This window comes from Pteronotus mesoamericanus, unplaced genomic scaffold (assembly GCF_021234165.1).
Source record: "Pteronotus mesoamericanus isolate MK-2021 breed Mesoamerican mustached bat unplaced genomic scaffold, CSHL_Meso_final contig_22, whole genome shotgun sequence".
Classification (NCBI taxonomy): domain Eukaryota; kingdom Metazoa; phylum Chordata; class Mammalia; order Chiroptera; family Mormoopidae; genus Pteronotus; species Pteronotus mesoamericanus.
The window spans coordinates 1305652-1427547 of NW_026555090.1; the positions used below are offsets into that span (position 1 = coordinate 1305652).

Below are 121896 nucleotides of genomic sequence, written 5' to 3' on the forward strand. Positions count from 1 at the left end.
GGGCACACGCACAGGAGAGTGACAAGGGGCTTCAGTGGCCGCTGGAGGGGACTCAGAATTGAAATCAAAAAGAGTTTCCCGCCCTGGCCAGGTCGCTCAGTTGGTTGGAGCTTCCTCCTGAATCACCCAAGGAACTCATAAATGAATGGAACAACAAATCAGTGTTTTTCTCTCTTTCTCTCCCTTCCTCTCTCTCTCTAAAAATCAATAAATAAAATAAGAATTTCCCAGCCCTAAGCATTTCATTTTTAATTAACTTATCATATTATTCATATGTTGATTTAAGGAAAACAAGTAAAAATTCCCTAATTCCACCCCTACCTAGGACATAACCATTGTTAACATTTTTTTTTTTTTGGTTAATAAAAAAATAAATGTGATAAATATAATAAATATGAAATATGGAGTCGTGCTATATATTTGGTTTTGTAAGGTACTTGGTGGTTTTAATGGCTCTTTTTCTCACTATAAATGAAGGACAGGTTTATTATAGACTTGGAAAATATGACAAGTTAAAAGTGAAACAGTTTTCATACTCCCAGCCTTCAAAGGTAGCCACGTTTGACTGTTCATGCGGGTTCTGGCTTGGTGATTTTTGTTTAAGTTTGCCATCACTTCTCTTGTTAATGCCATTTGATATCTTTCTTTTCTCACTCACTGTTGCATATACATCGTGCTCCTTTTGCCTGAGTCTCTGCGAGTCTTGAGAGAACTGGAACTGTATTCCTGGGGGAGTGTCAGAAACGAGCCAGACCGGACGGCCACTTTGACTTTGTTCCCCGTCTCCCCCTCTGCAGGCACAGGAGCCCTTCACTATTGCCACTGACTTTGATCAGCAGCCTGGGCCACGGGGGCCTGCTTGCTGGGGCCCAGGAGGCCACCCAGCAAGGGTGGGGACACTGAAGACTTATGGGCCCAGTTGATATTCAGACTCCAGTAGCAGGAGCTCTAATTGGCCCCAGATGGGCAAGGCTGCAGCAAGGCCTCAGACCTCAACCTCATCTGGGGCCTCCTTTGCCCAGCCCCATCCAGACTCAAAGACCCCTTGTTGGTCCTGTGACCTACCTTCTGCTCCCTCTCTCTGTCTTAGAAACCAGTTTCTGCAGCCCTGGACTCCTCGGCCTCCCCCCGGGGGCATGCGGGCCTGGCCCCAGGCATAGCTGCTGCTCAGCTGCCCCACAGGCCCAGCTAGAATCTGCCCTTACCCGCACACGTCACTGCTTTCAGACCTCCCCCATTCCTGAGCAGGTCAATTATAACACATTCAAGCCCTGCGTGAAACAGGCCTCGGAAAATCACAGTTGTCAGGGATGGATTGGCTTTTAAAAGGCATCCAAGGCTTGAGCAGGGAAAACCGAAGAGATAAGAGAATGCAGCGCCCTGTTCCTGAGCAGCAGCTGGACTTAGTGGGTGGAGAGTTGCAGAGGCCCCTGTCCCTGGGAGCGATGTCCTTGGCAGTAGTGTGACTGCTGGGACACCAGACACCGTGCCCCACTGGCCATCACCTGCTACCAGCACTGTGCTCTCTGAGATGAAAAGATGCGGAGGGAGGTTGTAAGCCCTCAGCCAACGGCCCTGTAAATTATATTCTCTGAACAGGTTTATTCATTTATAAAATATTTAAGACCCATTTCGCTTTACCTATACCAAGGAGACAGTCAGGTTGGGCTGAGATTGACGTTCCGAACATGATTTCTTTATCTGGATTTGTTCTCCTGGGCTGGGTGCTGCCTGCCCTGGGGAATGTAACCAAGTGGCAGGACGGGTGTGCGCCTGGGCCTCCGGCCCATGTGTGGGCAGTTGATCTGTCTGTTTTTGGAGGGTCCTGCACACAGAAGGGGTGGTGGTTCCTGTGGTTGCTGCACCCAGGCACGTGTGTGAGTCTGTGCTGGATTGCCGAGCGTGTGCCTATGTGTGTGATATGCGTATAGCGGGGGCGTCTGTGTTTGTGCCTGGGACCAGTGTGCGGTTGTATGTGTACATGTCTGAGTAGGGGATGAGCTGAGGGGGCGGGTCTGTCTAAGCACGTCTTGGGTGCGTGGAGGTATGCACAATGCTGGGCGGGCGGGGGTGTGCTTCTCTCTGTGTGTGGTGTGTGTATGAGTCTGCGTTTATGGACGGGGGGCCTGGGTGTGTGCCTGTGTGTCACCTGTATGTCCTGTCGTGTGAGGCCTGTTCCTGTGCACGTGTGGGGTATGGCGTAGGGCTCTTCCCACCCTCTCTTTGGCAGTGGAGGCAGTAGCCACTGGCTGGGTTGCATCTGTTGCCCTGGCGCTGGGCACCGAGGGGAACTGGGTGCCCGGTGCGCCTGAGTTCTGTGACTCTGGGCCTCAGCTCCAGGGAGGACGGGCTTTGGGGGCCGAAGGAACACTGACAATGCCTGACATTCTTCCAGCAGAACTGGGCCTTCCCTGCCCTGTGGCTTAAAGACCAGGGGACCTGGTGCGGGGGGTAGGGCGGTGGGCAGGACGGTTCGGGCCCACACTTCGCAGATGGGGAGCATGCCGCCTGTCAGCAGGCAAGCCAGAACCCTCGTGCAGAGCACAGGTCTCGCTCCGGTGCTCTGCCTGGGGCGGTCCCTGCCTGGGCCTTGGTGTCCTAGTCTGTTGCATGTGGGTGGGTTCCCAGGCCCCTGTGCTCTTCTAGTGCAGAGCAGCAGGGCCGGAATGGCCAGGGCCCAGAGGAGGCAGGGGCTGGCCAGGGCTCGCCGAGTCGGGTCCAGCCGGGAAGCAGGCGATGACGGGAAGGTTCTGCTCGGGCCCCGAGTCCCAGGAGTGAGTCCCAGCTCTGGGGCTGACTTTGCACTTGGGACGTTGTCTCTGTCCCTTCCCTAGCTGCAGCCCCTGCCCCAGATGGGGCCCAGTAGCCCGGAAAGTGGGAAAGTGGCCGGCATTTGGTTTTCCTCAGCCTTGTGACAGCCCTCAGTTCCCCCTCCCCCCACCTCAGCAGCTAATGCATCTGTCACTACTTCCCTAATGAGGCTGCTGAGGGCCCCTCTGGGACAGATACCTTTGCAGGCTGGCCAGCAACTGAGGGGGTGGGTCCGTCTCAGGGTCAGGTTGGGAAGAGGGGGGCCGAGCCCCTCTCCTGCCTACAGCCCCCAGCCAGCTCAGCTCTTGGGGGCATCGAGGCCCACCCAGGCCTCAGACCCCGCCGTGTGAGGGTACAGGGTGCCGGAGGGACCTGGGAGGCAGCAACGTCCACAGCAGCGCTCATTATTCTTTGGCACTGTGACTATTCGTAGTAATAATACTTCATCTGGTCGACAGATATGTTTGCAGCCTGCTGTGCCAGGACCGAAATCAGCTACGATCTGGGTGTTCATAATCCCTGCCCTTGGGGAGGTGTGGCCAAGGGGGAAAGACAGTAACCAAATAATCAAGTTATTTGTGTCATTACACATTCCTGCATGGGAATGCACGTTTATCACAGGCCAGGACAGGCCCGCGAGCACACGCAGAGCTGCTCTGGTGGAGGGAGGGAGTCCTGTGCCCGGCCGCGGGCACCCGGAAGGCTCAGCCGGGCCTTGCCCGAGTGAGGAGACCGGATCCGTGCTGCGACCCCAGACCACTGCCCAGCTGCTTTGAGCTCGTGGGCGGCTCCCAGTTCCCTTCCAGCTCCATCATCCCTCAGCGGAACTCAGGCAGCCTGTATCTCCTCTTCCAGGGCCCTCAAGACACCTGCTGGCAACAAGCTAGACTTTGGAATGCCCGAGGCGCTGCCCCAGGGGACGCCCCGAGCCACCGAGCACACAGCTCCTGCCTCGGGCTCCACCTGCCATTTCGTCTTAGCCCTTTTGCTCTCACAGAGCCGCCCGCTGGGCTGGGCGGAAGGAAGTCTGGAGGAGATGAAATCAGAAAAGCAGCCCCTGTCGCCACGCGGTTGCAGAGGGAGGCGTTTGCTCACGCACTCGTTTGCTCGCTCGCTGGGCAGGTTTGTTGAGCAGCTATTGATTGCCAGGCGCCCTGCTGTGTTAGACCAGGGTGGCAAACTGACTGTCCTCCTGCCACATCCTGCCCCCCACCGACCCATTCTGAAGGCCCACCCAGTGGTTGGGGAGAAAAAAATCAAATGAATTGGCAGGGAGCCGTCCTTGGGTGATTTTACCCCGGTTTCCCATTCACAGCTCATCTTCCCTCAAGGCTGTGACGGGTGGCGCAGATTGCAGTCGGTCCGGTCCGGGTGGCAGGGCTGCCGCAGAACCGCAGCCTCCCGCTCCCTGGCCATCCCCCCAGCTCTGTCATGTGGCCATGTGGTTAGGAGCCCGGCTTCGGGAGCCAGGCCGCCCAGGTCCAAATCCTCCCCTTGGCTTTCCACCAGCCGTGAGACGAGGCAGCCCAGTGTCCCTCTCCAGGCCTCAGTCTCTTCCTCTGTAGGTGGGGATCACAATAGTGAGTGCCCCTTAGCTCCTGCAGTTTGGGGAGAGCACTAAGTGAGAGAATTCCTAAGTGCTTGTAACAGCCTTAAGTGTTGGCTGCTACTCCTGTCGTGTTGAGTAAATGAACCACTTGCAGGCTGAGAGCTGGATTTTAACTCCCTTGTTGGGGGACCCATGGCCCTCCAGGGCTCAGTTTCCCCAGTGGTCTCTTCGGGATAGAGACTCCTGCCCCTCTCTGCTGGACTTCCTCCCTCACCCTCCACAGACCTATTCTTGGGACCTGGGCTGGGGGCTGCCATCCTAGGCCAGCCTGCCCTCCGGGTCAGGGGAGAGCTGGGAGCTGGGTCCTGCTCTTGCTCCCGGTTGGCTGCCCCTACCGCCCCTCCTGTGTTTGCCCGCCGCCCCTGGGGGGCACCACACTCCAAGGGTCTTTTTAATGCTTAGTGCTAGTGAATGGGTGGTTTAGCCTCTTGCGGACCTGGCTGTGGGGGCAACAGTGCCGGGCGGCCTGAGCCTCCCCCCGGCCTCTCGGCCCCTCTCGTCTTCTGAGTGCAGGGCTAGGTGGGGAACAGCTGGGGAGGCAGGGTCGTTTAATGAACCTGTCGCCCTCCCTCTGGCCTCTCGGCACAGGTGGTCTCTGGCTCAGCACTCAAGGCCCTTGGGGACTAGCCACTGCCCACTGACCCAGTGCCACCCTGCTCCGCGCCAGCAGCAGTCATGATGGCCACTCAGTGTGTGCCAGGCACCTTAGAGGACGTCCCTTGTGATCTCTGAGGGGTCCCCAGATGCCTTTCTCTCTGCCTTAGCTCCCGTCCCTTTCAGAAGCTGTCCCCACCACCTGGAACAAGGGCCCCTCTCCCTCTCCCACTCTTGAAAATCCATCCCTGCCCCTCCAAAGGGAGCCTCAGTCCTCCTGGGTCTCTCTGGTCCCCCCCCCTCGGTGCAGCAGCCCAGGGTGAGGGTGTGTCCTACCCCTGTCCCCACAGTTCCATGCGGCCAGCCTGGCCTGACTGCCCCCTCGCTGCATCCGCCGGGGGAAGGCCCGGGGGGAGCAGCGGTGGTGCCCCACCCTGCACACAGGCCAGGCCCGGGGGCTGTGGGGAGCTACGGTGCCTCCGGAAAGCCGGGACACGAGGGGCTCCCCGGACCTGCCTGTGCTCTGGCCTGCCCCCCAGCCCCCACCCCGTGAGCTGAGTGGGGCCTGCACCCACTCCTCTCTCCCTCAGTCCCTCCCCCCTCGCCCCTCTCCTCTCCTCAGAGGGAAGGAGAAAAGGGAAGAGGGAGCATTTGAGCCTGTTACGGGGTTTCTCCAAAATGGCCCCCCTTTCCCTTCCTTCTCCCTGCCCCCCACCCAACCCCTCCTTTCTGTCCCCTTCAGCCCCCTCCCCTCTGGTCTGCACCAACCGCATGGCCTCGGCCCAAGGGCTCCTGCACCCTCCCCCAGGGCCCCCTTTGAGCCGGAGCCCTAAGGCAAAACGCAGCGTCTGCCAGAAGACCCCTGTCTGGGGCGCAGGCGGAGTCAGACGGGGCTCCGCCCTCCAGGCGCTCCTGCCTGGGCGAGGTGGCCTTGGAAAGGAATGCTGGCATCTGACGCGGAACGGAGCGTGCGGAGGAGCAGGGGCCGCCCTGGAACCTGGGATGGGAAGGCGGGCAGGGCTTCCGCGGGCGACCCAGAAGGAGGGCAAACGGAGCTGATCGGTTCCCCGCTGATCCGCTGGGGACGCCCTTCAGGTGGGGGACAGCTGGGGCAAAGGCCTGGGGCGCCACGTAGCCTGAGGTGGCGAGGATGGAAGTAACAGCCCCGAGCCCTTGAGCACACTAGAGGATGGCGAGGCCTGAAGCTGGAGAGGCGGGCAGACGGCCCTTCGCCCCCAGCCGCCTTCGGTGGCCCCTGCAGCCAGGAGGGCTGCTCTCCGACCCTCTGGCGGCGAGCGGGCTTCTGCTGCCCACCACGCTCCGGACACGGCCCAGCCTCAGCCTCGCGCTGCCCGCGGGTGTTCGCTGGGGGCTGCCTGTGTGTCCGCAGCCGTGGGAGGGTCACAATGACCTGCAAGGCTTAGTGTCATTGGGGCCTGCTGGGCGGGCCCCTTCTGGTTTGCTGGGGTCCCAGCATGTCTGGCTTTCAGCCAGAACTTGGCAAGCTCCATCCCTGTCCCCAGATGTCCTTGCAGACAAGATGGAGGTGAACTGGCAGGCTGCCGGGGCGTCAGGTGGCCTCACAGCCGTGTGGACGGCCCCCCGTGGTGAACGAGGTGGCGGAAGCCAGGAGGGAGGTCTCCGCCAGCGTGCCTTGGGGCTTGGCCTTAGCCGGTCAAGGCCGGGAATGAGGCTCACACAGGCTGAGCAGCTGCTGTATGCCCGGCTCTGCATGAAGCCCTGGGACGTGGTAGCCTGTTACCACCCATGAGGTGAATTCGGTACGATCTCATTCTGCAGATGGAGACACTGAGGCTACACCCAAATTTGCTCAGCTGAGAGGGGGCAGAGTTGGTCCGGAAATGCAGGTTTGCACAAATTCAGCGCCTTGGCTGGCCCGGGCTGCAGCAGAAACGCCTGCTGTGTTTCTCTCAGGCCGTGGGCTCGCAGGGTGGTGTGGCCGTGCCCGTGTGAACTCTGTCTCTCACATGGTCATCGGCCCAGTGTTTTGCATGTAGCAGGTGCTTGATCATTGCTTTCGGACTGGATGATCGGAGTGGTGAGCTCTGTGAGCTCTGCGTGGCGTTCCTCCCTCTGCCTCTGTCTCCACCCCCAGGAGCTGTGGGGAAGGGCCTTGGAGAGTCCGCGCCTCTGGACAAAGAGTGGCCCCAGAGGAGGCCGGGCTGAGGGGCTGGCCACACTGAGTCAGGGGTGAGGCTTGGGACATGGATTCCGAGCGGGACTTTGGGTGCAGCGTGGGAGCTCTTTCGGACCAAGCCTGGGCGGGCAGCCTGTGGGAGGAACCGCGTGAGAGAAGTGCATTCCCTTGGCAGCCAGAACCAGAGTCCTGTCTGGTGTGGGCCCCCCCCACCCCCATCTAGAAAGATGTTCATCATAGCCTGGCACTCAGATTGATGGTGGGGTTGGTGAGCCCCCCCCCCAAAAAAAAAGTAACAAAGGCCACAGTGTTTGTTGAGCACCTACTATGTGTCAGGTACTGGGTATGCCAGTTGCACTCTTAATCACAACCCCATTTTACAGATGAGAAAACTGAGGCCCAGAGAAGTTAAGGTCACAGAGCAGAGCTGGGATATGACTCCAGGTGGGTCTGTTTTCACCTCCACTGGCCTCTCTCCTTTTGTGCCGTGCCGATATCCACAGTCCCCTCTGTCTGCTCTGAAGGCCCCAGGGCCTTGCTTTCAGACACCCTAGATGTGGAACCTTGGAGTGGGAATGTACCTCCCTCCGTCCCTCTGGGAGCACTGAGGTTCTAGGCTGCCCAGCCCAGCTCTTTGAGACCACAGGTTTGCTGGGCCAGGGATGGGGACACTTCTGTGCACCCGCCTGCCAGGGAGGCGGAGTGTGCCTGACCACCATCACTGCTGAGGGGCCCTGGCTGGGGCTAAGCATTCCCCGGGCCCCCTTGCAGCCCAGGCAGTTGGGGACAGTCAGGCCACAGTGGACAGACTTGTAGTCTCGTCTCAGTCCTGTACAGCCCCACCGTGGGACTTTGGCCAAATCACTGCTCCCTCTGAGCCTCGGTTTCTCTGAGCCACATTTGGGACTGGCCTCGTCCCCTCCAGGGTTCTGGTATTAGAGACGTCTGGGAACGTCCAGGGTGAGGAGGCTCTTTTCCGAGGGGCTGGGGGCAGTCCCCGTGGGGATTCGCGTCCACCCAGGCAGTCCTTGACCCGCGGCCAGCCTGGCGGAGGAAGTGAAGAGACCGCTGGGCGGCGGGGGGAGGAGGGCTGGCATCATACCGCTGGGAGCTCCGGTCCCGCTGCACTTACAGGTCGTATGACCCCGGCAAGTGCGTCACCGCTTGGGCTTCAGTTGTCTCATCAGGAAAGTGGGCACACTGATAACATTGGCCTCAGGAGAATGCCAGGAATGTGAAGGGGAACCCCACTTCAAGGCCGGAGCACAGGAAGTGCTCTGTACGTGGCCTCTGTTGTCTGTGTTGCTGTGGGTGTTATTGGTGGGATCGTTAAGACTGTGGGCTCAAATGTTCAGTTCCTCACGCTCCCAAGCCCATGGTAGGACCATGCTTCCTGGACAGCTTGTGGCAGGAGGAGCTATGTGATCGGTGCTGGCCAATGAGATTTGTCTCTCCCAGGCGGAGCGTGTCTCTGCTCAGAGAGGCCAGAGCTCTCTCCCCAGGCGGCCCAAGGTGTGACTGACTGTTCAGTGAGTGGGGCCTCCCTGCCAACTCGCTGGGTGTGTGGTGGGAACAGGAAACAAACCTTTGTTGCTTTAAGCCCTTGAGATTCGAGGGTTTTGTGACAGTGGCAAAGCCCATCCTGGCTGTCCGGCCCCCACCAGTGGTCCACACGTGAGAACAATGAGCTGCAGAGGAGACCTGGCAAAAAAGAAACTTTATTGCTGACCTACTTCTAGAACTGCTTCACTCAGACTCACGCTCCTTCATTCACCTTCTCACTAATTGGCTTGCATCATTCGTTCACGCAGCAAACGTCCCTTGAGAATCTGTTTCAGAGGCCGCGGGAGCCCACAGGCTGGCGGGGAGAGGACCACTGCTCTGAGAGTGGCGGGGCGGGGCCCAGACTGGGGGGCGGGGGGGGCACGGGAAGGGCAGGCAGGGTGGGCCTCAGGCTTGCACAGCCCGGCAGAGGGTGGAATGGCATTCGCGCAGTGGGCCCTTCTTGAGCAAAGGCCGAGACATGCCAGAGACCTGGGCAGCCGGGTCTGGCCGGCAGAGATGGGGCCAGGGAGCAGCCAGGCTGGAGGGAGACTTTGGCCTTTGGTTCGGTGCACTGGGCTGGACAATGTGGAGGGATCATGGGTGAAAGGAAAGACGAGGGGTCAGCGAGAGGGAGACCAGATGCGGGCCGGGCCCGGGCGCAGGCACAGAAGGAGTTCAGGCCCCGGAGGCCAGTGGCTGTGGGCAGCGGGCTGGGCAGGGGCGCCCGCACAGGGACCGGGGACGGTCTGGGAAATCAGTGCAGAGTCCGGGCCTGAGTGCAGCCCGGGGAAGATGCCCAGAAGGTGGGCTGGGTAGTGGACTGAACGTTGAAGGAAGACGAGAACCCCACTTCCTGCCTGAGAGCAAACCATGGGTACGGGGGTGGAGCCTAAGCTGGGAGAGGGTGGCCCGAGCTGCTTCCTTGTGCCTTCTCGTGAAAGAACTGAAACTTCTGCAGGGGCGACTTCTTCTTTAAAGATTCCACCATTCGAAGGCAGGCTTTCCTGTCTTGAATAACAGTGTGTTCTGCTCGTTCCACACATGTTTACTGAGCCCCTGCTGTGTGCCGGGCCCTGTTCTAAGTGCATACCAGCGAATAGAGCCTAGATCCCTGCCCTGGTGGAGCTTCTGTTCTGGTGGCCGGCGGTACTATCCAGGATGGTAGAAGGCGCTGAGTGCAATGAGGAAAAAACACAGCAGGGAAGAGGCTCAGGAGTCAGGGAGATATTTGCAGTTTTAAATTGAGGAGTCAGAACGTCCAAAGACCTGAGGGAGGGTGGCAAGCCTTGTGGATGTAGTGGATGTCTGGGGGAGGGGCACCGCAGGCAGAGGGAACGCGGGGCAAAGGCTCTGAGGCAGAACCGTGCTTCGCCTGTTGCAGAAATAGCGAAGGGGCCGGTGTGGCTGCAGCGGACTGAGAGAGAGGGCCCGGGAGAGGCCTCAGGCCGTGGCTGGGACTCAGCTTCTTCCAGAGCAAGGTGGAGGCCACTAGACGCCCGCTCTGAGCTGACTGAGGAGTTCGCAGGCTCAGAGGACTGCAGAGGGCCAGGCAGAGCACAGAGACTGGGAGAAGGTTCCGGGGTCCTCGGGCCCTGTAGCCCGACCCCGGCCTCTGCGGCTGTAGCCACGTGAGCCAAGCGGCCCCCCCCGAAGTGGAGGAGCAGGTCCCCTGACCTCTCAGGCCTGCCCCGCCATCCTTGTCCCCTCCCTCTTCCAGCTACTGCCCTTCCCTGTACCCTCCTCTCCGCTCCCTCTGCTGCCCACCTGCCCCCCTCTAATGACCCCTCAGCCCGTGGGTCCTCTCCAGGTGTGTGCTGCCCCTTGATGAACCCCGGGAAGCTTAGCAAGCCTCCTGTTTTGCTAACAACACAAGGGCCCCTCAGCCCTCCCTCCTCCCGTCAGCCTGGACTGAATGAACAGGAATGGGCTTTCACACCCTCCAGTCCAGTCTTCCCGCAGGGCTGCTCTCGAAAGGGAGGCCGGGGCACCAGATGCCATCCCCGCTGCTGACAAAAGGGTGAGACCTCCGTGTTCCTGGGCAGGGTCTGGGCTCGGTGGGCGAAGGCGCCCCTGCTCCTCCCACCCCCTTGCACGGCCTCTGTGGCTTCCCCAGACAGCTTACCGCCCATCACACTTGGACTCTGGAGCTGTCCGTGTCCCCCGCGCCTCCATCCCTCACTGGCGGCCGTCCCCACCCACACTCTCCTTCTGATAACCAAGGGACTCCAGACACGGTGAGGGGCCCAGAACAGTGGCCCAGAACCTAGAGACCAGGTCCCCCACTGGGCTGGTGCCCGTTCACTGACTGGAGCCTGTTCTCTCTCCACACGCAAAAGCTCAAGCCCACATGGAATCACCCAGAACATTCCAGCTTTATAGCTGCTGGGGTGTGGAGCTGACCCCTGTGCGGGGGACCCCCGCTGTCATCGCTCAGGTACCAAGGGAGCGCTTTACCTTCGAGTTCCCTGCCCGCCGTTGCTGCCGTCAGATGCAGACTGGGCCTGGGCATCCCACCCTCCGGGTGGGAAGCCAGAGGGGCTTCCCTCAGAAGGGGGGCCTGCAGCCTGGGGGTGTCCTGCACACTCCAGGAGAAACCTGGGGCCGTCGGGTCACAGCCGGAGCCGCTGCGGGCCCGGGCTGGCCCGGGAGAGGCGGGGTCCAGGTGCGCCCGGCGCGGGCGGAGCTCCGAGCGGGCCGCGGCTCCTTGAGCACCCTGTGCTGTCTGCCGGGGCACGGGGGGGGCAGCTCAGGGCAGGCATTCTCAGCCTCTCCCACACACTCAGAAGCCCCCTTCCCTGCCCCAGGGGCCCAGGGCCCTGACTTCCTTCCCATCACCCACCCCTGGAGGCCCTGCCCCCGCCTCCTGGCCTTCAGCTCTGGCCACCGCTGCTCCTGCTCTGTGGCGCCTGTAAGCCGACCCTCCCACAGCTGCCCCAGCACGCGGGCCACCGAGGGGCTGTTCCAGTCCCAGCCTGGAGCAGCTGCCGAGCACCCCCTGGCTGCCCCCCAAGGTCTCCTTCCTGCACAGCCCTGGGTCTGTTCCCCTCCCCCACCCCCATGCCCTTCCAGGCCCCTGGCCTCACTGTGGCCCCACCTGCCTCCTCCAGACCAGCTATGGCCTCCAGGTCTGATCTGTAACCTGTTGGGTCCTGCCTGGGCTCCATGAACTGCACCCTAAGAGTAGGTCCGAAGCGCTGTGTGTGAAGACACGCACACGGGCAGAGGGCCGGGAGCTCTGCCCCCATCTCAGGTGTCCCTGCCGAGGGCACGCACGTGGCACAGCCGCCAGGGTGGGGAACGCTGCTTGTCACAGAGCCAGAGAGAATGGCAGAGCCCGGGGCAGGCAGCTCCAGAGCTGGTGTTGCAGGAGGAAGTCCTTTTGTGCACACACTCACTCCTAGATGCCAGCCCGCTGCGGCGGTTCAGACACACACGCGGTTGGGCACAGACACGTGGGCAGCCCGCACACGCCTCGGGCCCGCGGCGTGCGTATGGACACGCACACCCCTGCGCACGCCCTCCACGCCAGCCAGCCCTTGGCCGCACAGTCACGTACACGCTTGCTTTGGGGCACTGAGGACACACGAGCACATCCGGACACACGTGCACAGGCACTGGGCTGTGGCATACACCCCACCGGTCAGCGGTGGGGGCACGGTGACGGCGACTTAGAAGCCAGCTCCCCACGGAAAAACAGCCACCGACTCCTGGGGAGCCGTCCTGTGAGCACGGGCACGCGTGTACACTCCCCCCACCCCCAGCCAGAGGATCCCCCCCCACTGCTGGAGTCCTCTACTTTTCAGCGGGTCCCCCTCCTTCCCCCCGCCCCACAGCAGGCCGAGGCCCTCCTCCCAGCCCCAGCCGGCAGAGGCCCCTGGCACCCCGCCCCCAGGACCGCGTGCGTAGGCTGGCCTCACTGCGGCCCGGTGGCCCTGGTCCGGGGCTGGCTGCCGGCCTGGGCCCCAGGGTTGGCATACGGTGTCTGCCTGCGTTTTGGCCCCCTGCCCGGCGGCACCTGGCAGATGTGCCCGCGGCCCCCGTGCCTGCCGAGAGCTTGCCTTCCCCTCATTTGCGCGGTGGGGCACCTGAGACAAGGAAGTGGGCAGAGGCTGCTTCAAGGACACCAGGGCGCACCTTCCTCTACCCCTATCCCTGCCTCACTGGATACTGAGAGTCCCCTCAGAGGCTCAGGCTTCCTATAGGTGGGCACCTTCAGGGTTATTTTATACAAAGGCCCAGAGAGGGCAAGGGCCTCGCCCAGGGTTACACAGCAGGTCCATGGCACAGACAGCAGACGCTTCCTCTCCTGGTGGGGGGGCCATGCAAGCCTGAGAGCAGGCGGCAGGGAGGAGGCAGGGCCAGGTTTGCACCCAGCCTCCCCTCGCCCTCTCCCTTCCCTCTGCTCCCTCCCCGGGGTTTGTTTGGAGAATGACTCACAGGAATGCAGCAAAATCCTGATGGATGGGAAGGCACAGCCCAAGAAGCACCAGAAAACCTCCCCAGGGTGGGGGGCAGGGCTGGGCTGTGCGGCCAGAGAGGCGGCCGAGTCGGGAGGCCTGGGCACAGGTGGGACTGAGGCCACAGGAGAACGCCGCCCGCTGGGGAGCCCCCCTCCGCCCGCGGGGACGCGCAGGCGCGCGCGGGCACACCTCGGCTGCAGCCGCACAGCAGGGCGCCCGCCCTCCTGCCTTCTTTCTGGCCCTGAGTCCCCACTGCAGGCCTTCCCCAGCTGCTCTTGTGCCCCGCGCACTGGTGCACTGTAGGGGACTGATGAGTGCGTGGGCACAGCACCTCAGTCGGACACTTCCCGGGGCCCGTGTTGTCCCTTCGTTCCTCCTGGCCCTCAGGGCGGGTGCCCTTCATTCAGCTCTTCAGCAAAGCTTCCCAAGGGCCCCTGTGGCCAGGGGAGCTGGGGAGGGGCGCACCCCTTTTCTCTCCTAGCTCACAAGGTATGTCTCGGGGCCTGGCCAGGCCCCGGGGGACAGGGGAGCCTCTTAGAAGACACAGGATGAAGTTGAGAGCAGGCACAGGGCAGAGGGGCTGCAGGGGGGACAGGGAGCTTGGCAAGCCTGGGAAGGAAAGGCGTGCAGGAGGTGGGCAGGGTCAGGCAGGGAGCATGGGGGGCGGGGGGGCGGTTCCTGGGGGGAAGCTGTCCCCTGGGGCCACAGCTGGGGCGGCTTGGAGCGGCAATGACGGTCCCTCCTAGGACCTCACAGCCTCCTGCCTGGGGAGGCCCGCCTGGCAGAGGCGGCCTGGACCCCAGCGCCAGGCGCCGGTGCTCCGGGCCCAGCCTCTGCGCCCTGCTGACGGTCGTCATGCGGCGTGCGGCCCTGGATGGCCAGAGCTGTGTTTTCAAAAGCAGGAATTTGGATTTTTGTGTGACCTCTCCTGGTTCAATGAACAAAAAGCGCAGTGTGGTTTAAACTGCACACGTCCACAGGCGGAGGGCCGCCAGCTCATAATGTCTGTTCTGTGAGCGCTTGGGTTTGCATCGCTCCTTGGATGTTGTTTATATTATTGGAAACAGCGCAAATATTCACTGAGGTGAAACTCTGCGCTAGGCACGAACAAGACACCAAATGACAGTGCCGCCACTTAGTGGGGAGAAGTCAGGGGACAGAATGGTCTGTCAGGTGACAGTGTTAGGGAGAAGGAAGCAGAAAGCGGGGCTGCGGAGCTAGAGGGGCAGCGAAAGCCGAGCAGACCTGCGGGAGATGCGCCCTCCAGGGAGAAGCAGCGCTGTGGAGTGGGCCCAACCGGCTGTTTGCGGAGTCCAGCTCGGCTGGTGGAGCCGAGGGAGTCGCGAGGAGAGCGGGGTGGAGGGGGCGGGGGGGCTCCCCACCGGGCGCAGGGGGTTGGAGGCCCGGGTATGAGTTTGGTCTTCACCTCTGTGTGAGGTAGGAGCCACGGAGTGTTCTGAGGGAGGGAGGGATGTGGCCCCCCTCGGGCTTTGGTGGGCGCCCCCTGGCTGCCACAAGGGCTGAAGGGGGCCGGGGTGGGCCCGGGGAGGCTGGGAAGCGGTGGCTGCACTTCCTGGGCCCCAGCAGTGGTTGGCAGGGCCTGCGGTGTGGGGGAGCGTGGGCTGGACTGCTCCCCGGGAGGGCTTCTCTTGTGGGGGATGCAAAGGCCCTGAAATGAGATGGTAGTGATAGTTGCCTAACAAGGTGGACACACCAAAACCGCCTCAAAAGGGTGAATTGTATCTCAATAAAAAAAACTTAGAGCACACCAGGATTTCTAACCAAAATTGATGCGCAGAGAGAAGATGAGAGGAAATAGCACCCGTCACCAGGGGAGGCGGGGCCTGGATTCCTTTTTTCCTTTGTACTTTTATATACATTCCAACTTTAAAAACTGAATGTAGGCATTCCTCGCTAACACAGGAATGCTTTGTGCCCAGGGAGGAGGGGGACAGGGAACTGATCCGGAGGGGCTGCGCGGTTACTCCCGCCCACCCCACACCCAGCTCTGGACCTCTGCTGCGGGGCTTCCACGGGGCAGGAGCGCCTGCCCTGGCCCGGGCGCCGACCTTCTGCAGTTCCAGCCCTGTCACAGGGCCTGGGCCAGGCTACAGACCCAGGTCCCCTCCGTCCTCCCAGTGGCGTCTGAGCTCGGCCTGACGCTTCTACGGAACACCGCCTGCCTCCTTCACTGTGCGCCCCTTCAGCCACCAGCCACTCGCAACCTCCCCAGGCAGCTCGCTCATTCCATTTCTGGGCAGCTGTGCCTGCTAGCACGCTCTTCCTTATATGGAGGTGAAGTCTGCCTTCCTCTGGCTTCTACCCCTCCTCAGCTCCTGCCCCGAGCCCCAGCTTCTGGGTCTGTGGCATGGGGGCCCCGGCCCCTCCTGCCCCGGCCCTCACTTCGCCCCTGGGAGGTTATAAACGGGCTCAGGGGCTGACGGCCGGAGCACGTGCTGGTCGTCGTTTGGCATTGGGGACGAAGTGTGGGGGTGGGCCTTTGCCCCCGCCACACAGCCAAGTAGGATTTCCAAATTAAACATTCAGACCGTCACCACCAAGTCGGAATTTGATACTTACCCCGGAGGCGGAAACTCAGCCTCTCCATGGGCCAGGCGGGAATAATAACCATCAGACTAACACTTATCGGGAGCTCACAATGTGACAAACCCCAGTGACTTTCACGTACCAATTTCCATCCATACTCCCCACCGCCCAGGCCCTGCATCTCCCGTGTGAAAAGTGGAAACACTGAGGCTCCAACACGCGATGGAGGCCGCTGTGCGTCACCGTCCTCGCGCAGCCGGGGACCAACCAGCAGCCTCCCCACAGGGTGGAGGGAGGCGAGACTGGAAGGGCACGGGTTCTGGGTGGTTGGACTTGGCTTTGGCCCTGGCACTCCATCAGGTGAAGGACCCTCATATCTGTTCTTATAGCTGCCTCTTCTGCTCTCAGACTGTGAGCTTTTGGCTGAGTTTAGGGAGGGAGATATCCCATGGCTCGGGAGTCTGCTTCCCCATCCGTAGCGCACCCCTCCACCGCCGCCTCCTGCGAGGTGAGTGGAGCAGAAGCATCAGCCCTCCTCACAGCTGTGGGAGCTGGGCCCAGAGGGGGTGCGGGGTTGCCCGGGGGCGCTCAGCCAGGGTGCTGCACAGTGGGGCTTGCGGGGCACTGGCGGGCGGCGCCTCTCCCGGTTTAGGGTGATGGGGAGGGCGGGGACCATGACCTCATCCCCCGACCCCCGATGGGCGGCTGAAGCCGGGAGCCTCCTTCCTTCCTCCGCACGCAGCCTGGCCAGGCCGCCCCGCGCCAGGCCCGGGCTGGTCAGAGAGCAAGCACAGCTCTGTGAGAAGTTCCCGAGGCAGGGCAAGGGCTCAGGCTCGGCCTGGAGCCACTCAGGCCGTGTGATTCTCTTCTGTTCTTTGGGCCTCAGTTTCCACATCTCTAAAATGGGCAAAGGACACCTGCCTCAAAGGACTGCTGGGAGGGGCCGTGGGGCGTGCTTGGCAGAGTTGGCACGCTGCCTGCCACCCCCACGAGCCTGGTACAGTCACCTGGGTTCCCCCAGGGAATTTGGGGATAAAGCCAAACCAGAAGAAAAAGTACATGCGTGAAAACCTCCCCCCCTCCCTTCTTCCCCCTCCTTCCCCCCTCCTGCCCTCTTGCCCCCCTCTCCCCGCCCCACACCCCGGGTGGTAAACACTCACACAGCACAGTGCGTGTCCCCCCCACCCCAACCCTCCTTCTGATCAGCGGTTTCCTTCTGTCCTTCACACGCGGCCCCTGCAGGCTCAGGCACCCCTGCCTGGAGAGAGCTTCCCGTCAGAAAGGTCCCTGAGGCTCAGGGACTCCTCTGGCCCAGAGAGACGGAGCCTCCCTCTCTCTGATCCCAGAGGCTGGGCTCCCTGAGCAGGGAGGGAGCTGGGCCACCCGGCCCAGGTGCAGGCCGCAGCTGAGCGGTCCGGGGGTTCCAGGGGTGCTTGCCTGTCTGGGGCCGAGGGCTGGGGGCCAGGAGAAGCACTAGACGAGCTGGCATCCACAGAGCCAGCAGGCCGAGGCAGGGCAGGTGCTGCGGGGCTCTGAGCTGAGCTGGGAAGGGGCCTTTGAGGAGTGGTTGAGCCAACGAGATGCCCAGGATCCGCAGGAGCTGAGGCCACCCTTGTCCCTGGGAGGCGGGGGTCAGGAACAAAAGGTACATGAAGGCAGGTGTGTGTGCCTTGGCGTGTGCACACTCTTACCCAGAGGAGCCCGTGCATGTCCTTGTGTGGGCACCTGTCACATTTACGTGTGTGCGTGTCCCTAACCCCTGTGTGCATGTTAGCACACATGTATGTCTCATCTTGCGGTGTGCGGACACGCAGGCGGTGCGCCATGCAGCCCCCCCGCCCCCCAGGGAGGGTGTGTTGGTGCCTGTCCTGGTAGCTCCTATCTGCTGTGTGACGAGGGCCTCTCTGCGAGGCTGGGGGCTCAGCAGCGGCCCTGAGTTTGGGGGAGGGAGCAATGCTAGCCTTCCCTCTTTCGTAGGGCTCCCTTCCAGGCAAGCGAGGAGGGGCCCGAGGGTTCCCCAGCCTCTCAGAAGGAGAGGAAGAGGAGGGGGTGTCGTCATTCTCAGGCACCCGGGGACCCACTGGGCCTGGGCCGGAGGGGCTGTGAGGCCCGGTGAGAAGGGGCAGGGCTGGGGACAGAGGGTGTGCTGGGTGCACATCTAGCTGGGTGTCTTGTTGGGGGGGGGCGTCTGTGTGCTGGCGCCCATGTGTCTCTGCGCGTGTGAGGGTCTCGGGCCGGGCCCATGGGTCTGGCGGTGGCGTAGGGGCAGGTCCGCCTGACTCGGGCTGTGTCTCTGTGCGTCCGGCCTGCTCAGACTGGCCCAGGCCGGGGAGAGTGCCAGCGGCCTCAGGCTCCCCTTGGTCCCTGTGTGGGCCTGAGGCCCCGGTGTGGACCGTGCACGGGGTCGGCACTGCTGCTCCCCTCAGGGGCGGCTGGCTCCGACTCTCCGCGTGGTCCCTGGTGGCCTGGTGGAGCGCGTCCACAGGACAGTCACACGACGTCCCTCGGCCAGCGTCGGGGTCCGGGCCCAGACTGGGCCTGGGGTCAGAGGTCCATCGATAGCCGGGGCTATAGACTGTCCGTAGGAGGTGGCTAGAGGCTCTGGCTGGGGCCAGGAGTCCATCATTCGTGGCAGAGGGCAGGGATCCGTCGGTGGCCAGGGTCAGGGGTCTGTCTGTGTTGGCACAGAGGACTGGATAGGCCTCAGCCACACCACTGTCCTCAGCCTCTTGGTGGCTTCCTGGCCGAGTGTGGATCTGAGCCCTGGGTTGCAGCTCAGGAGGCAGCGGCACAGGCTGCGCGGCCCCTGTGGGCGCCACGCAGGCACACGGCTGGGAGCTGCTTCTGTGGCCGTGACAGTGTCCCAGCCAGACCAGATACGCCAGGCATGGGTGGCCTTGGACATAGCCCAGAACAGAGGGGTGCCCTCTGGCCAGAGAACGCGGAGCAGGGGCAGCGCCACCCCAAACCTGGAGGCTGCGGCCGGGGGTCCTGTGTGCCTCTCCCCTGGGGCTCTCTCCCCGTCCTCACCCATTTCTTCCTCCTCATTTGCTCCTTTCCTCCTCAGTTCTCCTCTCTTCTCTCACCCTCCCCACTGCCCTCTCCCCACTTCTCTCTGCCTTCCTTTCTGGCGGCCCAACCCTCTACCCCCCCCCCCCCGTTCATCCCGGCCTCCCCACCCCCTGCCCTGCCCGCAGCCACCGCCCTCTGAATCCGGGGCCTTGCCTCCTCCACGCCCAAGGACACAAGTCCAGCATCTTCCAGGGCACTGGGATGCTGAGAAAGACAGGTGCATGCCAGTGGGGGCACGGCGGGGCCTGCGGGCTCCCCTGGCAGGGGTGGGGCTGCGGGGGGGGAGAGGGCGCCGGGAGGCTGAGGGTCCGCCTCTGGAGCCCAGCCTGGAGAAGAGGGTCCCTAGCCGGTGGGTCTGGCCTCCTGGAGTCTGAAGTCCGATGACCTCATCTGGTGGTCTCCCACAGTCTAGTAAAGGACAGACAGACAGACAGATGGCAGAAAAAGCCACAGACAGCAGAGATCAAAGGCCGTGCAGATCAAAGGCAGGCAGCGAAAGAAGCAGCCGTCTCAGTGCCAGGCACTGGTGGGCGGGTCCAGCCGGCCCCCCCGGGCCGAGGCCGGCTGGGCAGAGGCCGCAACGTGCCCCATACCCCACCCAGGGCCGGGAGGCGGGCGCCAAGCAGCTTCTCTCGCCTGAACTTGGGCCAGAAACTAAATAGGTAGATCCCAGATTTTCCCCTGACCTCTGCTGCCATCCCCTGGGATGGGGGCGCAGGGCACAAGACACGTCAGCTGTTGGAAAATGTTGTGAAAAGTTAAGGGAACTTGGGTATTCATGATCCTGACTCCCCACCACTACCCCCAGCTAAAACATCAAGTTCTCTGCTTTCAAAGGAAAACATTTTCTCAAGTGTTTAGCTCTCAGTCTCACGTGGTGGCCCAGCTCTCAGGAAGTGCTGGGCACTAGAGCATTCAGTGGTGCGGGGGGAGGCCGAGGAACAGGGCGCAATTGCTTAGCAACCATGCCAGCGGCGCATGAGGGCAGAGGACTGTGGGCTTTGCTCACTGCTGTCTCCCTGGTGTCCCAACAACGCCTGGCCCCGGAGATCCCCGGGGCGGACGCGCCCGGCTGCTCTGGGAGGACAGTGGGAGTCAGTCATGGGGGAGAGGAGGCACGTAGGGCCGCTGGCCTCTCATCTCGCCCAATTTTTTCATAAAAAAGGGAAACTGAGGCTTGGAGTGGGAAAGTGACTTGGCAGGTCACCCAGGGATGACCCAGGCGGGGCACTGCTCCTGACACGTCCAGGAAAATGAGGTCCGTCTGGGCTCCGCTAGCAGATCGGCCCCAAGGGCGTTAACCTGTCCGAGGGGCAGGGCCGTCCCTTCCTGAACACACGCCCTCCCACCAGCCCTGGGAGCCTGCCCCAGACCTGTCGCCAGCAAATGACCGAATGACCGGCTGGCGACGGCAGCTCCATCCTTCCAGTTGCTCGGGGCAGATGTGTCAGCTGAGCCTGTGGGCCCCGCCTCCGGAATCCGTCCAGAGCCTGATGCCCCCTCAGCTCTGCGTGGCCCCCCGTCCGGGCCGGGCCCTGTCACTGCCTGCTTGGACTTGTGCGGAGGTAACCTGAGTGGCCGCCCTGCCCCCGCCCTGGCCCTGCACTGGATCTCTTTACGGCAGCCAGGGGGACACCGTGAGGGCCTCAGGGAGGTCACGTCCCTCCCATGCTCAGAACGCTGCCAAGACGCCTCATCTCGCCCTCTACGAAGAAGCGGCCCCTGTCACCTCTCTGCCTCTACCTCTCCCCACTCACCCATGGCTCTCTGTGCCCCAGCCACAGCAGCCTCCGCCACTCCTTGACAATTTCCACCCTGTTCCTGCCGCGGAGCCTTTGCACTTGCTGTTCCCCCTGCTGCGCAGCTTTCCCCAGACAGCAGGGTGCCTCGCTACTTTAGTCCTTCCAGCCGGTTCTCAGATGATTTCAAGTGTGAGTTCTCTGAGCCCCCAATGTGGAGACGAAGCCCTCCCCCAGTTACTTCTAGCCCCCTTCCCTGGCTTTATTTTTTTCACAGTGCTGCCCCACCTCCATGTAACATACTACATAATTTACTCATTCACTGGTTTCTTGTCTGTATCACAGCTAGGAAGACTGGAAACTTTGTCTCATTCCTAGCTCTGAATCCTCAACACTTAGAACAGTGCCTGGAACACAGGTTGGTGCTCAGTAAATATTTGCCCATCGAATGGATGATTATTTCTGCTAGACCCAAGTTGTCTTGATCTTGGGCAAGTCAGCCCCTGGACCTCAGTGACCAGTCTCTGAAACAGGAAGGGCGACTGAGGGAAAGATAGAGGATAGAAGTCACTGGCTGCCTGCTCCCTGAACGTGTGCAGAGTGGACGGTCAGCCTGGCGGCCCTTGGACCCCGGGGCTTCGTATTTGCAGGCGAGGTGCCCAATGCCCTGTCTCCTCCTTGGATTGCCGCAGAGCCCCAAGGCAGGGGGTACTGGGGTTAGCAGACCAGGCCCGAGCGTGAACGCAGCTCCTGGATTTCAGTGGCACCCGCCTGGTCTGGTGGGTAGAGCCCAGGCCCCTCTTCTCTGCTGCTTGTGCCCACCTGGGGGGGCCCCTGGGCCCCGTCCCTGGCGGCCTGTCAGTGAGCCTGGCGTCCGGCAGCCCAGCTGGCCCTTCGCCTGCGCTCCCCAAGTCCATGCCTGGGGTCCCCTCCCTGCTCCTGTTTATTATTTAACCCTGGAGCATTTGGACACACATTTTGCATGAAAGCAGCTACTCAGATAGGGCAGAAAAGGGCAGCACGCCCAGGCCCAGGCCCTCCTGGGCACAGCTACCCCTTACCAGGGCAGATCGCGCCTGTGGGGCCTGCGAACCCCACTCGGTCTGGAATAGGGCTCCTGTGGCGGGCGGGGGATCGGACCCCTCCCAGCGCAGGGCCATGCCAGCCGGGCAGCAGCCCCGGCCGGCGGTCCCCTTGGCGTTCCTGGAACACCTGCCGCCGCCGCCGCCGCAGTTCCCAGAGTCCCGCTGTTGGAGTCTGAGAGAACAAGCGAGGGTTCAGGGGCCACGCGGACCTAAGTTTGAATCTGAACATTGTCACTTTATTCATTCGCTGCCAAATGCATACTGAGCACCTGCTCTGTGCCAGGCAGAGGCGAGAAACATCTCTCTGGAAGCTTAGGTAGGGATCAGGTGGTGTCACCGGGTGCTTGGAGGGCTCTCCTCATGACCCTCCGGGGTCACACTTACAGAAGGGCCCTGGTCAGGTAGGGCTTTCTGTCCCCCTTTGGCCCCTCCCCCAGACGGCCGCCGGGAACAGCCCAAACAGATCCCAAAAAGAGAGCAGGGCTCTGCTCTCCTTTGGGATAAGTCCCCCACCACCATCTCGTTCCTTCAGACCCCGAGGACACGTGCCCGGAGGCCAGCGTCTGCGGCGGGCACTCCCTGAGCGACCTCTGACACGTCGGGGACCTGTCCTCGCCCTGCAGTCCTCCAGCCCCGGCCACCCCAGTTATTCTCCGAGGAGGGCTGTTGGTCAAAGAAGAGAGCGCCCCAGGCTGGGTCCTGTTCCCAGAAGGAGCGCTGGGGTCAGCCTCCCTCCCCCCCTCCCTCATTCATTCTCTTACATATTCACTCAAAAATACTTGCTGAATGGGTGCCAGGCTCCGTGGCAGGTACAGAGGATATACCAGTGAGCAAACAGACAAAAACAAATACAAAATACACAAATAAGTCAATTAAGTGGTATGTTAGAAGCTGGGGAAGAGCATTCCAGGCAGAGGGACCAGCAAGGACAAAGGCCCTGAAATGAGAATGTGGCTGTAAATTCATGGGACCCTGATAAATGGGGGCGGGACTGAGGTCAGAGGGGTGGGCGGTAGGGGTTGATCTTGTGGGGCCTTGTCAACCACTGTAAGGACTTTTTTCTTCTGATCACTCTGAAACCAGGGAGGGGATGGGAGCCTGTCCCTGCCCTCCCAGGGGAAAGGTGCGAACACTGCCATCCTCACAGTCCCGCCACCAGCCTTGACCCCCGTGGGTGTCTGCGTGGAGGAGGCAGCCGAGTCGGGGCACGCGGGGGACCGTCTGAAGCTGGGCGTCGAGCACCACTGTGACAGGCGGTGGATCTGTTTACGGTGGGCTTTGTGGTTCCCAGCAGGGATTTGGGCTTTTTGTATCTAGCGGCGCACACAGTGGGCCTCTCCTGGCTCAGCCAGCACATGTAGGACTGGGGACCCCGGCGCCCGGGGCAGACCAAGCAGTCTGCCTCCTGAAGCCAGGGGGCCCGGGAGCGGCCGGGCTGAGCGTGCTCCCGCCAGCCCCTTTGTTGCTGCTGCTGCATCCTTCACAGGGGAGCCCGGTGCCCAGAGGGCTGTCTGGCGTCCATTTCTGGGAGAGGGGTCTGCTCTTTGTCCCCGGGCAGCCGCACTCCGGAGCCTGGATGCTCCAGGCCTGGCAGTAAGATGTCGATTCCGCAGAGGGAACAGCATGTGCAAGGAAACAGCAAGGCTCTGGGCACTCGGGTTGATTGGGTCTGAGCTACAGCTCAGGATTCTGTTTTTGGTTTCCCAGCGGACACTCTCTGGGACGGACCTGTCCGGCCACAGGAGCACTAGTGGCCTCTGTGCCACCGGCCCCGGCCCAGCCCTCAGCCAAGAGCCTGGAGGCACTCTGTCCTCTCATGAAGCCCTTTCGCACTTTGTCCACCCCCAGCCCAGAGGGTTCTGGGCCGAGGGAGACGCTCGCGCAGTGGGTGGAGATGTGCTGCCTATCACTGCCCCCTCCAAGGAGCCCCCTGGCCTCAGTGAGGCCACGGAAGGGAGGAAAGACGGCCCCCCCACGTTAGAGGGGGACAGGGGCAGGAAATGAGGAGGCGGTTTGGCCCTTCACGGAACGGCACAACCTGGGCTCCTTCCCTCTCAGCAGAACACACAGGGGTCTGACTGGGGAAGCGGAGGTGAGGGTTGAGGAGAGAGCGAGCCAGGTCTGACAAGTCTTGTGTGGTCCGTGGCTCAATAATCGATAATGATGATCGATAATAGAGTAGACCGACGACAGGTTGGACACGTGTCTGGGGAGAAGGGTGGGTGGATGAGTGAATGCATGGCCGCGCGGCCGGTGAGCGGCCCTCGCACGGTGCTGGCCAGCCCAGCGCCGTCACAGCCCCTTGGAGCTGCGCCCCACTGCACATCCAGCACCCCCGCTGCCGCGCCTGCCCGGGGCGCCCAACTCCCTGCCCGCGGGGCGCTGGAGCTGCGGCCGGCGGCAGCTCTGGAACCGGGGCGAGGAGGTGCCCGCGCCAGCCCTGAGCGCGCCGGCTGGGCCACCCCGCCGCCGCGGGGACACCTGGAGGAGCGGTCCACCTTGAAGTCCCCGGCCTGCTCTTCTTTGTCTCGGCCTTGTCCTCTGCTGACTCCCGACCGCCACCCGCCTCTTCAGGCCGCCCCCGCCGCTCCCTTCCGGGCGGCTCCTGGGTCTCCCGAGTGTCAGCTCCAGCGGCCCCCAGCCCTTAGGCGGCTTCCCCGGTCCAGCAGGGTTTTCCAAACCCAGGGCCTCTAGGACCGTGGGGCTCATAAGTGCCAGATCTCCAGGCTGCGTCTCCGGTGCGGAGAGAGGGGGCGCAGGATGAAGTCTCCCTCCTTCTCCGCTTTCGCCCTCCCGCCCCTCCTCTGCCACTACTCGGTGCTTTACGCCCTGACCCCAGCGCGGCCTGTTCGCGTCTTGAGCGGCTCCTCTGTGGGGGTGGGACCCTTGACGCCCTTCGGGCCCCCCTCCCCCCTCGCCTGCCAGGCCGCAGCCTCGCACGCAGAGCGCGGCCCCACGCAGGGTCGCCTGCAGACACGCACCGCAGCCTCTCGCCAACCCACAGCCCCGCACAGGCGCGCCGCCCTCTCCAAGCACAGCACGGCGGCCCCCGCAACCGCAGCCCCGGTCGCAAACAAGCCCCCGCGTACACACAACGCCCCTCCGACGCACTCGGGCCCACGCAGACACAATCCCACACACACACACACACACACCCCTCACACAGACACAGCCCCGCACAGGCGCAGTCCCACCCACGTAGTCCCACCCTCCCCCATAAACAATCGCATACAAACATGACCCACGCAGGCACCGCATCACTCGGTCCCTCCGAGACCCAGAGACACATTCACAGCTTGCAGCCATTCACAGCTCGCAGCCAGACCCCTACACCCCGTGACATTCACACGTAGGACAGACCAGAAATATACAGCCTCATTGATACACACGGACTTAAACGCGCAGCCAAGAGCTCACCCACCGGCTCGTAAGTCACTGGAAAAATATTAAAGCGTTCCCTCCCTCCCCTTTAATCTCTGACAAGCTCGCGTGCGCGCGCTCACAAACGGAGACACTCACCCCCACCCCCAGCCCCTAACCGAGCCTCCTAGCCCCGGACCCGGAGCCCCCACCCCCTGGGCCTTAGGAACGTCCCCCGGCGGCAAATGCCCCCCTCCTCGCTCCCCTGCCCCCTCCTCCTCCCCTCCCTCGCGTCTGGGGCTCGGGCTGCACGCAGCCAAGCCCCCTCGTCGCGCGCCCCTCCCCGCGCGAACGCGCGCGCCCCCCTCGCCTGCATCGCGCCTTCCGAGTGGATGCGGCCACAGGGCGGTCTCTAATTACCTCCTGTCCCCCGGCGACCCGTGAATAATGGCTACTCAGGGCGCTCGCAGGGGCTGCTGAGAAGGAAACGCGGGGCGAGAGAGGCGCGGCGCGCGCGGGAGCGCGAGAGAGAAAGGAGCGAGCCCGTGAGCGGCGACGGAGAGAAAGGAATCGGGAATCGTGCGAGCGCTCACATTTTTTTCTCCCAAGGATCTCATCTGGCCGCCGCGTTCTGGAAGAAGCGAGGGGGACAGCCGGCGCGCCGGGAGGAGAAAGACTGCCTGGGGACGGGGAGACGGCGGGACGCGCAGCGCCGGCGCTCGGGAGACCCGGGAGGAGCCCGCAGGTATTGTTGGCGGCAGAGCTTTGTGTCTTTGGGGAGCCGTTCTGGGGTTCGAGGGCTCCCGGATGCCCGGCCGCCGCGGCGCTCAGACCTGCTCCAAACCTGGGGCGGCCGGCGGGGGTCCCTGCCGGCACCCCTCCCGCGCGCGCCGCAATCTTGGCTGCAGTTGCAGATTCGCCTGTTTGGGGGTTTTCCATGCCAGTTGAGGGAATTGGTCTCAGGAGAAGGAATTTCTTTTCTTTTCTTTTCTTTTTTTTTTTTTTTTGGCCGCAGTTTGGTTGTGCTGGGGATGGGAATTCCCTCGTCCTGTTTCCTCCATGGCCTCGGCGACAGTGGTTCTGGCGGTACACAGGGAGACACTCGGGGGACGAGATGGAGGGGCTGGTGGCAGCGGATGGGGCGGTGAGGGACGCGGAAGGAAGGAGTTTCGCTCAAGTTCGCAATCTGCGCCCCGGAATAGGTCAGGCCGGCGAGGGCCGTCTGCGCGCCCTGTCCTGCTTTCGGCAACCGGTGGGAAACTTCCCGAGAGCGCAGCCTCCCGGGGAACTTGGCGCCCCTGTCGCCTCCGGGTGCTTCCTCCGGCCGCCGGCACAGCCCCTCCTCGCCGCCGCCCGCGCTAAGGTCGTGCTCTCCCACCCCCGCCTTCCTCCCACCCCCAGCGGCTTCCGGATCTGTGCGGAGCTGGAGCCGCAGCCGCGAACACTCCCCCTGGAGACCCCTCCCCACGCCTCCGCCAGCGCCTGCTGGATCTTGTGCGACTGGCCAGGCTGACAATGAAATCCTGCGTTTCTCCTGTCCGGGTGGGGGTGGTGGTAGCTTGATCTCTCCTGGGGCTGCTGACCCCGTGCTGGGGAGGCGAAGGGGGAGGGGCTTGTTTGGGTTAGAGACCTTGACGTGGACGGCGCCTGGAGGGGAGGGGCGGGGGCAAGGTGCGGTGCCGGGGAAGGCCAGAGGCCTGGGTTGTCTGCCTGGGTGGTGGATTCGAGCCCCCCTTGGGCTAGGTGATTGGCTGGTGACTTCAGGATCGTCGGAGGGCCCCCGCAACCTCAGCCTCCTCGCTCCACCGCGGCCTCCTCCCCTCACGTACAATGCGGGCTTCAGAGGTGATCCCGCGGGTGATGTGTGTGTGACGAAGTGTTTGTCTCTTGCGATCCACAGCAGATGCTGCTCTGGTGACCCGCTGATTCGGACACCTCGTCCCCTCCCTGAGGGCTTAGGGGAGGAGAGCGGTGGGAACTCCTGTTTCCACGGGGCCATGGGAAGGGAGTACTAGCCCAGGGAAATTTGGGGGATTCAACCCTGAGGGGGGCGCACCTCCGATGGGGGTTGTGAGGTCAGAGGCTTCCCGCACGCACAGCTCCCAGATCCTTCGGCTCCTGCGGGGGCATGTGGAAGGGGCGGTGGGCTAGTTGGAACAGGAGCCAGGGGAGAAGAAGAGTCTGCCTTAATTGGATTGCCAGGCCGGGGGGGGCAGGGGGCGGGACTGGCGAGGGACCCCCAGCTGGACACCCAGGCAGGTGAAGGAAATTCTCCCTCCTTAAAGAGACAGTTCCTGGGGGAGCACGGAGGCACCTTGCGGGGCGGTGGCAAAGAGTTTGCAGGCCTGTCTGTGACTTGGCCCAGGAAGAGAAAGAGTTGACCACCCCCAGATACCTGCTGGCCCCACACAGCAGGCGCCCGGAGTGGGACCCCTTGACCTGCTGCTAATAGTGAGGGGAACCAGCAAATTCCCTGGCCTGTGCCCGCCCCCTTGGCAGCAGCGGCAGCCGGACAGGACCTGGCGGGGTGGTGCCTGGTTCGGGAACCAGGGGAGGCGAAATTAGAGTTTGGGAGAGGGCGTCACAGTCAGGGAGTGGCCTTCTGGCCCTGAGGTTTTGAACAGGGGTTACTTGCCAGGGAAGGGGACACAGGAACTGGAAGCAGAGTCGCCATGGGGACTGGACACCCTCCTCTCCTCCCCCGCCCCTCCCCCGCCCCTGCCCCCATTGCCACCTCCATCCTCACCACCCACAGCTGGAGGCTTGGTGGTTAAGAGTGAGCTCCTTACTCTTAGGCTGGACAGACTGTGAGACCCGAGGTGCAGGGGACAGGCCTGGGCGAGGCCGCCGGGGTCAGGGCCCACCCGCAGGATTGATTTCTCCTTGCTCCGAGGAGAAAGGGCCCTTTATGGCACAAGGCCCTTGCTGCGTAGTTGTCCGAGGGGCTGTCGTCCCTCTTCCCCACCCGCCCCGCATTTCCGTTTCCTGCGGGGGAGAGCCATTCCCTGCGGGTCTCGGAGCCCTGAGGCCAGGCACAAGATGAGCCCTCGGCTTCGCTGGACAAGCGCGGAGTGAATGAATCAGTGATGAATGAATGAACACATGAATGAAAGAGGAAGGTTCCTCAATCGGAGGCATTTAGTTATTTTTTTTTAAAGAAAAAGACCTTTTTGATAGAAGCATTTTAAAATACGGTTCATAGAATATGTGAAAAATAAAAAGAAACAAAGGAGGTTACGGATAGTGGGCTGTGACCACGGGACTATTTTGATGCCGTCCTTTGCAGTCTTTGTGGACTTGGTGGCTGGGTTGTGTCTTGGAGGCTTTGTCGTCATTCTGTGTGTGCAGAGGCACATCCTGCTTTCTCCTTTGGCAACGCTGACGGGAGCCTTTTCCTGTTGTGTAACCGGCTCTCCGTAAACACCGTGTCTTCAGGCTCTTTCAGCCTGGTGGATGTGCCGTCATTTACTTAATATTCCCCGTTTTGTTCAGCATTCGGGATGCTCCCGATGAATGAGGTCGTGGATATATTTTATGTAGAAAGCTTTTTCTGATGTTTAAGATGATTTCCTGAAAATGATTCTGCTGATGCCAAAGGCTCCGACATGCCGGCAGTAGAAGAAATGGGCTTCTCATTTTTCCTGGAGAAGGGCACATTATTCTCTTTCCTTCCAGCACAATCTAGAACCTTCTACCAGAACCAAAGAGCCCTGGCAGTGAATCACCTGCCTGGCCCCCCTCCTTTGCCAGAGGAGGAGATGCTCCCAGAGGCGGGAAGCGAGTCCCAAGGTCACACAGCTGCTGTTGGGTGCTGCAGCAGCCAACGGTGGGTCACGGAGCTGCCACTATGGCTTCTGCATCCTGGGAGAGTCCCTAAGGCCCCCTCAGCCTGACCTTGCCCATCTCACAGATGGGAGCACTGAGGCACCACGAGAGGAGAGGCACCCAGCGTGCCCGCCCGCTGGAGAGCCAGACGGGCTCCTAAGCCCTTTGGGTCCCACCTGCTGGCCGTGCCCATGGGCCCTGGGGCCACCTAAGTTACCAGCCTGCCAGGGGCCAGACATTTGGTCCCTGTTGCCCACCCCCCAACTCACCCTTCCTCTTTCCCATCCCATTTCCAGAAGGAAAAGCCAAGATTCCAAAGCAGGCGCATTGAGGGGGTGGGAGTGCAGGAGTCAGAGGGACCCAGGGGTCATGCCCCCGCCCTGTGCCCCAGCTCACCTGCCCCGAGGCCGCACTCAGGGTCCGCTCAGGAGCTGGGGCAGTGGCTGGCACAGACGCCCGCGCTGGCGGGGTGCGGCGGCCCAGCTCCGCCTTCAGCTGTCCCTCTGATCATAGATTGACCACAGGCCCCCATCCCGGGAGGGAAGGGGAAGAGGGGAAGAGAGAATAAGAGGAGAAAAGAATGGAAGGGGAGACGATGAGAGAAAAAGGAAGGGATTAGAAAAGAGGGAAGGCGAAAAGGTGTATGATTTCATGGCCCAGTGTCACCCCACTAAATTCATTTAAAAAAGGAAAGGAAAAGAAAAGAGGGAGGGGAGGTCTGAAAGGGAGAAAACGGGGAAGGAAAGGACCTATTGCAAGTGAAGACAGGAGAGAGAGAATCCCTCGCCCCAGCCTTGCGGGGCGCCCGGGAGAAGCCAGCGCGTCCCTCCCAGCGTGGGTGCTGGGAGGCCAGGAAAGGCCACGCACCCTGGGACTCTGCCCGGGCTGGGTGGAACGGCTGTTTGGCGGGGGTAGGGGGTGGCCCTGGGGCTCAGAAGGATCCAGACCAGGTGCCACCCAGGTGACAGGGAGGCTAGATGCTGGTGGTTTCTCTGTTCACGGATCCCCCAGTGGGGCTGGGGGCAGGGCCCCTCAGCTCCACGGCTAGGGCCAGGGCGCTTGGGGAGGCGAGGGAGCTGTGGCTCTGACTTCCCAGCGCAGGGAAGGACCTTCTGTTTGTCTGCCCGCCAGCATGCCCACTGGCCAGGGAGGCCTGGAGCAGCCCTCCCGTGAGCGTGGGGGTGTGGGCCTCTCTGAGGTGTGTCCCTGTGCTTGGACCTGTCCCCGTAGGCCCATGCACATCGCGTGTGCCTGTGTTTGTGTCTGCGTCTGACGCTGTTTGTGTACTCTTGGGAGTCGGGGTGCCTGCCAACCTGGGCATGTGTGTACCCACATTTGTGTGCCTTGGATTCTGTTTGTATATTTCTTAAGGGGTCTGTGTGCCTTCCAGCTTTGGCACATGTGCATGCACGCATGCCTGTGTGTGCCAATCTGTGTGCATCCCTGTCCATGCCCTGTCGGTGAGTGAGTCTCTGATGCCGTGTGTGCATCTCTGGAGAGCGTGCCCCCAGGCTTGGGCACATTTATGTGTGACTGTGTGTGAGCACGTGCTTACCTCACAGTGGCCCCCGGAGGGGTCCGGGCAGCGGGTTCCGTGCCGCGTGCCAGGCTGCGGCAGGGAGGGTGGAAGGGTGCGGGGCCGCCTTCAACTTGGAGGGGTGGGGGGAGGAAGGCAAAAGAAAATCTTAAAAGACCATCTTCCCTCCGGTCTCCAAGGAGATTAGCCTGTGAAATGATCTGCACGTTAATTAAAAACGATTCTATCCTGATTGAGCCATTCCTGCTCACATCCCCCAGCGAGGGAGAGGATGAGGCCGAAGCCAGAGGATGTACAGTGGGGCAGGTCCGGCGGCAGGGCCCCGCGCGCCGAGGCCCAGCCCACAGAGGGAGCCCCCCTGGGGGCTCAGGGGCCGGGTGTGGGGGTGCGTGGAGGTTGACTGGGACGACGCCTTCGAGTTTAAAGATGCCCCCTCCTGTCGGCGGCACTCTCTGAGGTCCCAGGAGCTGGGGGTCGCCACCAGGCCCCATGGAGCCGCACTCGTGCTGGGCTCCGAGCCTGTGAGTCAGCATTTGTGGTTCTGCTTTTACGGACAAGGGACATGCTTGAGGCCACAGAGCCAGAAGTTGGGGACCCTGGGCTGGACCCAGTCTTTTGACCTCAAGGCCAAGACCCCCTTTCTAGCTCCCAACAGTCCCCAGACTCACAGTGAGTAGTCCTCCCTCTGCATGAGCCCTGGGAGCCGAGGCTTCCAGGACAGCCCCTCTCACCGTCCCCGGCTCCCCTGGGGGGCCTTTCAGAGGGCCAAGCTGCGCCGCGAGCCGGGCCATAATGTCCGTTCACATGCGGAGCCTCAGGGCTCGCCGGCTGGGTCAGCTCTAGTCTGACTCATGCCACCTTTGCCAGCCCAGGTTGGGCCTTCTCTCACTCCCTCCCACTGCCCCCCAAGGTGGCTGATGATTCAGCCACAGGTGCCCCGCGGGGCCTGCCAGCCACGACATACCCACACTCCTGGGCATATGCTGCCAATGCCTTCCTGGAAGAAGTCTGGGCCTAGTCATGCGCCGCCTTGCCTGGTTATCTCAGCTGCAGTCGGCCCCGGAAGGACTGCAGTGATGAAAAAAGAAGTCAAGCCCTGGCTGGTGTGGCTCAGTGGATTGAGCGCCGGCCTGCGAACCAAAGGGTCACTGGTTCGATTCCCAGTGCAGGGCATGTGCCTGGGCTGTGGGCCAGGTCCCCAGTAGGGGGCACGTGAGAGGCAACCACACGGTGATGTTTCTCTCCTTCTCTCCCTCCCTTCCCCTCTATCTAGAAATAAATAAATAAAGTAAAAAAGGAAAAAGAAGTCATAATAATCACAAACCAGATGGGCCTGTCTGTGCCCTGGAATCGAGTGCTGTCGTTCATGGAGGCGCTGGGGTGGGCAGGTTCGCCTTGGCATTTGTGAGACCGGCTTTAGGGCAGCCACATCCAGAAGCACATGAGAGCTCTAGCCACGAGCAAGGGTCTTTTCACTTCTTTGTGCCTCAGTTTCCTCTTTGTGATGTGGGGATCATAGCTTTTTCCTGAGAGGACTGTCGGGAAGGTAAGGGAAACCAGGTGAAGCTTGTTCAAGTGCCCGGCAGCACCCGGGCACACGGAGGGACCCCTTACGTGTTCCTCTGCACATCTGTCCACTCGGGGCGCCTGTGTGTGGCCACAGCAGGGCTTTGGGTTTGCAGGCTCCTGTGGAGAGAGACGCGATGGCGCTCCTTCTCTGCTTTCTAGGAGCCAGGCTGCAGCTCAGGGGACTGTCATCTCAGTGGGAGCCTCTGGGGGCCTAGGAAGCTCATTGGACCCCCTTTCCCCTGAAGCTGCGTTATCAAAGGTGGAATGGGAAGAGAGAGGATGTTTCTCCTGGACCAGGTCCCACATTCTTGGGGGAAACTTGACTGAGGGTAGGGTCCTAGGTCCAGAAATAATGTTGTAAAGAATTAGAGGGGGCAGATGGAAGCAGAAAAGCTAGTTTCCCACACTCCCGGAGGCGAGACTGGGAGGGAGACTGGCAGAGGCAGGCTCGCTCCACAAACAGCCCTTCGCACCAGGCAGAGAGACCCTGCCCTCCTCGTCGCCCCTGCAGGGTGCCCCTCCCAAGAGTGCCTTGAGCTGTATGCGACCTGCCTCTCTGCGGAAGGCCCCCTCTTGCCTTGCCCAGGGCCCCGTGTGCGCCTTTTGTCACAGCTGGGATCGAAGCATCAGAGGACAGTCTTCCCAGGTGCCCGTGTGCCCTGGGGCAGCGGTCAGAGGAGAACTTATGTTTGCATAACGCAGGGGCCACCCACCTCCAGGGCCTGCAAGCCCAGCAGACAGTGCTAACGAGGGGGGGGCGCCTGGCTCTCCTTAGGTGCGGCAGCTGAGCTCTGCCAGGGCGGCACAGAGGGCGTTCGTCACCCCCCTTTTCAGGAACGAGGATCCAGACGTGTTCATAACATCTGGTTTGTGTCTGTTGTAATCTAATCCAGCAGCAACCCACCTGTGGCCAGGCTTCGACCCTGGCCTCCAGTTCCCAGCCTCCCTGGGCCGCTGTAACTGCCTTCAAAGCTCGGTCTCCAGGCCCCAAGAACTGTGCATGATGCCAGCCTCCCGCACAGCCCACACCCACCCAGCCCCTGTTAGCTGCCTTAGAGGTGAGGGGCTGGGAGCGGAGGGCTTGCGCGGGGGCACCAGGGCCCTGCTGGAACTGTCCGCGCGGCTCCCCACGGCCTGGCCTGGTCCTCCTCCCGCATGGCGGCGAGATCCCTGCAGCTGTTCCCATTGACGGGTCAGCACCCGGTTCACAGGTCGAGTTCCATTTGCTTCACTCTTCTGTCCAGTATGCGACATCCAGCCTCCTGGGTCAGCCCCAGAGAAGGGAGCTGGAGCCCCAACCCCGGAAGGGGAAACACTTGGCTGCAGGAGACAGCGTTGCACAGCAGGCGGGGAGTCCTGGAGGAGGAAAAGGGCCCAGAGAGTTCTAGAAGTTTAGGTGGTAGGTGGGAACAGGGGAGTCACAGGCAGGAGTGGAGGCCGAGGTAGCCTGGGGCCTTGACTGCAGCGAAGGCGGTGATGGCACAGGCCCAACGAGAAGAAGGGCTCCCCAGGCCAGCGTCGCCGCGGGCGGAGCCCCCCTTGAGGGAGGATGCAAAGAGGAGAGAGCGGGGAGGGTCAGAAAGGCCCTGGGGGCTGCGCGCCTGCCGCTGCCCGTTCTCCTCTCGGAGCCTCGGTTTCCTCCCTCATTCCTGGTTGCTCAGATTTCCGAGACTCGGAGGTCCTGGTCGCAGATCGGCTTCCGGCTGGTTGGGCCTGCACTGGGCAGGAGCTTCCCCCTCGCCGTCCCCTGTGCCCTGCCTCCCCACCAGCAGCGGTAGGGGCACCTGGGCTGGGCTCCTCACTTAGCCCTGAGAGGGATCATTAAGGCCTGGCTGTGGAAAGGGGGTGGTCCTTGGGGACCAGTAATTAAAGCCAAGCAGATAGTAATTCCCTGAAAGAAGGCTTGGCACAGAGAGGGAGAAAGGTCCCCAAACCCAGGGAAAGGCAGGGGGAGGAGCCAAGAGGGGGAGGGCAGGAGGGGGAGGAGCCAGGAGGGGGAGGACAGGTGGGGGCAGGAGCGGGAAAGAGTTGTTTGCTTGGTTCATCTCCTTTCTCATAAAACCCCGCCCTCCGCTGGGTCCTGCTCCTGCTGCCTCCGCCACCTCCGCTGCCCTGTGGTGAGCAGCCCTCCAGCCGCAGAGGGAAGGCTGGGGAGCTCTGGCCGCAGGCCTCAGGAAAGGGTGTCCGCCTCCAGATGGGCACCGTCTGACTGTCCGCGGGGGTGGCGGATGAGGAGGTCTCAGAGGGCTCCGAGTGCCTGGGCGTCGATGCCCCGCACCCCTCTCCAGATAAGGTTACGGCCGAACCACAGCCTGAACCCTGTCCCTGGCTGGACGCTGCTGGTTCCATACCATGTCCCAACCGTTTAGGTGTCCCCACACCATTCCTGATGGAATGCATTGTAGGGGCAAAGGTCGAGAAAAGTGGGAAGTAGGCCCTGGCTGGTGTGGCTCAGTAGATTCAGTGTCAGCCTCTGAACCAAAGGGTCGCAGGTTCGACTCCCAGTCAGGGCACAGGCCTGGGCTGCAGGCCAGGTCCCCTGTAGGGGGTGCACACGAGAGGCAACCACACATGGATGTTTTTCTCCCTCTCTTTCTCCCTCCCTTCCCCTCTCTTCTAAAAAGAAATAAATTTAAAATCTTTTTTAAAAATACAAGGCAATTGGAATTAAATCATGACAAGTTAAAAGAAGAAAGAAAGAAAGGAGTGTGGGAAGCAGAGAGGGGACATGGCGTGCCGGGGCCGCGCGAAGGCCCCCGTCGGACGAGGAACCCTATCCCTGACCACCAGTTCAGTGCTCACTTGATCTGGGCTACTGTAAAAATCGGCTCCAGGCTACTGCTTTTTCCTGTGCATTTGGAAAAACGCTGTTGTGCTTCATATGCAGGAGGAATTTCGATGTTCTTGTACATAACCTTTTGCTGAAGGGACAACATGCGATAAAAGGGTCGCAGGAGAGCTGGTGTAATTTGAATTGTGAGGGACAGAGAATGCCAATGCGGAGGCCTCTTCCCAAAGCCGAGCTTGGCGGAGGGGGCTCTCGCCCCTTCACACCACGGCCTGGCCCCCAGCTCTGTCCCATCCGGGACCCCATGCCACGTGCTCGTTCAGACTCACATTTGACCATTCGGCTTTTCTTCCCCCTCACGTTTTAGAGAGAGGCTCTCAGTTCCTACAGGAGTGGGGAGGTCTAAGTAAAGAAAAAGGGAGTCTCGGGCCTGAGAGGGGTTGAGAGAGAGGGCGAGGGGCAGCTGTGGAAGCCTCATTTCTAGGCAAGAGCCGGCCAGTTGTGGGTGGCAGACAAAGGAATCCACGCTGGGGGCAGACTGAAGGGCATGTTCAAGGTCTATTCACATCTGCCCTTGGTCTCAAAGGGTCGGACAAGGGGGCTTAAGAGGTTCCCGTTAATTGAGGCTGATTGTAAATTGGGAGGATTAATAAATGGTAATTGTCCTCCCGTGAGAGCAGACCAGAGCGAGCCGATGCCTCCGGGAACAGAGGTCATGAATGCAGAGCCCCCTTCTCTCTCCTGCGTGTCTAGAGGCTCTGAGACCGCCTCCCGCTGGGGTGTCGGGGACAGACCTGGCGCAGACCTTCCCATGTGCGGGTGCTGGGCGTGGAGCTGTGCCCCTAACCCGAGGCTCTCATCTGCGTGTGCGCGGTGCGTGCTGGCTCCGCTCCCCCTCCCTTCAGCCTCCTCCAGGCAGGAGAACAGCTGTGCCCTTTACCCTCACACCTGTCAGAGGACAAGGAGAAGGGGTCTCCCTGGGCCGTCTCCGCAGGACGCGGTGGGCTTTGCGACTTCTCTGGAGAGCAGTGCCTAGCTGTGTGGACAGAGGTGACATTGCAAGGCTTCATTTCCACCCAGACAGGAACTGTTTTGTCATGTAGAAGTTGCCAGAAGCAGCCAGTGCCGCCCCAGGAGGGAGAGGGTGCCTGATCTCAACAGTGGGCAGGCAGAGGGCAAGTGTGTGCCTTCCTTTCTTCTTTGGCTCCTTCTAAGCCCAAAGGCCTGGAGCCCTGAATTTCCCCCAGCTGACCCACAGCCGCTGCGCGGTCGCCCTGTCTCACCGGTTGGCTGGAGAGACTGACAGAGGGCGTCTGCCCCTTGGTGTCCCCAGAACTTGACCCAGAGAGACCTGGGGAATGCGGGTGAGGACGAAAGTGGGTCACAGTGCTTGCGATATTGGACCTGTGTCTGTGCGTTGTGTGTGTGTGTGTGTGTGTGTGTGTGGGTATGTTCTGGGCACTTGTGTGGAGAGGGCTGCAAGCGCTGTGTGGATCTCCGTGTGGGAGCGTGTGGGAGTGGCCCTGCGGGGTGGGAGGTGGCGTGGGGGTGGCTGTCCCCATGCACTGTGTGGGCATTGACCGACCTCGAGCGTGTGCCCTCAGGCTGGTGGATGCGTCTGCGGTGAGGCCGTGCCTCGGGGCGGGGTGGGGCGCAGAGTCCTTCCTGACCCATCCTTCGGCCCTGGGCCCCTCTTGCCGTCCCCGCCTCCAGGCCAGGCAGGCTGCCAGTGCCCGCACCCTGACCAGCCATGCCCCCCGCCTCCAGGGGCTGCAATACCTGCCCGCTCAGCTCGTACCGAGATCCTTGCTCCCGCTGCAGGCGTGGCCCAGCGGGCACATGAGAGGTCACAGGGACAGGAGGGGAGGAGATAAGGCCACCCCAACTCCTCAGCCTCTCCCCAAGAGACCCGGGGGGCAGCAGGTTTCTGAGTCTCTGTAGCACACGAGCCACATGGGGAGACCTTTCTGGAGACACCGTGGGCATTTCCAGACAGGAGCCGGGACACATCCAGGGACGGAATGCTTTTAGAACTAAGACATGGTGTTTCTGGAGACTGGATAAGCATGTTTCTAGAGACAAGAGAGAAAGCATTTCTGGAGGAGAGACATTTCTGAAGATGAAATAAAGTGTTTTTGGAGATGAAATAAGAACATTTCTGGAGATAAGAGAGAGCATTTTCTGGAATAAATGATGAGACCTTTCTGGATTCCAACATTATTAGAGATGAAACATTTCTGGAAATGGACAATTGCCTGAGATAAATTGTTGTGCATCTGGAAATGGAGTCTTTTTGAAGATGATACTGAAGCAAATGATTCTGGAAATAAAATAGGGCACTTCTGGATCAGGTATTTTTGGAGCTGAAGTGGAACCTCTCTGGAGATGGGAGGCGGTATTTCGGGAAGCAGAGCGTTCTCGCAGCGGAGCCGGGGCCTTTGGTTTACGGGGAGCACTGGCATTTCTGGAGATGGGTTATATTTGACAATGAAAGGGGTTATTTCTGGAGATAAGATGGAACATTTCTGGAGATGCGACATCCTGGAGGTGATAATTTCTGAATTAAAATGAAGCATTTCTAGAGAGGAAACGGGTCGTTCTCAGGGAAGGGGCCTTTGTGGATGGAAGACAGGACGGCTTTGGAGGTGGAGCTCTTACGAGATGAGGGTGCAGGGCTAAGGCTGGCTGTCTGAAGGCCTCGTAAGTAGCCGGGGGAGGGTGTCCCAGGGCCCCGGGACGCGCCCATCTGTGGCCCTCGTTTGGCAGGAGACGGCAGTCCCTGTGGGGAGGCAGGGGGGTTCCCACGGAGGCCCAGGCCCAGGCCTCCTGTGAGCGGCAGAGCAGGCCTTGGGCACCTCTCCGGAGCCGCCCCTCCCCTGGCCCGAGCTGGAACCCACTCCCAGGGGCCCAGAGCCCCCGCCATGCTGTCCTCGGAGCCCCACCCCCACCCGGGCGGGCCCTGGCAGCCTTCAGGCTCACTGCAGGCACAGACAGTGACCGAACAGTTAAATCTAATGTAATTCAATTTCCTTGATCCGTCTGCAGCTTACTCCCGGCCCCTCTGCTCGGAGCCTCCACCCTTCCTCAGGCCCAGCCTCCCGGTCTGGGCACACCGAGGCCGGCCTTGTGTCCGCAGCAGGGTGGCGGGGCACGAGGCTGATGTGAGCAAGGGCCTGGGTGCCTGTCCGGGTCCAGGCCGACCGGAGGGGGTGCCGGGCCACCTACCCCCACTCCAGGGAAGTGGATACTGAGGCCTGTCATCACTTGAGCCAGCCTGGAGCCCTGGAGTAATTATTTCTCTTCCTTAATTGAAATTTCAGCCTCAGTGATCCTAACTGGGAAGTGTGAGACAGGGACAGAGACCGAGGCCCGGCCCGTCTGAGGGAGGACGGGGAGCCCCCTGCTGCCCCCAGGAGGAGCAAGGCAGGGACAGCCTCCGTGCCCCAGGGGGCAGAAGGGCACGGAGTAGAGGGCTGCAGCTCAGGCGGACAGGGTCCAGGGTGGGCTTTGTATGGGCCAGTCACGGCAAACGGCAGTTAAGCCGACGCTCCCACCCCTGAGAATGTAGGGGAAGGCTGAGAGGAGGACCTGGCTGGCCGGGGGCCGGCGTGGACTTGGGGGCAGCCTGTGCTGGGAGCACCTGAGCGAGGGTGGCGAAAGGGTACGGCTGCCCCAGCAGCACTGCCTCCTGCCAGCCCTGGTGGGGTCCTGGGGCTGGGCTGGGAGCCCGGAGTCAGGCGGGGCGGGGGCGGCAGGCCCAGTTCCTGGTTCAGGGCTGGGTGAGATGGCTGGCCGGCGGGGAGGGGCGGGCAGCTGAGGAGCCTGTTTTCCCAGCTGCGGTCAGGCTGGGCGCAGCATCCGGACTGGGCTGGGCGCTGGGTCACACCTCTGTCTGTCTGTCTGTCTGTCTCTCCCTCTCTCTCACATTCTCACTCTTTCTCTGGCTCACTCTCTCTCCTCCTGGGTGGTCCCTTCCCCACCTTGGGGCCCTGGGCCTGTCTGCTGGGGGTGGGGCAGAGGACTCCTGGGGCTCTTAGGAAACAGGGAGAAACCAGGGGCTCCAGACGCCCAGGGTCCATCCCTCCTTGAGCTTCTGATGAGGGGAGGGGACAACTCTGAGGAGCAAAGTGTCGAGGCTGCCAGCTTCTACCCGCACTTGTCCACACCTAACCAGTTCCGGGCCCCTGGTGCTGGTAGGAGGCCAGGAAGCCTGCTGGTGGTCCCCTGGGGTCTGTGTCCCTGTTTGGAAAATGGAATCAGGGGTCAGCTTGGTGGGGACCTTTCAGGGCTGAAATACCTGCAAAGTGCTCAGCTCTGCCAGCGCGGGCTGTCCTCTCGGTTACTGTCCGTAAACGCCCCGGGCCTGCGAGACCCAGCCCGGCACCCCACACGCCTCGGGGTTTGGGGCATGATGGCAGCTGTCCTCAGGGTGGTTACTGAGGTGTTTGCCGCGGCGCCCAGAAACGTGCACGGCTTAAGCTCCCTACCCAGGGCCTCCTCCGCCCCCAGGGTGTGCAGGGAAGCCGAGGCCTTCGGTGTGAGGCAGGGGTGGGGAGGCAGCGCTCCCCCAGGCTCACCAACCAGCACACACTGGGGAGCCGCACGCCCGTTAAGTGCTCTCTGGAAAAACCATTAAGACGTGTCCACGCTCCACACGGCCTCACTCAGCAGTGTGGCTTGCGGGATGGACCCCGCCTGGAGGAGTTCACAGCTGGTCTTTGGTGGGGGGCAGGCTGCTGCTGCCCTCCAAGGGGGGACGGGGACAGGGATGGCTGGATGGGAAAGGACACGCCGGCCCAGGAACTGGGAAAGCAAAGTGGGTGGGTGCAAATCAAAATGCACCGCCCCATTTGCGGCTGATTTGCTTCGAGGGCGAGGAGGAGGGCAGAGGCAGGGATGGGAAGCGGAGGGAAACCTGGCAGTGAGGGCCGGGCCTGTGGCTGGAGCCTGAGCCGCTGCCTCGGTGGGGGACGCCCTGCCTGCGGAGTGGGCAGCTCTGCTCAGCCTCAGCTCCGGACACAGCCCCGCACCTGCTGCCCGGCACCCAGCCTCCCCATGGGCCTCCCTGCCCTACTGCTTGGGTGCCTTTTTTCAATTTTTTATTTTATTTTTATCCTCACCCAAGGACACTTTTTAAAAAAATTACCTTGAGAGAGAGAAAGGGAGAGAGAGAAACATCGATGTGAGAGAGAAGCACAAGATTGGCTGCCTCCGATACACATCCCAACTGGGGAATGTGTGCGCCCGGACTGGGGATTGAACCACAAGCCTGACATGCGCCATGACTGGGAATCGAACCTGAGACCATTTGGTTATAGGATGATGCCCCGACCAACCGAGCCACACGGGCTGGGGCTGCTTGGCTATTCTGAGGCCTTAAGCCGCCAGCTGCCCTGAGCGGGACTTGGGCCCCCCAGCAGCGGGACGCCCTCTGAGGCCGCCAGCCATCCCCTCAGGAACCACAGACCGGGCTGGACCCGTCCCACAGGGCCTCAGCCCCCAGAGGACCTGGGATCACGCACCTATCTGTGCCCAGGCCCTGGGCCACAGGCTCTGGGCTTGGCGTCCGCCTAGAGCCCTGGGAGATGGCTCAGGACACCCACACAGCGGGGAAGGGCACACAGGGGCCCCGAGCCCAGGCCCCGCCCCTCCCCCTTTCAGAGCTGCCCCAGGTCCCAGTGGCTAACAGCATCTGTCCTGCCCTGAAACACCCCCAGAAGCCCTGAGCCCTACCCAGCCACCCTTGGAGAACTGGGGTTGCCGTCCCCGCTGTTCCTTCCCACCCACCTGATGGAAAAGTACATCCCCTCTCAGGCCTGGAAGAGCCCAGTGGGAGAGAGACCTGACTTGGTGCCAGGGAGTTCCTATGGGTTGTGGGTCGTCCTGTAAGGCAGGCAGGCCAGGCTCAGGGAGTGCAAGGACCTGCTGCGGGCCTTGTGGTCAGCACTGGCCCCTCTGGGACCTGCCCTGGCCGCCTCCGCCCAGCCCTCCAGCTGTCCTGCCCGGACCTCAGCTCCCAGGCATTCCGGGCCTGCGGAACAATGCCATTGTTGTATTTACTTCTGACCCCTACCCCTGCAGGCCCCGGGACAGACCCCCCCCTCTCAGTTTTCCCCAGAACAAAGCTGCCTCTGCTAGTCACGCCAAAGCAGAGGCTTCAAAGAGAGCAGGTGAAAGAGAGCTCGTCTGGCCTTTGTTGCTCAGGGAGGGAGTGAAGGGAACGGACCTGCCCTTGAACAGGGAGACGTGGTGTGGAGGGAGGCGAGGGGCTTCTGGAGGGAGGGCAGGGGCAGACGGACTTGAGATGAGACCCCCGCCCCCCGAGGGCACAGAGAGCACGGTCACCAGTCAGTGTCGGCCCACACGTGCACGTGCATGGCACTCTTCCCCCACCCCCTCTGAGGTCCCCTCTGAACCAGGAAGGTAGCATCTGAGCAGCAGAGAAAAGAGGAAGGAGAAGAAGAGAGATTAGTGGGGAGAAAATCTGATTTTGTAGTTACCTTAGTTCCCAGCCCGGCCACCTCCCTGCCCACCGTCCTGCGCAGGAGGGCCCCCCAGCCCCCACCAGGGACCCGGCCTCCTTCGTGAGTTCTGCAGCAGGAAGGGAAGAAGCGGGGACTTTCCCGTGAGAAAGAACCCCTGGGGTGGCCTGAAATAGCTGCTTTCCGTGAGTCAGTGAGGGGCTCTCCTCCCCTCGGTGCCCTGCCCTGCTCCCTCCTGGGCCCCCTGCAGCCCCGACCGGGAGGCCGCCAAGATTGTCTCGGGAGGGCCAGTCCTTTATTCTTCTCGCCTGTCCCTCCTGACACCCTCAGCTTACAGAGGCCACCGGCGGCCTTTGCATCCCAGGAAGGCAGAGAATCCCCGAGGTAACGGTTCCAAAAATGCTTACCCCTGGGGAGGGGACTCTGCACAGAGGCCCCTGCCCCCTGCAGGGAGGCACTGGCAAGGCTCCTGTGCCCCGGCTGCCCCTGCTGCCAGTCGGGCTCATGGCTGCGCTTTGGTGCCATGGGCGGGGGGTGGGGGTGAGAGAGGAGGGAAGGCTGGTCGAGGGGAGATGATGCTGGCAAAGGAGGGAGACAAGCAAATCTGTTTTATCAGACGCTGCATATCTCAGGGAAAGCACATTTCAGCTCTTTTGGCAAGCTGGTCCTATTCTTTAATTTTCTAATAAAAAGGAATTATGTTTGCTGAAAAGGCAGTCGCAGTAACCAGCTTGTAGAGACCATAATTCCTGTCTTGGGTGCCTGCCGGCTTGGAACTGGGAGGGTGGCCTCCTGTGGCCACAGGTGACACACTCTAAGGGCCAGGAGCCGGAACGGGGGGGCACTCATCAGAGCGGGCTTTGCCTGGCCCGCCTGCCCTGGGCTGTCCACCCCGTAGCCCGGCCCCGAGCCAGCTTCCAAACTTACCACCCAGGCCCCGAGACGCACCGTGGTCCCTTAATACACGCTTGTGGCGTGAATGCGTGCCTGCGTGCGTGCTTACTGCCGAGGCCTGGGGCGGCCGGAGGCTGAGTAGCATGGGGCCTCTGTTGAGCGCATGCCTGCATGTCTGCCCTCCGGAGTCTGCGGTCACCTATCTGGAAGGACTTACCCATCTTGCACACCCCCCAAGCCCCTGGCACTGAATTGACTGGAAACTTTGCCAAAAATCATATCCTTTAAAAAAAAAATAACGTGTTCATTGTTTTTAGAAGGATAGAGAGAGGGAAAGGACAGAAGTGTGTGACGTGGGAAGTTTCCATCCACACAGCCCTATGCCTGAGTCCCTCGGGGCCGTGGGAGGGGCCCCACCCGCAGCTCTTCTGCTTCACCAGGAATTCTGTGTATTTCTTGTGAGGTCTGGCGTTTTGCTCCGCGGGACCCTTCCACACGCACTGCTCTGCAACTCCACGGGCCTCCCCGCCACCCCCTGCCCGTGCTCCATCCCGGGGCGCAGGAAGCACACAGAGAGCGCTTACGTAAGGGCCCTGTCTCTGCAGGGTGGACACGTGGGCAGCTTTTCTGCTGTTACAAATACCTTCATCCCAGTCCCAGTTTTAAAGCAGCTCATGTAGGCAGAACACTTACACAGGCAGGACTTACTCATGGTAGTCTTTGTGATTTGGAAGGAGCCTCAGTTCCGTGCCCCAAACATTGTTTACACCCTGTTGTGCGCCAGGCCCCCCAGGTGCAGGGGCTCCGTGGCCCCGGAGGGGTGAGGAGATGCACCCAGGAGCCCGCCACCGCTGGCCCCGGGGCCCCATCAGCCTCCTTGTTGCCACCGCAGGCGCCAGGATGTGTGGGGCAGCGGGCCTCACGCACAGCATTCTCTCTGGAGCTAGCTCCAGACCCCGTGTGGAAGCTGCCCTGCCCCGCCCTGCCCCACCGTCCAGCTACCAGGCCCGGGGCCACTGCACGGCAGACAGCAGACTGGGGAGCAGCCCGGGGCTCGTCTGGCCAGGCCTTTGGGAGGACACATGCAGAAATGCCTAGCACACAGCTCCTGTCCTTGGGTCTGCCTGAGTCACAGCTCCGGAGGATGGCCCGGGAGCCAGACTGTTACAAGCCCCTTGGGGGGCTGCAGATGCCTGCCAGGGCCCGGAACCAGCATGAGGGGTAGCTGGATCAGGCCCATCTTTTAGGTTGGCTGGGGACCGGTCCCCCTGCAGCGCCCCCCCCCCCCCCCCACCCCGGGCTGGGCAGGGCGAGAGCCCTGTGCTGGGGGTGGGGAAGGGCGATGGAAGTGGGAGGGGCCCCGTGGGACCAGCCGGTGGTGGGGTTTCTCCTAAGGGTCTGGTTCAGGTGGTGGGGCTGGCCGCCCCTGTGTCACCGGCACAGTTCTTGGCACAGAGTAAATGCTTAAGAGGCTTTACTTGCAGCCATGAGTGCCGGTGTGAATGGCGGCATCTGTGTACGTGCTGACTTTGACACCGGTGGGCTGGCCCAGAACAGCCCCAGTTTCTGAGACCCAGCCGCCCCGCTGCCCGCCACCCACCCTCCCAGTGCCGGCCCATCTGCCCTGTGCTCGGCCTCCGTCGGCTGCTCTGGTAAGTGGGCCAGACGGTCCCAGCACAGCCAGGGCGGCTGTGAGGGTGAGCAGCCGGGACGGCAAGGCCCCTGCTTGGAGCAGGGCCCGTAACAGGCGACTTCCCCTGAGCAGCCCGGGGTGGTTTTCATTCAAAATCATTTTTAATTAATTATAAAAGGAAAAAAAAAGATGGTTATGAATAGAAAAGGGAAAAATGATGGAGGGAAATGGAAGAATAGGTCAAAGTCCTTCTCCAGGCTTCTCTGGAGTCGCTGCTTTTACTAGTCTAATGTGGGTCTTTGGTTTCTTTATTCCGTTGCATTCTGGGCCCTGCCTTTAGGGGGTGCTCTGAGACCTGCTGGGGAAGCCATGATGGGGAGCTGCCTCTAAGGTGATGAGGTCAGAGGGACCCACTAAGGAAAGGGCAGCGGTGGGTGGCAGCTGGGAGGGGAGTCCGGGGCCGCGGGCGGGGCGCGACGGCCTGGCAGTTGGAATCGGCCCGCACAGCGCTCGTGAGGTGCTGGGTGCAGAGGAGGCAAGAGTAGCAGGGAAAAGCGCTCGAAAAAGGCGGGGGCTTGGGACGACAGGCCCTGGGCCTACGGGGCCGGCCTCCAGCGTGCCCCGTCGGGGTGCGGGCGATGCGTCTGTGCTGGCGGGCAGGCCGGGCGAGGCTCGGGCCCTGAGGTCCCTCTTTATTTCATGATCGGAGCCAGCCGCGGCTTTGAAGCAGGTAGTGACCCCCAGTCCGTCCGGCGTGCGTTTGAAAAGTGTCTCTCCAGCAGAGGTTGCAGGAGGGCGAGGGGGTCAGGGAGTGCCCCTGCCAACGCCAGGCTGGGGTGGTGGCCAGGCTGTGCGAGCAGCAGCCCCGGCAGCCCCTGCGTGGCCAGGGCGGGTGTGGCGGTGGGGGTGGGAGTGCTGCGCCCGCAGTGATTGGGCGCGGGCAGGAGGGGCGGGGTCAGGGGCCACAAAGGGACCGCCGTGGGGCTCCCGGTGGGGCCGGCCTGGCTCAGGATGCCTGGCCTGCGGGCCTTCCTCCTGGCCTCAGGGAGCCCCTGGCCTTCCGGCCTCCACACCCCCTTCCAGGGCAGGATGCCCCCTGCCCGCCCTGTCGGCCCCACTCTTACACAAAGCAGCGGGCAGAAGCTTTTGTGCCTCCCAAGCTCTCCTCCAGGGACGTGGGTGACAGTGGAGCGGGCAGATGCCCCTCCGGAGCCACTGCCCCCACCTGCCACCCTCTGACGCTCAGCTGCTCCCCAGAAAGAAAGACCTTGTCACAAGAGGGAGGGAAGGAGGGAGGGGACACGCTTCCGTGACGCAGCCCATCTGGGAGCCGACGTTATTTTCCTGATTCAAGGAAACATCTGTTCATGCCTCTCTGAGAGAGAGACAGGCAGCAGAGCCAGGACAAGGGGAGCCACGGGGCAGGAAGACGAGCCACCGCAGCTCCCTGCTGGATTTCCACCCGCCCGCTGCCTCCCAGCCCGCCCGCCCGCCCGCCTCTGTTCTCTGTGAACTCCTGGCCAGGTGCTCCTGCCGGCTCCTTAAGACTCCGCTGGCTGCTGCCACCTCTCCCCAAGGACAGGGCTCCAGGAGCAAACAGTGGCCTCTCCCAGGGTGTCTGTCGTATGCGTTTATTGAGGTAACCCCTTCATTGTCTCTCACATAGGCAGGCGCGTGCGCGCACACACGAACCTTGTTTTTGAAAGATACGGCCACCAAACAAACTGCGTGTGTTATGTAATGATTAATTCATTGCCCCCATTTCTTATTAATCAAAGACATCCATAACTGCATACGGGGGCTCTGGGTGAGGGGAGATAGGCAGCAGGGCCCTAAGCAGGCAGCCCCTGGGCCAGAGCCGGGCCCTGCAGGATCTGTGTCAGTGTGGCCGCCTCTGGGTGAACATACAGCTCCCTGAGGTTTCTAGAAGAAACAGACACAGCTCATGGGCCCCCACATATCACCTCCCCAAATCCCTGGGACCACCTGGGATGTTTTATCACCCCCTCTCCAGCCGGCCCTGCGCGCAGGCTGGCCACAGGCGCTTGGCCACGGGCTGATCGGCGGCTGGCAGAGGATGAAGGAGCTGCAGTGGGTTGTTCCCATCCCTGGAAGCGGCCATTAGTGGCAGCCCAGCGAGGAGCCTGGGAGCCGGGCTGCGGTCAGGACTGCCCTGGGCGGGGCTGGAGAGCAGACGGAGGACTGCCCTGGCAGGCGGGCCCTCGTGCAGAGGCTGAGCCCCGGGGCGCCGGGGCATCCCAGGCGCTCGTCCTCGCGTCTCCCAGGGGCACGCACAGCAGGCTGTGTTTAGTTTCGGGGACACATGAGGCTGAGGTTGGGCCCACGCCATCTATCCCTTCTTTACTCCTCCGACACTGACCGTGTGACCTGGCACCCACCATGAATGCCCCTGCCCTCAAGGTGTTCACAGTCTAGTGGGGATAGAGGCAGTTGCTCAGAAATGTCACTGCGGTCCCATGTGCCATGCCAGGGCTTGCCCAGGGAACTAGGGGCCAACAAGAGGGCTCCTAACCCAAACTGAGGGGTGTGGTCAAGGAAGGCTTCCTGGAGGAGGAGGTGTTGCAAGATGATTAGTTCATGGCAGGGGGGTTACTTTTTAAATAAGTACTTCATGCCACATGCCATTAGGTGCTTTTCACATACGTTGTCATGTTTAATTTGCACCAACAACCTTGTGAAGCAGGAAATAACTTCCACATGTTCTCAGTGAGTAAGCTAAGAATCAGAAGGGAGGTGGCCTGGCCGGCTCGCTCAGCCAGGATTAGAACTCCAAGCGATTCTTAAAAGATGACACAGAAGATGGCAGGATATGGGAGGTAAATGTGGCCAGAACAGTGACTGCAGAAGCGTGGCGGTGGGAGCAGCTGTGGCGCGAGGGTGCGCGGTGCTGGGATGAGCCGAGCTGGGCTGGGGGCCAGAGAGAGCCTTGCTTGCTGGTAGCAGGGAGCGAGGGAGCCATGGCAGGTATAGGAGCTAAGGGGGTGGCGTGGTACCACTCCACCTCCCAGATCGGGTGCATGTTTTCATACTCCTGACCTCAGGAGGTAGCATTTAGGCCGACGTTGAGCAGTAGAAAATGCCCCACACATCCGCCCCTGGGGGCCTCCAGGACCTCCCCACAAATCCTGCCGTTGCCCATCTCAACTGTCCCTGTCTGGAAACGGGATGAATGGCAGCCAACATCTGCTCATCAGCAGAGTTCCAGCTCTGAGCACCGGCTCGCTGAGCTGCCTCCAGAGACCGCCCTGCCCGCCTCCCCAGAGAGCCGGCACTTCTGCTGCCTAAGAGCTGGAGTACCGTTCATATTTAGCTTGTGTGGCAGGAGCCTTAGCATCAGGAGCTCTCCCTCCCTGCGCCTGCCTCCCGAGCCAGTGCCCCCCACCCCCACCCCCTGCGCTTCCCAGCCGCAAGGGCAGCGGGCAGAGGTGGGAGTGAACAAGCATCCAGGAGATCCTCTCACGGAGTATTTTCTCCTGAGATCCAGCGGTGCCCTGTGAGCGCGTTCTTAGCATCGCCTCCGTTTTAAAGGTGAGAACACCGAGGTTTAGAGAGGGGATGTGACGGAGACACCTGCGGCCTCACCTTGCCCTCTGGGTTCCAGGAGGTGGGGCTGTGTTCCCTCCTCGCCCAGGGACCTAGGCCTCTTCGAGTCTCTGCCTAAACTCTCACTTCTCCCTTTGTTCCCTTTCTCAGACCTCACCTCCGGGAGGCACTCCTGCCCCACCCCTGCCCCTAGGAGTTACTTAGGACGGCCTTTCTCTGCCCACGAAACTCCCTGAAAGCACAGCTCACCCCTTCTGGATCCCTAGCTCCCAGCAGGAGGCTCACGGAGCCCGTGGGCCCTCAAGTATTACTGAATGAGTAAATGAGCGAATGGGTGAAGTGAATTCCTGTGCTACTGAGGGTATGGCTAGTTGCAGAAACACACAAACCCTAACATTTTTAGCCCATTCTTCATGTGGGATGGTAGCCAGAGGCTTCTGGTGGGTGGGCGGTCTCCTCTGTGTGGGGATGCGGCTCTACCTTCCCGCAGCCTCCGCTTGGCACTCCTGCGTGGAACGGGCACATCGCTGCCACTCACACTCCCGTGAGAACCCAGGCGTATGACCATGCCCAGTCACCAGGGAGGCTGGCACGTGTGGTCCACGCCATGGCTCCAAGGGGAAGACACGGGTTTTGTTGGCTCCAAAGCCTTCCTCCAGATCTAATCGCGAGAGCCCACCTTGCTGAGTCCTTCCCCTCGCTCTGAACGTTTTTCTCACATTGGCCCGTTTAGTTTCCACAACAGTCCTGCAAGGCGGCCATTATTACATTAACTCCATTTACAAATGAGGCTCAGGCTCCAATGACCTGTGAGGGTGCAAGGCTGACTGAAAGACCCACGTTGGCGAGTACTGCCCTACCCTTCTTCCACAGTCCCCCTGTCCAGAGACTTCCTAGAAACACGCCTCGGTGTACCCTGGGGGTTCTCACCCTGGGCCTCTGCACAGCAGGCATTGCGGGTACTCCAGTAGGCGGGCCCGTGCCCAGAGGGACGCGCCGCACACGGGCCACTGCTGGTGCCTGCTCACGATTCCCTGGGTGGGGGATGCCTCTCTGAGGGCTCAGTTCTCCCTGTTGTTCCAATTGTCCAGTTCTGAGGGCTTCCAGTTCCCGCCTCCCCAGCCCTGGGCCTGGGCGGGCACCTGAAGGTGGCAGGTTAAGTAAGGCAGGACTTGCCCTCCCTCGCAGCAGTGAGGTGGCATGGGGCTACGAACCTTCGGCCACTTATTCCAGGTTTTCTCTTCCAGCTGCTCACGACTGACAAGTGCTCTCCTACTGGCCCTTCTGCCACTGAGCAGCTGCCCTTCCCTGTACCCCATGCCAAGGAAGGATGAATGCCTCTCCAGGAGCAAGCAGCCAGGGTGTTTGTTGATCAGTGCTGTGACAGGGACTGTGTTGGGGGAAGCTCGTCACCAAGGAGTGGGGCCTCACAAAGCCAGGCAGCCAAGCTTGCCAGACGAGGTGACAAGTGGGTGTCCCCTGGAGGCCAGAGGTGGGAGTTGCTCAGATGGAGAGGCGCCAGGGTCCTGCAGGGCAGAGGGAGCAGTGAGTACACCAGAGCCCAGCTCCTCGGCGCCTGGCTCTGCGTTGGTCCCAGGAGCCAGGTTTGTGGCCCAGGCCAGTGATGCAGGTCCCTCTGACCTCGCTGAAGACGGACCATCCCGGAGCCTGGGCAGGAGAGAAGGCGGCGGGAGAAGGAAAAGGCAGCAAACGAGGACAAAGGCGAGGCAGGACGGGCAGACACACCGGGGAGTCCCGCCGAGGCCCCCGCGAGGCCTGGCTTCTGCCTCCCAGGCTTCGCCTGCACTTCTTGCCGGGGAGCAGCGGCTGCGTCCCGCGGCCCCCTGATCCTCCTCAGGCGCTGTGCGCCTGGGGCCTCGGCCTGGCCTCTCGCGCGGACTCGGTGCTCTGACGCTGATCCTTCTCCCCTTGCGTCTACCCTCGGCATCACCTCTTGGTGAGACGTGCTGATCGCCGGTATTTAAAACTGCACACTCTCTTTCCCCACTCCCCTGCTCCAACCCGTGCTCTGCAAAGCACTTAGTCACCTTCTGGCGTCCTGCACAATCACTTATGCCTTTGCCTCTCGGCTACCTCCTTCCGAACCCCCGCCCCCAGTGCACGCCAGGCCGGGGCAGGAGTTTCTGCGTTTTGCCTTGTCCGGTTCAGTGGCGGGTCTCTCGCCCCTGAACGCAGTAGGCACGCAGGAAACGTTGGACCTGATGAGCGAACTCAGCCCTAGGCAAAATGTGAACCCATTTCACAGACGAGTGGAGGCCCTGGGTCTCCCGGCCACGAGGTGGAAGCACGGAGCCGCACCCCCCCACCGCCCCCCCCAAGCACCCCCCCCCCCCCCCGCGCCTTATCCCGCCGTCTGCAGCCTCCTGCTCCGCTGCCGGAGGGCGCAGGTAGTCATGGTTACGTCCTGGGAGCCGCCTGGTGTTTCCTGCCTTTGTGTTCGCACAGGCCCCAGCCCCACCCCCCACTAGGCCACCAGCCCTGATTGGCCGTCCTGCTGCGGAGGCGGAGCAGCCCCGTCCCCGCCTCCGTCCCCGCCTCCGCCCCCTCCCGCGTGAACCCAGCCAGCCGCGGGCACGGGCTGCGCCAAGCGTGGGGGCGGGGCTCCAGGAACGAGGGGCGTCGCCCCGGTACGGGTGGCCTGTGATGAAGAAGTCGGCCCCGGTGGGTGCGGCTGGGAAGCGGGGCAGCTTCAGGGACAGCCGCCCTGGAGCACGCTGAGGGGGTGGGGGGAGGTGCGCACTGATGGCGTCCCCGAACAAAGGAGGACGCCTGATGTCCCGGGCCCAGCCTCCTGCAGCGTTTTCTGGTCCCTTGGGGTCTGAGAGTGAGAGGCCCAACTGGGCCAGTTCCCCCTAAGTCTAATGTCAGCACTGGGTGCACTACCGACCTGGCCCCAGGGCCAACCAGCAACGTACTTACCACCCGGCCTCTCCCACCCCGTCCCACCCCGGGGCCTTTGCATCGCGTGCCCCATTCCTGAGCACTCTAGTTCGCTTTTCTTGGCTAACCCCTCACCCTCCTCAGGAGCTTTCCACAGAAGACCACTCGTCCTGCTCAGCTCAGCACTTGTCTCCCTTGCAATTGTAGCTCTTATTTGTGCATCCTCTTCCCACGCCACACTGAGTGCCATCGGGTGGGGCCCTGCCTGTGGCCTGGCACACAGTAGGTGCTCAGATTATATTGTTGAATGAATCCATTCATCCAGCTGCCCTGTAGGCCTCCTTGGCAGGCCCAGTGCTGGACGCAGGGACTTGGGAGAAAGGGAGACAGATGCCCCTTCACTCCCAGACACAGAAGAGCTTGTGTCCAAGGCCAGGCCATGGGGTGAGTGTCTGGCCTGGACCCCAGGCCAGAGGAGCCTGGCTTGGTGCTTGCCCTGGGTGAATGGCCCACTGTGCTGTGCACACAGGGAACGCCGGGCTGGCCCTGCCTCAGGAGGCAGGCGCAGTACAGCCATGGGCTGGCGAGGGCTGCTCAGTCCATGTTGGGGCCGGAGGCCCCGGGAGGCCCCGCCATCTGACCCCTAGTCTGGGGAACGCGGCCTGTGCCTTTCCATGGCCTGGTGAGTGGAGTGAGAAAACCTTCACAGCACCTGCCCCCCATGGTACTTCTGCAACAAAAAGGGAGGTAGTCAGGAAGCCAGCTACACAGTTCTACACGGATGCCCCTTTCGGGGGTTTGAGGGGTTTGGGAGCATATACATCGTTCCCCGCAAGACCAAAAGAAAAATACCATACAGCAAAGCCAATAACAACGTATTAAATCAGAGCATTGGGAGCTTTGGCATGTCTTACCAACCACCCTGAGTTTGTACCAGAGGAAATTCCTGGGCTCTGGTCACCCCCAAATCAGATTTTTAAGGGATGGGACCCAGACATCGGCCCTTTATTAAACTCGTGGGGTTTTGATGTCCTAAATCTTAAGTCCAGTTTTTGAAAAATGGAATGATAAATGTTCATGTCCTCAAACACATCTGAACCCTTCCCAGGCTCTAGCAAGTCCTCTCAGCTGTGCTTCATCCCAGACCCTGGGCTCAGACTCAAGTCTGGATTGCCGGGACTCGGGCCCTTTGGGAGTTGGGAAGAAAGTCCTGCATCCTCTTTAGAAAACTGTGCTTGTATACACACACACACGTGCGCGCACACACACTCTCCTCTTCTCTTCTCTTCTCTTCTCTTCTTTCTCTCTCTCTCTCTCTCTCTCTCCATAATTGGTCTCAGAAAGTTCTCACACCTGGGCTGAGGGATCTGGAAGTTCAGCAACCACTCTGGGGAAAGGCTTTCCTGCTGACACTCGCCTAACCCTGGGGCCAAAGTGCACAGTTGTATAGGCTGTGCCCTGCACTAGGGTTCCTGACAGAAATCCAGCCCACACGCTACTGACCAAGTTGTGGAGCCTGGCACCTGGGGCGGCGTTTCCTTTTAGTACAAACACATCACCTGGACTTGCCCCAGCCCCTGTCTTCCTTGCCCTCCTGCCTCCTGTGACAACCCAGGTTGGCAGTACTCATGAAGTCACAGAAATTATCCCCATCATCACTGATTGGCTGCCCTTCCATGAACTCCATTATTAAAGCCATTACGATTGGCCTGGCAGCCCTCACCCGCTAATGCTTGCCTCTCCTGGACTCCCAGAGCCCTGGGCTCTCACCGGGCAGCGGCTGGGGGGCTGCCACGGGCCTCGCTTGGGATAGGAAAGTGGTCAAGGCAGCCGCACCCGTCTCTGAGCAGAGAGTGGCAAGACCGGGAAAAGGAGCACCTGCATATAAATACTAAACCAATCAACAGGAGTGGTTCTTTGGGTCCGTTTTATAGATGAGGAAAACGGAGGCATATCTGGAGCGTGGGTGGGTCTCTGTCCAGCTCCTTGGGAGGAGAGCTTCAGGGTGGCCATCTGAGGGCGCTATGGAGCCTGGGAGCATGAGGCCTGGCCCCCAAGGGCTATGGGGATGAGTGAGTGGACGGTGGAGTGACGGCAGGCGGGCGGAAGGCGGAGAGCCAGTGCTGGTACCCAGACGCCCCGCCCCCACTGCTGGCCCCACGCCCGCAGCCGGGGTGGGGAGGGGCTGGATGCACACCCACGAGGAAGGATTTCCTCACTCGTTTCTTTATTTACTCAGCCTTCAACAAGCGCCCACTGAGCACCTACTACGTGCCAGGCTGTCCAAGGTGCTAAGGGCACAGGGGTGGCTAAGATAGACAAAAATCCTGGTTTGTGAAGCTGACGCTTGAGTGGGAGGGCATTGAGCCCCGCAGACCAGCCAGTTGGCAACGATGCAGGGAGGTGGGGTGGGGACCTGGGGGAGGGGCCCTTGTAGAGGTGGTCAGATTGGGCCTCTCTGAGAAGGCACTTGCTCCCAGCAGGCCCCCAGCCTCGCGCCTGTTGAGGGAGGGAGGGAGGGGGCTCACCTGGGAAGAACGGCGTTCCTGTCTTAACCACCGTCCTGGTAGTTAGCAGCACGCCCCCAGCCCTTTAGAGCTTGTGTTGGCAGGGCCAGGTGGCGGTGGTTCCCGGTGTCACTGTGCTCTTGCGGGCCCCATGGCTGCTCATGGGCCCACACCAGGCCCCTGCTGAGCGCTGGGCCCCTGAGGCCCTGTGAGAACTCCTTATAAGGATGGGGAATAATGGGGGAAACAGAGGCAGGGAAGGGGAGAAGGTTCTCCCACCCACTGGGAGCCAGAGCCCAGGGCCACTGGATGAGTTCCGGGCCTGAGGGAAGAGGCAGGAGGACCCTGAGCCTAGACACTCCCGTTTGTAAGGCGGGGCTTCTGGGGACCGCTGCTAAGGTGAAGGTGGAGATTTTGGCCTGGGTGTTGGGGTGTCCAGCTCTGGGTGCCGTTTCTCTGGCCCAAAGACCGGGGTCTTGGGGATGCAGAGAGGAAAGAGACCAAGGAGGGCTGGAGAAGGCATAGAGAATTCCAGATGAGGGCTTGCCAGGGGGCGGAGGCAGGGGTGGTTGCAGGGGAGCCCAAGGAAGGCTCCCGCCCTCCGCAAGACCAGATCGATTTCGAGTTGCCTGAGCCGATGGGGGTGGCATGTGTCCGTGTGGCCGGCCTGGTCACGTGGATGGGGGACGTGCAGCTGTGGTGGGGCTGGCCCCAGGCAGGCGCTCTCCGTGGCCCCCCACACCGAGGACAGCCCCAGCCCCCTCGCCGCGGCTCTTCCTCCCCCAGCAGAGCCAGCGGCAGCCCCGCTTCCTGCCCAGCTGCCTGCCTGCTCTCCACCGTGGCTCCACGACAGCCTCCGCTTGCAGCTTTGCGGGAGGGAAGTTAGGACTTGCATTTTGCCTCTGCAGAGCCTGTAATCAGCCCCACGCAGCCCCCACCAGAGGCGCCCATCCGTGCCGCTTCCGGAGACTACTTGAGATACACCTGCTCAAGCTCAAAGGAGAAGCAGTAATCCATCAAAACAACCCTGGGCTTAGTTCCTCCTCCAGTGGACCCGGGCAGGGTCAGGCATCTGGAGTCACGTGGTTCCATCACTTTTCTCCTCAGGCCTCGGTTTCCCCCATCTGTCTAGGGAGGAAGGGGGCTGAGCTCCCAGTTCATGCCTCTGAGCCTCCTCCCTCACCCCCACCCTCATCTCTCCCTTTCCAGAGACATTATAAATCAAAGGGCTTAGAACGTAAGGCATCAAAAATTCTGAAACCTTCATCTATTATTAACGCTGACAGTAAATTCCCCCTCTGAGCGTTTTACATAGCAACTGTTACCAAGACTCTCTGGTGGAGCTGCCACTCCAGCCCACCGCAGCCCACAGCTCTGGCGGGATGGCGGCCGTCACCGTGCCCGTACTGGCTGGCCGCCACCCGGGCACCCACCAGGCTCCCCCTGAGGATGGATGGGAGAAAGCCCTTGGCAGGGAACCAGTTGGCTTCCCGCTGATCAGGGGTCCAGGCTGCTCTTGGGGGGCCCTTCTGAGGCACCCAGCAAACCTCAGCTCCTGTCCAGGCAGAGAGAAGGGCCCCATGGCCCCTTGGAGCTCTCGCGGTCACTGCCCAGCTGAGAGGAGCCCAGTGAGGTAGGTGCAGGACAAAAAGAGGCTTCATAAACTGTAAAGGGCTGTGCAGATGTTGTTTACTGGCTTTCCCACCTGTCAGCTAGGCGTTTCTGAGCGCCTGTTTGTTTGCTGGCAGTATCTGGGCACCAGGGATTTACGACAAAGACAAAAGGCTCTGTCCCTGTCGCATCCGGTTTGGTAGGAGACAGGCACATCAACTGCTAATTGCATTGAGTGCAATAATCAATGTGTGTACAAGGAGCGGCTCAGGACGGGGAACAGATTACAGGGGTCTGGGGAGGGGGAGGGTGGGGGGTCAGGATGGGTCTTCGGAGGCAGGCGCCAGGGCAGGGTTTGGAAGGGTGAATGTGGGTGGGTCTGCCTGTTCCTGACCGGACTGGCATGTGCAAAGGCCCCGGGGCATGCAGCAGCCCTGCTGGCAGGTGGTCTGTACTCTTGACCTGTTTGGGCGGGGGAGGGACCTGGAAGAGGGAGCAGATGTCTGAGGATCCAAGACCGTGGATGCAAAGTTTGGAGGGTGTTACTTGGGGACACTGGGGAGCCATGGGAGGTTTTAAACTGGGGAGAAATACGGTCAGATTAGGGTTTATAGAAGAGCCGTAGCTGCTTGCTCTCTGGGTCTGGTGTCTAGGGACCCTGGGGTGGGGCGGGGGTGTGAGCTCACGAAGTGCTGTCCTTAGCATCTCGCCGGCCGCCGGCGGAGCTGAGAGCATGTGCGGGCCCGCGGGGGCGGGGGGCAGAAGAGGCAGCCCTCTCCGCACCGGCCTCTCATGCCCTTGTGTGCCCCCACCCCGCACGGGGCCTGTGGGCCCCTCCCCGGGGGTCTTGCCGTGCTGTGGGGGGCCAGGCCAGGTCAGGCCCCACGAGGGAACAGCAGCAGGGGCAGGGGTGCGGCCTCCCGGGGTCACGAGGGTCTAGGTGTCACCTGGAGAAACGCCAAGGCAGGAGGGCCCTGTGAGGGGTGGTGTCGCCCGCTCACTGCCATCAGAAGGAAGGACATAGACTGGGACACAGACTTCAGCCCAGCTTAGTGGAGGCCTTGGCTGGCAGACTTTGCCCCTAGTGACAATCAATTTATGCTCGTTGTGGAAAACTCAGCAGATAGACACAAGTCCCAAGAAAATCAGGCTCCCATGGATTCTCACGCCCACCTATGGCGGGTCACTTTTCGGGCCCAGTTGCTCTGGAATCAGTCGTGGTTCTACGTTTTTAAAAACAGAAATAGCATCATAGCCTTTCTGTACCCCTTGGTGACTCCCTCTTCTCAGTCAGTGCACTGGGAGGGGTTCCCCACATCCCTGCACAGCCAGGGGTGGCGTTGCCAGCAGCTGAGGTACGCGGAGGAGTCCCCATGGGCCGAGATGTCCAGAGCTTGTCTGGGGGCAGAAGCCGTGGTGCCCTGCTGCACGCAGCACCCGCGCGGAGGCTGCCCCCAGTGAGTGCCCAGTGAACGGCTGTAGGAAGAGGCGAGTGCTCTGTCCCTGAAGGGGAGTGAACAGAAGCTGGGTGGGCTCCCTGGGAAAGCTGCAATGTGGATCTGAGGCTAAATCTTGGGGTGAGACCCTGGCCGGGTGGCTCAGTTGATGGGAGCGTTGTCCCCATACACTGAAAGGTTGCAGGTTCCATCCCTGGTCAGGGCACATACGGGAGGCAGCTGATTCGTGTTTCTCTCCCACATCGATGTTACTCTTTCTTTCTCTCTCTCTCCTTCTCCCTCTCTAAAATCAATAAAAATATCCTTGGGTGAGGATTTAAAAGATCTCGGGGTGAGATCTGTGCTTGCTCAGGGCTCTGAGTGATCGGGGTAAAGGAGCAGGGTGTTCTGGGAGGGCTTCCTGGAGGAGGCAGGCCATGGACCATCAAGAAGGGAGTGACACGTGCGGTTCAGTCACCCCTCCACAGACAGCTGCCGAGGGCGCCCCCCTGGTCAGAGCCCTGTGTGGGCCGGCTGGGACCCAGGCGGGGCTCTTTTGCCGGAGCGCTGCCAGGCTTGGGGGAGAGGCAGGCAGGTGCCCTGCACATGTGGGTGTATGTTCAGCTCTGTGAGGGTGGAAGGGTAGGCAGCGAGGGCCCAGTGACCCTGAGGACAGCCTTAGAAGTCAGAGACCCAGAGTGGACCTGGCTTCAGGCCAAAGTCACCTGGATTTTGCCCAAACGTCTGGCTCAGTCCCGTGCCCCCTGCCCTTCTGAGCTTCTGGGTGCTGGGAGTTGGCAGCTGCTCTGTTGGCGTCCTGGCCCGCCTCCGGGCCTTGGAGAGGGTGCCCTGCAGCCCGGCGCCCGCTCCAGGGCCCCACACCGTGGAGGGCCCATCTCTGCCACCCAGAAGTGGCACAGCTTCTCAGAGCCAGAGCCAGACTTGGAACCCAGCTGGGGCAAATCCCTTCACCTCCCTGAGCCTTGGTTCCCTCAGTGGTCAGACGTGGGCACCACCCTGCCCGACCCAGCCCCCAGATCCACGGTGAGAAAGTCTCCAGGGAGGAGGCCCCTTCTCCCAGCTGGATGTCGGGACTGACATGCGGGAGGAGCAGTGTGGCCCCAAGGAGAGGCTGCACAAGGATGGTGACGGGCTGTGGAGGGAGCCTGGGGCAGACAGCCCCCTGGCGGGCGCCCTGGAGCCTTCAAACACTGCCTGCTCAGGTGACAGCCGTTGAAGGGGATGGGGTTTGGAGTCAAACACCTGGGTTCGTTTTGCGTGTTGCCCCGGCGATCTTCGGCTAGCTCTCTGCTCGGCGCCGCTGCCTTGAGGGTTGGAAGAAGGCCCGTGAGTAAGAGGCCCCAGCACAGGGCCGTGCACAGGAGGCTGTTGCCACTTCTGAGTGCCCAGGGGGGCAGGTGGCGGCTTCGTCGCCGTTCTCTCAGGGTTCTGGCAGCTGTCCAGCCAGCAGTTTCGGCTTTGGAATCACATGGCACTAGTTCGCTCACCAGCCCACGTCACGCACTTTCTCACACCTACTACGTGCCCGGCACTGGGCACCGTGATGGAGCCAGGAGCCGCAGGCTCCCTGCGGGGCGGACAGCTGCAGATCCTGACCGGTTGAGTGACCAGGGCCACAGTGGACGGTGGCGGGGGACAGGGAGGGAAGGCAGGACAGGCCCCTGTGAGGAAGTCACAGCCAGAGCTGAGAGGTGATGCTGAGCTGAAGCCGGAAGGCCTGGGGCCATTTTACAGGCAAACAAGGAGGGGGAGGTGCACCCCAGGGTCGCTCCCAGCATGTGCAAAGGTCAGGGGACACAGAGAGCTGGTAGGTACCCCGTGGTTTGGTGTTGCTGGGACATGAGGTTTGGGAACTGGGAAGGTAGGCAGGGGTCGTGCCTAAATGTCAAGCCAGGGAGGCAGAGACATCATCTCACGGGCGATGGGGGCCGGGTGGAGGGTCTGAGTTGGGGGGCAGGGTTAGGTGAGGGGAACACGGTGGATCCAGAGGATCCAGGGAGGGGCGGGGGGCTGGGGAGGGCTCAGGGACGCCTGGCCTCCGAGCGCGTTTGGGCTGACCCGGGGTTCCTGTGGAAGGGTGGCCTGGAACTGCAGGCCGCGCCCCGGCCCGAGCCCCGTGCCTGGCTGAGGACTGGGCGCGCCAGCCCCTCCGTCCGCTGAGCGAGCGTGTGCCTGCCGTGTGTCCTGGCAGACAGACAGGACTCTGCCCTCGTAGAGCTTACCATGCATGAGGCAGACAGGCCAGAAGCCATTCAGCAAATACACGAGAGGAGATTTCAGAGAGTGACAAGAGTGGGGGTGGGGCTCCCTTAGGCAGGCAGGCAGGCAGGCAGGGCGGGCCTCCAGGGGGAGGTGGCTTTGGGGGTGATGGGAACACCCAGGGGGCTGGTGGCCCAGGCAGAGGGAATGGTGTGAGCACGGGCCTGGGGGTCAGGGCCCGGCGTGGACAAGGCACTGGTGGGAGCTGGTGTGGCTGGAGAACGTGCGGGAAGGAGGGTGCCCCTCCCACGGGACAGGGCAGGCTGAGCTCAGGGGACGTGTGGCCCCCTGGCTGGCAGCGAGGGGCCTCTCCATGGCAGGAGGACCAGTCCCCGTGCCGAGGACTGGAGGCACTTGCTCAGAGTCCTCTTTGACGGTGGGGCGGGGGGCGGGGGGGCCCTTGTGAGGAAGGGCAGGTGGAGGTGACTCACTGGAACCAAGAGCCCTTTGGACGCCCGGGTCCAGGGACGCAGGCCTCTCATGGCCAAGTTGCTCCACGATGCACCCCCAGACCCCTGCCCACATCAGCCCCGCCGGCCCCGCCCTCTGCCTTTACCAGGGCTGGAAGCAGGTCAGTGCCCAGGCCCCGCCCCTGCCCCCGAGCTGCCTGCTGAGCGGCCTCTCTGAAACCCTGCTCCCCGAGGGGTTCCCAGCAGCACTTGGAGCAAGGAATCCAAGCCGGTCCGAGCTGGGGTCATTAATCACACGACCTCAAACTAAGGCCCTTCTGGAAAGAAAAGTTCTTTTCCTGCGGTTCCAGTTACTATTGTTAAAAATAGGTTAGGTAATTGGGGGCACCATTTCCCCTGAGTGCTCCCAAATCCTACCTTGCACCCCCCAGCTTTTCCCAGCCAGCAGGAGACCCTCTGGTGGAGTGGCAACCCCTGGAAACGTGGGGAGAAAGGGCGGGTGTAAGGCGCTGCGTACTCTAAACGACCGATCTGCAGAGGGGTGGGAAGCAGTGCAGCAGCCTCAGACCCGGCGGGGGGCCCAGGCTAGGCCCGGGCTGCACCTGCCTTTGTGGTTGGAGGAGAAGCTGGAGGTCAGGCCTTGGGGTCACCAGCCCCTCCCAGGTTGTTCTTGGGGGAAGCGATGGGCCGCTGACTGACGCTCGCCCTCAAGGACCCGCGGCCCCGGCGGCAGAGGGCGGTGCGGGCCGGCGCTGTGGAGGAGCGAGGCCGCCGTGTGCTCGGGGAGCGCTGGCAGCGTGCCCGGGGGCGGGGCCGGCGGACGGTGCTGGGCGGAGGCGCAGAGGCCCAGCGCAGGAAAGAACGCGGTTCACAGGGCAGCTGAGACCGCAGGGTGCCTGGAGCAGCCAGGCCGGGCGGCTCACAGCCAGAGGGCTTCTAGTCTGCAAAGCCGCGGAGGCTGTCAGGGACCAGGCCGCCAAGAGCTTTGAATGCCTGGTGTCCTGGTCGGGATGGACTAGCTGTGCTGTGTAACAAACATCCCCTTAAGATCAGCACCCCAAAACAGGGTTTATCCCTCACTGGTTCCGAACCTGGCAGCAGAGGGGCCTAGGCAGATGACGCAGCAGCTTCAGAGCAGTTGCACATCATAGAGAGAGAGACACACAGAGACATGTGGGCTTGTGGGGGCTTCTCCCGTGAAGCAGCGTTTGTCACTTTCATTTGAACCGCATTGACCAAAGCGAGCCATACAGCCACCCTGGCTTGTCTTGGGGGGAGATGCGTACGCTGCCCTCGGCCGAGGATAGCAGGTGATATTTGGTGGTGGGCTGACGGTGACCACACAGGCCAAGGCAGGTTCCATATTTCACCATGCGCCTAGTGAAGAGCCTCAGGGGGATCTTGTTTGTTTTGCTTTTAAACTTTCTGTTGATTTCCATACAGAGAAGGGCATGAACCCTAAGTGAACAGCCAAAGAATTGCTATACACTGAACACCATTTATATACAACCAGCACTCAAGTCCAGAGAAAAAGCACCACAGTCCCGGAGGCCCCCCAGGCCAGCCTGCGGCGTCGCCTGCCCAGCGTCTGTTCACCGGCCTTTGAATTTTACCCACATGCACCCTGTGCCCGGCGTGCCATTTCTGAGGCTCCCCCGTGCTCTGTGTGACGGTTGCTTGTTATTTTCCTGTGCTGTGTAGCTTTCCATTGTATGCAGATACATGGTCTGCCCATCCGTCCTGCCTTTGATGAACCTTCATAGCTTGAAGAGCTTATGAACGCACGTGCCGCAGAGGTTCTGGAACGCAGGGTTTGGTGCTGGCGTGTAGCACTCCCATTGGCTATGTGATTGCAAGTGAGATGGCCGCCGCCCATGGGTTTCAGAGGGCTCACCTGGATGGGGAAACAGAGGCAGTGATCCAGGACGTGGCGGGGGGGCAGGGGTGAGAGACAGGGCGGGCCAGCCCCTCCGCCCCTGCAGCCTCGGAATCCAGAAACGCTCTCGGTACAGCCTTGTCTTCCATGGGGTTTGGAAGATGGAAGTCCCATACAGTCAGTACCACCAAAGCCCCGTAACGCCAGGCCCAGACACACGGGCCTGCGTGTCCAGCCCCAGGCAGCAGCGTGTAGGCCTGGCTGCATGAGCTACGTACGCCACGGCGGAGCGCGTTCCAGCACACAGGCGGGGCGGGCGGGGCATTGCAGCTTAACAGGCAGGCCCCACTCCTGTCCGGCACGCGCATGAGGAACAGTCCTCGTCAGCCAGCGCCCCCCACTTGCCCATCTGTCACGAGGGAAGACTGGCCCCATCCAGTGAGTCAGCAAGCAGGGGCCCCAGGGCAGCCCGGCCTGACTGAGCCCCGCCCTGTCCTCTGCCCCCAGGTCTGCAGGAGGAAGGGTCTGGGGTCACTCCCTCATGGGACAGTGACGCTTGCCCTCTTACATCTCAGGGTAGCATTTCCTAATAGGGAGACCAAGAGAAGGTCATTCTTTGCCCAAAACGAAGCCAGGAGAACAGTGGGGCTGTAGGCTTCGGCCGTTGGAAGACAGAAGCTTCCGCTGGAGCCTGCCCAAGCCTCCGCACGGGCAGCCCCTCGCTCGCGAGAACCCAGCAAAAAAGGCCACGGGCACCACAGCCAGCACCCACCGACCGGGGCCTCCTGGCCAGGGAGGCCTGGCCCGCCCTGCTGGACAGGCGACTTGCTCGGCGGGGCTGTCTCCCAGGTGAGCACATGGGGTGCACGCACAGCCGCTACGCGTGGCCGGCCCCAGCCCTGCCAAGAAGCCAGGTTCCGCCGAGGCCCCTCAATCCATGTGGTCAGCACGTCACCCAGCCCCTGGGCATCAGGGTTGGTCAGCTTAGGTTCTTGTTTCAGTAAAAATACGGCACAGCTGTTCGTCACCCAGCTGGCTGGGCGACCCAGGCAGGGAGATGCTGGCCAGCCAGGAGAAGAATGCATCTTTGTCACAGACACGTGGGGCTTTTCATGTACGTTGTTTCAGTGTCTAACAGGAAGAGGAAAAATGAGGCTTCGACGCAAGGCGCCACCTCTCAGCCGGGCGCGATGTCACTCGGGTGCATCTGTGGCCTGCCTTTATTAAGGACCTGTCAGCCCCTCTCAGGCCAGAGGCCCCGGGGCTTTGGGGACAAGAGGTGGCTCAGAGCTGTCTGCGGAAGGCCCCGCATCAGCATGGCGGGTGCTGGGGGCCTCAACCCAGCAGCGCCTCCAAGGGGCAGAGAGCCCTGGCGTTGGACCCCCCGGGAGCTGGGGTGGCCCCAGGCCCCCGGGTACTGAGGCGCTGCCGAACCCTTGGCTGGGAGGGAAGAGCAGCCCAGGCCAGCGCAGCCTGAAACTAGCTTGCTGGGCTCTTGTGTCTGTGGCAACTCCCCTTGAACCAGAAGTCGGCCTGCAAACCCCCGTCCCCACTCATCCTGAAGCGCCCAGAGCTTCTGGGCCTTTTGGCAAATTTTACCTCACTGGAGAAAATACAGAAACGACCAAAGATAGAGTCACCTCTAGCTCCTCCGATGAGAAGACACCGATGTTAGCATTTCTGCGTGTTTGTACCCAGTTTGTTTAACAAAAATGGGACTATGGTGATCATCTGTTGTTCTGCCCACTGTTTCCATTTTACATCCCATCGTGAGCACTTACCTGAGGGGCAGAAAAGGTCCTTTAGAAGCAGGGCCGCTGGAGGCTGGGGCTGGGGTCTGTCCCTCTCTCTGAGCCCTAGCTCCTGCACCTCTGCAGGGAGCAGCTGAGGGTGGTTTCTCAGGTTCCATTCGGAGCCAGCGGCCAGGGGTCCCAGTGTCTGACCTGCAGCAGCGGCTCTGTTCTTCTGGCTTGTCTCCCAGGGAAGAGCCTGGTAATATTTTGGGGGGTGCGGGGCACAGGGCTGGCACTGCCCCCTGGTGTGGGGTCCACTGGGGAGCCAGCCCCTCCCACCCGCGTGCAGCACCTCCCCTCCGTGTGGCCTCGGGCCAGTCACGTTGCCTCCCGGAACCCCCGCCTCATAAGCCAGAGTGGGGTAGCTGTGAGGGTTTGTCGGCTTAGTATGTGCAAAGCACTTAGCACACAGTAAGTGCTCAGTAAATGCTCCTTGATTACTGGCACTCTTACTCTTAACGATTACTCTTGTTGCTCTTGTTGTTACTGTTATGATTTTCATTACAATGATGTGTGGATAGAACCGTGTCTTCCTGCAGGGAGCCTGGGACCTAGGGGACCAGGGTGTGGCGCGACCCTCTCTCCTGGAACCTGTGCTCAGCAATGCCCCGAACTCGCCCTAAAAGCTCCATGCTTTTCTCGAGTGGGGGCCCTGCATTCCCCTTCTGTGTTGGGTCCCAGAAATGATGCAGCTTGCCCCCGCCCCCCCGCCCCCCGCCCCGGCTCTTAACAGCCTGAGTCCTGGCAATACTCCTGGGGTCACCTGTCGATGCGCATCTGTGCTCAAGAGCCATTTGGGAGGGAAGGGTGGGGCCAGGAGGGGCGGGGACGCCCTGTGAGGCCCAGCTCCCTGCCCGAGGCACACGTGGCGGCCGGTGCGCACAGGGCTGCTGTCCGTCGCTCCAGGAGCTGCCAGGGTAGGGGTGAAGGCTGCCGAGGGCAGGGAGCTGTCTGGGTGAAACACCAGGCAGGGCGGGCAGGGCAGAGCGGCCTGCAGAGCTGTGGCCAGGCTTACTGGGGGTCCCAGGGCGACTCAGGTTGGAACTGATTGGAACTGAGCCACGTGCTCAGGCTGCTGAGCGCATGTGAAGTGAGGGGAAGGGCAGGCTCCATCCTCGGGGGCGGGGGGCAGACACCCCCCAGCACCCACTCATGGGGGAGAGAGGAGGGGAGCGGGACCAGGCCCCGGGGGGCCCGGGGGCGTGTGACAGTGCCGGGGCAGCGGGTAGCTGCGGGGCGAGGGTCGCGTATCAGGGCGAGAGAGGCCAGGGCCACCTGCACGAGCGGGGAAGGGCTGTCCCGGACTTGGGCAGACGGGCCGGCAGGGCCAGGGGCCTCTGGGTGGCAGAGGCAGCTCAGCGAAGAAGAGAGGAAATGCCAGGAACACAGAGAAGGAAGGACCCTAGTGCCTTCACAAGGTGTGCGGGTCGGCCTTCGGGAGGAACCAGGGTGTCTGACAGAGGGGGTCTGAGCCTCCTTGCCGAGGACCCCGCCGGCCGTGGGGGGATAGCTGGACCTCAGAACTGGAGCAGTGGAGGGTGTCCCTGGAAAGCAAAGGGAGTTCAAGATGAGGGTGGTTCCTCTCCACGTTCCGTGCCAGCCTTTGTGGGTGACTCCAACACAGGAGGCCCGGGGCCCTGGCTGGAGCTGTGGGAGCCACACAGCGTATCCAGAAGGAAAGGGAGAGTCGCTCTGAGGGCGTCGGGAAAGGCCCGACGGAGGGAGGGAAGGGCACCCGCCTGTCGGGGACAGCCAAGGCCTGACCTCTGAGAGCTCAGGGACTGGAGCTGGGGGTCTGAGCGCCACACTGAGGACAGGAACTCAGGTAGGTGGGAGTAGCCGGGAGCCATGGAAGGCCTCGGAGCAAGGGACTGCCCTGGGCAGAGCTTCGGAGAAGCAGCCGGGCCAGAGGCTAGGAACCGGAAACCCAGTCTGGGGGCCGTCGTGGGGCCCCTGCAAGGTGGGGGGGGGGACTGTGGGCTGTAGCTCTGAGGAGGGGGAGGAGGGGCCTCCTGGGGAGGCCTTGGGTGGCCGGCGAGGACGCGGGCCCTCCTCAGAGACAGGCCACAGGAGGACTGGGGCAGAGGGCAGGCTTGTGGAGCGTAGGGAGACTCCGGACACTCGGTACCTGGATCCAGGGATCCGGGGCTGCCGAGCGGGTCAGTGTGCAGGACAAGAGCCGGGCTTCGCCCTCGGGAGGTGGCCAGGGCTCTCTGGGAGAGAAAGGTCAGCCGTGGGGGTGGGGGCGGGGGCGGGCCAGAGGGCTTGGCCAGGCTGCCAGGACCCTGGTGTGGAGCTGCGGGAAGGGCGTTCACGTTAGGAGGGTCCGGCGGCCGGAAGTGCCCGCCGCAGGGCTATCTATCCTGAGCGAGGCCTCCCGCCTGGATCCTCGTCCACCTGCTGGGGAAGACAGCCTGTCTCCCAAAGGGCACTGGGGCTGCTGGGCCTCAAGGACAAAGGCAGGCGGGGGCAGGGGAAGGAGCTTGTGGCTGGGAGCTTAATGGCCCCGAAAAAAAAAAACATAAAATTGGAGAATTATGGGGAGACATAAACAGAGCTGTCAGGCCTTAGCTGCAGGAGACCGTTCAGCCTGGGCAAGAGATGCTGGCGGCTGAGCCGGGACCCTTGTGTGCGCATAAAAAAGACAGAAGTTATAAAAGGAGGGAGATCAAGGAGACACTGCCTCCACGCTTGGCCTCCCTGGCCGTTCTCTTCTCACGCCCAGGCCGAGGCCCCAGCCACACACTGACCCCAGGGGCTGGGCCTGGCTGGGGCAGGAGCAGGGCCTGGCAGCCCTGCAGGGACCGGCGGGGGCGGCGACTCGGGGCCCAGGCTGGTGCAGGGGCCGGGGAACCGGGCGAGAGCGAGGATTTATGGGCGCTCACACACTCTGCCATCATCATTTTCCCTGTCGCTGCTGATGTCATTAGTCAAGCACTAATGGGCTTAAATTTCACCTTAAACCATACCCACTGTCCTCAGCGGATGACAAACATGAGCCGCCTCTGCCCTGCAAACCTGCTGGGTGGGCCCTGCAGGCATGCGCCCCCCCCCCTTCTTGGACGCCCTTCTGCCCCCCGCGCCCCCTCCCGGAGAGGCTCCCAGACACCCCTGGCTCAGGGACACTTACAGGTCAGGGGAACTCCCGGGGTCTCTGGGAGCCCCGAGTGGGGTGAGGGCCCAGGAAAGGGGGCTTCTGTGGAGCTTTGGGGGATCTGGAATGACATGGAACGGGGAGGTGGGAGCCCAGGGCCCGGCACCCCCTCCCTGTGTAGTAGGAGCAGGGCTGTGCCCCCTGAGTTTCCTGGCCGGGGAGTCATGAAGGGCAGCTGCAGAGGGGCCCCAAGAACCACCTGCAATGTTCTCAAAGGCCTTGGGGAAATCGTGCTTTGCTCAGGCCAACAAAAATAGCAATGGCTTTGCTTGGGGATGGAATTCCATTCCACCCACAACCCACCCACCCACTCTCCCGCCCGTCCATGTACCCGTTCACTCATTCATGCGACAAACATGCGGCCCCGGAGCCCCAGTTTGTTCTCGTCCATCAAAGGCTCAAGAAGCTGTTGGAGCCCCGTGAGTGAGAACAAGTGGGCGATCCCTAAACACAGCTCGTTTGGAAGGCAAAATCCTTCCAGTGTCGGCTCTCAGGGCGGGGAGGGAAGTGGCAAAGGCGCTCTGGGGACCACGGGGGGGGGGTGGCGTGGACCCGCGGGCCCATCTGGTCCGTGAGGGCTGTGTGTGCCTACAGAGGGGGAGACGGGCAGCGGGCGCTGCAGCACAGGAGGCACAGGGCCAGCCGCGGGGGCTTCCCTGAGGCCCGTGCAGGTCTCTGGCCGCCGCCCACAGCCTTTGTTTCCCACGGAGGGTGCGTGGCCTGGGACCTTGCTGGGGCTGCTCTGCCACTACAGCCAGCCTGTAGGGGCTGGCGCTCAGGGCTCCGCTTCCCCTGGGAACCTGCCGCCCTGCCAAGTCTCCAGCTCTGGCCTTTCATCGCTGCGCTTGAGCCACGTGCCCTCCATGCCCCAGGGGCAGTGCCAAGGAGGCCCCGGCTAGAGGGAGGCTTCTGGGTCACACTGTCCCCTTGGTGAGACCGAGAGAGGCGAGGCTGCTACAGGTCTGTGGGCGGCCATCACCAGGAGGAGCAGGCTCGGGGCACACCACGCTGCGTGGCCTCAGACCTACGATCTGCCCCTAAGGGCGTTGACCCGCCCAGCTCTGTCCAGCCGGGCTAGGGAGCCAGACTCAGGCTGGCCTCTTGTGCCGGAGGCCTGGGCAGGGACAACAGAGCGGGAGAGGCTGGGGGCCTGGGCTCTGGGGAAACCCTGACCTCCTCACCCCTTCGCCCTCCTGCTGTCCCTGCCGTTTCTGGAACAGCACGCTGCCGCCACCCTGCCTGGCTTCCACTTCTGCCTCTGGGAAGCTGCCCCAGCCTCCTTGCTGGCCACCGGGCCTCCACCCACCGCTTCACACCCCTCCTCCATTGCTGCAGCCTCGGAAGCCTCATGACACGAGTTGGACAGTGTCACTTGCTCCTTGCCGCCCTCTGGTTTGCCTTGGCCCTCAGCATGAAGCCCTGGTCTTCTCCGAGGCCCCTGGGCCTCGTGCCATATGGACCCTGCCCGTTTGTTCTCTCACCGCTCACAGTCCCTCTGCGAGCCACGAGCCACGTTTGTGTTACTTTCCCTCTCACTGCCTCTTGCCTTCCAGGGGCTTTTGCTTTTCCCTCACTAATTCCTCCACATCTCTCAGGTCTCAGGTGAAGACTACTGGGAAGCCCCCTTTGACCCTGTTCCCACTCAGGTATGACTGAGGGTCCTTCCCCATGCTCCAGAAGGCTCTGGGCCTACAGCTATCTCCAGCACTTGTGTGGCACCCAGGGGGCACTTAGTAACTGCTGCTTGCATGGATGGATGGACGGATGGACAGATGGACGGATGGATGGATGGATGGATGGATGGGTGGATGGATGGGTGGATGAGTGGGTGGATGGGTGCGTGGATGGGTGGGTGGGTGGATGGATGGGTGGATGAGTGGGTGGATGGGTGCGTGGATGGATGGGTGGATAGATGGATGGGTGATGGATGGATGGGTGGGTGAGTGGATGAGTGGCTGGATGGGTGGATGGATGGATGGGTGGATGGATGGGTGGATGGATGGGTGGGTGGATGGGTGCATGAGTGGGTGGGTGCATGGGTGGGTGGGTGGATGGATGGGTGGATGAGTGGGTGGGTGGATGGGTGGATGAGTGGGTGGATGGGTGCGTGGACGGGTGGGTGGGTGGATGGATGGGTGGATGAATGGATGGATGGGTGGATGGATGTATGGATGGGAGGGTGGATGGGAGGGTGGGTGGATGGGTGGATGGATGGATGGATGGGTGGATGAGTGGATGGATGGATGGATGGATGGGTGGATGGATGGATGGATGGATGGGTGGATGGATGGGTGGATGAGTGGATGGATGGGTGGATGGATGGGTGGATGGATGGATGGATGGATGGATGAGAGGATGGGTGGATGAATGGATGGGTGGGTGGATGGGTGGGCGGATGGGAGGGTAGATGAAGAGGTCATGGGGTCTGTGAGGAGAGCCCATGGGCTCCAGGAAGTAGAGTTGAAAGCCCCTGCCTCTCAGTAGGCCTCGGTTTCCCTGTCTGTAGAACGGTCTGCCCAGCTCCTGTAGCCAGGAAGGAGGCTCCCAGAGAGCGGGAGTGGAGGCGGAGCCCAGAGACTGCGGATCAGGTGCTTCGAGGCTGGTGCATGGGAGAGCGGGCTGTCCCAGAGTTCTGCAGTCCCCAGTTCCCTGCCTCCAGGGACACTGAGCCCACCCTGCTTGCTTGTGCCCGGGACCCTTGCCCAGAGGACACCCTTGGAGTCACACGGGCCAATTCAAATCCAAATGTTACCACTCACCAAAAAATGCCCTGTGTCCCTGGGCCTTAGGGGCGCTCTCTGCAGAGCGAGGGCGCTCTCCATTCCCTGCACAACCACACTGTGGACTGAGATGATGAGACAGGGAAGAAGGCATGTCTCTGGGTCCTGGCACATGCAGGGCGTCCAGCAGATAGGGCCACAGAGAGACTGGTGCCCCAGTACCTGCCATGAGGGCCACCTTCAACCACACACAGTGGTCCCTCCTGGGCCTTCTGTTTTGGCCGAAGCTGCCTCCAGAACTGAGTGTGAAGCTTCTAGACCCCAGGCCTGACCCCAGAGCCCTGAAGCACAGCACTAACCACAGTCAGCCTTTCATCCCCTGCCGTTACAGCGCTTCTGCCCTCAGCCGTGCGCTTCTGCTGTCTCGTCGCAGAATGAGCCGGGACATGCAGGCTGCTCTCAGGGTGCGGCCCTGCACACAGGGGCGCCCTGTGAGGGTGGCCGGCAGGGCGGTGATGACAGAGGAGGCCTGTGTTCCTTTGCTCACTGGCTCTGTGGTCAGCCTGTGGGGTGAATGAGTATCTATCACTATCCCCATTTACGGGGTGAGGAAACGGCAGCCCGGAGAAGTGGGTGACGTACCTGAGGTCGCAGAGCGCCTTGGGTACCAGATGTTCTTTCTGAAGACCCACGAGGCTCTGGTCTGGAAACAGCCAGCCGTGAGACAGGGCGGAGCACAGGTGCTCTTCTGAGCCCTCTTTCCACAGGCCTGGGGCTGCAGGGGCCGCCGGCCAAGGCCGTTCCACCCGACGTGCCAGCAGGGACCGCAGACGCTGGGCTCCGCTCTGGCCGCTGCCCTCCGGGCCTCGAGGCCCGGAGGACAGCGCCCCCCTAGCTGGGCAGGGACCCCTTGCTCCTGGGGCCGGGCCAGAGCCAGGTTCCTGTCGCTCCAAGGAGCCCCGCCCTCCAGGCCCTACCCGCACAGAGGCCTACCACAGGATAAGGATCTTCCTGAACTTTCCCTCTGTTATAAAAAATTATATATTTACTTCTTAAAAATAAAAATAGCAGCCCCCTTATTGGGCCATCCTCTGCCAGGCATCGCTCAGATGACTTTGCCCATTATCTCATTTAACCCTTGCATGACCTTTGAGGGACACACATCCTCTCACTCCTGTTTCACAGATAAGGAAACTGAGGCATGGGCGCTGGGGCCACCTGCCCAGGCACCCCGGACTGGGGCGGCCGCAGCCAGGATTCGGGCCCAGGGGTTCCCGGGCTGTCTGTCAGCCGTGCCCTTGGACCTCCAGTGCTAGGGCCCCACAGACGCCCAGAACGGCCTCTGCTTTTAAGTTCTATAGCGTGTCACCTGTGTTTCGGTGGTGAAAGGAAAGCGCGCTGCAGGCAGGACAAGAGCGGGGAGAGCAGCGGCGTGTCAGAGCAAGCGCAGGGCCGGTGAGCGCTGGCCTGCGGGTCACCTGTGGCCCCGGAGGCCTTGGCTGTCCGTGCAGCTTAGCGCTCGGGCCAGTCCTGGCTTGTGTCCCCAAGATACGCACTGGAAGTGAGGACACAGCCTACACGGGGATTCAGGTTTGGCCCTGCCTCATTTGGGGCCCCAGCTTCCTCTTCTCTAACATGGGGGTGATCCCCACCCTGCCCACTGCCCAGGGCGGGTGCAGGTGGGTTGACTACTCTTGGGGGCCGGAACCCACGAGGACACGGAGGGCCGCCCTGCCCCGGAGCCCGGCAGCTGTAACGTGGCGGTGCCAGGCTGGAACCTGGGACCAGGCTCTTTCTTCAACCTTTTAGCCACAGAAGTTTAAAAATCTTTACTAGGTGTCAAGTGCTCCTGATAAAAAAAAAAATCGAGTGTATCCTCCTCTTTTATGCAAAGGGGGTATCTCCGCACACACCCACCCTGTGCTTCCCCGCCTGACCCCAAGACCATGCCCCTCGGATGCAGGGAGCCTTCGCTGCGCTCTAGCTCTTCACACTAAGGAGCTCCCCGCGTGCCTCCCCTCGCGCTCCTCTCCCTGGGCGGATGTTCAGGGGTGTCCGGCCTTTCGCTGCTGCGGCCAAGAGCCACAACTCACTGCCCGTGCAGACTGGCCCTGCCTCTCGCTGGGGGCAGGGCTGCTGGGCAGAGGGCACGTGGAGCTTTTATTTGGGTCCGTCTTGCTAAAAAAGCCCTCCCAAGAGATCCTTGGGCTCACCCCCCACATCCCTCACTGGAGCAGGCCCTGCTTTCTCCAGCCCGCTGCCAGTTGGGTGGGCGCAGTGTGCCACATCCACGCCTGCGGTGCCAGGACCGCCCGGTGGGCGATCCCAGAGGAAACCCTCAAGGCTGGGGATGGGGAGGGGTCAGGCCAGAAAGAGCCCAAGCCCAGCCTCTCTCAGCCCTGGCCCTGCGCCCTGGCCCATGATGTGGCCTCGGCAGTGGCTCCAGGTCTGAGTCTCCTCATTTGTAATTCAAGGATGGGGATGGCACCCACCCCTCAGGGCTGTCATGGGGACGAGGCTTTCAGATGCAAAGCGCTTCTTTGGACAGTGCCTGGCAGGAGAGGCAGCCGGTGAGAGCTGGCTGCTCTTGGTTGAGCCTGGGCCAGCCCTGCGCCCCAGGGACCACAGGCCCTGGGGCAGCTGCTGGGGTCTCAGACTTGGTGCACCTCCGGAAGGGGCGAGAGAAGGGAAGGGTGGGACTGTCGAGTCCCAGCATCCCACGCTCCTGAGGGGACACCGAGGCCCCGGAGACACAGCCATGAGGTGATGGAGAGCTGAGTGGAGTGGAGCTGCCAGGAAGCGGGGCCGAAAGCAGAGCCACAGAGCTGCCCAGGCCACCGCAGCAGCCAGCTCTGAGACCCCAGTGCTGGGACACCAGCCTGCCTCCAGGACACAGAGGGACCAGAGTGTGGCAAAGGCTGAAGTCTGGCAGCCGTTGTGGCCCACAGGCCGGCAGCGCCAGCCTTTCCCGGGAGCCTCGGGTGGCGGAGCCCCTGGCCGGACCGCCCCGGCAGAGCGCGCGGCGTGCCAAGGCGTGCGGGAGGCACTGAGGCGCAGCGGGGAAATGGCTCACCGGCCGTGGGGATGGGCTTTAACCGTCAGTCCCAGCAGCCCTCCCAGCCCTGGGGTGTCATTGTAACTCATAAAACCCTTCCTGAGGACCTGCTCTGTCCCAGATACACACAGCTCCCTGGGAGACAGAGAAAGTACAAGGCCTGGCCCTCGCCCCGCATGGAGCACTGAGGCTTACTTCCCTTCACTGGGCCTTGCCGGGCACCAAGCACAGCATCTCCTTCAGCCTCAGGATTGCCCTGTCCGTGGGGTGGTAATAAAGGCAGGTTCAGGCCGAGGCGTGTGAGGCTCAGAGAGGTTAAGTGAACTGGTCAAGGCCACACACAGAGTGCGGAACTGGGATTTGAACCCAGAGCTCTGTGGCATCAGGGTCCTAGGCGTTCACAGGGTGCAGTAGAAGCAGATGATGCCTCCCCCCACCCTAAGGCCACACAGCAAGCAGCCCCCCGGGAGCCCCCATGATGGGCTGGCCTGGCTGTTGTGAACCTGACACCTCTCCGGAGCACCCGCCCCCCGGACCCCCTCCCCCAGAGGCCCACCTCCCTCCAGGCCAGGGACAGAAGCCACCAAGAGGGGGTGTCCCGCAACTTTCCAAAACAAGCCCGTGCCAGAGGCAGGCTGGTCACTGTACACGGTGGGAGGAGGCTCTCTCCCCCAGATGCTGAGGGACTGGAAGCCAGAGGGGAGGAACTTCTGGAAGGTTTGGTGCAGTTGGAGGCAGGCCTGGGGAGAGCGAGCAGCCTTTAGCTGGGGGTGTGAAAAACCGTTGCCCAGAGCACGAGCGGAAAGTCTCCCATTCACCCTGGCAGGAGAACAGTGCTGTTCGGGGCAGCCTGGCGCTGGGCTCATGCAGCTGTCCCTGCCTTGTTTTCACTCTTAGCACCTCCACCTTTTACGGCTCTGAGGAAAGTCCCCAGGATGGGGCGGCAGCTGAAAACCAACAGCAAATATTTTCCATTTTGAGGAAAGGCTCCCCAGGCTGCCTGTGGAACAGTGGCTGGTGGTTCGCTTTCCCCAAAGGGTAGACGGGGGGCCACCCGAGCCCTGCCTAGAGGTGGAAGCTCCTTCCCCGCCCAGAGGAGCCAGGACAAGGTGGTCTCAGCTGTTCACGGACAGGGGTCCTCCCCCACTGCGACCAGACGTGAGACGCAGACCGCTCCTCGAAACAGTCGCTGTCTGTTGGCCTGTGTGTGTCGGGGGGAGGATATATACCCACTCAAAGCCGCCAGCCCTAAATGGATTTGCAATTTATTCATCAAAATAGCTACACACATCTGAAACGTGGCGGGACATGGCTGTGTGAGATTTACATTTGGGCTACAGCGGGGACAGGAGCCGTGGGTGGCCCGGAGGACCCCCCTACCGTAACTGCTGCCCTTACCTGCTGCCCGGGCGCACCTGGGAACCCTCCGTGGCGGGTGTCAGAGTGATTCCTCCCTCTCTCCAGCTCCCCCCCCCCCGCCACCCTTCTGTTTTCCTCCCATGAAAACCAGTTTCCTTAAAGTTTCAAAGGAACGAACCAGAACCTCCCTGTCACCTCCATGTGCCACACCCTCCGGCCCCAGGGTGCCCCCCTGACACCCAGCTGCCGGGAGGCAGAAGCAGCTGGAGGCCCTACCCCTCGACCAGGATGCGCCTTCTCTGCTCTGGACCTCAGTTTCCGTCTATGAAACGAGAGGCAGTGTCACCTAGAAAGGCAGTTTGAGGGTTAGGAGTAAAATCTATCAGGGCGCCTTGGTGGTGTTGCTGCTGCTGTTATACCCATTTCAACAGTCTGAGAGCTGCTGAGAACTTTCTGGGTCTGAGGGAGGCCCCAAGCCCCACGTCTAGGCTGGCTGGGGGTAGCAGCCCTGGAGGACCCTGCCTGGCCCTGCATGTGTACTCAGGGGGCCCTCTCTCCCCCTCCTCCCTGGACCAACCTTGCCTTCAGGGCAGGCTGGGCCCAGCAGCTGGCTCAAGGGGGCCATCAGGCGAGCCCAGGGCAGCTGCCCGAGCTCACATCTGTGCTCCACATGCATCTGTCCTGCCCCCAACCCATCAGGCTTCTTACCTCTGATGATTTGGGTCACAAGCCTTGGGGAGGGGGCCAGCCCTGCCACCCGCCAGCCAAGCTGGGGAAAGAACTCTGGCTCAGATTCCCAAGCAGGTTGTGTGCTTTCCTGCCACTAAGCCGGGCAGCTCCTTGCCGCTGGAATGCCTTTTTCCTTCCTTCTCAGCCCACGCTTCCTCCCGTTTCCCCCTCCGTTTCTCTGTTTTGCAGTGGGTATCTCTGACCCCCACCTCATTCCGGAGGGAGGTGCTCAGGGGCCCTAGGCTCGGAGTCTCCACGATTGGGCGCAACACAGTCTGGAAAATGTCAAGTGACTGATTCAGTCAAAGCCTGCAGGGGGTTTCTGCTGCCCCCTCCATGGGGGAGGACAGGCTGGGGTTTGGGTGGGTGGCCTCTGTGAGCCGGGTAATCCGAGTGGACCTGAACTTCCTGCTGTCTCATTCCCCCGAGGAGGGGGGCGGGGCCTGAGCTCCGCGGCCCGTAGGGGAAGGGGCTGGGAGGGAGGGGCGAAGGTGGGCCTAGGTGGAAGGGTTGAGGCAGGCGGGCGCGGGGGGGGGGGGGGGGGGGTTGGGGGGGGGGAAAGCCCCACGGTGCGCCCCAGCGCCGGCAGGGGCCGAGTTGGCCTTGAAGTTGGTGTGCCAGCCCGCTGCTGTTTAAATGCTGTTTGTTTGGAGCAGCTTCGGGAGGAGGCTGGAGGTGGGGGAGGCAGCGCCCCGCTTGGCGGCGCCGCCCGAGGGTCCTTGCGGTAGAAGCTCCAGCTTCGTCGGTGACTGGGGAAGGGTGGGCGTTGAAGAGAGAAGGCCGAAAAGCAGAGGGTGCTCAGCGCCCAGGGCCGGCGGCCCCCTGTGTGCAGAGTGAGAGCCAGAGCCACCCTCGCAGCCACTCCGCGAGCGGGAAGGGAGGCGAGGGGACCACAGCGCTCTTTTCCCCGCCCCCACTTCACCCGGTTCCAATATTTCGCAGAAAGGCACGCGGCTCCTAATCGGTCCTTTCCGGGCTGAGATTTAGCCGCGCGATGCCCGCGCAGGGGCGGGGGCCGCGGGCCGGGGGAAGTGTTCAGAGGCCGGAGCCGCGGAGCGAGGTGAGGAGCCCGCGGCCTCAGCTGCTGGAGCGGGCGGGCGGGCGGGCGGGCGGGCGGGCGCACAAACCGGAGAGGCAGATACGGAAGGGGGGGACAGATTAAAAATAATCCTCTCGGGCTGGGAAGCTCGCGCGCGCTCACTCGCCTCGTTCGGTGCCAGAGGACTCCAGGGGAGGTGGCGTTGGGGAGGGCAGAACGGGATTCCCCCTCCTCTGCCGGGCGGGGTGCCGGTCTGCGCGCCGCGGCGGCATGTGTGCTGGGCCGCGCGCCCAAGCCCCCCGCACCCGGCCGAGGGTGCCCCCTTTCCAGGACCGGGCGCAGCTGGCAGCGGCCTCCTCCTGCAGCCTCGCGCGGTTGGAGGGAAGAGCGCCATTATTTATTATTTACGAGCGTTAATAGGTTTGAGGCACTGGGGGTGGGGGCCAGGGCGTTGCGGGGAGAGAGGCGTTAGGGGAAGGGGCGTGGAGGGAGGGGCTGCTGCGCCGGCCGCTAGAGCCAGGACTGCGCCTCGGCCCCGCGTTCGGGGTGCACCTCCCCCCGGCTCCGCACCGCCGGGTGCTGGGGCGGTAGAAGTGCCGCAGGCATTGGGTTTTGCTTCTCGGCCTCTGCCCTGTGCGCCCTCGCCCTTCCCAGGGTGCGAGGAGGGGGCTGCGGGCTGTACGCCCAGCCCTGCGCGGCCCTCGCGGCCGCCGCCGCGTCCCCGGTGCAGCCCGGGCCTCATTTATCATCATCTTTGGTCAAGTGGAGTGTGCAAGGAACAGCTGCTTCACTCGGCTGACTTCCGAGGGCGGCTACAGCGGGAATCAGGGAGATGAATGACGGGGGCCGGGGCGGAGGAGGGGGGGCGGGAGGCGCAGCCACCCGGGGTCACAGCGCAGGCCGTAGGGAGGCGCGGAGCGTCCGGCGCCTCTGCCTGGTGGCGAGTGCAGCGCCCCCTTCCTCTCTCTCCCGGCGCCTCCAATTACCTTGGACCGCGGGCGGGGGCGCCCCAGGAGGCAGGCGGACGCGCTGCTGGCGGAGCCGAGGTCGCCGTGACCTTGCTGGGGTCAGCGGGTTGGGCTGCGGAGGAGGCGGCGCGGCGTTTTGGTGGCGCTTTCGGGATTGGAGCAGAGGCTGGGAAACCAGGAGGGGCGGGCGGGGGTGTGACGGAGGAACACAAATAGAAGGTGAAATTTTACCTGCCCCCGAGGGAGTCCTGCGGATATTCTCCCGGCAGCAGCCGGCGCTCTGCCTTTGTCTTACATGGCTGAAACATCTGTTGCCGAGGGGCGGCGAGGCCGCAAACAACCCCCACACGCCCTGCGCGGCTTCCCCATCCCCAGTCTGGCCCTAGCCGGGCATCGGGGCTCGCGGCGCCGCGTTAACCCTGCGCGCGCCGGGCGCACGCCCGGGAGCCCAGACGCAGCAGAGACTCGGTGTGGGCTCCCGGCCCCAGAGTGGGCCTTCCGGATGTGCCCAGCGGCCCGCCTCCGCCCTCCGAGAGGTCCGCGGTATCGATCGGGGCGGGAGGGCAGCCGCAGAAAGGGTTAATGGCCTAGTCGCAGACCCTAAATTGTCAGACCCGGGCCGCTCCGTTTCAATTACCCTAAGTAGAGATTGAATGCGCAATTAACGAAGTCGGCTTGCCAACTGGAAAGCGGTCCTGGTTCCACACCGAGCGGAAGACTCCATCAGCCGACTGGGACGAAGCGATTTCCTCCCCTCTCTCCCTTTCTCGCTCCTTCTTCCAACCTCCCCCTTCTTCTCTCTCCTTAATAATAAAATTATACCAAGCAGTTTGCGGTGTGGCAGGCGGCCAGGAAAGCGTTTCTTTAAATGCCGCTGTCTCACAATTAGGCAGCAAGAGGATTTGACACGCTGTGGCGGCCTGACAGGCGGCTTCCTCCCCTGGGGCCTGGGGGGAGGAGGCGGCGCCAATTCCGCCAGTTCCCCGACTGCCCCAGGTGGATCTGGGAACGAGGGCCTGGTGGGCTGTTGTGCCTCCCAGGCTGTCAGGATGCTGCAGAGACGAGTGTCAAAGGCAGGGAAGCCAGGGGTGCTTCCCACCCAGGCTGGGGGAGAGAGGGAGGCTTCCCCGACCACTCTGGGAAGCTGGAGCACCCAGAGGAGGACCTTGCCACCCTTGTTTTATGACCACCAGCTCTGAGTTCTTTTTCTGTGCCGGGATCTCAGCCTTGCTGGACCTCCTGGACAAGTCGCAGGCCTCCCTGCAAAGCGAGGGAGAGGTTTGATTAGAATGTGCTCTGCAGACGGTGGCTTCTGGTGGACCCTCTTCCTTCCTGAGATGGTTAAGTTCCTCTCCTCCCAGCTCCCCTGACCCCCCAGTCCCACAGCCTCCCGCTGCAGTTTGTGTGGCCGTCTGCCCTGGAGGGCGGGGCCCACGCCCTTTTCCCCCATCTCCTCAGCAGGCAGCTTGCCCCCTCCAGCAGACAGTAAGCTGAGCAGAAATGGAGGTGAGAAGTGAGTGGGCGCAGGCCCTGGCAGGCTGCGGAGGGCAGGGCAGTAGCTTGGTCTTTCCTTCGGGATTGGCCTCCGAGCCTGTCGTCATCAACACTGTCTGGGGGTGTCCCTGGGAGCCGAGGTGAGGGTTAGGTAAGGAACCTGACTAGGAGCTGACCCCTCACTCCTCCCATCTGTCCAGCCACCCATCCACAATGGAGACCTTATTTAATAGGTACTTGCTTGGGTTGATCTCTGGGCTCACAGCGTTGGACCTAACAGCCGAAGCTCCTGCTCTCATCAGGCCACATTCTGGTGTAAAACTCGTCATTATACGTTAATTATGTAATTACTGCTGCGATGAGTGCCACCAAGGAGCCCTGCGGGGAACCGGCGTGGTGGCAGGAGACAGGGCCTCCTCCAAGGCTGCTGTGGGCCTACGGGCCTCCCTGCCCGGGCTGCCCCCGCCTCTCTGTGCCTCTTTGCAGGGCTTCTGGGTTCCTCCCTCGCGCAGGGTGGCCCGCGGCCCCTGCCCCAGCCTGCGGGGCTCACCCTGAGGCTCTGGGGGCCCCTGCTGCTCTCTCCCTTCTCGCCAAGCCCCCCACGAGAGGTGTCCAGCTTCCCCGCCTGGCGCATCCCTGCCTTTGCCTGGGGCAAGTCCCGCCTGTGTCAGTTTCCTCAGCGCGGGACACCTGGGAGCTGGTGATCAAATGCAGCCCAAAGGTGGCTTCTGAACTCTGGGATGTTAAACTTTTCACTTGGTGACTTTTTTTAAATGAGAGATTTTTCTTTTTATAAAATCCTGATTTCTGGCTTTTTAAAGGGAAAAAACTCAGGCTCTGGCACCCTGGCCCCCCATTCCCATAAAGCAGCAAGCAATTCACAGGAGGTGCGTGGGGCTACCTGGCCCCCACCCCCGCCCACCCGCGTCCCGCCCGTGGGCTCCTGACCTGCCAGGCTGGAGGGAGAGTGTTCTTCGCTGGGTGGGTGAGGAGGAGCTGGGGCCACAAGTTCCTGTCCCCACCCAAATGTGCTCCATACCACTCCCCGACTGCTGGCTCAGGATATTTTCATAGGGTTAACGTAACATTTACACATTCTGCAATAAATATTTATTGTTATGGGAAATGAGGATATAGCTGTGAACGAAACAGGCCAAAAAAAAAAAATCCTGCTCTCGTGGAACTTCTGTTGCAATGAGGGGAGACCAAGAGCAAAGGCAGCCGGCTACCTTGTGGCTCTTGGCGAGGCGAGAAGCTCCTGGGAGAGGCGAGGGAGGGGAGTGCAAGGCGTGCCGTTTCAAACGGGGCTTGGGGAAGGCTGCCTGAGACGGCGACCGGAGGGAAGCCTGTGGGCGCGGCCACGCGGCTGCCCGAGGCCAGCATTCCGGTGGCGCGGCCACGGCAGGTGCTAAGGCCCTGAGGCTCAAGGTCAAAATGCTTGTGGGAGGCCACGCAGTCAGCAGCCAGACAAGCCCCTCCTCGGTGCCTTGGCACTTCAACTTCCCAAGGGAAGTCGACAGTCCCTCTGGGCACACGGGGCGATAAGGACAAGGCTAGAGGGAGGGACTGGGCTCTCCGTCCATCCTTTGCCTCCTCTCCAGAGCAGCTGACACAGATCCCGTCCCTTCCGCATTGTGCAGCAACCTGCAAGTCAGGAACCAGGAGGAATGCGGCGGCGGGAGGAGAGGAGGGCAGGCTGGGGCGCGCCCGCTGGGTCCCCTCAGCCCCCAGCCCTCTCGGCAGTCCGCGTCCCAGCAGCGGGTCCCACCGCCCTTTTATTCTTTCCCTCATTTTGACAGAGATGGGGAAAAGTGACTCTGTTGTTCAGTAATCTGAAAAGAACTGTTGCCCACAAGGGCCTGAGAGTCTGGGCTGCTGACAGGTGGGTCCCCGCACCCAGGAGAGCGGAGGGCCCCCCACACAGCTGCCTCTGAAGTCCTGCCCCAGCACCTCTCACCGGGACGGGCCGGGTTGGCCACCCACCTCTCACCCCGGACCGAGGGCCCTGGCATAAGTGGCGCAGGTCTCTGGACTTGTCCCCGGCACCCCAGGGAGGGCACTGTGGGGGGAGGGTGCAGGGAGCAGGGCACAGCCTTAGAGGTCAGGTGCCGAGACCTCTGCTGGGCCGCCCAGTCACTGCGCTATGGGGACTCGGCAGGTCACTGACCCCTGGCAAGGGGGCCGTGGCTTTCTAGCCGGAGGGGGTGCTTTGGGAACCAGCACAGCATCGTCCAGCAGCTGGGGCATCCTTTTGGGGGGTTAGGTCCTCAGGGGGCGACCTCATTTAAGGGGCTTTGTAAGTCTCTGCTGCCTCAGCCTGGGTCCCTGGAGATGCCATGGGTGGGCTTTGAGGGAAGGCCTTCCACTAGCTGGAGAGTCCAGAAGCCTCTGCTCCCCATTCACATATTTTGCAAAGAGCCCCGAGATGCCAGCCTCACCGGGAGCCCCTGGCCTAGACGTCTGGAGAGGCTGCTGTGGGGGGCTGCCCAGTCCCCCCCCACGCGCCCCATTGCTTGCCTCCGCGGTCAAGCCCTCCCACCTGGCCTGCTGTCCTGGCCGTGCAGAGGGCGGTGGGCCCTGGGCAGCTCTCCCATGAGCCAGCGGACAGGGGCCCGCGTCAACGAGGAGGGGTGCATGCAAGTGTGTTGCTCTCCAGGGTGGGGTTGCTGTGTTCTCTGGGATTCCTTAGGCCCCTGATGGACCTCCTGTGCCCCTGGCCCGGGGACCCCGCCTGCCCCAGAGGCCTGTGGCTTCTGGGCAGCTTGTCTTGTGGACTAGGATCCTTGGAAGCCCCACCCTTCCCCCCATGCAAGCCAGGCCTTCAGGATTCAAAATAGACCTCACAGGTCACCGGCAAATCTGGCTGATGACTTGTCATTTCAGCGAGGGCTCATTCAGCGTCTGCCACCTGCAGCGGGCGTGGAGGTTGGAGGTTGTCCCACCTCAGCTCCTCCTCGGGCAGCCCGCCCACCACCCAGCCTCCTGACTCAGGTGTCCTTGGCCTTCCTGCTCCCAGGCCTGGCGAGGGGTGGGCTTGGAAACATCCGCCTCCAGCTACAAACCAGGAAGCAGGGGAGCGGGAAGTGTCCTTCTCCCCCTCTCTGTCCTTCTCTCTTTCTCTGTTTCTCAGTCGGGCTCTCCCTTTCCTGCCCCACCCCCTCCCCCCACGCACTCTCCTTGTGTTTCAGGAAGAACTGGCCACAGTCTCCTGGCTGACCCCACAGCGTCCCCTCTGTGGTGGCTGCAGCAGCTCCGGCTCACACCCCCCATTTCGCTGCACGGGGGCAGGGGCAGTGACCGTGACCTCTCACTGGGGCAGCCAGTAACCGTCGCTGCCCCTGAGTGGACCTCCCTCAGGTGGACCTGGTTGGCTGCCAGGGCCCTGGGGCGTGCAGAGGGACCCGGGACATGTGAGCCGCCAGCACCCCGCCGCCTCACCGCACCCTCGCCGTCAAGCTCACAGATGCCTCCTCTAAAAGAGAATTCTTGGTGTGGGTCCCGGACGAGGGGTGTCCATGCTCGGTCTGGGCGCGGCTCCTGCTGTAGACGTGCAGTAGATGGACCTCCCCAGCGGGGGGCTCACGCCAGGTCTCTTTCCTCTCTGCACCCCTGTTTCTCTGGGAAAGTCACATTCGGGAGGCAAACCAGTGCAGAGCAGGCGCCCACGGCCGAGGGCACCCGTTTCACTCCATCGCCTTCTGGGGAGGCAGAGAGCTGGGGTCTCTGCAGAAAGAACTGCCGAGGCCCTTGAGGACTCTGGTCGGGGGCTGGGCCTCTTCAGGCCCCCTCTCTCTGCTGCCTCCGCTTGCTCCTGGCTGTGTAGATGTCCGGGGGAGCTCCAAGGCCCCCAGCTGTGCGGAGGGCATCCCCGCGGCCTGGGATGCAAGGGCCAGCCAAACGCGCCTTCAGCCGAGCGCCTCCCAGGCCTGCTCCTCAGGCCTGTGGCCGGGAAGGCCGGTTTCCAGGAGTTGTCACAAGGAGTGGGGGCCGGCCTCTTCTCTTCCTCCCTTCCCCCCTCCTCCCCAGCTGCACAGGGCACGGTGCGGGGGGCGGATAAGGCCCGGGCCAAGAGTCTGGGAGAAGGGGCGGTGGGGGGGCTGGACTGTGAAGGGGCCCTGTGAGGGTGTGCTGGGGGCGCCCTCCCTCGGCCACCACCCCTCCCCCTCCAGCTGAACCCACAGAGGTCAAACCCCTGGTGTGCCCAGCAGTGCCCCTCCTTGCCTCCCCCAAGGTCAGAGGTCACCACTGGTGTGTCCCCCCCCCCCTCCGGCCCCCTCTGCCTCCCTCTTTCTGTGTCCTTTCCTAGTGTTCTTGAAAAGTAATCATAATCATAACAATTAAAAACAAGGGAGCTTGTGGCAGCTCTTAAAGACGCAGAGCCCCGCTTTCTCCTGGCAGAGCCGGTGGTCTCCCGGATGGGCCTTTGACGCCACGCCTTTGTTCCTGCGTCCCTCCCCCGCCCTCCAGCTGGGGTTGGAGGTTGCTGTTGGGGTGAGCGTTTTTGGCTGTGTTCTCCATCGGGCGCTGGGCTTTTCGTATTTTAATTGAACTGTCTTTTCTTAGAGATAGATGCTTTCACCACATCCAGCTGCTCCTGCGCATTGGGAAACCCGCTGCACTACAGCTCGGCGAAATTAAAAGACGCAGCAGCTGGACTGATTAAAGCTGGGGGAGGGGTGGGACACCGGTCATAGCACTTTCTCTTTTTAAATAATGTTTCTGGATAATGCATTTTGGAGAATGTGAAAAAAAAATAAAAGCTGTGGAAATGTTAATGATATCCACAGGACACTCTGCAGGAAATGAGAGCGATCTGGGACTAATAAAAGCTGAAATATAATTTGTGCAGATATACAAGGCGCAGCCTTCAGAGCAGGCCTGGGTTTGCGAATTCTGGGCTTATAAACACCACGCGGGAGGCAGGGGAGGGCAGAGCTCGGGTGGTGCCTCTGTCCGGAGCAGAGGTGGCTTCCACCCGCTGGCGCAGGTGTGGGCAGTGAGGGGAGGCGCCCAAGTGCGCCTGCCGGGGCAGGAGGGGCGCGCACAGGCAGTCTGGCGGGTGCCCTTCTCTGTGCCTTCCTGGCAAGGCCGGTCCAGAGGCGCAGGCCAGACCGTAGGCTGCTCCGCCGCTGCTGGGCTGGTGGGCTGCAAGGGGCACCCCGGCACGTCTGACCCAAGTGGCCGGAGATGGGATGGGATGGGTCGGAAGGGCAGGCACCGTGCTTGTTGTTGGGGCACCTGAGAGAATCCGGCCAGAGGCCAGGGAAGCTGGCTTTGCCACCTGTGGGCAGGAGCTCGCCCTGTGGGGGACGGGTCCCCTCTGGGCGGCGGCGGCCTCCATCCCCATGGTAGGGCCAGGCACCAGGCCACCCAGGGCCTGCCCTGTTCAGCCGGCTGGAGGCCCTCCCTGGTCAGCCCTCGACACTGAATGAGGAAGCAGCTGGGTAGGACCCTGGTGACAAGGAGGGCGAGCTGGGCCTTTTGGGGACAGTCCCTCTGCTCTGTCCCTTTCCCCTTCTCACATCTGTGTGTCTCCCTTGCCTGTGCCTCTTTCGTTCCTTCTGGTCTCTCTGGTAGCCCTGGAATCGTGTGGCCACGGCAGGCTACCCCTTCTCTTCCCATGTTGGAAACAGGGCCTGGAAAGCCCCCGTGCTCTCCCCGGGGCCTGGGGTGGGCAGGCCTGGCTGAGTCACCGCCTTCCGGCGCCCATTACCCTGCCTCCAGCCCCACCCCTGGCTGTGGGTGAACGCTGAGGCCCCGGCACTCCCCGTCAGGAGCGGCCCGCACCCCTCCCTCTGAGGGACTTCAGGGTCGGCCAGGCGCCCAGCTGGCCGAGGGAGCCTATAGCCTCGATGGGAGACACCAGCCAGTTTTGTGAATCTGGTGGTTCTGCCCCGAAGGGTGCTCACCCCCAGGGTCGTTTCTGGGCCCAGGGTCCTGCTCTGGGGAAGGGAGACACTGCTGGGCCCAGCCCTAAAATCATTAACAGGTGGCTGTGGCCTGGTGTGACCTGGCCCTGACCTGGAGGAGGCTGCCGGGCCTGCTGGGGGGCCAGGGCCGCTTCTCACCTGGAGGGACTGCGGTTCTGTCCTCCATGAGCATGTGCTCCCTCACTCGGGGCCACGCAATCTGCTCACGCACCCACGGCATCAAAAGTAGGAGGCAGGCGCCTTGACAGGGTGGCCCAGTCGGTGGGAGCATCGTCCGGTGCACCCAAGGATGCGGGTTCGATTCCCAGTCAGGGACAGGCCTTGGTGGCAGCGTCCATCCCTGGCCGGGGTGCATACCGGAGGCGACTGATGGATGTTTCTCTCTCCCCTCACCCCTTCCTCTCTCTAAAATCAATCATAGGAGACATCCTTGCGTGAGGATTAAAAAAGAAATAGGAGGCAGGTGCCACTGTCCTGCATCCCTGGGAGCCAGCGAAGGGGCTGTTCCATGCCTGCAGCGGTTCGCAGGCCCCCAGTCAACCTCTGCCAGAGGGGGCGGACAGGCCACAGGGGCACGGCAGTGACAGCAGAGGCGTGTGTGCACGGGGGGCGCGCTGGCCTGGGGCGGCTTCTCCGTGGCGGGGGCGGAGCGTCCAGGTCCCTGGCTCGGCCGGGTTGTGCCTGAGCACTGCCAAGCTGGGACCTGATCACAGCATCCGGCAACCCCCGGGGACGGGGTGTTGGAACTGCCCTGCTAAATGACTTGGAGCTCTCAGGAAAAGCCTGGGAGGGGTGGCGCAGGGACTGAGTGGGGAGCTGGCAGGCCAGGGGACCGGGCGAGGGGGTGGCCCCACCCAGGTGACCTGGAGCGGTGGGCAGCTGGGTGCATGTCTCCCTTCCGCTCCTGCTTGGAGGGCAGCCATCCTCGGCGAGGCGCAACTCTGTGGGAACCACTGAGTGCACCCCGTGCCGCAGGAGTTGTCAGCGTGTGCGAGGCTGGTGGGGAGGTTTTGGCAGGGGGCGCCTGGTAAGAGCCACGGGGAGAGGGCGGGGCGGGGCGGGGTGAGGGTGGCAGGCAGGCTTCCGAGGTGGAAGGACGTGGCCTCTGAACTGCCCTCCCTCGGCCTCCTCCCGGGCGTCCTCACCTCCCCACCCTGCTCCGCCCCCCTTGTCTCTTCACAGACAACCGGCCCAAGTCATGCAGTCTTTTCGAGAAAGGTGTGGTTTCCATGGCAAACAGCAGAACTACCCGCAGACCTCGCAGGAGACACCGCGCCTGGAGAACTACAGGCAGCCGGGCCAGGCCGGGCCGAGCTGTGACCGGCAGCGGCTGCTGGCCAAGGACTACTACAGCCCGCAGCCATACCCCGGCTACGAGGGCGGCGCCGGCACGCCCGCCAGCACCGCCCGGGCCGGCAAAGGCCTGCCCTCGCAGCAGGTCCTGCCGGGGAGGCCGGCGTTCTCCGGCTACGGTGTCCAGGACGGCAGCCCTTACCCAGGCCGCTACGCAGGCGAGGAAGGCCTGCAGGCCTGGGGGACCCCACAGCCGCCGCCCCCCCAGCCACAGCCCCTGCCGGGGGGCGTGGGCAAATATGAGGAGAACTTGATGAAAAAGACAGCAGTGCCCCCGGGCCGACAGTTCCCCGAGCAGAGTGCCCAGCTGCCCTTCCGGACTCACTCCCTGCATGCCCAGCCCCAGCCGCCAGCGCCCCCGCAGCCCCTGGCCTACCCCAAGCTCCAGAGGCAGAAGCTGCAGAATGACATTGCTTCTCCCCTCCCCTTCCCCCAGGGCAGCCCCTTTTCCCAGCAGTCACAGTCCTTCCCCACCTCCTCCACCTACTCCTCCCCCGGCCAGGGTGGCGGTCAGGGGGCCCACTCCTACAAAAGCTGTACGGCACCGTCCGCCCAGCCCCATGACAGGCCACTCACTGCCAGCACCAGCCTGGCCCCAGGGCAGGGAGTCCAGAGCCTCCATGCCTATCCGTCTGGCCGTCTCAGCTACAACCAGCAGAAGCAGCAGCAGCAGCAAGCTCTTCAGAGCCGACACCATGCCCAGGAAACCCTCCATTACCAAAACCTCGCCAAGTACCAACACTACGGGCAGCAGGGCCCGGGCTACTGCCAGCCGGACGCGGCCATCCGGACGCCAGAGCAGTACTACCAGACCTTCAGCCCCAGCTCCAGCCACTCGCCCGCACGCTCCCTGGGCCGCTCTCCCTCCTACAGCTCCACCCCGTCACCGCTGATGCCAAACCTGGAGAACTTTCCCTACAGCCAGCAGCCGCTGAGCGCCGGGGCCTTCCCTGCGGGCATCGCCGACCACAGCCACTTCATGCCCCTGCTCAACCCCTCCCCGACGGACGCCGCCGGCTCTGTGGACGCACAGGCCAGCAACTGCAAGCCTCTGCAGAAGGACAAGCTGCCCGAGAGCCTGCTGTCGGACCTCAGCCTGCAGAGCCTCACGGCGCTGACCTCGCAGGTGGAGAACATCTCCAACACAGTCCAGCAGCTGCTGCTCTCCAAGGCCGCCGTGCCGCAGAGGAAGGGTATCAAGACCCTGGTATCCAGGACCCCGGAGCAGCACAAAAGCCAGCACTGCAGCCCCGAGGGCAGCGGCTACTCAGCCGAGCAGGCGGGCACGCCGCTGTCCGAGCCGCTGAGCAGCACGCCGCAGTCCAGCCACGCCGAGCCACCCGAGGCCGACTACCTGAGCGGCTCCGAGGACCCCCTGGAGCGCAGCTTCCTCTACTGCAACCAGGCCCGCGGCAGCCCCGCCAGGGTCAACAGCAGCTCAAAGGCCAAGCCCGAGTCCGTGTCCACCTGTTCCGTGACCTCGCCTGACGACATGTCCACCAAGTCTGACGACTCCTTCCAGAGCCTTCACGGCAGCCTGCCGCTCGACAACTTCTCCAAGTTTGTGGCCAGCGAGCAGGACTGCCCGCGGCTGCTGCTGAGCGCCCTGGCGCAGGAGGACCTGGCCTCTGAGCTCCTGGGCCTGCAGGAGGCCATTGGCGAGAAGGCCGACAAGGCTTGGGCCGAGGCCCCCAGCCTTGCCAAGGATGCCAGCAAGCCGCCCTTCTCGCTGGAGAACCACAGCGCCTGCCTGGACTCCATGGCCAAGAACGCGTGGCCACGGCCAGGCGAGCCCGAGGCCCTGCCTGAGCCCTTGCAGCTGGACAAGGGCGGCAGCACCAAGGACTTCAGCCCGGGCCTGTTTGAAGACCCCTCTGTGGGCTTTGTCACCCCAGACCCCAAGAAGACCACGGGTCCCCTCTCCTTCGGCAACAGGTCCACCCTCGGGGCTGCCGCCTCAGACCCCAGCGCGGCAGCTTTTGACTGCTTCCCAGACACAGCCGCTGCCAGCGCAGCAGACAGTGCCAACCCCTTTGCTTGGCCCGAGGAAAACCTGGGCGATGCGTGTCCCCGGTGGGGGCTGCACCCCAGCGAGCTCACCAAGGGCTTGGAGCAGGGCGCGAAGGCCGCGGACGGCGTCAGCAAGGAGGATGCGCACGAGGCTTCGGCCTGCCTGGGCTTCCAGGAGGAGGAGCCCCCTGGGGAGAAGGCCGCCGTGCCCCGGGACGCCCAGCAGGAGGAGGCGGGCGGGGCGAAGGAGGAGACGGGCGGGCTGCTGCAGTGCCCGGAGGTGGGCAAGGCTGACGCGTGGCTGGGGGACAGCCGGCACTGCTGTTCTGCCGCCGACTTTGGGGACCTGCCGCTGCTGCCGCCCGCCGGCAGGAAGGAGGACCTGGAGGCCGAGGAGGAGTACTCCTCCCTGTGTGAGCTCCTGGGCAGCCCCGAGCAGAGGCCCGGCCTGCCGGACCCGCTGTCGCCCAAGGCCCCGCTGATGTGCACCAAGGAGGAGGTGGAGGAGGTGCTGGACCCCAAGGCCGGCTGGGGCTCCCCATGCCACCTCTCCGGAGAGTCCGTCATCTTGCTGGGCCCCACTGTGGGCACCGAGTCGAAGGTCCAGAGCTGGTTTGAGGCCTCCTTGTCCCACATGAAGCCTGGGGAGGAAGGGCCCAGCGGGGCCTTGGCTGCGGGGGACCCCGCCACACTGGCCCCGGAGGCCTCCTTGGCCCAGAAGCCAAACAAGCCTGCTGTTCCCGAGGCACCCATCGCTAAGAAAGAGCCCGTGCCACGTGGCAAGAGCTTACGGAGCAGGCGGGTGCACCGGGGGCTTCCGGAGGCCGAGGACTCCCCATGCAGGGCGCCGGTTCTGCCCAAAGACCTCCTGCTCCCCGAATCCTGCACAGGGCCCCCCCAGGGACAGATGGAAGGGGCTGGGGCCCCAGGCCGGGGGGCCTCGGAAGGGCTCCCCAGGATGTGCACCCGCTCTTTCACAGCCCTGAGTGAGCCGCGCACGCCCGGACCTCCAGGACTGACCACCACCCCTGCCCCACCAGACAAGCTGGGGGGCAAGCAGCGAGCTGCCTTCAAGTCTGGCAAGCGGGTGGGGAAGCCCTCCCCCAAGGCGGCATCCAGCCCCAGTAATCCGGCCGCCCTGCCCGTGGCCTCCGACAGTAGCCCCATGGGCTCCAAGACCAAGGAGACCGACTCTCCCAGCACCCCCGGCAGGGACCAGCGCTCTATGACCCTCCGGTCCCGCACCAAAGCCCAGGAGGCCTTCCACTGCAAGCGGCGGCGGCCCTCGGAAAGCCGGGTCCCTGCCTGCCGCGCTGCCAAGAAGCTGCTTGCCAACAACCACCTGCCTGCCGCGTTCACGGTCTCGAGCAGCCCCCAGAAGGAGGGCAGGGCCGGTCAGTGGGCAAGGGTCCCCAAGCCCAGCGCAGGCGGCAAGCTCTCTGACCGGCCCCTCCACGCGCTCAAAAGGAAGTCAGCCTTCGTGGCACCAGTCCCCACCAAGAAGCGGAACCTGGTCTTAAGGAGCAGTGGCGGCGGCAGCGGTGCTGGTGGCAGCCGGGGGGACGTGAAGGAGGAGGGGGCTGAGGGCTCCCCCACCCTCTTCAAGAGGATGTCTTCTCCCAAGAAAGCCAAGTCCACCAAGGGCAGTAATGAGCCCACCTTGAAGCCCCTGCCCCCAGAGGCCCCAGACACCTGTCTCAAGATGGCTTCACGGGTGGCCTTTCCGGGGGCCATGAAGACCAAGGTGCTGCCGCCCCGGAAAGGCCGGGGCCTGAAGCTGGAGGCCATCGTGCAGAAGATCACCTCGCCCAGCCTGAAAAAGTTCGCGTGCAAAGCGCCCGGGGCCGCGCCTGGGAACCCTCTGAGCCCGCCCCTCTCCGAGAAGGACCGGGGGCCCAAGAGTGCCCGAGGCAGCCCCGTGGGGGCAGAAGGGCTCCTAAATGTGGGCACCGGGCAGAAGTTCCCCGCAGCTTCAGGGACTGACCCGTTTTGCAGAAATACGGCCAACAGATCCTTAAAAGGCAAACTCATAAACAGTAAGAAACTGTCCTCGAGTGATTGTTTCAAAACCGAGGACTTCATGTCCCCAGAGGCCCTGTCACCTGGGGGGTCAGCCCTGGCGCCGAAGAAGAGAAGCCGGAAGGGCCGGGCTGCAGCCCTGGGACTCCCCAAAGGCCCCCTGGAGAAGCAGCCCCATCTGGGCCCCACGCTGCTCTTGGCTCCCCGAGACAGGGCCCACAGCATGCAGGGGGGCGGTGAGGACAGCTCTGGTGGGGGGAGCAAGAAGCCAAAGATGGAGGGGCTGGGTCTGGCCCCCCAGCCCCCCGACGGCCGGTCCTGCCAGCCCCAGGTGAGGGCGCAGAAGCAGCCAGGCCACGCCAGCTACAGCAGCTATTCCAAGCGAAAGCGTCTCACACGGGGCCGCGCCAAGAACGCCGCCTCCTCCCCCTGCCAGGGGCGTGCCAAGCGGCGGCGGCGGCAGCAGGTGCTGCCCCTGGACCCCGCGGAGCCTGAGATCCGCCTCAAGTACGTTTCCTCGTGCAAGCGGCTGCGAGCAGACAGCCGCACCCCAGCCTTCTCGCCCTTCGTGCGGGTGGAGAAGCGAGGCGCGTTCACCACTGTGTGCACTGTTGTCAACTCCCCTGGGGAGGAGCCCAAGCCCCCCCGGAAGCCATCCTCCTCGGCCTCCTCTTCCTCGTCCTCATCCTCCCTGGACGCAGCCGGGGCCTCCCTGGCCACACTCCCTGGGGGCCCCGTCCCACAGTCCCGGCCCTCTCTGCCCCTCTCCTCCACCATGCACCTGGGGCCTGTGGTTTCCAAGGCCCTGAGTACCTCTTGCCTTGTTTGCTGCCTCTGCCAAAACCCGGCCAACTTCAAGGACCTCGGGGACCTCTGTGGGCCCTACTACCCTGAACACTGCCTCCCCAAAAAGAAGCCAAAACTCAAGGAGAAGGTGCGGCCAGAGGGCGCCTGCGAGGAGGCCTCACTGCCCCTCGAGAGAACACTCAAGGGCCTTGAGTGCGCAGCTGCCGCCGCCACTGGAAAGGCCCCCAGGCCCGACGGCCCAGCTGACCCGGCCAAGCAGGGCTCACTGCGCACCAGTGCCCGGGGCCTGTCCCGGCGGCTGCAGAGCTGCTACTGCTGTGATGGCCGAGGGGACGTCGGCGAGGAGGTGGCCCCGGCTGCAGACAAGGCCCGCAAGCATGAGTGCAGCAAGGAGGCAGCGGCAGAGCCCGGCGGGGACACGCAGGAGCACTGGGTGCACGAGGCCTGTGCTGTGTGGACGGGCGGGGTCTACCTGGTGGCCGGGAAGCTCTTTGGGCTGCAGGAGGCCATGAAGGTGGCCTTGGACATGGTAAGAGGCCAGCCCAGGGGGGCGGGGAGCTCAGGGTCCCCAGGCCAGGCAGGGAGCCCCCTGCCGCCCCAGCACTTCCATTTGAGCCAAACACCCCCACAATGAGGACTTAGCACCTGAGGGGTTTGGGGGCAGCAGAAGCACAGCCCAGGCCGGGGCAGAGCCCCCTGGCCCTGGCCCGGACGTCCCACCTCGGCCCCTCGATGCGCCCCTGCCCAGTGCCCGCCGCGCACTCGCCTGGCACCTTCCAGCTCCAGGGCCCACCTGGCCCCCCGCCCACGTAATCGGCCGAGGGGCTGGGGTCCCACAGGACAAGAGACTTCCCAGAACTGATCGTCAGGGCGGCCCAGAGAAGGAGGCTGCCCCAGCTCGAGTGCCTCTGAGCTGGAGCTGGGGTCTTAGGGGACAAGCCCCTCCAACAGCAGGAGGCTGGACTGCACCCCCTCTGCGGGGTGGCCCCGGGGGCAGGATGGCCCGGGACCCTCGCGTAAACGGTCCTCAAATGCTGCTGGAAGGGCTTCAGGTGCGGAGGCCTGTGAGCAAGGATGGGAGCCGACCTCTCCGCCTGGAGCCCCGCCCCGCCCCGCCCCGCCCCTGGCTCGCCGTGCGCCGGCCATGGGGTGTCTTCTCTGTGCCTCTCTTTCCTCGTGTTAGTGCCCAGCACAGAGGGCCCTGAGGTCACTCCGGCCATGCCCGGCCTGTCTGAGTGCTGTTGGCATTCCTGGGCTGGAACTAGGGATCACGGCAGGAGCCGTGTCACGCCCCCCACCCCGTGCTCCTCCCACCTGGGCTACCTCGCGGCTTCCCTGCTCACACGCCGCCGCCGTCAGAAGGCACGGGGGACAGGGCAGTGGGGGTCAGCATTCCCGCCCTGAGCCCGTGCTCCTGGCCGCCCGCGCCCGGCCCCCGCACTCAGCCGCAGTTCAGTAGAGTGACGCGGTTGGGCACTGCGCAGGGCTGCCTGGCCCCAGCTCCAGGGACCCTCGCCCTCCCCTACTCGTCCTGCCTCCTGCTGCCTGCACACCTGCTCCTTTGCCGTGCCCCTCCCCAACCCCGCTCCTGCCACTCTGAGTGGCCCCCGCACTTACTGGTGGCTGCAGGGGCACCGTGGAAGGAAGGCTGCCGCCATCCATGCTGCCCGGGCTTCCCTGTGCCCCCCACACCGAACCTCCTACCGCATGGGGCCACTTAGAGCCGTCTCCACGCCCAGAGGCCCTGCCCAGTGGCCGCCGCCCTCTCTGTGGCCTGCAGACAGCCCAGCGCTCTCCCCTCTCCCCTTCTCAATTATTATTTGCCTCCTTCCTGCTGTCTCTGCTTTTTTCTGTGGTCATGAGCCGCTTCCCAGGCATCCTGGATTCGGGTCAAGTCACAGAACCAGCACGAGCCCTGAGCTCCTCGGCCCAGGGGGCTGCCCCGCCCACCCCACTGCTCCCAGCCTGGCCCCTGAGCCCGCCCGCCCTGCAGCGTGGCCCAGCATCTCCCGCCTCCTGGCCCCCGAGCCCTCTGTCCTGACACGCGTGTCCCGCCAACGGCAGCTCACATGGGGTCCGAAGGGCCTCCGGCCAGGGAGATGGCCCTGGGCCTTGCCGGGGGTCTGGCAGCCAGGGCCGGAGCCCCAGGGGCTTGTTAACCAGCACCCCACCGGAAGAGCATGCCGCGCCCACGGGACGCACCGGAGAGTCGGGCAGGGCCTGGGGCCTCCCAGGGTTGCCACTCAGCCCCCTCCTTCCAACAGCTGGGCCTCCCCTCAGCCGTCTGTCCCCACGAGGCCCCTCCCTGCCTCAGTGACAGCGTGCGCACTTGGAGTTGCACGGACCCTGAGCCAAAGCCCGGCTCTGCTGCGGGCAGGTTCCGTGGCCCCAGGCAAGTCGCTGCCCTCTGTGAGCCTCAGAGAGCCACCCCCCACCCCCACCCCAGCAGAGCGACGAGTCGGCCCAACGGTCTCCTTCTGAAGCCCAGGCGAGGTCCCGGCCGATGCCCGTCAGGCCTGCCGATGCACGGCCTCCTTCCTCCTCTCTGGAGGGACAGAACTGTGGACCCCCAGGGACCCCTTCCTTCTGTGTCCCCTCCGGGGAAGCCCCCCACACAAGCCGTCCTGAGCCCCGCCACACCCACCCCAGGACCTCAGTTTCCCAGCCTACCCAGCGTCCAGTGCTTGCCAGAGCCCTTGGGGGTCCAGGCCCCTCTGGTGAGGCCAGGCCCTGGGGGCTGAGGAGGCCGCAGCCTCTGCCAGCCTGGGACCCTCGCCGGCCTGGCAGGAGCGCGAGCCGCGCCCCATTGGTGCGGTGCTGAGGTCAGAAGGCCCTGGAGCGCCCATCTGTCTGTGCCTCTGTCTCTTCACACCCAGCAAGCCTCAAGGTTTGTTGGGAGGCCCCAGTGCAGGTGAGGCGGCAAAGAGCCTTTAACCGTGCGAACGCCTGAGGGCTGCCTGTGGGCGGCACAGGGCCTGTCTCCGAGCCGCTTCCTCTCCCCTGTTTGGGTTAGGAATGGGGGGGGCAGGGGGCATTGGGCCCCAGAGTCCCAGGGCATCTCAGCCCAGACCAGGAGGAAACTGCTTCTTCGGAGGCACTGTGTGAAAACCTGACATCCCAAAGGCACCCCAACCTCCCTGCCGGTGGCCTGGAGCGGGAGGAGCATTCCCAGGCGTCCGCAGGCTAGGCCTGTGAAGGTGGGAGGGCGCTTCCTCCCCGCCCGTGCCCGGCGGCCAGGACAGGGCCTCCCTCTGGTCTGGGGCCTGGAATGGAGCTGGCCAGCCCTGAGCAGCCTGGGCGCCCGCGGAGCTGCTGGCCAGCCGCTCGGCCTCTGGGAGCCCTCGTCAGTAACCGGCTGAGAGAACAGCAGTGCCAGCGTCGGAAGGTCGCCGCCGTCGTGAGGAGGCGGCTCCCAAGAGCGGCCAACACACCCTGAGCTCCAGGCATTTGTTCCAGGGCTCGGTGTCTGGGCCGGGACTGCCGCCCTCCCCACCTCCTCCAGGACGGCGCTCCCCCACCCTGAAGGCTGTGATCTGTGGCACTGGGGCCCGGCCTGTCTCCCCCGAGAGCCCAGGTCTTGTTTCCCTCTGTCGAGGGCCTTCCTGCCCTCCAGGCAGCTTGGGCAGGCGTGGGGCAGCCCCAAGCTCACAGACCACATTTTCGAGACCCAGAGGGGGCCGGCCACCCCATGCTGGACGGCATAAGATGGACACTAACCCAGCATCTGGGGTTGGCTGTGCCAACTCCGCCCCGGTCCGTGGGCGGCGGATGGCCCGCCTGAGGGTGGCCCGCCCAGCTCCAAGTAGTTAAGTGCTTGCTCTGCTGCCAGAAAGGGTAGGGAACACCGCGTGGTGGCCTCACTCCCGCCTGAAGTGTGAGTCTCAGTCCCGCTGTAAAGTGGGGTTTGTGACAGTTACCCGCCTGCCACCAGCGCTGTGTGGTGCCATCCGTGGGCAAGGACACGCCCCACGCATCCTGCAAGCAGAAGCCCCGCGGTTCCAGCTGGTAGCTGTGGCCTTCGAGGTGACGGGCACCAGGAGTCCTTGTCATCCGCTGGGCACACGACGTCTCCTTCAATACTCTGACCGTCCCAAGGGGACACGGTCTTGACGTGCAGCCGAGGCACGGAGAGTCCCAGGGCCCGGCCGAGGCTGCGCGGGGCCGGGGCAGAACCAGGGCAGGCCCAGGCCTATGGGGCGCCAAGGCCACAGCTTCGCCCACAGAGAACCCTTCCCACCCCTCCCTCCAGCCCCCCCGCCCCGGGGCGGCAGCCAGGACCACCACAGAGTCAACCTTGTGTGTGTGTGTGCCCCATTCAGAGTCTCCCAGCTGACTTTCAGGGACCGTCTTGTGGGAAGGGGACGGGGATCGCGAGGTGCCACTCCATGAAGCCCTCCGCCCAGCCCCTCAGGGGCAGGCTCACCCGCCTTTGCTCTTTCCTCTCCAGACCTGTTCCAGCTGCCAGGAAGCCGGGGCCACCATTGGGTGCTCCCACAAAGGATGCGTCCACACCTACCATTACCCGTGTGCCAGTGACGCAGGTAAGAGCCAGCCTCAGGGGACAGAAGGCCCCCTGGGGGGACCTGGGCACAGCTGCTTGAACCCTTGGCTTCCCCCCTCTTCTGCCCCAGCAACCCTTCGTTGACCAGAGCCTCTTCTGGGCAATGCTGGGGACCGGGAGGTTTGTCCCCAGCCTCCGGCCAGAGGGACCCCCAGATGCATGAATTACAAGATGGAGGGCGGCTGGAGAAGGCTTCACAGGAGTGAAAGGTTTTAACCAGGACTCAGTGATGCCTTATTTCATCTAAGGAAAGACCCTGTTTATGATGGAATTTTAGTCACCAATGAGAGTGGTGTTCAGGGGGCTCAGAGGCTGCTGTGGCCGAGATTCAGACCCAGGTGGCATCCCTGATAGGTGGACTTGGCACGTTCATGAACGTCTCTGTTCTTAGTTTCCCTGTCTCCGACAGAGGTTACTATAACCTCTCCTTTCCGGAGCTGCGGGGAGCGGCGCGTGAGATAGTGGACACCGCCCGACCAGGGCAGCCTCGGTCCCCCTCCCCCTGCGCCCCCTGCCTCCTCTTCTCTGGCCTGGAGGAGAAGAGGTTATCGTGCCCTCCTGCGGGGAGCACCCCCCACCTCCTGGGGACCAGCTGCCCCTCCTCTCCACCAAACGCAGGCCCTGCTGAGGCTGCAGCGACAGCTCCGCGCATGCAACCTGAGGGAGGGAGCTCGCTGGGGCAGGACAGAGGGGGCCTCGTTGGCCCCGGCCTTCCCCTCTGAGCAGCGTGAGTCAGATTTCAATGTGGACTCTGCCCTTGGATCAAGCCCGCGGCCTTACCCACAGCAATAGCTGCCGCGAGCTCCATCCCTCCCACAGCGACTCATGGAGCACCCGCTCCGTGCCAGGCCCCTGCACCTTCCCCACGTGCATCTTCACAGACGCGCTGCCTTGCCCGTGGCCACAGAGCACGGCACAAGCAGAATGAGAGTGAGACTCCCTGTCTGTCTTGCTCCACATTGTGTGTTCTCCCTTCCGCCCACTACTATCCAGCCCCTTGAGAGGCTCACATTTTGAGTGTGGCACACAGGAAAACCTTGGTCCTTGCCCCAAATTACAGAGACTAGAAAACGGAGAGTGTGTGCTGTGGGAAAGATTTGTTCTGTCTGAGCTGGCAGAGAATCCAGGAGGACTTTCAAGAGGAGGCAGTACTTGAGCCATACTTGCAAAGGCCCGGGAGGCAGGCAGCAGCCAGTTCGTGGTGGGATGTGTATACCAGGCTTGGAGCCCCAGAACTTTCGTTTCAAATGACGTCTTCCAAGGAGTTCAGTAAAAGGTGTCTCCACAGAGCACCAGGACTGAGGCTCCCAGGGGACCTGTGGGCTGGGGAGATCAGACACTGGCGTGAGCAGAGCTGTGTTTGAGCGAGAACCGATGGACACTGCAGGGATCCGGCCAAGAGAGGAGGGTGGCCAGGGCCCGGGAGAACCTGCACCCTAGAGGTTCGTGGGCAGAGAATGCACAGCCACAGAGGGAGGGAAGAGGGAGAGGGCATTGCGCCCGAGCCCGTCCCCCGCCGGGCGAGCAGGTCCGAGCTGGGGCGCCAGCAGTGTGTTCGCCGCTGTCGCCGTGCTGCTGGTCCCGGGCCCAACCTCATGGCTAAACACCCACCCTTTGGTATTTCTCAGAAGGGTGCGAGCCCGCTGGCAGGCCGTCCGCTGAGCTCACGCAGGTGGCCGTGGTCTGCTGTGGGTCCGCGGAGGCAGGACCACCCTGGGCCCCGGCCGGGCCAGCTCCTCCCTGCTCCCTGTGGCCTGTCATCTGCCAGCAGGCCTCCGCGTGGGACTGCACGGTCCCTGTCACTGTGTCCTGCTGGCCAAAGCAAGGCTCCCCTCCAGCCCCAATTCACAGGCAGCAGCTGCCCACCTGCTGGCGGCGGGAGCTGCAGAGACGCCACATGCAGGCAGGGGCATAGGCAGGGTGTCGAGGCCGCTCCGGCGGCCCCCCCATCCCCCCAGCCCCCGCCACGGCAGCTTCCCTTTGGGCAGGCCGCCGCGGAGGCAACGGCAGCCGCATAAGGGGAGCTGTCCCAGCCGGGCTCAGGCCAGAGACGAATGGCCATCGGCCCAGGGGTCATCAGGGCCCAGGGGACAGTGTAGGGGGATCGGGCACCACCATTTAAGAGTTGGCAGAGGAGAAGCGGGTGGGGCCTGGGACACCCGAGAAATAGCAGCCAGAGAGGAGGGGGACAAGGGAGCCTGGCAGCCCCCCAAGGAGAAGGCAGGCAGGGCTCAGGCAGCAGCTCCAGCAGGCGGGAGGGGCTGGGGGTGAGAGGGAACGGGCGAGCGAGCTGGGCGGGCCCGGGAGCCAGGCCTGCGTCGGTGCCGCACGCCTGCCCTGGCCCCGGGTCTGCCAGGTGGGCCCTGCCAGTGCGGCATCCTGGCCCATGGACCCTGCCCCCACCCCTCCTCATTAAGGAGCGCCACGTCGGAGCCAGGCAGTGACTCCGAAGGGCTGGCGGGGACAGGCACCCGCCGCAGCCTCCTTCCCACACTCGGGCCCCAGGGCCACCTTGTTAGCTGGGTCCCAGGCCCTGCTGGTGCAGACTCCAGGAGAGGGGCCGGGAACCGATGACTCGGCTCTACACAGGGGCTCACCCGGCGTGGATCCTGGGGGATTGCTGAGGGAGCTGGGTTTGGAAGGGGTGACCTCTTACCCGGTACTTCTGGCGACTCAGGCTCCTGACTCTCAGGCCTGTAGCAGGGTGGCCTGTGGGTGTGGGCATTGGGGGGGTGTGCGTCCTCTGTGTGCTGTGGGTGAGCCTGGGGTGGTAGCCCAAAGCTCTTCGGAAACTGTGAATTCAGTCCCAGAACCATGTCTGGCTTGCTGAGCTCAGGGAAGGGGAAAAACCGATGATCCACTTCCAGTTGCTGGCCCTGAAGCGCAGGAGCCTGTGGCCGGCTTCAGGGCTGAGGCCCCAGCTTCTGGTGGGGCGGGGGGCGGGGGGTGCAGTGGAGAGAAAGGAGACACCCTCCGAGAGGCCTGGAGCTCTCCCGCCCTGCACTCCAGGCTGCAGATTTGCCCCGGCAGCCTCCCCACCCTGCCTACTAGCCACCACGCTGCCGCGGTGCCACAGCACAGAGCCACTGCCCAGGGCCGCTGCTGCTGCCACAGCGTGGGCAGGCGGACTCTCTCTGGCTGTTTGGGCTTCAGGGTTTGCTCTGAGCCTTGTCAGATGAGGCAGGGGTGGGAAGGGAGTGGGCCCAGGACGCGGCTCTGAAGCAGGGGGCGGGGGGGAGCGGGCGGCGCAAGGGCAAAGGCCGGGGTCGTCTTCAGTGCAACAGGCAGGGAAGTGGGGGCTCACTGAGACATCAGTGCACCCCAGGCCTGAGGTGGGCATCGAGGACAGGCCATGCTCAGCTGTCCTCTCTGTTCCCCCAGCGGGGTGTGCCCCGAGCCCTCAGATACCTGCGCCCATTTGCTCAGACCCTGCACCTCCGTCCACTTGCCTAGTCACACCTCCCGCACGCTCAGGCCGCCTCCCCTCGGGGCCTCACAGGAACCAGTCCCTCTCCACACAGGTGCGATGGTTCACAGACACCCTCCTCATCAGGGCCCACAGTGGACACACAGTAGGCGGCAGAGTGCCCGAGTGACAGAAGTGGAGACCCAGGCTCAGAGAAGTAGCTGGTGCTCGAACCCAAGCCGGTGACTGCACTACCCAGTCCGTAAACGTTGGTTCAGTGAGCTCCTTCGGGGGCTGGCACGCACCCAGGGAGAGGCCGGAGCTGTCACCCCGCGCCGGCCTCCCCAAGGGGCAGTGGCGCTGGGCACGACAGCCGCGCAGAGCGTCCTAGCAGGCAGCGACCGGCGCGGCAGGGGGCGGGGGCGCCCGGGGCAGGGGCCCGCCACCGCCGGGGCCTGAGAAGGCCTGCCAGTGACAGGAGTTCCCGGCGGGCAGGCAGGCGAGGGTGCAGCAGGCCGGGCCGGAGCGCAGAGGCAGGCGGAGGGACGGTGGAGCTCGCTTGGGTCGGACTCCTGCGGCGCAGCGCCCCCGCTCGACTCCCACCCCAGGCCCCGCCGGAGGCCAGCAGCAGCCCTAACCGCACCCACTTCTCTCCGGTCACAGGTTGCATATTCACCGAAGATAACTTTTCTTTGAAATGCCCCAAGCATAAGGTAGGTGACCACAGGCCTCCCCAGGAAGGGGTCTAGGCCGTAGAGGGGCCCTGCCCACCCCGGGCCAGCACTCGCTGGTCCCAGAGGCCGCTTTAGAAACCCGGCAGGTCCCGCGGGAGGGGCCGTCCCAGGCAGGAGACAAAGGGAGCACAGGCAGGGGCGCGGGACGGCGGTCACGGGGCCAGGACAGCAGAGGCCTGGCTCGGGGCCAGCGGCCTCCCGCGGGACCCCCACCCCGCCCCCCGCCCTGCGCTCGGGAGCCCCGGGTGGGCGGGGCCTGGGGGCAGCGGGTCGCGGGAGGGTGAACCGCTGCCCGGCGCGGGCCTCGTGTGACGCGGCGCTCGGGTGTATACTCTTCTCCTGCAGAGGCTTCCATTGTAACCCACCCCGGCCGCAGGGGAAGCCGCCGGAGCCGCCCGCCCTCCCGCCGAAGGAGAGGGGTCGTCTGTACAGGCCTTTGAGCAGCTCCCAGAGCCGATCCAGGATCCAGACCCGGATCTTGGACTGGCTGCCTAGGGCTGAACCGTGCGGTCCCTGGTTGGGAAGAAAACACGTTCCGGAGCCACTGCTCCCGGAACTGGACAACACAGCGTTTCTGCCCACACCCCTGGGCCAGGCTTGGAAAGGGGGAGCCCACAGAGTGGCCAGACTCCTTGGGGTACCCAGGTTCTGACAGGGGTGGGAGACTCTTTAGCCTGGGCACAGCTTCTCCACTGGAAGTTCCAAATCAGTGTGGCACACGTTGCACGGGGGTGCTGCCAGCAAACCCTTCCGGCTGTGACATGCAGCTGGGCGCCCTGGGGATGGGGGTCCAAAGGGCCCTGGTAGTGGCAGAGGGCGGCTCCTAGGAGGAGGAGGGGCGGGGGCGTGGGGGGGCAGCTGGAGCCGAAGCCTTTCTGGAGACGGCTGGGCCAACAGGGGAGTGGGCCAGAGGCTTTGGAACAAACCCCTCACGATGCTGGGACCTCCCATTCAGAACCTTCATGCAGTTGGGGCAGAGCCAGGGGAGTCTGGGGACGGGCTCAGGGGATGCAGGCTCCCGGGTATTACAGGCTGGACCGGGCCCCTCCTGTTTCTTCCTTCTCCAATGCTCTGCCCCACCCCTGGAGCCAGCCTGGGAGCGCAGGAGCCTGGACCCGGAACCGCCCCTGCAGACCATCTCTGCCGGGCCGCAGTCGCCAGGGACTGCCACGCCTCCTGGCCCGCAGCGGAGACCGCGCCAGATCCGTGTACAAACCTGTGTACCCCTCTCTATATGTTGCATAGAATGTACATATGTTGGGAACATGCTCGCTTCTGCTGTGTGTCGCTGCCGTGCGTCGTGCACTCTTCAGCACCAGGCCCTTGTGGGGAAGGGGACCACAGCCAGGACGCCCCTCCCCGCGTGGCCGCCGCCAGCCCAGGCCAGTCCCTCCGCCAACCTGTCTGTGGCCTCAGCTCTGTGCCTCGATGGGCCTGAGGCAGCCCCAGCCGGGGCACCCTAGCAACTTTCTGTACATATGACTGTAAAATGGTAAACGTGTGTATTATATCTGGCTTCGTTATATAGTGTATATATATGTATACATATACATATATATAATATATATGAAGACTGTAAATGTTAAGACTAGTGTTCTTATTAGTATATTGCTTCACACTGAAGATTGTGTGTATCGAGCTGTTTCTAAAAGATGTTTATTTTCCTTAAGAGTAAAAAACAGTCATTGCATTCAGAAAAAAAGTCAATAAAGATACGATTGTTTTGGAAGTCTGCAGCCTGTGGATTCTCACCAGATTCCGCTGGGAAAGGGGCCAGGCTTTAGGTGTGGGATGGAAATGGAGGGAAAGCTCAGGGGACACAAAAGGAGTCAGGGGTCCTGGCAGTTAGCAGGGACAGGGACCAAGCCCCTGCTGCAAAACCAGAGCCCCTGTCCCGCCAGCAGCCTCAGGCCGGAAGGGGGTAGAGGGCTTCCTCAGGTGTGAGAGCTGGGTGACCGGAGGGCGGGGTGCGGCAAGGTGAGACCGACCCTCCAGACACACGGGGGTGCCAGGTTGTAGCTCTTGTCAACAGACCCTTAAGGATACTTGAGTTGTCCTCCGTGTCCCCCTGGGAGCAGGCGGGAGAAGAAGCTGGGAGGTGAGAGAAGACAGCTGAGGTCAAAAGGCCCTCCGGGTGCGGGGCCCAAACGTGGGGCTCCCGTGACATCAGGCAGGCGGCGTCCAGGCCCTCACGGCAGCGCCATGTCGGGGAGCGGCACAAAGGACCCCCTCGGGTTCGCAAGCACCTCAGCTGAAGCACACACCCTCCCCAAAGAAATAAAACCCAGATTATAAATAATTTCATTTTTTATTCTCTGTACAAAACTTCTCAACCTATGAAAATAAAGTTTGCAAAAGGCAAAGTAACACTTGGGCCTCAGAGGCCAGGAGGCTGCGCACCATCATCTACACTATGTACACATCTCTCCGGAAGGCAGAGGTGCCTTGGGGCAGGGTCCCCGTGCTGGCCAGAAAAGCCAGGTTGGCCCCTCCATAGCTCAGGGACACGTACCCCATATCATCCCTCTCAGCAGACGGAAAAGCCACCCACTGGGTGCCCGCAAAGAGGTGACAGACCGGCCCAGCCCCTGCGATCCCTCGGTCGGCCACTAGAGGTCAGCACCATCCCGGCCGCTGCTCATCAGGTTGGGGAGCGGGCAGGGGTGGTGGGGTCGCTCCCCTCTGGCCTCCCAGAGCAAGGGGCAAAAGCCGGAGGAAGTCCCATTCCCCGCCCCGCCCCCCTCATGCAGTGCAGTCCGTAGGTGAATCGTGGACACTGGGGTCTCTGGCACTGTCTTCGGCTTTGGAGGCTCCAGCCCATGACACAGCCAGAAGGCGCCAAGGCGGCCTGTAACAGGGGCACCGGAGCCGGACTGCCGGCGGGGGTCTAACTGGAGGCGACGGTGGTCCCGCCGCCCAGGCGCAGGAGCATCTGCTGGCAGTCGTGCAGCAGGCGGCGGTCACCGAGCTTCTCGAGCATGCGCTCCGCCTTGGCCAGCATGCCCACGCGCTGCCCGGGCGCCGACAGGAAGCAGGGCGGCAGGTAGCAGGCGGCCAGCAGCAGGGCCTCGGCGTGCTCCCGCCGCGTGGGGCGCGGCTCTGGCTCCGCCTCGCCTGTGGAGAGGCGTGTCAGGGGCGGGGTGCGGGCGCCCTCAGACCCCTCCCAGGGCGGACACAGAACAGACTTGAGACGCGTGTGCACAGCGGCTTATCCCACAAATGGCAGTCACCTCACTGGGTTCTCAGAACAGCACTGCAAGCGCACCCCCCCTTCTCTGTTACACCGCGGCACCCTATCCCGCGGTCCCACACCTGGGTGGGGGAGAGGAGGCTGCACCAGCGCCCCCACACACCCCTGCAAGGACTGGCACCCCTCTCACCTTTGCCACTGGAACCTGCCCTCTTCCTCAGACTGCGGTCCAAGAGCTGCTGTGTCCTCGTGGGGCTGGCCCCCGCCATCAGCCGGGCGGTGGCCTCATGGAGGAACACCTGGGCAGGAGGGGCCAGGCAGGTCAGGGGTCAGGCCAGGCCCCCACTCGCTCCCCACACCAGCTGCCCCACGTCCCCACTGTGAAGCGAGGGGCCCGTGGGCACTCACCCTCCGCATGGCAGGCTGGCAGCTCTGTGCCAGACGCCTCAGGCCACGCAGATCCCGCTGGAAGCCACGCAGCTCGAGGGCCGAGGCCAGGGCTCCACTGCCGGGGCCCTGCGAGGCCTGGGCTGGTGCAGAGGACTGCTGCCGTAGCCACAGACTCGTGCGCGCCGCAAGGAGCAGGTCACACAGGAGCAGCTGCATGGCCTGGAGGTGGTGGGCAGGGCAGGGGTCACGGCGGGGGCTCCAGCCTGGGAGGGGCAGGGTGGGGGCCTGGGGTGCCAGGGGCCGGCTCCGGGCTGCACTGCCGAGGCACTGCACCCACCTCACACACATGCAATGCAACAGCAATGCACCTCGGGGCCGCCCACCTCTCCAGGCCCCCACACCCACCACCTGCCGAGGTTGCAGCCTGCAGGGAGGGCCCCACCACGCCACCCGCCGCACTCTTCCTCGGGCCGGGGGTGGGGCTTCTGAGGCTAATCCGTGGTAACCACTGTCCACCGGACCCAGACCTCGTCCAGGGAGCACAGCTGCTGGGCCCAGGCCTGTGCTGCCAGGCTAACCCCAGGCTTCCGCAGCCCGTGGGGGAGTGACCAGGGAGTGGAAAGGCGGCAACCCTGCGGACCTGCCAGCCCCTGGCTCCGCCCCTCACCTTGTCAATGGAGATGCCCACTGGTGTGGCAGCCAGGCTGTCCTGCAGGTAGCCACTGGCCTTCTCACAGATGGCCAAGCAGGCCGGGCCCGACTCTGCCTTCCCACGGCCCAGCAGCGCCCGGGCAGCCTTGAAGGAGTGCAGAGCTGCCCTGGGCAAGGGTCTCCTGTTGGGGCCAGGGCAGAGGGGCGATGGTCAGACCAGGCCGCAGGCCCTCATGAGCTCCCACTGCCCCGGTTCCAGCTTCAAGGCAAAGAAGGGGTGGCGGTCCCAACCGCACGGAACAAGGCGCGTGCAGGGCAGGGTGCTGGGCCAACCTGGCTGGCACTCACTCGGATGCCTGCAGGGCCCGGGGCAGGTGCTCCACCAGCGGGTACAGCCGTTCTGCTGCCTCCTGGTCCCGCCGCAGCCAGTGGGTCACCACAGCTATCAGGGAGGCCCACCACCTGGCCACTGGGTCTGTGCCTGCAGGGGGCAGGGGTGCGGACAGGAGCGCTCCCTGAAGCTCGGCCACACCGCCCCGGCGGCCGAGCCGCTGTGGAGCAGGGGCGGAGCGGGCAGCCACAGGGCAGGGGGCCTGGGGCTCACCGGTGGCGGCGGCCATGCTGGAGCTGACGGAGACGCTGCAGGCTGGAACCCCGGCCGCATCTGAACAGCTGTTCAGCAGCTGGAGGTACCCGAGGGCGTCCGAGAATTCCCTGTGGCAGGAGGGGCTGGCTGTGAGAACAGGTGGCAGGGGTCCTAGGGGTCCTGGGGGTCCTGGGCGTCCTCGGAGCACAACGGCCCCTCTCACCTTCCCACCGGAGCAGAGCCCAACCTCCTGGCTCTGTGGAGCGGCATAATCGCCTCGTGCCAGGCTGGAGGGGACACTGAGACCCAGAGCGGGGCTGAGATTTATCTATTTGAGGCCACACAGCAAGGGGCCGGTCGCCTGGCTCTGGCCACCTCCACAATCCTCAGACATGGCCATTCCCAGACCCTACCGTGGAGGGCTCTTGCCTCATGGGGAGCATGGGAACACTCACCTGTCCCCGTCAGCTGGTGCGGGGCCGGGCTGGGTTACACAGGTCAGTGCTCGCTCCAGAAGATGTTCTCGGAACAGCCGAGTCACCTGGGCCAAGGGGTCCACTGTGGGGAGGAGTGGCTGAGCGGGAGGGACCCCCACCCTCCACGTTCCCCTCTCCACACCCAGGGCTCCTTCCCGGCGTCCCGGGCCCACGGGTGGGCTTGGCTCTGGGACAGACACCAGGGGGTGAATAAACACCCTCGCCCTGCCCTTGGGGTAGCCAGCCTCAGAGGGTGTCACCCACTCCACGCCGGCCCCCGCCGGCTCTGTCTTCCCCGTCCCACCTCCTCACAGCACAGCGCTGTCGCCTGGGGGCACCTCCCAAATCAACCACCGGCCCCCAGATCCCTGTCTCTGCTTCTGAAGAGCCCTAATCGGGAGAGACCCAGTCCCCAAAGCAACAGCAGATGGCCAGGCAACAGATGGGGGTGGGCAGGGACATTCAGAGATGCAGGGGACAGGGATGGGGCCGGGGTGAGGAGGGGAAATAGAAACGGAGAACCAAGGCTGAGGCAGGGCACTGGGAGGGGCGGGGGAGGGGCCGGGGAGGGCACAAGGGCGAGAAGAGCACCTGGGTTGCTGGCCGAGCTGTACAGGCTCTCCCGGGGGGTGCTGCTTGCAACCCAGTCCCCATCCACGAAGAAACGGTGGCCCACAGGGTGGCACAGCCACTGCATGGCAGGCGGCACTGAGCCACCGTGTGCCAGGCAGGCCTGGCGGGCGCTCCTCAGGAAGAAGTGCTGTGGGTGAGGGGAGGTGGGCTGTCACACTGGACCCAGGCGGGCGCTCAAACCCCGACCCTGGCCTGAGGCCCCAGGGAGGCCCAGAGCCCGCCCCGTGACCAAGGACCTCAGGCTGGGCAGCCCCTTCCCCAGGAGCCACTGGTCAGAGCTACAAAGCCAGGCCCCCAGACCCATCCCCGCCGGCCTGCCGCCCACTCACGGTCAGGAAGTGCAACGCCCGCGGGAGGCTGGTCTTGACCGTCAGCGCAGCAGCCACGTAGACCTCGGCCAGCGTGGCCGCAGGCAGGGTGTCCCCTGCACACTCGGCCAGGTTCAGTGCGCTCAGCGCCAGGGTGGCGGCAGCGAGATGTCCCCCTGGGTACTTCCCTGGAACAGAGAGAGGGCGTGAGGCGGGGGTGCGGTCCGGGGGCAGCAGAACCCCTCGGCCCGGTCCCGCCCATCGCACCGGTGGCGTGGAGCTGCTGCAGCTTGTGGTACACGAGGGCCGCCTCGCGGGCACTGGCACGGGCATCGGCCTGCAAGGCGCCGTCCCCCGGCAGGCCCCCGGCCCGGCCCGCCAGCCAGCGGCCGACCCAGAGGCGCTGCAGCAGGTGGCGGAGAAGGTTCCAGAGCAGGCTGCAGGCCAGGTCCAGGCAGGAGGCGGGCGGGGGCCGGCCCAGCGCTTGCAGGGCCAGCCCCAGCTGCTGGGCGGCCTCGACGAAGTCCCCCTGCGGGCGGCGGTTTTCTGGGTGAGGCAGGGCCAGAGCCCCTCGAGCACGTGCCACCCCTGCAGCTGGGGCTCCCCGCCACGCCCCCAGGGTCCCCCTGCAGCACTGAGCTGGGCCCCCAGGGCTCAGTGGGAGACAGAGCAACAGACGAGAAAGGAAAGAGCAGGGCAGGGTCGTGGTGCCCGAGAGCAGGGGTGAGCACTGATGCCGAGCACCCTCTCGGGCGCCCCCCAGCTCTGCCCTTGCCCCCCTCCGCCTGCCCAGGGCCCAGCCCCTTACCCTGGCCAGGTCCAGGTCCGCCTGCCGGCGGTGCCTCCAGAAGTGCATGGCAGGGCCCGAGTGGGGCCGCGTGACGGGCTCTCCGTAGACAAAGAGAAGCGCCAAGGAGGCCAACACCAGCAGCCCGTTGGTCAGCCAGACCAGCGGGGACGCGAGTCTTGGTGCCCAGCCAGGGCCATCTGGGGGTGGACAGCAGGGCTGGGGACACAGTTCCCAGGAAATGCAGAGCCCGAGCCCACAGGCCTAGGGCCTACACCTCCCAGTGTCCCCCCACCCCGCCACCTCTCTGCCAGGGGTCTCCACGCTGACCTGTCCCGCCTCTCTCTTCGGCCCCCAGCACGTTGCGCCCAGAACCCTGGTGGATGCTGGTGGCGTCCAAGGGGCCAGGGAGACCCCAGCTGCCCAGCAGGGAGGCCAAGGGGTTGCAAGAGAGACAGAGGAAGACGAGAGCGCACAGGGCCAGGCGGGAGCGGTCCAGCATGCCCCGGCTGCGGGGGGGCGGCAGCAGCTCTGGCTTCCCCTGCTGGGGGTGGGGAAAGGCGTAAGGACAGAGCAGGGTGGCCCAGAGCCCCGCTCGGGGGAGGGGGGACTGGCGCGCTGCCCACCCTGACTGTGGGGCCTCCCTCCCGACCCAGGCCCAGCGCCCCGAGAGACAGGAAGGGCCACGCTGCAGGTCCCGACCTGGCTGTCCTCGAAGGCTGGGCTGTCGGTCTCTGAGTCACTGCCGCTGCCACCGCTGCCACCGCTTCTGCTGCCAAGGGACAAGGGGCTGCTCTGGGAGGGCGAGCCTGCGTCTGAAGGCGGCGGGCTAAGCGTGTCTACCACCTCAGACTTTATGCCCTCCATGGGCAGGTCAGAGTGTCCACCGCTGCCACAAGTGGACACCAGGTCCTTCACAGATTCTATAGGAAGGAAAAGAGCAGGGCTGGGGGTTAGGCTGGAGACCCCCCCCACCCAAATCAACTGAGGGCCATGGAGAGGGGAGGGGAGCTGCCCCAGCTTCGGAGGGCCGGTGCAGGGAAAAGGAGGAGCTAAGAGGCCTTGCAGGGTCAGAGCTCAAGGTGAGACCCAGGGTGGGGCAGGGTGGGAGTCAGGGCCAGAACCATAGGCCATGGGAGGCCAGGACTCACTGCTTTTGTGGGCAGCAGTACGCAGACTCAGGTTCTCCTGCTTGAGTCTCTGGTTGCTCTGTTGTAGAAAGCGAATGTAGTCGATGGCCTTGCGCAAGACAGCAGATTTATTCAGCTGCAGGAGGTAGGAGGGAGACAGCACAGGTTGCCTGTCAGGCTCGGCAAGTGGGCATCCAAGCAAGCGGGGTGGGGGGGCGCCTCTTTGCAACACAGCTGCCTCAGGACCTTTGCACCTGCTGTTCCTTCTGCATGGAATGTTCCTCCCCTAGTACCTTCCTCACAGCATGGGTGTAAGGGTTAATATGTGAAGTGCGCACTCCACCACCTAACAGCCCTTATCATCAGCATCTTCCTGTCTCGCCTCCTTCAGGTCTGCTTTCTGCTGTGTCGCTTTGCAAGGCTCCTCCCCGGCCACCTGATTCCGATGTGCCACTCTCATCATCCGTCCGTCTCCCTGCTTTCTCTTCTCCCGCAGCACTTAAAACTGCCTGGAAGTCGCCACCCGTTCCTCATCTATCTTGTTTATTGCCGTCCCCCCAGCTGGAACCTCGGTTCCTCACAGGAGGATTTTTGCCTGTTTGCTCACTGTTTACCCCCGGGGCTTAGAACAGCCCCAGGGGCCCAGGGGCCTCTGTAAAGTGTCGCAGAGGAGGAGAGCCGACCAGGTCTGAGCAGATGGGAACCCGGGGCCCTGCCTGTCTGGGCCCAGCCCAAGTCCTTCATCCCCTTCCCGAGGCTGCCTTCCCTGGAGTCGCCCCGGTGTGTGCCCACGCAGGCCTGTGCCCGCACCTTCGCCTCAGTGCCCACCACCAGGTCCTTGAGCTCGATGATCTTGTCGTTGATAGAGGAGCGGTAGCGCTTCTCAATGGCATTGTGGGCTGTGCGCTTCTCGCCACGGCTCTGGGCCAAACCCGGGGCCTTCCCACTGGCCGCCAGGCGATGGATGGGCAGCTTGTCAGTGTCCACTACCAGCGGCATGGTCGCCAGGATGGTCCCACAGCTCACCAGGGTCTACAGAGCCAAGTGCACATTACCAGGCAGGCACGCACATGCACAGACCCCACACCCCTCCGCCCTGCCCTGCTACCCGCCTGCAAGGGCCCAGTGTGCACGGCTGGGCCAGGGGCCAGAGAGCCGCCACCTGCCGCCTGCACTGGGGCTCCCGTGTCTGTCTTCATGGCTGCCAGGAGCAGTGAGTCCGCCTTGATGAAGTGGGGCTGCAGCAGCACCTGGGGGCGGGGAGGTCTCAGCTGTGGGCTCTGTGTTGGGGCCAGGAGCTGCCGCTCCCCAATGTCTGGACGGCCCCCCTTACCGGGACCTGCTGGATCTGCGAGGTCACACTGTTTGTTCCAGGGGCCACTGCGGTGGTGGTGGTGGCTGTCAGCAGTTGCTGGGGGCCTGGACTTTGAACCTGGGTGTGCAGGGAGGTGGGTGCGGCCGTGGGCAGGCCAGGCGGCGGTGGTGGAGTGCTCCCTGGAGGGGTTCCTGCAGAGATGAAGTCTGGGGCTGTGGGTACAAGCTGCCCTGACTTGCTGTCGACCTACCCTCAGGTCTCTGTCACGTGTGACCTTGGATGAGTCATTACCCGTGTGGCTTCAGTTTCCTATGCCGACACCCCCTTCCTGGGGCTCTGATGGGAATGTGTCAGCTTTCCAGCCAGGCGTGTGTCTGTGGACGGGCTGACCCGCCGTGGACACCCCAGCAGAGTGGGAGGCAACGCTTAACCCAACAAGCATGCACGTGCTGCTAGTAATGGGGGGCGTCTCAAGCAGCAGAGAGGAGACAGCTTTCTGACACCTGCAAATTCCTCTATGAAGATCACAGAGGACCCTCCTCCCTGGGCTCCTGCTGTCCCCCTCCCTGCACACACTCCCTTACCTGTGGGAAAGCCTCCGGGAGGGCCCAGGTAGCCCAACACAGGGGCAGAGCGGCACTGAACTGGAAAGTTCGGCGGCAGGAGGGCCCCCGGCAGGGGCTGCGGGGCGGAGGGTTGCAGGGTGGTCAGAGGCACTGGCTCCTCCTTGATACCAGGCCCAGGGGAAAAGGCAGGTGCAGAGGGGCAAGTCTTCAACGTGGGTGCAGGCTGGGGAGGGGACAACAGTGGAGGTATTGCCTTGGGTCCCCCCAGAAGGCCTTCAAGTGGGGAGCTCATAGTGGCATGTGGTGGAGACAAGCCGCCCAGGGAGCTGGTTTCAGGACTGGCGGGGTCCGTGCCCCTTGCTCTGCCCCCAGCATATGGCGGGTCAAACAGGCCGGCGAAGTCGCTGTCTTGGTTGTTGATGAGCTGAAGCATGTCTGGGGAAAGGAGAAGAGGCTGCGTGAGCGACTGTGGGGCCTGCAGAGCTGGCCCTGGGAAAGGCATCGCACGTTTGCACACCCCTTGTCCACGCTGCTATCCCCGTGCAAGCCCATGCTCCCAGACACACAGCCATTTCTCGGGCACCTGTGACACCTAGTAGCAATGCCTAGTGCTTCACGTGTTATCAGAAAGCCCTTGCAACAATGGCAACAATTAGATAAGATCAGTGCCATGCCGGGCCACGGCACCACACATAGGCTGGGGCTGGGGCCCAAAACTGCCGACGTAAGAGCCCTTACTAACCCATTACTCCGCGGAACAGACCGAGTCTCGGGGCAGTCAGCTGCTGGCCATGTGTGTGCCAACCCGTGTGTCTCTGCAGGCTCTGGGCACAAGCCCAAACTCTGTCTGTAGCCAAGCACACTCGGGACCTGGTCATTCAGGCCTTCGGTTTCCCCTCCATAAAAGCGAATGTTGTCTATCCTGACTCCTTCCTCCTTGTACAAACTGGGACACACTCTCCACCAGAGCCCCAGCCTGGCCACAGGCCCTTTCCCCTGCTGGTGACTTGCAGCCTGGCTGGGTCAGCCTGGGGTCCTCTCATTCACTGTGGGCAGCTGCCCCCTGGGTCAAAATACCCTGCAGGACCCACGAGCACAACCCGGGGGGCCCCAAAGTCCCCCAGCCTGAGTTCTCAGCCCTGTCCACACTGACTTGCGGGGCCTGAGCCAATGGCCTCCTCTCACTGGGTCTCAGTTTCCTCATCCCTCATCCATAAAACAGAATAGATTAAACCCCTTTCCGCAGGGCTGCTAAGAGGCTTTGCAGGCAGGCAGCTGGCACAGAGTGGGGCCTCAACACTGCCCGAGTCCTTCCTACTGACAGGGGCCAGACAGGAAGGTCACTGCAGGAGGGGCCTCCCTGTGGCCTGCAAGAGAGCAAGACGGGGTGCCAGGCTCAGCCTCCTGGATCCTCCAGGAGACATAGTTTGTGGGCCCCCAGGTTTATGCAGGCATAAAGTGATCTCACTAGCAGGACCCCATCCCCCACCCCAGTCCTCATTGAGCCCTTTGATAGATGGGGTAAACTGCGGTCCCGAAAGAAAACTGATTGAATCCGGGGCTGGGATCCGGATTTGGACAATCCAGAGCTCCCACTTGTCTGCCCTCTGGGCGTCAGAAAGACCACTAGCCCTCCTCTCGGCTTCTTCCTCCTGTGCCCCGGACGGGCAGCAGAGGATGTGGGAAAGCCAGCTTCTCACTGCAAACGTTGGCGTGGGAGCAACTAACGAGGTTGAAGGGTGGTCCACTACCTCTCCTGAAAGCTGGGAAGTGGTACACCTCCCCCGCGGGAACTGGTTTTTTCCCATTCATAGTCCAACAGCCGCCACTCACACACGCCCCCTCCAGGGAACCGGGGTGAGTGACCTCGCAGCGGAGATGGAGGCTCTGTAATGAAGGGGTGGGGGTCCTCCAAAAAATACCTTCGAAGGTGCAATCCATGGCTCCGCGGCCCGCCGCCCCTTCGGGGCGCCCCGGCAGCCGGCCTGCGGGTCTCCGCTGCGACTTCACCACGCCTAGCCCCACTGCGCTTTAAATCCCTGGCTCCCGCCCCGCCCCATGCACCGCCCTGCCCCGCCCTCAGGCCACGCCCCCGGCCGGCCGGGCGTGGGGTGAGCGCGCGCGGCCAATCAGCCGCCAAGCCGCTGCCTCTCGAGGACCCGCCCCGGCCCCCGCCCCACCCGACCGCAGCTCAGGTTCGGGTTTCGCCCCAACACTGCTGGGGCCGGGGTTACCTGCGGGCGCTCGCCCTTAACCCGCTCGGCGCCGACTTCCGCCTGGGTTACTGGCGGTCACCGTGCAGGGCTCGGCCGCCCCGGCCCCTAACACCTCCGTTACCACCTGCGGTAAGTGCGGCAGAGTGCGCAGGGGCCGGTAGGGCTGGGGCAGGGATGCCCCCCAACGCCAGGGCTCTGTTTGAAACCACCAGCTCGCTGATACCCTGAGCCGCTCTCCACCGCGCGAAGCCTCGGTTTACTCCTCCAAAAAGTGGGACAATCACATCTCTTGACATTAAATAAGAGCAGTAAAAGAAATACGGGTGGTGTGCTCAGAACCAGTAAGTGCTTACGGCCCAGGGGACTGGAGCCTCCCCTTCCTGGGGCAGCTGCAGCATGCGGCCACCGCCCGCCCTTGAACGCGCCATAGCAGGTCACTGCCGAAAACTAAGGCCCAGAGTGCAGAAGGGAAACCCCTACACCAAATACACATCCAGATGATGTTTCAGTCTCCTGACTCTCAGCACAGATGTCCCTTTGCAGAGGGGCCTCAGCTGGGGGGCGGGGAGGTGGAGGGAGTATGTGTGTGGTCAGTGAAGTCTTCCCTGCCCCCCAGAGCCTCAGAGCCCCCCAGCAGTCCCGGTGAAGCCTGCCTCACTTATTCACTGTAGGGTCCTGGGAGGCCAAGAGGCATTCCAATCCCTGGGACAGGTGATGAAGGCAGAGTGTCAGCCCCAGGGTGACAGGCTCTGGGGGTCTTTTGAGGGGGTACCTAGGCCTACCTCCCCTTCTGTGTGAGGTCAGGGTTCAACACACAGAGAGATGACCAGAGCCTGGCCAGCAGCGCAGCTTAGCAGCTCAGGCTTTTGTGACCAGACAACCAGCAAGACCTGACCCAGCCTCCAACCACAGCACCGACCGCACCCCCCCCCCCCCCCCCCCCCCCCCGCCCTGCCCCTAAGCTCCTGCCAGCTCGGAAGGGGCCATTTCCCAGGCAGGGCAGGCAGGCACCACGGGGCGGAGCAGACGGGGCTCTGGGGCCGCAGCCCTTCTGGCCCTAGTCACCCTCCCTCTGCAGGAGCCTCAGTGAGGAAATACGACCTATCTCCTTCACACACACCCAGTTCCCCCTTTTTCTACATCCTTCCATGGCCTTGGGAGGGGTGCAAAGGATGAAAGAACTCCCCTCCAGCACCTCTGCTGCCCTCTGTCCTCTGCCTGTGGGTTCTCACTCTCTGACTCACCTCAAAAACACAACCGAACGCCACTGGTGCAAAAACCCTGACTCCTCTCAGTAAGAAGACGCCCTGGGCCTGAGTCCAGGCCGGAGCTCAAAAGCAGACCTCCTGCCCCATCCTTTCCCTACTGCTCCCCAGTTTGGGAGCCCCTCCCCTGCCCGCCCCATCCTTCCCATCTCTGCACATTTCCTCGCCTCTTTTTGTTTTCAGTTTCTCACATCTTTGTGCTCTGCTTCCACCCCCTCCAGACTGAGGAGGTAGGAGGAGGAGGCCAGTCCTCTCAATGACCCTCTGAGAATAGCAGGAAAGGCTGAGAGGGGGGCGGGCCTCGGGGCAGAGGGCACAGTCTAAGCTAAGAGGCAGCAAGAAAGGAGGCCTGGGTGCCAGAAGGCCCCCAGTGGCCCGTGGAGAGGCCAGCCAACCGCTGAACTCGTGGCCTAAGCAGCCCCTACCTCGCTCTTCCCTGGAGCTTGATCTGCTGGGCAGTCTCTGCAGAGCTGGGTGCCAGGACTAATTTGTGTGGGCGGGGCGGGGGGAGAACCAGCCCCATAGTCCCCCAGCCCACCCCACCCCAGGTACAGCCAAGCGGCGGACCCCTCTCTGTCCCTCACTTGCTGTGTAACCCTGGGGAAGCCAGCCCCCTCTCTGAGCCTCCACCCCGCGTCTCCAGAGGAGGGATTCTGGGAAAGGAAGTGTGTGAGGCACCCACGGCTCAGCAAGGTCCCAGCAAAAGTTAGTCCCTCTGTACCAAAGTGAATGGTCCAGAGCTCAGAAGTCAGGTGGTGGGTTGCCCACCACTTGGACTGTTCCAGGCGGAGCCCCACGCGCACTTGCCGGAGGCTGCTCTGTGGGGAGCTACCAAGGCCGAGACCAGCCTGAGGCAGGAGGCGCAGGAGGGCCAAAAGGCCGGCCTCAGCTTTGGGCTTTCTGGCTGTGGACCCCTGGAGCCTGAGGAGCAGGGGGCCTCGCCCACGAAGGCAGACTCAGAAGGCACGCACAGCTCCCACGAGCCCTCTCAGGACCTAGGGAGAGGGAGGGAGGCAGGGCTGGGGCTCAGAGCCATCACCACCCCCCCACCCCCTGCCCATTTTCACCTTCCGTGCCCCACCCCCCAGTGCCCCACCCCCCAACCGCCTGGATTCCTCCTTTTTCCTCTTCTTCCTCCTCTTCAGCCCTGATTCTATCAGGACCCAACAGGAAACCTGATACCCCTCTCCCTCCCTCCCTGGCTCTACCTTCTAACCTCCTTCTGAAGGCAGATGTGGGTCAGCCTTTGACTCTCTGGCCTGTTTACTTGGTGAAGCCGTGATGGAAATCCCGGGAGGGCCCCATACCATGAACTTGCAGGAGCTCAGCTATGACCACCACAGAAGCCTAGAGCCCGTCCCGCCTGCATGAGGCCTTGAATCCCAAACTGCTTGCATGCCTCCCAGGGCAGGGAACACACCACCTGCATAAAATGGCCTGGTTCATGAAGCCCACAGATCTACAGGGTCTGGCAGAAGCAATGCCTGCTTGAGTGTGGGTGGTAGGGTGATAATATGGGTGTAACAATTTATAGTTTTAATTTAAACATTTCACCTAAAATCTCCTATGGTGTACTTGAGTGTGATATTGTTATGTTACAGAATGACATGCTTATGATTTTGTAATAAAAGACTTTATAATAAAAAAGAGACGTTGCATGTGCCAGACCGTGTCTTTCTCTGATAAGGACTCTGGCCCTTCCCTAAGTGTCCGCTGCGTGTGGGCCTGTGCCAGGCCCTGAAGGTGCAGGGACACGGCACGAAGTCTTCCCGCGGGGAGGCCGTGTTCCAGCAAGGGGGCGGTTTGCAAGTGCGCGGAGGAAGGCGGGTGCAGGTGGTGGCGAGCACGTGCAGACACTGAGGCAGGGTAGAGTGTGCGAGGGGCCAGCGCCGATGAGATGGGCAGGGCTCTCTGAGGCGGTGACATCTGAGCTGAGGCATGAATGAAATAAGGAAGTGGGCCAGGACAGAAGAAAATGTCCTGGGCAGAGGAAACAGCAAGCGCAACGCCCTCAGCCGCTTGATGTGATGTGGAGACAACAGGAGGCCAGTGTGCTTGTGGCGGGGGTCGGCGGGGAGGTCAGGGAGGCACCAAGGAGCTGGGGTTCCGATCACAGTTGGTCTGTCGCCTGAGCCAACGACACCGACACTCCAGGGTACAGTATGGGCTAGAAAGGGATTTGCAAACTCTCCTGTGCAGCGCGGACAGCAAAGCCTGCACGGTCGTACAGAATGCTGGGCGCATGACGCGGCGCCACCGCACGGGAGCGCGAGACGAGCCCGTGGCAGCCCCTGGGCGGTCCACCGCTGCCTGCCTGATGGAGGGTGCAGGGCAGGGGCGGGCGCTCACCCAGCCCAACACTCCAGGGGGCTAGGGCTGCACTCCGCCCGCCACCCGTCCCGCTGCCGCCACCAGCGCCTCCTCGACCACCCCGAGGACTCAGGCCCGCAGGTTCGCACGTCTTCAGCTGGCCACGTGTGCAACAGGGGCACGGGCTGCCCTTTGCGCTCCGGGATGCCCCGGGGTGCCAGTGTGTGCCGGCCTTCCCTGGAATGGGACGGGCCCTGCAGACAGAAACTAGACGGAGCCCAAAGGCCCCGCAGCTGCCAAGTGGAGGACCTGCGACTCAGACCCAGGTCCACCAGCCCCAGACACAACGCTGGTCGGCCCAGCCCTCCCAGAGCCCGGCTCCAGCGGGTCCTGCCCGCTGCCGCCGCCGCCGCCACTTGCCTCAGGCCCAGAAGGTCGCACAAAGCCCTCCGAGGCTCCGCGGCGCTGCCTGTTCCCGAAGACCCTCCCAGGCTCCCGCGGAAGCCAGGCCTCCACGGGCCCCTCACAGCAGAGCCAAAGTCGGAACCAGCTCTGTGACCCCGGGTCACTCAGCACAGGGCCGAGCAAAGAGTGCATCAGAGTCGAGGGGGGCACAGACTGCCAGCCACCCGTGCCCCCCGGTGCCAGGGCCCGCGGAGCCTCCTTTCCTGGTCTGTTTTCTGAACACATCCTGCTGAGGCGTGCTGCCGCGCGCTTGCCCCGGCGTTCCCCTGCCACGGGTGCCCTTCCCACTATCCTCGGTCCACCTGGCAGCCTCCTCCTCCTCCTCCTCCAAAACCTGATGTCGCCTTCTCAGATCCTTGCCTCAGCTGTGCCACTCCATGCACCAGCTCCCAAATCTCCAGCTCCCTGAGCATGACCCGTAAGATGGCCATCGCCCAAGGTGCATCATCAGCACCAACTCAGACACCTCGTCCCAGGCGTGGTCTCAGGCCCATCCCAATTCCCGCAGCTGAAAAACAACCCACGGGCCTGATGCAGCGGCTCTGCAGCTGAGCAACTGTTCCCAGTCGGAACTGTAGCGCCGGGCATGTCTTTATGTAAATTCTCCCTTTTGGGTTGTTTCACAGCTGCCAGTCTGCTGTCTCGGAAAAGATAAGCCCTTACAACCTCCCTGCAACGTGTCCCATTTCCTCATAGCATCACCAACACTGTGTTTTATGGTTTTTATACTTTTCGGTCGCTTTGTTTAGTCCTAAGAACTGTGTGACCAGAACCTCCCGGTGCTTTGATTTGCATGTCCAAGGCTGCCTTGAGGTGTTCCGTGCAGGGAGCAGTCAACTGTGGCCAGAGAGCAGAAACACTTTTTAGCAGGTTCTTTGGCCTGCGAAGCAATCCCTGCTGGGCCTGGCTTCCCTTTTGCTCTTGTGGTTCTCCAGCTCCTTCACCCCCTCCGCTGCCATTGGCCTTGACCAGCCCCACTTTGTGTCCCACCCAGAAACCCAGAATTCCCAAATGGCGGGTGCTCAGAACTTGGAATTAGAGCCCAGAATGTCCTAATAACTTTGAATACAGGCTCCCTGGATAATCACTGCTAACACTTGCTTAGCTAAACATAACAGGCGCCAGGTCCTGGTTAGGTGCTCTAAAGCGGGGATCCCCAACCTTTGTGGAAGACGATTTTTCCAGGGAAGGGCGGGGGCAGGAGGTGGAGCTCAGGCAGTAATGCCCGCGAAGCTTCGCTCGCCACTCACCTCCTGCTGTGCGGCCCAGTCCCTAGCAGGCCACGGCCCGGTGCCAGTCCACAGCCCAGGGGCTGGGGACCCCTGCTCTAAATACTAACTGGCACTGGCCCTGGCTGGTGCGGCCTCGTTGGTTGGAGTGTGGTCCCACACGTCCAGGCGGTGGAGGATTCAGTGCTTGGTGGGGGCACATGAGAGGCAACCTATCGGTCCCTCCCTGCCTCCCTCCCCTTCTCTCTACAATCAACCATCATGTTCTCAGATGGGGATCCAAATAAATAAATAAATAAATAAATAAATAAATAAATAACAAATAAATACTAACTGGCATTGGCTGAGAGCCTGCTCTGTGCTGGTGAACTGCCTAAGCCCTTGACCTAAATGAATTCCCCTGATTGGCCACAACTCTAAGGAGCTGGTTCTGTTATTATTGCCAGTACACCGATGAGAACCTGGAGGTCAGAGAGGTTAAGCCACTTGGTCCATGGCCACACGGCAGGGACTGGGCAGGAAGACCTCTGGACCCCTAGCCTTTCAGCGGCAGGGGTGCTGGGGACGCCTGAGCCACGGCAAGGGCAGGCCGGAGGGGTGAGTGGGAGGGGCAGGCTCACGGGGTACAGCGGGGGGGTCCGCTTGGAAGTGGGAGCCTGAGGAGAGTTCCGGGTCAGAGCGGGCCTCTCCAAGCCACCAAGTCTCCCAGGTGGGAGGGACATCCCCCCAGCCCAGCCCCACCCCCACCAAGGGCTCACACCCCTGGAGCCAGACTCAAAGACCTCCCCTGCTACCCGGAGCCCCTTAGGGGGCCATGTGGGACATGGGTCTCACACGAGTGCAGTCCCGGTCAGTCCCCAGGGTCAAAGGGCACGCCCACAGGCCCTGTGGCTGCAGACACTTCCTCTGGCCAGCACAGCCGTTCCCCGCCGGGCTGCACCTGTTGGCAGGGAAAAGTCCAGATCCCAGGCCTTTGCCCAGTGGTGACCCCGGGCTGGGGCTGACTCAGGATGTTTATGTTCACCGAGGCAACCGCTGAGCAGAAGGTAACTCCCAGGCGCCTGCCCGCCTGTCTGTTGGACCCACTCCCAGCACATGCTTCTCTCTGCTCCCCGAGCCCTTTCCCCTCAGTGGCATCCGGGCTGGGGCCACAGGGACTCAGTGGCGGAAAACCTTACAGCCTCTGCCTCCTGCTTTTCGGGGGAGGCCCCTGAAGTTCAGAGAGGGTGGGGCACTCTCCCCAGGAAAAACAGCCAGGTGCGGCCGTGCCGGGAGGGTGTTCGGCTTCCGCCGCCCTGGGTCGGGCAGGCCAGATACCGAGAGGCCGAAAAGAGGACGGGAAGGGAACCGTGTCTGATGGGAGAGGCCTCTCCCAGGCTGTGCCCCCGAGGGGCGCTGGGCCCCGCGGCCAGGAGGACAGGCACCCCCCGAGCAGAGGGGCTTGGGGAGAGCCTCGGGGGCAGGAGAGGCTCTGGGTGAACAGGGGGTGCCGGGGGAGGGGCGGGTCTGGCAAGCCTCACAGGCCTTGGATGCCCTCTGAAGCAGGGACCCCTGTCCCAGGGGCACTGGGGAGCCATGGGTAGTTTGGGAACTGGGGAGTTGTGAGCCTGAGGCTGGCCTAGACAGTAGGCAGTCTCGAACCACAATTTTCCGAAGGGGGCTCTGTGCTTAGCAGGGCCTGGGAGAGAACTGGGCACAAGACGTGGTGGGAGAGGTGCCAGATGGCACTGTGGTCCCCAGGGTGTCCTCAGCAGCAGAGCTGGTCTGGTTCTAAAAAAAAGGCTGGCCGGCTCCCGTGCAGTGGGTTAGGCCTCACAGGAGGGGCCGCAGGGCCATGAGCGGAGAACGCAGCGCCAGGATGGGCTGGAGGGAGGCAAGAGCCGGGATGGCAGCCAGGCCCCGGGGCACCACGAACACCTGGCAGACGTGGCGGCGTCCAGGCAGTGGGCAGAGCGAGCCGTGCCCCGTAGGCTGTGCCTCGGAGCCTCCGGGGGCTCCTCAGCCAGGGCCCCCACAACTGCTGTGGGGGCCCTGACCAGAGCTCTATTTCCATCTGCCTCTTCTGCACTAAGAAGCACGTGCAAGGTCCGCTGAGTTAGTCAGCGGGGAGCTGGAGACTGCCGCCCGCCTGGTGACAATCCCATACGTGCGCGGCAGGACGGCTCTCGGGTGCCCCTGCCCGCCGCCAACAGGCGTCCCAGAGCACAGAACAAGGAAGGAGGCATGGGGGGTGGGGGAGCACGTCAGGGGCCGCTGGGCACCATTGCCATGGCAGGGCCTTTGCCAGCAGAACACAGGGCTCTGTGGCTCCATCCTGCGACCGTTCACGGGACGGAGGGCTGGGCAGCAGGGTGGGGCTCGAGGCCTGTGGCTGGCTCCCTGGTGCCAGTCCTCAGCCTCGTGGCTCCAGAGCCACTCTGGGCTGGGAGAGGGAGGTGGCCTTGTGGCCTGTGCCCTCTATGACCCACTCCCAGGCCCCAGTGTAGCCCCGTGTGGAGCAGCCTCTCGGGTTCTAGTCTCTACTGCCAGCCCCTACCCCTAACCCCACTCTTAGGAGCCCATAGGTTGAGAGCTAAGAGAGCGGGTTCTGGAGCCCACAGCCTGGGCCCGAGTCCCGGCTCTGCTACGACCTGGCTGGGTGAGCCTTGGCAAGTCCCCTGGCCTCTCTGTGCCTCAGGGTACTGGCCTACAGGGGGAGGGTCCTAAGTCTACCCACCGGGGGGTGGCCGGGAGGGCTCCATGTCAGCACGGTGGCTGGCACACAGCAAGCAGGCCATCAACTCCCTGTTCGTGCTGTGATCCTCCAGCCCAGCCGCCAGAGGGGACTGAGGACAAGCACCCTGAGCAGGGCAGTGCCCTGCTCCAACCCCTCCCCAAGGCTCCCTGCTGCCACCTAGGCCCGGCCCAGCCCCACGGCCAGCACCTGGAGCCTGGCCCACCTCTCAATCCTCGTGCCTCTCAGGGGGCCTGGAGACCCTTGGGCCCTGCCCCTCACACCCTCAAGTCACCTCTCTCTAGATCTTATCGAGAACACGCCCAGCTCCCAGGGCAGGGAAAGGCTCCAACCAGCAACCCCCGACCCAGGCCCCGGCCTATCTGTGGGACTGAACGGGGCCCTCCTGGCAGACACTGGCCTTGGGGCGCCCACTGCAGCACCAAGCCAGCTAGACGCCCGTCAATGGGGACAGGTGGATAGGCCAGGGACCCTGCCTTAGTGGCACAGAACGAAGCAGGTTACAATGGACTCGACTCTAATTTAGAGAAGTGCAGACTAGCAGCTGCCCGGGCTGGGCCGGGGTGGACTGGAGGGCAGCTGTGAACAGTGCAGGGGGAACTTCTGTGGTGGCGAAAATGCTCTTCTGCCGACGGGTGATGCTCAAACACCTTGGTATATTTACTGCAACTCACTGAATGGTAGACTCACAATGGATAAATCTTATGACAGGTAAAATATACCTCAATAAAGCAGTTTTTAAAAGGAGGATCAAGAGTCTGCAGCCATTCCAAAAAAAATACATACAGGCACATAGGGAATAATCCCCCACTTAATTAACAGAGCTCATCTGTGGGTAGTGGGTTTAAGGAAGATTTTACCTTCTTTTATGCTCACCTGTGCTTCCTATGCATTCTACAATGCAAAGAGAGTAGGTGCATAATTGGGGAAAAGAGCAGAAAGTCTGACTAAAGAAACAAGAAATCTGCTGCAGCGGGCAGACCTCCCGTCCAGCCCAGAGAGAGTCCGCCCACCCACGCTGTGGCAGCAGCGGGGGCCCTGGGCAGTGGCTCCGTGCTGTGGCACCGTGGCAGTGTGGTGGCTAGTAGGCAGGGTGGGGAGGTGGCCAGGGCAAATCTGCAGCCTGGAGCGCTGGGCAGGAAAGCTCTTGGCCTCTTGGAGGGTTTCTCCTTTCTCTCTACCCCAATGCCCCCGGAAGCTGGGGCCGCTGCCCAGGGCTTCTGCGCTTCAGGGAAGTGGATCATTGGTTTTTCCCCTTCCCTGAGCTCAGCAAGCCAGATGTGGTTCTGGGGCTGAACTCATGCCAGCGAGAGGCCCAGCTGTCCCCTTTTTCTCAGACTAGAGCTGGTGCCAGGTCTGACTTCTAATTGCCCCCATCCCCAATAGCTGCCCAATCCTGACCTTTGGGCCCTGGGGGTTAGGGTCAGGAGAACGTTTCTGTAACTGAGTAAACAAGAAGGGTCTGTGCCCAGCCTGCGCCTGGGCAGTCCTGCTTTGATTTGAAGGGAAGCACTTGAACCCAGAGGGGAAACTGAGGACCAGGGTGTGAGGCAGCTTGCACAGGACCGCCAAGTAAGTAGTGTCCAGATCCAAGTCCTGGCCCCAAAGCCCAGACGTGCACTCTGGGCCATGGCACCTCCCGGGCTCCACCCACCAGCCGAGTGCTTGCGAAACTGCAGCTGAGTCACGTTCGGACTTCCCCAGGACTTGGGGTTTGGGACTCAGAACGAAGTGATCAAGGCCTCTCCTCTCTAGCCCTGCCCTAGCCTGGCCCCAGGGGAAGCAAGCTGGTAAGCCCCCAGCCAGCCGCCAGCGGGGCTCATCTGCCAGGCCGAAGGAGATGCGCATGTTCTGCCAAGCCCAGGCAGGACAGGCTCCACGGACACATCCATCCAGGGTGTGGGAAGTTTGAGTCCTGAGCTCTTGGCCCCAGTTTCCCTATCAACCAAATGCAACTTAGCCAATGTTGCTGAACCTGCACAGCTACCATGGGGGGCAACTTGCTGGAGCTCTGTAGCAGGTACTAGTTAGCAGGCAACAACTTCCTAGCCGGTACCTGCCACACTGTGGCCCCCAAATCCCTTCTCAGTATAACTAGTGTGTGGTGCTTTAAAACATGTAAATAGCCCAGCGCAGTGCCACTTGTCCTTCCGCGGCGGACAAGGCCCCGTGATCCTTTGGCATACGTTCCCCACCTCCCCTCCTATGCCTTCCTCCAGCTCCTCAAGCTCGCGGCCTTTGCCCTGGCTGTGCTGGTGGCCGCGAAAACATCCTTCTCAGTTGGTCCCAGAGCTGACTCTCAGGTCTCAGATCAAAAGTCTCCTCAGAGAGGTCGTGCCCCATCGCTGTGCCCAAAGCAGCTCCACCCCTGCTCCGCTCCCAAGGTGCAACTAAATATCAATATCCTTTTTTGCCGGTTTTCTTGGGGACTTCTGTCCTCCCAAAAAAGGGAGGTAGCCCAGGTCTGTGACCCGCCCGCGTATCTAAGATGCGGCCGAGTATTCAACAGATGCCAAACCGCTGCGATCTTCGGTTGGGAGAGCCTGACCCTGCGGGGAGTGGCGGGAGGACGAGCGGCGCGCAAGCGCAAGAGCTCCAGAGCCGAGCTGAACTCTCGGGACCGAGGGAATGACCGTGAATAACCCCGCGCTGACGTCACGCGCGAAGCAGAGGCGGGGCCTCGGCAACGCCCGGGTCCCAAGCTCCCGCGGCAGCGGCCAAGGGGCTCAGGACGCACTGTCTGCGCGGCGCAGCCCGAGACGCCAGAGCGGGTGCAGGGGGGCTCCGCGCGGGTTGAACACCGCAGCGCGGAGTACAGAGACGCCGGGAAGTCCCGCGCTCTGCCCGGGGAGACAAAGGCCGGGCGCCGCCTGCGCGCCCCACTTGTGCGGAGCCCAGCCGGCCCTGACGCACCTTCGATGTCAGTCAGCAGCGCCGCGTCCAGCTCACACGGCTCGGCCAGCGCTTGCTCCAAGGCCGCCTCCGTAAAGGGCGGCTCGTCCATGGCGCCGTCGCCACCTCCGGTCTGGCTCGGGGGCCACGGACTTTCGCAACGAGCTCTGCGTCCGCCAGCCCCAGCCCGCTGCCGCCGCCGCTCCGCGCGTTCGCGGCCCGCCCTGGCTTCGGTGGCGGCCAGGCGCCCGCGAAAAGTTCCTCGGAAACGGGGTCCCTCAGAGGCGGCTTGCAAGGGCAGGCAGGGAGGGCAGGGCGGGGGCGGGGGCGGGCCCGGGTGCCTAGGCCCCGCCCCGGGCTGGACGGCCCCGCCCCACCTGGGGCGAGCCTGACCCAGCCCCGGCCGGCCGCCGGGCAAACTGACCCCTCCGCGGGAGAGCCCTCCAGTCATTCATTCTGCCCAGTCTCGCGTGCCGCTGCCCCTGGCCCGCTGCTGCGGGAGCTCGGGCAGGCCATGGCCCCTCTCTGGGCCTCAGTTTCTCCAGCACCAAGCAAAGCGGCTGAATGGAAACCGCAGGACTGGGCCCGTCCCTGAGGCCTCGGGACTTGGGGAGAGGACAGAGATGTCCCGACAAACTTCACTTCCTAGATTTGGCTCTTTAGAGGAAGACAGACCCGTCCAATTTATAGCTGTAACAACTGCTATGCGGCCTCAGGCCAGTTCCGTTGCCACTCTGCCTTGAGATGTTGGTGACGACACAGCGGGGGCCGGGCTGTGAGGTCAGCCTGCTCCTCCTCAGTCTCCTCGGATCAGAGTGGCCTCCTGAGGAGGGGTGACCCACCGGAGCCTGCGAGGGTTGGAAATGTCCGTCCTGACTTAATCAGCTTTCCTTCCAGATCCAGCTGTGGGGTAAGCCGAGGGGCTTGGGGGCCACCTGGCCCAGTCCAGCCCCTGAGGCGGGCTCACCTCAGTACCCAGGACAGGAAGACCCAGAGAATTCTAAGGCTCTGACTGCCAAGGTCACATAGCTACTCAGGGAGAGCAACAGGGTTGGGCCCCAGGGCTACCTGACTCCAGACCGGGTGCTCGCCTCCGGGAGCAGCCAGAACAGCGGTCATGAGAGGGAGGCCGACTGTGCTTTAGAGCTGAGCCCGGTTGCTCTGAATCATGACAGGCTGGGCTGAGTCAGAGGAGGGAGCTTGGCTGGGGACAGGGCTGGGGGCTGAGCCCCAGGCGCTGTGGACGGAGGACAGAGCTAAGTGGCAGGGGAGGGATTCCAAAGCAGTGGATTGAAATAAACCAGAGCTGCCCTGGCTGCGTAGCTCAGT

At 63.0% G+C, this 121896-nt stretch overlaps 2 protein-coding genes across 8 annotated transcripts; one reads left to right on the top strand and one right to left on the bottom strand.

Annotated features, from left to right (window-relative positions):
* Positions 1 to 25423: 25423 nt before the first annotated feature.
* RAI1 (retinoic acid induced 1) lies at positions 25424 to 98113 on the top strand. Its single transcript, XM_054571122.1, has 5 exons — positions 25424 to 25725; positions 83717 to 89252; positions 93171 to 93264; positions 97354 to 97403; positions 97770 to 98113. The coding sequence occupies exons 2-5, from the start codon at positions 83733 to 83735 to the stop codon at positions 97782 to 97784; spliced, it is 5679 nt and encodes a 1892-aa protein (XP_054427097.1). The 5' UTR covers positions 25424 to 25725; positions 83717 to 83732; the 3' UTR covers positions 97785 to 98113.
* A 1632-nt stretch (positions 98114 to 99745) lies between these two features.
* Positions 99746 to 120873, bottom strand: SREBF1 (sterol regulatory element binding transcription factor 1). 7 transcript variants are annotated; one of them, XM_054571127.1, is made up of 20 exons: positions 120589 to 120850; positions 109379 to 109471; positions 107475 to 107891; positions 106909 to 107081; positions 106688 to 106825; positions 106386 to 106607; positions 105597 to 105711; positions 105148 to 105368; positions 104776 to 104986; positions 104467 to 104645; positions 103926 to 104187; positions 103680 to 103846; positions 103309 to 103477; positions 102697 to 102799; positions 102260 to 102369; positions 102004 to 102136; positions 101672 to 101837; positions 101023 to 101223; positions 100805 to 100913; positions 99746 to 100538 (listed from the first exon to the last, which is right to left on the bottom strand). In XM_054571127.1, exons 1-20 carry the CDS (start codon positions 120677 to 120679, stop codon positions 100312 to 100314), a joined length of 3507 nt encoding a protein of 1168 aa, XP_054427102.1. In that variant the 5' UTR covers positions 120680 to 120850; the 3' UTR covers positions 99746 to 100311. The 7 variants fall into 7 exon arrangements, with proteins under 7 accessions (XP_054427102.1, XP_054427101.1, XP_054427104.1 ...); XM_054571126.1 differs by lacking the exon at positions 109379 to 109471 and having other exon boundaries at positions 104776 to 104989; positions 120589 to 120873; XM_054571129.1 differs by lacking the exon at positions 109379 to 109471.
* Between the last annotated feature and the right edge of the window lie 1023 nt (positions 120874 to 121896).

Bases quoted from the DNA above. Each gene is read 5' to 3' on its own strand.
- SREBF1 (XM_054571125.1), bottom strand. From the start codon at position 120,679: ATGGACGAGCCGCCCTTTACGGAGGCGGCCTTGGAGCAAGCGCTGGCC. The intron at 101,838-102,003 runs GTGAGTGCCAGC...TGGCCCCAACAG, and splicing joins CGGGCCCTGCAGGCATCCGA to GAGACCCTTGCCCAGGGCAG. The intron at 100,539-100,804 runs GTGAGAGGGGTG...GCCTCTCCACAG, and splicing joins GGCAGGTTCCAGTGGCAAAG to GCGAGGCGGAGCCAGAGCCG.
- RAI1 (XM_054571122.1), top strand. From the start codon at position 83,733: ATGCAGTCTTTTCGAGAAAGGTGTGGTTTCCATGGCAAACAGCAGAAC. The intron at 89,253-93,170 runs GTAAGAGGCCAG...TTTCCTCTCCAG, and splicing joins TGAAGGTGGCCTTGGACATG to ACCTGTTCCAGCTGCCAGGA. The intron at 93,265-97,353 runs GTAAGAGCCAGC...CTCCGGTCACAG, and splicing joins CCCGTGTGCCAGTGACGCAG to GTTGCATATTCACCGAAGAT.